The sequence below is a fragment of the Podarcis gaigeae genome (genome assembly GCF_964106915.1).
Source record: "Podarcis gaigeae genome assembly, chromosome: 1".
In the NCBI taxonomy this organism is placed as follows: domain Eukaryota; kingdom Metazoa; phylum Chordata; class Lepidosauria; order Squamata; family Lacertidae; genus Podarcis; species Podarcis gaigeae.
In genome coordinates this window covers 24490662-24634840 of record NC_139678.1, presented here as the reverse complement: position 1 = coordinate 24634840, position 144179 = coordinate 24490662, and the positions used below count along the sequence as shown (strand labels likewise).

The 144179-nt window shown below is 44.0% G+C and overlaps 1 protein-coding gene and 1 long non-coding RNA gene across 3 annotated transcripts; both read right to left on the bottom strand.

The window, feature by feature from the left end:
* Positions 1-53947: 53947 nt before the first annotated feature.
* On the bottom strand, positions 53948-127160 carry KCNK10 (potassium two pore domain channel subfamily K member 10). 2 transcript variants are annotated; one of them, XM_083735109.1, is made up of 8 exons: positions 127069-127160; positions 125961-126076; positions 103492-103829; positions 85803-85920; positions 76604-76764; positions 65398-65584; positions 59959-60101; positions 53948-56428 (listed from the first exon to the last, which is right to left on the bottom strand). In XM_083735109.1, exons 2-8 carry the CDS (start codon positions 126010-126012, stop codon positions 55808-55810), a joined length of 1620 nt encoding a protein of 539 aa, XP_083591235.1. In that variant the 5' UTR covers positions 126013-126076; positions 127069-127160; the 3' UTR covers positions 53948-55807. The 2 variants fall into 2 exon arrangements, with proteins under 2 accessions (XP_083591235.1, XP_083591234.1); XM_083735108.1 differs by lacking the exon at positions 127069-127160 and having other exon boundaries at positions 53949-56428; positions 125961-126970.
* Positions 123386-124284, bottom strand: LOC310844815. Its single transcript, XR_014564337.1, has 2 exons — positions 123920-124284; positions 123386-123530 (listed from the first exon to the last, which is right to left on the bottom strand). It is a non-coding gene; the product is annotated as an uncharacterized lncRNA (long non-coding RNA).
* Positions 127161-144179: the final 17019 nt, after the last annotated feature.

The window sequence follows — 144179 nt, the reverse complement described above, 5'->3', positions numbered from 1 at the left end:
TACTTGGTGAAATTATATTCTCCAGGCAAATTATACCCCCCTGTTTTAAAAACAAAACAGACCTTTCTGGATGTGAATCACATAACTTTACCTCAAAATAACCTGCTAAACTTTTGCAGGCTGAATTCTTGGAGCCAAATTCTGACACTTCTATCCTAAATACACAACGGTGAATATGAAACCAATTGAAGTGGTTTTATGACTGGGGCCTACACCACATTTCAAATTCTAAGGTAATTAATCTTCCAAGAAACTCTGAACCATGTGTTGTTTTCATCCTTACACATTTTGCTTAGAAAAATGACACATCCTTACTGGAAAGTCAGATGTAACACAAATGTGTGCATAAAAGAGCTAACTTGCTTAGCATAAAACCCAAGAATCCTTTTTAATGATTGAAAAATGCAACATGCTTTTTTTTAGAAAGAGAAAGAAAGAAAGAAAGAAAGAAAGAAAGAAAGAAAGAAAGAAAGAAAGAAAGAAAGAACAATGTATTATTTTACCTCCAGTGTCGCTATTTTGTGAATGAATTCATAACTGTGAGTGCTGTCTCCAGGGAAACTCTCAACATGAATGGTAATACCCTGAAAATGAATGAAGATCAATTACCTTCCACTCCTTGCACATGTGCAGCACATGTAAATAAGGGCAATTGGGTCTAATGGAAATGTAGCAAGGAAGAGATTTTTCTGCACAAGCACATCCATCATACTAATGGATACATTTCTGCCATGCCTCAGTAGAATGAACTTCAAGGAGAAACATGTTGGAAGAGGGAGATCAACTCTTAAATTCTTGCTCAGACATTGATGAGGAGGACCAACAGCTAGCACACTTGGGCCCCATCTGTGCAGTAGTATCTTTAAAGCAGTAGCACAACGCTTTCAACAGCCATGGCTCCCCCCCCCCAAATAATCCTCAAAATTGCAGTTTTTTAAAAGGTTTTGCAAGTTATTAAGAGACCCCTATTCTCCACACAGATTAACAATTCCAACAGTGGTTTAAGACTCAATCCGACTTCACGGGAACTCTGGGAATTGTAGTTCTGTGAGGTGAATAGATTGTCTAGCAACACTCAGCATTCTTAACAACTACGGTTCCCAGGATTCTGTGAGGGAAGTCGTTACTGTTACTGTTTTATGAGATAGGGCCTTAATTAGAAACTGACAGTTAAATGAGTTCTTCACTTCTTAAGAAGGGCCATCGTGGCTCAGGCCACAGATAGTCCTATCCTCCATGACGTTAAAGCATCAAAGTTGGTGGCTTTCACTACATTTTGCCCTTAATAGGATGCACAGAAATTTAGTAGAGAGAGTAGTTTCTGATTCAAAGGTTAAATTATGGGGAAAGCCTCCCCTCAGTTTCTCTATATCAGGCACAGAAAAAACAAAGTATTGGGTTGGTGGGGGGCAAGGAGAGCAATTTAAATAATGGCTATGAATCTGCTTTGATTCGCATCGATACCGTCAGCAAGAACATGTTCTGCTGCTACATTTATGGATCAGAGCACAGTTCTTTAGACAAAAATAAGTAAAACTGATGTTTTGAGTTGGAAGAAGTATAGGACTAGCTGTTCCAAATTAGTATGAAATCTGTCTAGTCAAGCATTCGGTCTCCAGAAGCAAGGTGTTAAAATAATGTCTACCACACGTTATTCAAGTCCAGCAGTAAAGGCCTCAGGGTCAGTTAAAGCTCTGGATGTGGAGTTCTATCTATCTGTCTGTCTATCTATCTATAACTCAGGATGTTGGTGGGCTGATGTAGGGTAGCTTAAGAATTATTCAGTGAAGCCTCTTCTCCATATTGCACAGTCTAGAGAAGCTTGCAATGTGGTAACAAGGCAGAGAGCCTTCTCTGTGGTGGCACCCCTTCTTACAGGAACAACTGGTGTCACTGCTATAATCATACCAGCACCAGGTTAAGACTTGCTTGTTTGCCAAGGCATTTTAAGTTTTGTAAACAGGTTCAGCCTGCTCTGTTGTTTGAGTATGTATTGCTGTTTATTTTATTTGGTTTGTTGTTTTTATTTCATTTTATGTATCCAGCCCTGATATTGATATTGATGAAATGTGGGTTTATTTTAAATGAAACAAATAACTTGGAGTAACCCTCCTCTGTTCCTCTTTCCTCATTCATGTGTGGTATATGGATGATCACTATTCTCCATGAGTGGCTAAGGCATTCTTGATTCCAATTTACTTTTAGTACCAGAGGAGGGATATTAATCTCAAAACCACTAGGAATATAAAATCTAGCAAATTCTTTTTCTGCCAGCTGTAGCCTATCACTGAATCTTAGACACTTCTCTCTCTCTTAAAAAATTGAACTTTAAATAAAATGACTGAACCCCTATTTCTCCCATCTCTGCTTCAGATTGATTTCCAGTCATACCAAGCAGAAATTCAATTGTTCCCTTGTAATCCCATTTTTCCTCTTATGCCAGCAAATCTTAGCCTTCCAGCCTATCCATTTTGCCTGAAAGGTCAATAACGGGCTGTATAGAAGGTGTGAAGTAGTAGTATGGCTTTTTGCAGTGCTCTTATTGCAGAATAAATGGCTTCTGGTATCTGTGATTAGTTCCACTGTCTATATCTTACAGTCATCTGCTTTATGGAAGGATACAGCCTTGCTGAGAATGACTCATAAATCTGATTTAGTGCCCCCTTGGATAACATAAGACAAAGAGATGGGGAGGGAGGGGTGGAAAGTAGTTCAATATATGAATGAGTGTCTTGAGTTTCTTCTCAAGCACTTGCACGTGGTTCATGTCTCTAATATATATGCCAGAGGGAAGCACTGGGGTTTGTTTTATCCAGAAACAACAGAATGTGTGAGTTAATTGAGGAAAAGCTCTGTTTAGCATTCCATTCCATCCTTCTAGCAATACATGTTCCACTTGGATTCTAATACCCAAGCACAATGTACACTTGTATTGCTTCTAGCATAAAGAATGCAGCAAGCATGTATAATTTGCAGCTTTCTCCTTCAGAATATTTGTAAGCAGCTGGATAAGCCAGGATTGGTTCCTTCTGGTTCCCTCCTCTCCTAATTATTCCTCATCTGTGTTTACCAGTGTTTTAAAATTCCATGTCTTCCCACCCACCCTCTCATTCTTCTCCTACTTACATAGTCTATATTTGGGGGGACACCTTAAGGGAGGGATAGGGAATATGTGGTCCTCCCATCAGCTCCAGTCAGAATGGCCAATAGTCTGGGATAATGGGAGATGAAGTCTGACAATATATGCAGAGTTACATGTTCCCCATATCTTGCTGTAAGGGACATGCATGCACATCTACAATTCACAATGGCGGTTAGTCAACCTTAGCCCACAGATGGGATAGAATTTACCACAAATAAACAACCTGATATCAGATTATAGTTCTATGAGCTAGTACACAATTTATGAACTGGAGCTAAAATAATAATTACAAAGGGGAAATATGTGTACATAGGATTTTCCATTTTCCCAACATTGCAGGAATAGCCGTCTGTGCAAGACTAATGATGTCTACTTAGAAATAAGCCCCACAGGATTCACTGGGACTTTTTCCCAAGTAAGTATATACATAGGATTGCAACCCAAGCTTTGGGAAACGGCTGAAGTAATAAAGTGGATTGAATTTGTGAATTTAAGAGATGGTAAAAAATAATAATTCCAAAAATGGTTGCCAATTTGCTGCAGATTTATCTTGTCTTTGTGTTTGCTTTTTCTTTAAATCCATCAAAAATAGTTAATTTGGCCATTCAGACAAGCTCCCACATTTTCGTTAACAGTTAACGTTAACAGTTGGTAACGTTGCTGGTCTGCATTTCCCTCCCCCCCCCCCCCAACCTGGCAAACTAAATTCTTGCTGCCAACACCATATATGATGCCAATTCCTTATGTTCCTGTTTAACTAAACCATCTGTATAGTTTAACAGAAACATACTGGGTTCAGTGGTATCTTATACCCTAACATATTTGACATTTGAGTGCTGATTGATTTCAAGAAATATTCTTTGACAATGCACATTTCCACCAGTTATGGCCCTATAGGTTAACTCTCCTCCAATGTCATAGTCCTAATTTGATTTGGACATGTGGCATGGGCCACCCTGATCTCACCCCTCCCATCTCATGCCTAGTTTGGCCCTAATATTAAAATGTCTGTACATTGTGTGCATATCCTGCCTTCAAAATTAACAAAAAGTTTATATTTTTTTTTATTCTTGCAAACATGGTACATTTCCGAGACACCTCCAACTTCTTAGGCATATATTGTGATTACTGTAAGAAATCACAATAGCTACCATTACAGACATCAAAAGCTGAGAGGCTACTTTTGGAGGATGTCACCCAAAAAAAATAATAGCAATGTCTCCAAGTGAACTGCTAGTTACCCAAAATGTATTGGTATTTTTAATTAATTTATTCATTATTAGTCCCCTACACCCATTATCTTTGCATCTTAGTACTGTTCCAAATCATATAGGGAAGACTTCAATGTCACACCCTTCTGATCACCCTGAGCACAATCATTTCAGCTTGCTAAACAAAAGCATCAAATATGCACCCAAAATATTCATACAATGTCTTGTGCTGTCCGACACAGGCTCAGCAACTTAGAAAATATTATATAATCCAAACAGACCTAGAGCTCTGTTCCTTGAGAGCTTCAGTTGCATCTTCTGTTCCCTGTGGCATTCAGAGAAAAACTAACAGCCACCATCCTTTCAACATGGCAAATTTGCAACTCAGTACCTTTGTCACCTGATCTAAGGTTACAACTGTTTAGAGTAACAGAAAACAACCAACAATTAACCCATTTAGGAGCTTAGAGGCCTTTAGAAAAATGGCTGTGAAGAAACCCCAATGTTAGCAATACACAGTTCGCCATTTTCCATTTCAAACCTTCATTAATACACATGCATTTTCCATTTCTGTGTCAATTAAATCAATTATACTTAACACCCACTGTGCCCTGCCATTGGCCCAGTGTGTGCTTGCTGTTGCATGAAAGCATATTCCAGATGTATGTTTCAGTGCACAGACAGTAGAGAATAGAACCTGCCACCCCTCATTGTCTATCTGCTCTTTGTATGCACACAGAAGCACTCCAACACGCACTGAAGGGTCAAGTTCCTGCTCACAAAATTAATTGGAGCAAACCTTTATACTACTGTTAAATATAGCTCCTTGGTTCAAAATAAAGATTTTTCTTTCGTCCAATAGATGATGTCTTCAGTCAATTTGATTCTGCTCTCTGGTCTTGTTCATGAAGTTTATTGATCACTTGGGAAATTAGGAGTTTATCTGAGTGAAAATAAGGCTAGGTTTTTTTCCCTTTCCATTTATAGGGCAACATGTACATGAGCAGTTGCTCGGCAAAAGTGTATTATTGCAAATAGAGTAACATCTGCTGAGACTGCATCACATTACACAGTGAGAGGCAGGAATAAGAGTTCATTTTTTGAAACAACAACATAAAAGCTAAATAATGTAATGCCAGCATGCCAGGGTTGCTCGACAGTTATCACTGTGGGATTTTTTCATGTGGAATCTCCAGCGTCCATCACCTGAACAATGGAAAGCTGGACACAGCTGTTACCATCCCTTTGCAGATACAGATAATAATGACAGGCAGCTAAATTAAACACTGCTAGGTATTTTTAAGGCAAAGCTCTTTATTATTTATTCCAAGCAAAAATGCTATACAGTAGGGGGATGGGACAAATAAAACATTGTCTTGTTGCTTCCATACATATGGTGTGGAGCCTCTCTACCCACCCACCATACCTCCAGTTCAAGCAAGTCATTCCTGTGGGAATGTAATGTTCCAATGGGACTGTCAAACTGGCAGTTCAATGCGTAGAGACTCAGATCATGCAGTGGCTCCCTGGATTTAAGGAAATCAGTCGTGTGAAATGAATGGGCTAATGTGCACTGGACTGTATTCAACATTCATGTCCGAGGCAAGTAGACTGCTCAGAAGTAGGGCAGGCATGCCAAATAGGTACGAGAAGGCAGTCTCACTGCCCATAGCCATTGCATGTAGGTGAGAAACTGGGGAGGAAAACTGTCATCCTATCCAGCCCTATGAAAATTTGCATCAGTGGAGCAGGATACTCCATTTTCTCACTCCTATCACTACTTGCATGTTAGGAGAGGCAGGTAAACAAGCAGCAGTAAGGAGGTATAGCAGAGGTAGACGGTGCCAGGGGCTTAGTTGGTGGCTTGGTGGGATAGTGGTGCTCATCTGACTTCCCAGCAGCTGAGTCCCTGCTCTGTACTGGGAGGGAGGCAGCAGAGAGATCAATGCATACAGGAATGCTACATGGGCTCTGCTGGTGCATTTGCACCAAACTGACCTCCCCACCACTTCAGTCTTCCCTCTCACCTTCCTGGAAAGCAGTAGTGACTCAGCTGTCAGGAGGTCAGGTGAGCATCGCTACCCCACCACACCATCTGTTCTGAAAATGAAGCATGTCCACCAAACTGTTTTTAACACTGCTAAAACTTAACAGACAGATTAACAAGGCACTCTGTGACCTTTTTAGAAATGTCACAATAGCGTGCTGGTTATAGATGCAATTATTGTTGGAATATATACAAAGAATTCTGATGAGTTGTTAGTGGTCTAACATGAATCTATGAGAATGTATTCCACTCTGTTTTATTTAGTACTAATTATCATTTCTTCTCATTGATGTTACTTGCACACTTACGGTGAATCCAAGGCGAATAGTTGCGATGACAACTGCCTTGGGCAGTAATGGTAGTTAGGACCTTGAAGCCACGAAGGAAAGATTTGTGTCCCTGGAAGTGATCAGCAAAACATGTTGATAACCCCAGTGGCCTATTGACAAGTTCTATTTTCGTCCCAGAGAAGTAATTCAGTAGTGTGTACAACTGCAGACAACTGAGGAGGAGTCAATACTAATTGATTAAGGAGACCATATGTCCTTCTCAGATTCAACCAAGGTATAAATTACTGAGCTATGTATGCAAAGAAGCGGGGAGGGAAGCATTTATCAAGGTTTTCTCCTGGGATATAATTTGCAAGGGCATTCAAAATGGTGTGGTCTTAAATTGCCTCTATTAGAAGTCCAGCCGAATACTTCACAGTTCTTAAACCAGATTCCCAGTGGGGCGGCTACACTAGATACCTAGTTGGCAGCAGGAGGCAGATGGTTGATTGGGTATCTATGGGGGGAAGGGTTGAGATATGCAGCAATATATTTTAGCGTGGCAGAAGAAAGCACATTTACTGTACTGTTTTTGGCACATGCTTAAATTATTTGTTTTTAAGCAAGCTTATCCAGACACGAAAGTGTTGATGTGTTTTTATTATATTTTTACAATTAAAAATGTTTTTAAATGTTTTCAACTGTCCTGTTGATAATTTTAATATTTCTTGAAAATGGCTTAGAGGTATTGCTACACTGAAGTGATATATAAATTTTGCTAAATAAGAATAGAAAACAAAATCTTAGGTAGGTTTTATATTTGAATTGCATATGTAAAAATGCAAGGATTCGACCCAGGTCATGATCTGAAAGCAATGATTCAGATACCTAGCTGAAAGGGCTAGTCAGTTCAGGGATGGCAGCCTATCTAGAAGCTGCTTGTATGTTGAACTGATTAAAGAAAGGATATAAAAGTACGAAATCTGTGGTGGGCAGCATTTGGCACCTATCCTAATTTATTGCAGTCCTCCACTTCCACATTGTGTGTGTGTGTGTGTGTGTGTGTGTGTGTGTGAGAGAGAGAGAGAGAGAGAGAGAGAGAGAGAGAGAGAGAGAGAGATCTCCAATCTTGCAATCTTGCAAGCCCAGTACAGTTTTGGTTCTGGTTCCACCCCTTGTAATGAAATTCACAGTTGCACAATACTCAGTGTTTGAGTGAAAGTTGCTGAGGGTTTTGCCGGGCTGTTTAATGATTAGATTCTGTATGGTTTTTAATTGCACTGCTGCATGCCACCCTAATCTCTGAGCAGTGCAAGATTCCAGGGTTTCCAGGCGTTTACCCAGAGTTTGGTTAGCATGGAATGAGGGACAGCAGAGACTGTGGTGTCTTTGTGATATATGGTTTATCTACACAAATATACAACCTGAGCCTAAGATGAAGGAGCTTAACACCCCAGAAAGGCTTGCTTCTCCCATAGCCACAGCCTTGGATTCAAGCGGAAATCAAGCAAGGCTCTGACACCTTCTGCCTGCTTCTAGCCTACCTCACACACCTACCACTCTATTGTGTTTCTGACAACTTGCCAGGCGAGGAAGGAGGCTAGCCCACCCATTTGCCCTCTGGCACAAAGCAGCGTCCTTTGTTACAGTAATAATCATGCTTAGGTGGAAACTACAACCCTCCCTTGCCTGGCTAATTCAACAATGGAATCCTCCATTAGATTTTGACCCTTGCTGGATCAAGGACCCAGGCACTGCACAGCCTAACCCCTTCCCCAACTCACAATGGGGTCCTAATGGACCACCTGAAAAAGGCTTGCAGACCACAGTTTGAGAATCCCTGATCTAAAGAACTAGACTAGTAATAGAGTTTCATTTCAACAAATGACCCCACATGAAGCAGGAACACTTAAAACAAATGAGCAGTGAAACATCAAAGAAAAGTTTTAGGGGCAGTACAGGAAACTACGGTAGTTTACAGATCATCCCAATTAAATACGACAGACCAAACAAGGTCTGTGCCTAAAAGCAAATTCTACTATAATATTTCAGATTACAAATAAAAGAGTTCTATTAAACACAAAATAAATCTATCATGATGAATGACAAATGCCAGCATCTTTTTGAGACACTAGAGAAATAATTTATTAAGGTCATATTTTCACTAACTTCCAAACACTTAATCTGTAATAACTGATATGAGAATTATAGCCAGTGTTTCCATCTAGGGTACCATAAACAATTTCTCACTAGCACATTATCTTCATTATAGCCTATTTAGCCATGCTTCTGGTGAATTAATGTACTTGCTACATGAGAACCTAAATTGTACCCTTTCTTACACAGCCTGATTGATGTGTTCTTCATGTCATGAACTACCTCTGGATGCATTTCACAAAAAGCAGCTTTTTGTTCCCTTATGAAGACACTGCAGAACCCTTCAGTGTGTTCTAATTTAACTCCAGCTATGAAATATTACCAGGGGTCTTAGTACACCAAGTCTCTCTCACACTGCAATATTTCAAAGCTGCAAGTAATATCATACAAGCAGGGAGGAAATGTATTGTCTCACCATTCCTATTCTGTACTACAGTGGTACCTCTAGTTATGAACTTAATTCGTTCGGAGGTCCATTTTTAACCTGAAACCATTCTTAACCTGAGGTACCATTTTAGCTAATGGAGCCTCCCGCTGCCACCGCACCACCAGTGCACGATTTCTGTTCTCATCCTAGGGCAAAGTTCTTAACCTGAAGTACTACTTCCAGGTTAGCAGAGTCTGTAACCCAAAGTGTTTGTAACCCGAGTTACCACTGTATATGGTTTTATTTTCACATGTATACTACCTGATCCTAGAAAGGGCTCACGGCCTTAACACTCCAACAGACACAAAGCCATAGTTCTGGATTCAGCCTACAGACAAAAGAAAAGTGTTTCTGTCCAGCTTCCAGGCCAGATAAAACTCACATACAAAAAAGCTACCCCTATCCTGATCTATGGGGACGCAGGTGGCGCTGTGGGTTAAAGCCTCAGCACCTAGGACTTGCCGATTGAAAGGTCGGCGGTTCGAATCCCTGCGGCGGGGTGCGCTCCCGCTGCTCGGTCCCAGCGCCTGCCAACCTAGCAGTTCGAAAGCACCTCCGGTGCAAGTAGATAAATAGGGACCGCTTACCAGCGGGAAGGTAAACGGCGTTTCCGTGTGCAGCTCTGGCTCGCCAGAGCAGCAATGTCACACTGGCCACGTGACCCGGAAGTGTCTCCGGACAGCACTGGCCCCTGGCCTCTTGAGTGAGATGGGCGCACAACCCCAGAGTCTGTCAAGACTGACCCGTACGGGCAGGGGTACCTTTACCTTTACCTTTTATCCTGATCTATTGTTCCCCTTCCTAAGTTGAGGTGGCATTCAGCCAGGTTTCGGGAGAGGCCCAGATATTTGCCCACTCTTTAAGTCATGCAAAATATGGTGCTTACAGGGCTGGCCACACAAATAAGCCAGTCTGACCAGTTCAGCTGTTCCTTCTACTACCAGACCCCCAATCCTATAACATTATTATGTATTAAACCTGTTAGTTGCTTGTTACACAAAAAGGTATTCCAGCAGGTCGTAGCATATTTGAAAACATAAGCGTAACTAAGATAATATAGACATACTTACAGAAAAACACATGCAATTAATGGGGGGGGGGACACATGAAAAGCAAGCCCTCCATAAAAGTACTTTCATAATTACTTTGTCAAAGTATTACAGTGGTACCTTGGTTCTCAAACTTAATCCACTCCGGAAGTCCGTTCCAAAACCAAACCTTTCCAAATCCAAGGCGCGTTTTCCCATAGAAAGTAATGTAAAATGGATCAATCTGTTCCAGACTTTTAAAAACAACCCCTAAAACAGCAACTTAACATGAATTTTATTATCTAACAAGACCATTGATCCATAAAATGAAAGCAATAATCAATGTACTGTACTATAAAATAAATAAAACAGTATTGTAGATGATAAAAATTAATATATTTTTTTCTTACCTGCATTGATGGTGTTTGGATGGGGGGGCTTTTATCTATTTCTGCAATCAAACAGTAACTGAACTGGGTTCCACACAGTCACAAAAACAAATTAAATGAATAAGCCTCAAAAACAAAAACGCAAAATGAACAGCAAAAACAAATGTGCCAAACTTAATCCGTTCCAGAAGTCCGTTTGACACCACACTGAGAGATACTATTGATACGAACTCAGCCACCCTTGCAGTTACTTCCAGGTTAATGCCAGACAGATAGAATCCAATATTTTCATTGTGTAATGATGTCAGATTATCCGAAAAAGGGGATAGCACGTGTTTGCGTAGCTGGTTTTACAATGGACAGCAGAAAAGAATGTGTTCTACTCTGTCTGGCGCATTCAAAAAACATCCGCAATGTCTATCGTTTCTGGGGATGTTTAAATATCTGCCCTTGACAAAAGCTGAGGGGAAAATGTTTGGCCAGGCTAGCATAAAGGCCCTGTGTTGGAATGGAATTATTAATTTTGAAATATAAGCACCCGTGTTATCTGTTGTATTTAAACCATAAAACTTGGGGAAAATTTATCCATAAAAGAAACAGAAATATTTGGCTTTAGCATATGAACAGTGGGGGGGAAATATCAGTGTAGTCCATCAAAAGCCTGGGAGGGAGAGGGTAAGTTTTTACTTGGCACAAAAAATAAATGCCAGTGAAGGCATGAGGCAGACCTCACTAGGGAGAGCACTCCACAAGCAAGGAGCTGGAAAGGAAAAGCTCTTCTTCCATGTCATCATCCTCTGAGCCTCCCACAAAGAAGGAACCTGAAGAAGGACGTACATGATTCACATATGATCTTGTATGTGGAAATCATGAACTGTTACACAGACCTTTTCTGCCTTCTCAGTGCCAAGGACTTTCTGTTGGCAAAATGTACACTAGTGAGTCCTGCCCACCCCTGTCTCTCTCTGTCATTGACTCATGTTCTCTCACACATAGGTACACCCACAAACTGACACACTCACCCACAGTCAGAGAACAAATTTCATGAGGTAAACTGTGAGGTAACAATTTGCAGTCAACGTGATGCTAAAACTAGAAACCTAAATGAAATGATTTGCCTTTAGCGGGCAGGAGCTCAAGATCTATAAAAATGATGGGTAGGTAGATAAACACAATCCAATATTAGGAGCCATCCCGAAACCAAGCAAGGCAGGCTCATTTTTGCTGTTCTGCTGCCTGAGGCAATAGCCACAGATCATTTACAACCATGCTGTTCTGAAGAGAATTTGAATATTTTATGCAGCACCATTTATTTATTTTTTAAAAAAAGAGCTGTATGTTGTCTAGATTACTTTCCCCCAGGCAGTAAAAATATTTATTTTCTTTCTTTCTTTCTTTCTTTCTTTCTTTCTTTCTTTCTTTCGTCTGGAAGTTTTTCACGACATCTAGAAAGCTTTTGCTGGTAGTTTCCACTGAAGAATAGTACTGGTATTCTCTTCTCTGCCTACATAGGCAGAGAATACAGACAAATAATCACCCCTTACTTTTTTTGTTTGAGGGAGTAGAACACAGCAATATGTCTCCTCTTTGCATTCTGCTTGCAGCTAGGAAAGTGACAGGGAATGCAATGCAAAGTGTGGGATAAATGACTGATTGGCAGGAACCTTCCCAGGGATGAACAAATATATCCATTTTAGGTTTCTTCATTTCATATATTTCCAATCTTAAATTCAGTTCTCCACATTGGTTTGCAGTGGGGGGGGGTGTTAAAGTCCTCATGAAAATTCAGCAGGATTTTAGTGCTGATTCCTCCTAATATACACATTTCCCCAAAACAATTTATCCTAATTTATGCACTTTTGTAAAGCATGTTTTATGTCCTTTTCACTAATACATGCATTTATAAGCACATGTTACCCTAGTAAAAATCTGCATATTTGTGCATATTATGTGGCTGGCAAACTGCATTGCAAAGTTCAGAGAAGTGTGTACTTTGAAGGATGGCCATGTTTCGGTTCAGGTACTGTTCTAGAAAGTACTAATTAGGTAAATTCACATTTGAATGCAAAATGAATCAAATTGGTTCTCCCATCCCGACCTCCATGCAAGCAACTCAGGTTGAATGCTCATTGGTGTATAACCTCCCCACAAAGACATCATAACACTTGCTTATTGAAGAGAAGACATCACAAAACTGATACGTAAGCCTTATGCAAGCAAATCAGAATGAGAGCTCAAAAAACAGATAATCTAGAGAGGACCAGTTATGCTTCTAGCTTTCTTGTTTGCATCATTGAGCTGGAGTTATAAGTTAGAAAGCAATACTATGTGCCTATTGCTGCCACTCTGGTTCTGCCATAAACAAGAGAGGAGCAAGAGAAGGTGACTAAAGTGGACGGAAGGCTAGATGGTGGGCATTGAGCTACAATGAAGGCATAGCCAGCCTCAGATGTGGTTCATAGGGATGGCGAAGAAATTAGATTCAGTTCGTATTTAAAGGCAAATCTATCAAATTTGCACTTTCTGAAACAGTATGAGAACTGAAGCATGGGCATTCATCAAAATTTGCACGTATCTGAATTTTGTAATGCACTTCTGCAACAAAAAATCATATATTTGGGATAAGTATGGATAAAATCAATATATTAATGAAATAAACTACAAAAATGCATTATATTATACAAATGTGTTTGCAAAAATGTGCACATCATTAAAAACCGCATGGAAAAATTATTTATAGGAGAAATCCACACTAAACTATTGAAGAATTTTCAAGAGGATTTATTTTAACGAAATTCACAAAACGCTGAAGAAATGTGGAGATATGAATTTAAGATTGGGAAAATGAGAAACCGAGACAACTGAAATTGGCACATTCTTCCATCCCTTTTCCATCCCACAGCTCCATCCTTGAACACCTTGCTGCTGTCATCTCTGCCCACCTGTATCTGCCACCTGAGGCAACCACGTCACTCTGCCACTCTGCCACTAATCAGACGCCATTCTATTCTGCCATGCTCCTTTACATAAGCTTGACTGAGTTCTTTGGTAGTAAGGCTCTCCTTGGGCGAATCTTCCAGAGATCTGGGAATTAAATATGATCAGGTTAAAACAAAGGTGCAATTGATAAGTCATGTGCATGCTTTCAATTTTCTTGTTTGTGTATCACTTTCTCTTCACTTTCTGCTGTCTGTACCTTTCTAGACTGCATCACCTTCAAGGTTAGAACATTATCTCCCTCAGCACTTACACAACCTTCGCCTTGTGAACTTTTACCGCTAAACAAATTGTTTTGCAACGATGATAGGCTGGGTCTTGTGATTTTGAGAAAACAGTATGGTTTAGGTGGTTTCTTCTTCTTTTACATCAAATTTTGTTTTGAAATAGAGTTGAAAATACAGCTAACAAATATGAAGAAAACAGTATAATAACACCACAAGCTTCTTAGCAGCTTAAGAAAAGGAATTCTTCCACTGCGTTGTAGTGACTCATACATTAGCAAGATCCTAAACACTCCCAGGCCAGCCTTGGATGGGATACTATCAGTCTAGTTGATTTATTGCAAAGAGAAAATGAGGTCTATAAGCCTTTCTGTCTTGCTTGTGGGCTTCCGTTATCTGAGCTTGCTTGTCTTAGGGTATTTGCATGCCACCCCACAACATAAAGTGCACTAGGGTGGCTTACAATAAATAAGTATAAAAACAACTTGAATACAAAGGGTGATATACAACTACCTATTGAAGTTAAAGGATAGACATGTATGTTAATTTCAGTGGGTCTCCTCTGAGTAAAACTTAGGCCCACATCTGCATTATGTATTTAAAATCGTGTTGTGCCACTTTGTCATGAATCTTGGGAACTGTAGTTTGTTAAGGGCACTGAGAGTTGTTAGTCGACTCCAATTACTCTTGCAGAACTACAGTTCCCAAAGGTGCCTGGGAAGAGGGTTGATTGTTAAACTGCTCCGAGGGAGCAGGACTGGAGCAAACATGATCACACACAAATTAATATCAAGTGCCGTTAAGCATATAGATAAAACAAACAGGTTTTTATGTGGCAGCTGAAAGCTAGAAGAATGGATGCCCAATAAATAGGAATGTGGGAGCAGTTCCATCGCTGTAATGCTACCATAGAAAAGAATGTCTTGTCAGTAGCCAGCCTCTGTGTCTTCCTCGTATTATATGCAGCAAGTGGCCAATACCATAGTAATATAAACCCCCTTGTCCAACATTCAGGTCTTTTATTGTTTTTGGCAGGCTGTCAGTTTTCCTGGACAAACAAGCACTCAGCAAAATGTGAACAGGGCAGATGGCTTTTACTTTGCTGGATTACAAAGGTATGAAATAAAAACAGCAGCGTATTGTCAGAGCTTCTCATTAAAAGGTCACTCGTAACTGTTAAATGCTCGTTCAGGAAGCCAACACAGATGTACCCAAGTGCCTGGCAGGAATGGCCAATTCTAGCATTGCGTTCACAAGAGTGCAATAGCAGGTCATTCCCATAATCAGAACCAATGAAAGCGGTGAACATCCTGTGTGGGCGTCTGGAGGCGATTGGGTGATGGATGGCAATCAATGGATCGGGGTTGAATCCCAACAAGACAGGGTACAGGGGGGTACAGGGGGTGGGCAATTGTGGGGGACTCCTGAATGGGGTAACTGTGTCCCTAAAAGACCAGGGGCGCAGCCTCAGCGTCATCTTGAACTCATGGCTGTCCATGGAGGCACAGGTCAATTCTGTGTCCAGGGCAGCTGTCTACCAGTTCCATCGTATACCCTTCACCAATCACGAGGGGAAGGAGGCGCCATCGCTGTCCCAGCCCTGAAGGCCCAGCCTGGGAGCAGTTTGGTGAGTGAAAGAACCTGTTGTGGGGGTGCCTGGTTGCGCCCCCTCACGCCCTTTCAAAAGTCTGCACCCGGGGCCACAGCCCCCTGGCCCTCCCCACACTACATCCCTGAGTGTCACTAAGGCATTTGGGGCCTGTTCCACAGGGTTCCTTGGCTGAACATGAGTGATAGTGCTGATTCACGGTTGTGGTTTGTGACCCCCTTTATTTGGACACCCCCCTTTATTTGTGACCCCCTTTATTTGGAGGAAGGGAGATGAGTTATCAGCAGCTCACTACATAGCTAGCCTGGACTTCCCTACTAACATCCCCACAGGAGATTCGGGTGGATGGAATTAGATCATAGCTGTCAACGTTTCCTTTTTTTAAAGGGAAATTCCCTTATTCCAAATAGGACTCCTCTCAAGAAAAGGGAAAAGTTGACAGCTATGAATTAGAATCTGTAGTGTAAAACAAAATGGCATTGGCTGAGGGAATTTTGGTTCAACCAGAGCTTCTACAATACACCCAATTCTCTGGCATTCAGTTGGAATGAAGTCTCATCTTTTGCACAGATTCAAAATGATACCGTACTTAATGTGAACAGCGCTACTCATGAGCACATTGTGACTGATATATGTGCCATTAATCTTTATTATTCTGCCTGAATGTTGCACCAAAGTGTTTCTGCCACCCCCATAATGGTTCTGGAGTAATAATTTACATTATCAAGTGCAGACTTAATACATGTTTGATGTACACTTCAAAAAAATGGGTGAATCAGTGCTACTTCTGCCCTTGATTTCAGGAGTCAAGAGGGTTCCCCCCGCCCATACCTTTGTCTCTGGAATAATATCATTTAGTTTTAAAGAAAAGTTATAAAAGGAAGTCGATGAGGGCAGAGATGCATATCTTAGGAAGAATTTGCAAAAAAATTGGCAATCATTTGAATACTTTTGAGAATATCCGTCTGTTTCCCAGTTGCTTTGATACAAACCCAGTTTCTCATTTTAGATACTTTAAAAAAAAAGTCAAACGGTAGTTGGGAATGAACAGCTAGTTGCTATGGCAACTACCTTTACTTCTTTGAATGCTTTTAATTTTTAGCAACGGACAAAGAAAGCTCATCTTTCCTTTCAGGAAGTAATTTGATCCTGAGTATAGTATCAGATTCTTTAGATTAGATGTATTTCTAGTATAACTTGAGTTCTTCACAGTAAAGCAGGAAAAATATTAACCATTTGCTTACTCTTCAGAATCCTTGTAAAAATAGGCCTGGGGGAAGAGGGTTCAAATCTTGGCTCAGAAATGCATTGACTGGTGACTTTCTTTAAACCATTACCTCATAAAAGAGAGGGGCTTTAGAGCATCCACCTTGCATGCAAGGTCCCAGGCTCAATCCCTGGAATCTCCAGGATGGAAAGCAGCTGCCAGTCAGTGTAGACGCTATGGAGCTACATGGAGCAGTGGTCTGGCTCAGGGTAAGGCAGCTTCCCACAATAAAGTTTATTATTTATTTCATTGCATTTGTGAATGTAAACTGATTAACAGGGAAGAAAATACCAACAAGAAAAACACCCACATAAATACCATTTCCGATCCAATGGAGATGAAAGTGGAGATTATTATTTTTTAAAAAGAAAAATCTGTACTTTAAAGGCTTTTTGGAAGAGAAAGCAATTTATTCAGTTGTAAGTTTGCAGTGCCCAATGGGACTAGCTCCCTATTAGGTGGGTTTAGGTATGGAAGTGAAAAAATGAATTTGTACCTGATGGCCAAGTGTTTAAGAGTGGACACTTTACTGTTGCAAATTGTTGCATGCAGAGAGGGGAGGGCAAGCTAGGATATGATTTGGTGTGTCCCTGCTGCAGATATTAAATTGCACTCCCTGCTGAAAAGTTCTGATGTGTGCAGGGATAGCATTTTACAAGCTAGGCCAATAAATGCTTAATTCAAATGAATTAGCTGCAAATCACTGAGGGCTAGTTTGTTACATACTGCATCCAATCCAAAACAGCTTTTCATGTGAGTAGACTAGAACAGAAGGAGTCACATATTTATTCTAATCTTCATAATTAGATTGATTTGGGAGATCAAAAATTATCCCCTTGAGAAAGCCAAACAGTATAATGAAATTAAGAATATGGCAGTCTTTCCCAAATAACTCATAAAGAACAATTGCTAAAAAACATACGACAAGCAACCTGTTCATTACCACATCTTGGTTTTGCCATATTTGTACACAGGAGATGATCAATATTTGTTTTCATTATCAGCTATACCACCCAAAGCATTTTGCTGGCAGAGGGTCCTTGCACAATATCCAAACCTGTTGCATGTGCTTGCTTGATTTTCAATTGGACAAGTTTGATTTTTACAATGTCACTTACTTCACTCCAAAGCCCTCCATGACAGGTCCCCCTTACCTCTCTGCCCTAATACATCCCTGCCCCTGGTATTTGTTACTCCAGCTCCTCCAGCCTCCACTACCTGAAGGCCTCCTGCTCTCTCCAAAGGCACTGCACCTTCCTTTGAGCTAGCTTGTATGCTCAGACCTATCTCCCAGAACACGTCTATGATGCCACCTCCCTTACTTCCTTCAAATCCTTCCTTAAATCCTTCCTTTTCCATTAATCTCTTCTTTGCCACAACCCATAGATCCATGCAATGCTCTACCTAAACCTACAACTAAGCAGTGCCACTGCCAACTCAGTGCTGCCACCCTGCCCTGCTCCAACCCCACTGAGCAGCAATACCAAGAACGCCAAGAAGGTGATGGAGTACCAGTGCCCCACACAGTCTCATGCTATCTCAGGAAATAGATGTGGTCCATGAGATGAAAAAGGTTCCCCTGCCCTGTTATAAAGCATGGAGGGTGGTCCGGTGGTCCTCCAGGTGCTTCTGGGCTCCAACAACCATTAGCATCAGTAAGCAGAGCTCAACAACATCTGGAGCAACCCAGCTTTCCCACCTCATACCATTGATTCTCCACACTTCTCAGTCTTTCTGTGGCCCTTTCTTTCCCCAATAATTACAAAAAGCCTGCCATTCTTTGTGGCTGAGGACTGTCTCTCAGCAGTGTTCCAAAGCTATACAAAAGCAATGACAAACCTAGACAGCATCTTAAAAAGCAGAGACATCACCTTGCCGACAAAGGTCCGTATAGTTAAAGCTATGGTTTTCCCAGTAGTGATGTATGGAAGTGAGAGCTGGACCATAAAGAAGGCTGATCGCCGAAGAATTGATGCTTTTGAATTATGGTGCTGGAGGAGACTCTTGAGAGTCCCATAGACTGCAAGAAGATCAAACCTATCCATTCTGAAGGAAATCAGCCCTGAGTGCTCACTGGAAGGACAGATCCTGAAGCTGAGGCTCCAGTACTTTGGCCACCTCATGAGAAGAGAAGACTCCCTGGAAAAGACCCTGATGTTGTGAAAGATGGAGGGCACAAGGCGAAGGGGACGACAGAGGATGAGATGGCTGGACAGTGCTCTCGAAGCTACCAGCATGCATTTGACCAAACTGCGGGAGGCAGTGGAAGACAGGAGTGCCTGGCGTGCTCTGGTCCATGGGGTCATGAAGAGTCGGACACAACTAAATGACTAAACAACAACAACAACAGTTGTTTTCCTATACTGCCCTTCCTCAAAAAAGATCTCAGGGTGGTGCACAAGACAGAATAAGATATACACAAAATCAAACAACAATGCAGCTCTGAATTAAAACCAAAAGCAGGACATAGTCCTCACCCAAATGCCTGCATGAAGAGAGGTTTTTTAGTTGTCTTTTGGAGATAATTAGTGAGGAGACTGTTGAGTCTCCAAAGGAATGGACTTCCACAACCAGAGTATCAATGTCACTTTACACCAAGCCATGCTCACCAATGGGCCCATTAGAAGGAAGCTTGAACATCAACTAGTCCAGTGTTCTGATCAACAGTGCAGATTGCAACTTCAGCATACCTAGCATGTGGCCACCTAGCTTCTACTTAAAGGCACCCTGCAAAAGAGAGTCCATGATCTTCTGAAGCAGTCTGCACCATTTCAAACAGCTCTTACCATTAGGACATTTCTCCCAGTATACAGCTGAAATTTGCTTCTTGCTACCACTAGTTCTGGTCCCGCCCTCTGAAGCAACTGTAGGGATTCTATTTTTTGAAGGTAGCAACAGACGGTTCAGGTCCTCTACAGATGTTCTTACAATAAAGTCGTTGACTAAAACAAACATTTGGTTTCTAGCCCTCCAGCATTTCAAATTCAAGCAGCATAGTTAGGGCATGAAGTTTTCAGAACTCAGCATGGATGCTCAGGTTGATCTCATATACAGCAGTGGTTGTTGCCACTGAATAATCATTTGCTGATCTTTAGCAATGTGCAGATTAGCGTCGGGCACTTCATCTTGCCATTGTGGCTACTTGCACCTTGGTCAAAATAACAGGAAGGTACATAAGTGGATGAATGTGCCTGTCATTGAATGCATATGTTTAATGTGTACAAGATGATGTGGCCTAGGATTAATTCATGAAAATCAATACATTCTCATTGATTTTACTGTGGGTGCATGATTGCCTGGATCTAGGCATACTGTGTTTAAAGATGCTTGGTCTGTTAAGATTTTAGAAGTTTTTGTACAGAAGTGCTATTCATGGGTTCTTAAGCTGTCATTAATTACCAGAATATTTCTTCCTTGTCTGCTTCAGAGAATTGTAAAGTGCAAGAAATCTCTTATTTGAAATTTGTTGGAAAGTGGTATCAAACGTTTGCCTGCAGATTCTCAAGTGGTTTCACTTAGATTATTACCCTGATCTGCGGGCAAAATGGTCTTTGAAAATCAGAGACAAGTAAAACCCACAATGTGTGTGCTGCTTCATAAATTGAATTTCATTATGTTGTTTAAAGCTAGTATGGCTAAGGTACCACGGACAGCTACAAGCTGTTTTCCTAGCTCACAGTAGCAAAAATAAAAATTTTTTAAAAAGTTTCTGGACTGTGAGAGCCAGAGACACATTGTCTTCATATACAAACAGCACAAAATACCTATCATGAAATTTTAACCATGCCATTAGCTTTCATTTCATATTAATCACCCACTTATAATGCTGCATTTTGTTCACGCAGCCACTCCAAAAGCATTTCCTGCATAATATGATATTTCTAACGGTTTTAACAGATGTATCAGTCCTGTGACGCCCATTAACATTTTCAGTGGCTAAGGATGTCACATTTGATGACATGTGAAGACTATTTAAACAGCTGAGAAGAGAGCATTGGTGAAGCACTATGTGCGTATTCAAAGCAAGGACAAACACACACGCATTTACAATCACACAGCCGCATATTAGCTCGGCAGTGTGGTCCATGTGGAATAGTGATTTACCTCAACAAGAGAACTTTTTTTCCTTTTCGTTTTTGAGTGTACTTGACATAATACTGCAATTTAATAATGCTTGACAAAAATAGTCAAAGCATTCCCAGACAGACTAAATGATATTTAGCTGCGAGTTCAACCACAGGGGTTTTGTTCCAGTCCAAAGAGTGGTGTTTTTTTGCTATGAGCTGCTGAAGTCATTGTGTGGCCTTTAGAGAGTTTGCAATACTTTCAGTCACCATTTCCCAGTAGTCTGCTCATGGGTCCAGTCTTAAGGCTCTTTATGCTGGTTTACCAAGAGCAACATCGGGTGATAGTACACAAGGATGGGAAGCACGGGTTCCTCCTGCATCCTGTCAGCCTTTGCCTTTCCCTGACCCTTACAAAAACACAGGTTGTGTGCCTCCTAGATAGGAACAATGTGAAGGTTGTTAGTTTCTGTTTCTCACTGAGCAGCTGCATGGAGTCACAGGACTCTGTTTACATTCCAGAGGCCTTCCAGTCTCACGGGAAAGGGAGACGGGATGTGACGTTAGTGGTTTCCTGTTTCCTTTGTTCCTTTGTTTCAGTTGCTCTATGCTCTCACAGGGAGAGGATGTATATTTCTTTGCTCTCTGTGTAGCTAGAAAATAAAGCATAGCAATGTAGCTCATACTATCTCATCCTTCCACGTGCTGTTTTGATGCTCTGCTGGGACGTCGTGCCTGAGGCCTTATCAAAGGATCAGGTCATCAATTAATCGTCGGGAGGCAGTTCCAAAGATGAGCCTTATCAGCTCGGTCGAATGGAGATTCCAACAAAGGTTGTATTTCTAATGGGCAGAGGAACAGCACCATCCCCTTCCAAGTCATCATGGGAGAGAGGTGGCTATGCCTCAGCCCTTTCAAGAAGAAAGAATGAGGTTGGAGAGATGGAGTCCTGGCAGCATGTCGCATGGCTGGCCATTGACATGGGAGGAGCTGAGAGCCATTTGAGAACGTTATATATATATATATATATATATATATATATATATATATATATATATATGCTTTCGTAGATTTTCACGGGTACAGGAATGCAGGTTTTGGTGTCCTCGGGTGTCTTCCCGTGTAAAAGTTGGGGTGTCTAGGCGACGTTTCGACGAGGTCTCACTCGTCATCTTCAGGCTGGTGCTTTCGGCTTCTTGTTACTGGAACAGAGCGGGATCTCAATGTTTGAGTTCCTATAAATACTGTAGAGGGGGTATGGTGTCTAGCCTCCAATGTTCTGGGCAGAGAGGAAGTTCCCAGGCTAGTGTGCCTTTTCTTCTTTTGTTCCTTAATTACTTGAGAGATACCTTGAGTGATTTCTTGAGTGATATCCTGAGTACCACTTAGGTGGGTCATTAGGTGTGGATTAGTTGCTAAAGTCTTTGTGTCTTGACCTCTTGAACTTTGTGAAGAGTTTTCCTGAGAAGATGGCTGTATTGCACTTAGTTGTGCTTTGGCTTGGCTTCGTGTATAGGGGCGAGCTGTGGTTTTGTGGCTTGTGTCAGCCAGATCTGTGTAGGGATTGCAGGGGGGTGCAGCATCCGGAGGTGCCACCATGGATTGGCTACTGGATGGTGTCAGTAATTCATCTGTGGAGAGGGTCTGGGTTTGGGTCTGGTGTGGTTGATTGGTGTTGGCGTTCTGTGTGCCAATCAACCACACCAGACCCAAACCCAGACCCTCTCCACAGATGAATTACTGACACCATCCAGTAGCCAATCCATGGTGGCACCTCCGGATGCTGCACCCCCCTGCAATCCCTACACAGATCTGGCTGACACAAGCCACAAAACCACAGCTCGCCCCTATACACGAAGCCAAGCCAAAGCACAACTAAGTGCAATACAGCCATCTTCTCAGGAAAACTCTTCACAAAGTTCAAGAGGTCAAGACACAAAGACTTTAGCAACTAATCCACACCTAATGACCCACCTAAGTGGTACTCAGGATATCACTCAAGAAATCACTCAAGGTATCTCTCAAGTAATTAAGGAACAAAAGAAGAAAAGGCACACTAGCCTGGGAACTTCCTCTCTGCCCAGAACATTGGAGGCTAGACACCACACCCCCTCTACAGTATTTATAGGAACTCAAACATTGAGATCCCGCTCTGTTCCAGTAACAAGAAGCCGAAAGCACCAGCCTGAAGATGACGAGTGAGACCTCGTCGAAACGTCGCCTAGACACCCCAACTTTTACACGGGAAGACACCCGAGGACACCAAAACCTGCATATATATATATATATATATATATATATATATATATATATATGTTTAACAATAGAAAAGGGAACAATCAAACAAAGAACAATAAAAACACAGGAAAAATATAAAACATAATGTAATGGGAAAAGGGGGCTGCTCGTGTGTAAGCGTTTAAGTCCTCCAAGCTTTACCATCAGTTCCTAAACTTTCCCAGTTCGAGGAGCCATGGATGCGTGGCTACCTCAATCGCTGGCAGAATCCGTCAGTGGGCGCTTCCGGAATTTACGCCAACATAAGAATTCTTTGACGGAAACTCTCCTTCTGGATTCTCTGTGTGACAGTTTCCTGCGCGGAGTAGGCGTCCCCAGCGGAGGTCCTGAGCCCTCCCCGCTGTTCTCACTGGAAACATCTTGGAGCCCTTCCTCCGATTGAGTTTCTGCAGGAACTCTCCCTCTCCCCCTACTGGTTCCTTCCTCCGCATCCGAAGGTCTCCTAGCCTCCTTGAGCCCTTCCACCACCTGACTCTCCGATGGCAGTTCCCTGACACATAACAATACAAAATTTCACAAAACATAAAATATAAACATTTAACCTAACAAGGGGGGGGGGAGAGAATCAATCAACACACAAAATGGAATAAGAAAAAACACAAATCTCTCTTTTCTGATTATTCATCTTTGATTAACTTATTTTCCTGACTTCCTCACGCCTCCCTTTTTTGTATCCCTATTTAACAATTAGTTCAGCAAATTCAAATCCTGCTACTTTGCCCTGAAATATTTTACCTCCCAAATTTATAAATTCAAATTTCTCTTGTCACTAGAACCCCTTCATATTATTTCAATGTCATCAGCATTCATACATTTTACAGTGCTTCTGTAAATAAATTTTAAATTTCCTCCAATCTTCTTCCACCAACTCTTCTCCCTGATCTCGGATTCTGCCAGTCATCTCAGCCATTTCCATATAGTCAATTACTTGCGTCTGCCATTCTTCCAAGGTGGGTAGATCTTGTGTTTTCCAATGCTTTGCGATGAGTATTCTTGCTGCTGCTGTAGCATACATAAAATAATAATAATAATGTCAGAGCCACCCGAGGTCCCAGCTCACAAGAGACCAAAATCCAGTCCAAGTTATATACAAAAGGTTTTATTGAAGAACATTGTTGTCGTTACATCCAAGCTCCGTGGCTCAGCATCTGTTACCCTTAGATGTTTGAAGTCCCCTCTGAGTCAGTCCCGCCCCTGCACCAGCTTAAGAGGCTTGTACTGCTCCACCTTTTCCTCTCCTTCCTTTTCCCCCCCCCCTGTGCTCCCTCCCTTCGGGACTCCCCCGAGGCTGAGTCTTCTGACGCCTGCTCCCCCCTCCTTCGTGCTTTGGGACCAGGCTCCTCCTCAGGGCTCTCCTCATTTCCGCGCGCCTCCACATTTGAACTTGGCGCGCGTACGTTGCCTCTGACCTTCCTTTCGACCGTTACGCTACTCTCGGTACTACACTCCTCCCCTTCCGGCAGGACGTTCTGCTCCGAACTCCTTCCCCTCTCTGCTCCCTGTTCTGCTCCTTCTGACACACTGGTAACTCCACCCCCTTCACTCCGTTCCGACGGAGAGGCCGGTCCCGATCTCCAACCCCCACTGGGGATTCCCTCTTCGTTCCCCTGCTTCTGACTGCTTCCCTCTCTACTGCCCCTTGGCCTGACCAGGGAGGCTCCCTTTTGGGAATCCTCGGATTCACTTGACGGACTCACTGACAACCTCGGGTCATCGTCGTCCTCTTCCTCGTCATCCTGGGACCCCTCCCCCTCGCTCTCTGTCCCTGAAACCCTGACATCCATCCCCCCCTCGAAGCCCCCCCTTCCCCCCTCCCGCCCATCGGGTGCAGGTTGTAGGAGCTGCAGCTCTTCGGAGGTGGATGCAGGATACAGGTTGTGTACCTCCATATCCTCTGCTTGTAGTTCGGTGTATGAGTGTTCGAATTCGGGTTCTTGACCCAAAGTGTTCTCTTCTCCCTCTTCCATTGGTACCTCGTCTGGTGCTGCCGGCCAAGGTCCCGTCAGCCATTTCCTGCGCCAGTCCTCCTCTGGTTGCTCGTCCCACCAATAGGAGGTTTCTGTGTCCACCCCTGAGCACGATCCCCTGGGCGGGCTAGATTCTGGCGTTCTCTCCTCGGCTGAAGAAAAACCCCAGAAAGTACTGCCTGAGAGTGTGGGCGTAAAGAGCCAGTCATCAAAGTACTCGGCTGGCATGGGTCTATGCGGGAAAAGGGCATGGAACTCGTCTTTTAGAAGAGGTTCGTCTAAAGCGTAGCCCGGCACCCAACCGTTGGCACTGGCTGGAGTGCCCTCTGTGGCTAGAAAGTATTCTACCCCCTCTTCCCCCCATCTCGAGTCCAGGATTTCTGTGACCTCGTTGAGTGGTTCGGCCCTAGGCGCCCTCTCCCTCTCCTGTGACTTAGTGTGTAGTTGCGGGACTGTTTCAGACTCCTGAAACCTGTGCGGTGCCTTATAGGGGGTGAGCACCGACCTATGAAATACCGGATGCACTCTGGAACCTTCGGGGAGGGCTAGTCGAAAGGCTACAGGGTTGATCTTAGCCTCCACTTGGTACGGCCCTAACTGCCTGTGCCCTAGCTTCTTCTTGGCCAACGACTTGGCTGGCATGGCTTGGGCGGCTAACCACACCCAGTCCCCCACCTGGATCTCCTCCCCCGCTCTCCTGTTTTTGTCTGCCTGCACCTTATATGCTTGCTTGGCCAGCTCCAAATGTCTCCGCAACTCTTCGTGCACCTCCTGCAGCTCCGCTGCAAACTGGTCGGCTTCTTGCGGCACCCCCTCTCTCGGTGCCCCGAACCCCGGGAAGGTTCTGGGATGCCGACCGTTGTTCGCGAAGAACGGCGTCACCCCCGTGGACGCGTGCTTCGTGTTGTTATAGGCAAACTCTGCCATCGGCAGGTAGTCCACCCAAGCTGCGGGTCGCTGATTGGCGTAACATCTCAGGTACTGCTGCATGATCGCGTTGACCCTCTCAGCTTGGCCGTTGGTCTGTGGGTGTCTCGCCGACGTAAGGTTGATCTTGACGTTCAGGATACCTAAAAGCTTCTGCCAAAAATTGGAAACAAACTGGCGCCCCCTGTCGGACAGGATGGACTGCGGCAGCCCATGCACCTTGAACACGTGATCAATGAAGAGTTTGGCAGTCTGCTCCGCCGTCGCCACCTTTGCGCACGGAATGAAGTGCGCCATCTTGGTGAACAGGTCCACAACCACCAGTACCGCTGTCTTCCCTCTGGAGCTGGGCAGGTCAGTAACGAAGTCCAGGGCTACCCTCTCCCACGGTTGCTGTGGCGTTTCCAGCGGTTCCAACAGCCCCGCTGGCTTCTGGTGTACTGGCTTGAACCTCTGACAAGTGTCACACCTGGCGACGTAATCCGCTACCTCTCCGCGCATCCGGGGCCACCAAAAGTCCCTTGCCACCAGTTCTATTGTCTTCTCCTTACCGAAGTGGCCAGCACTGGGGGCGTTGTGCAACTGCTGCAGAACCTTTGTGCGAAGCTCGTTGCTTGGCACGTAGAGGGCACCTTTGCGAGTTAGCAATCCGTCGCGCAGTTGGAACTCTTCTCCACTCTGCACACCTCTGCGCAACTCCTCCATTTTGGACTGTGCGAACTGATCCACTTGCAACGCGCGTCGCACCGCGTCCAGATCTACTGCGATGGCAGCGCACGACCACGCCTGCGGTGCGAAAATGTGCTTGGCTGCTACTGGCGCCGCTTCATCGAGATATTGCGGTTTCCTGGATAGCGCATCGGCTATAACGTTGGAATCTCCTGGGATGTACTCTATCCGAAAGTCGAAATCCGCGAAGAATTCCGCCCAGCGCATGTGTCTCTGGCTTTGGAGCTTCGCCGTGCGCCAATACTCTAGGTTTTTGTGATCCGTGCGGACCTGTACTGTGTGCTTGGCTCCTATGAGGAAATGTCTCCACGCTTTGAAAGCTGCGTGAATGGCTAACAGCTCCCTGTCCCATATGGTGTAGTTTTGCTCCGCCTTGCTGAGCTTTCGGGAGTAAAAGGCACCGGGTCTCCAGTTTCCATGTGGATCTTCTTGCAGGAGTACAGCTCCAACCGCCCTGTCTGACGCGTCGGTCTCCACTCGCATGGGCCTGCCTGGATTCACGTGCAGCAGTTGCTCCTCGGAGGCGAAAAGGCTTTTAAGCTTCCGAAAAGAGCGCTCTGCCTGTTCCGTCCACACGAACCTCTTCTTCTTGGAACTCAGAGTGTCCGTGATCGCTGCTGTCTCCTTTGCAAAACCTCTGATGAATTTGCGGTAGAAGTTGGCGAAGCCGACGAATCTCTGGACTTCCTTCCGATTGCGTGGGCTCTTCCAGTCCAACACCGCGCGGACCTTGACGCTGTCCATGGCCAGCCCCTTGTCGGACAGCTTGTAGCCCAGGAAATCCACCTCCGTTACATCAAACTGGCACTTCTCTAACTTGGCGTAGAGCCTGTTCTCCCGTAGTCTTTGCAGGACTTCCTTTACGTCCCTCTCGTGGGCCTCTTCCGTCTCCGAAAAGATCAGGATGTCGTCGAGGAAACACACACATTTCTTGTAGAGGAGTCCCGCTAGCACGTGATGCATAAAGGCTTGGAATACGTGAGATCCATTTTGGAGACCAAACGGCATAACTCTGTATTCATACGTGCCCAGAGGCGTGAACATGGCCGTCTTCCACTCATCGCCCTCCCGGATGCGTATGAGGTTATACGCTCCACGCAGATCCAATTTGGTGAAGATCTTCCCCTTCCTCACGGTTGCTAGGAGATCATCTATCTTGGGCATGGGGAAGGCCTTGGGCTTGGTCATACTGTTTATGAACCTGTAATCCACAATGAGTCTTTTTTGGGACGTGTTTTTCTTCTTTACAAAGAACACAGGACTGCCCCCCACTGCTTTCGATTCCCGGATGAATCCACGCTTCAAATTGTGCTCTATGAACTCCCTGAGCTCTTGCATCTCGTCCTCAGACATGGAATACAGTTTTGCAGTCGGCAACTGCGCCCCCGGCACCAGGTCGATGGCACAATCATAAGGTCTGTGGGGCGGCAACTGGTCAGCTTCCTTCTCGCAGAAAACCTCCAGGAACCCTTCGTACTTGCTAGGTACTGCCTGCACCATGCCAAGTCGCAGCTGGTGCTCAGCCCCCTCCTCCTGGCAGGACTGGATGCAATTTTGAGCACAGTACGATGAGCAAAAGGTGATCTGGCGTTGGTACCACGCTACAGCAGGACTGTGTTTCTCCAGCCAACTCATGCCTAATACTATAGGCGTGTCAGACAGTTGGGTGACATTGAAGCTAATGACTTCTCGGTGATCTCCTATCCGCATCACCATGGGAGGTGTCTGTTGCACAACTTGCCCTCCTAGCAATTTCCTGCCATCCACTGTGACTACGTTCAGAGGCGTTGTGGCGGGCAGAAGCGCTATGCGATGCTGCTTGACGAATTGCATCCCCACGAAATCGGCATTGCTCCCCGAATCGATCGTGAGGGGCACTTCTAGGGTGGTCCCATTTGGCAACTGAAGTGTTGCAGTGAGTTGCACCGCTGGCTTGGGTGGTAAAGGGTCTGTGGGTTGCAAAGACGCTGGGGACTGTTCTACAGATTCGCCTGGCTGAGCCCCAGCAATTCTGCTTGCAGCCAGGCATTGTCGTTTCCCTGAGGTTCCCCTTCCTGGATCACTTCTGCAGCTACCGTCGCTAAAGCTGCAGTGTGTTTCTGGAGCCTCTGGGGGCACTCTTTCGCCATGTGCAGTGCACTGTCGCAGATGTAACACTTCCTGGTCCCTCCAGGAGGCTTCGCCTTTACTGCACCGGAAACTGGGGCTCTGGCTGTTGCTTGAGCCTTAGCACCACCAATTTCCATCGGCTCCTCCCCCTGCCTCCCCAGCGGCGAGGGATGTGACTGACTGAACTCCCTGGGGATGAAAGAAGACGTCCTCGCTGGTGGACGCACCTGACGTTCTTCCTCATTGTGCCAAGGACGTCCCTCGTGACGTATCCCAATCGCCAGCGCCCTCTGCACCACCTGCTCCAGGGTCTGAGGTCTGTCTCCCCTGGCAAGTTCGTCCTTTATGGGACCGCTGAGACCCTCCCAGAACAAATCCCTCACAGGTGTGCAGTCTTTTTCCCAGCGTAACGCAGTCAGTAAAGCAAAAAATCTGGAATGGTACTGACGCACAGTGGCTTTGCCTTGCCTCAGTCCAAATATCTCCCTGCGTGCAAGATCCAAATCTACGGTTGACTGGAAGCAGGCATCCATCGCTTTAATGAATTCATCAGAATCGCGGCGGGCAGGGCCATCTTCACGCCACAAATTGCGCAACCAGTCTCTGGCCGGCCCATGCAAGTGAGAAACAATAAACCCCACTTTCTCCTCCTCATCTTTAAAGTCATGACGAAGCAAGTGTAATGCATACAAAACGTCTGCTCTGAAACTGGGGTAGTGCCTCAGGTTCCCATCGAAGTGGGTGACTAGGCTGCCCCCCCGCCTTCCAAGTCCAATGCCCTCTGATCTGGACCCTGGGAACCCTTCCCTGTTTGCACGCTCCCACCTTGTTTGCAGGTCCTGGCAGCGCTTCTCCATTTCGTCATGCTTCTTCTGAGACGCAAGGACTGCAGCGGTGAGTTCGGAAACTGTAGTTCGCAGTGCTGTCAGCTGATCCTCCGCACTCATGGCTGTCACCGTTTGTGAGCTTTGCAAAAAAAAAATTTGCGTTCTTTGTGAGGGGACTTACTGTCAGAGCCACCCGAGGTCCCAGCTCACAAGAGACCAAAATCCAGTCCAAGTTATATACAAAAGGTTTTATTGAAGAACATTGTTGTCGTTACATCCAAGCTCCGTGGCTCAGCATCTGTTACCCTTAGATGTTTGAAGTCCCCTCTGAGTCAGTCCCGCCCCTGCACCAGCTTAAGAGGCTTGTACTGCTCCACCTTTTCCTCTCCTTCCTTTTCCGCAGGGTCTTCCTGCCCCCCTGTGCTCCCTCCCTTCGGGACTCCCCCGAGGCTGAGTCTTCTGACGCCTGCTCCCCCCCTCCTTCGTGCTTTGGGACCAGGCTCCTCCTCAGGGCTCTCCTCATTTCCGCGCGCCTCCACATTTGAACTTGGCGCGCGTACGTTGCCTCTGACCTTCCTTTCGACCGTTACGCTACTCTCGGTACTACACTCCTCCCCTTCCGGCAGGACGTTCTGCTCCGAACTCCTTCCCCTCTCTGCTCCCTGTTCTGCTCCTTCTGACACACTGGTAACTCCACCCCCTTCACTCCGTTCCGACGGAGAGGCCGGTCCCGATCTCCAACCCCCACTGGGGATTCCCTCTTCGTTCCCCTGCTTCTGACTGCTTCCCTCTCTACTGCCCCTTGGCCTGACCAGGGGGGCTCCCTTTTGGGAATCCTCGGATTCACTTGACGGACTCACTGACAACCTCGGGTCATCGTCGTCCTCTTCCTCGTCACCCTGGGACCCCTCCCCCTCGCTCTCTGTCCCTGAAACCCTGACAAATAATAATAATAATAATAATAATAATAATAATAATAATAATAATAATAATTTATTATTTATACCCCGCCCATCTGGCTGGGCCTCCCCAGCCACTCTGGGTGGCTTCCATAAAAACCAAAAATACAGTAAAATATCACACGTTAAAAACTTCCCAGAACAGGGCTGCCTTAAGATGTCTTCTGAATGTCAGGTAGTTGTTTATCGCTTTGACATCTGCTGGAAGGGCGTTCCACAGGGTGGGCGCCACTACCGAGAAGGCCCTCTGCATGGTTCCCTGTAGCTTTGCTTCTCTCAATGAGGGAACCGCCAGAAGGCCCTCGGCACTGGACCTCAGCGTCCTGGCAGAATGATGGGGGTGGAGACGCTCCTTCAGGTATACTGGACCGAGGCCGTTTAGGGCTTTAAAGGTCAGCACCAACACTTTGAATTGTGCTCGGAAACATACTGGGAGCCAAAGAAAGTTCTATCCTTCTTTGGCACCAATTGGCCAACTATGCCCAGGAGAAAAGCCTCTGGTTTCTTCACGAAAGTATATTTAAATACCTTTTTCATTTCATTATAGATCATTTCCCAGAAAGCCTTAATCTTTGGGCACGTCCACCAAAGGTGAAAGAATGTACCTTCATTTTCCTTACATTTCCAACATTTATTATCGGGCAGATGATATATTTTAGCAAGCTTGACTGGGGTCATGTACCACCTGTACATCATTTTCATAATATTCTCTCTTAGGGCATTGCATGCCGTAAATTTAATCCCGGTGGTCCACAAATGCTCCCAGTCAGCAAACATAATATTGTGTCCTATATTTTGTGCCCATTTAATCATAGCAGATTTTACCTTCTCTTCCTCGGTGCTCCATTTCAACAGCAAGTTATACATTCTTGATAATATCTTAGCATTGGGTTCTAACAATTCTGTTTCCAACTTTGATTTTTCCACCTGGAAACCGATTTTTTTGTTTTGATTGTAAACCTCTCTTATTTGAAAATAATGTAGCCAGTCTCACACCTTCTCTTTAAGCTTCTCATAACTCTGCAATTTCAGCTTGTCACCTTCCTGTTCCAAAATCTCACAATACTTTGGCCATTTTGCCTCCATATTAAGTTTTTTCATAGCTTTCGCTTCCATAGGTGATAACCACCTTGGACTTTTATTCTCCAAAAAATCTTTATATCTTATCCAGACATTAAATAGTGCTTTCCTGACAATATGTTTTTTAAATGCTTTATGCGCTTTAACCTTGCCATACCACAAATATGCATGCCACCCAAATACATTGTCATAACCTTCAAGATCTAAGATGTCAGTGTTCTCAAGAAGTAGCCATTCCTTCAACCAGCAAAAAGCTGCTGATTCGTAATATAATTTAAAGTCCGGCAGGGCTAGCCCCCCTCTGTCTTTAGCATCAGCAAGTATCTTAAATTTTATTCTGGGCTTTTTGCCCTGCCAGACAAATCTACATATATCTCTTTGCCACCTCTTGAAACAGTCCATCTTGTCAATGATTTGCAATGATTGGAACAAAAACAGCATTCTCGGCAGTACATTCATCTTAATAACAGCTATTCGACCAAGCAAGGAAAGCTTCAAATTCGACCAAATCTCTAAATCTTTCTTGACTTCTGACCAACATTTCTCATAATTGTCTTTAAATAAATTTGCATTCTTAGCAGACAAATTCACCCCCAAATATTTTACCTTCTTTACTAATGTTAGATCTGTCTCTTTCTGAAACCTCTCTCTCTCCATCGGCGTCAAATTTTTCTCCAAAACCTTAGTTTTTAACTTGTTTAACTTAAAGCTGCCACTTGACCAAACTCCTGGATTAATTCTAGGGCCCTCTTGGTACTAGGTACCGGCTCTTGTAATGTCAATACAAGATCATCTGCAACAGCTTTAAGTTTGTATTGTTTAGCTCTGACCTGGATGCCCTGAATCAGCTGGTCCCTTCTAATCATATTTAGCAAAACCTCCAGGACCCCATTTGAGGACATTTTTTCACCCGAGGGGCCACATTCCCTTCTAAACAACCTTCTGATGGCCACATGCCCATGGTGGGTGGGACCAGAAGCAAAAATCTCAGAGCAATGAATGCTAATTTCATATTTTCACAGTAGTCTCTACACACACAGCTCTATCCTCCATCTGGGAAGCATTATCAAAGTTCAATCAAGTAGGGTGCAGAGCAGGGCTGGTGTGGTGTGTTGCCTGGGGAGAGACCTGTGAGCCATATAGAGAAGTTTAAGATTCCCTTCCATGCCTCAGTGTGAAACAAAGAAGCAGCCCACTCATCCACCTTGGGTTTAGAGATATAAGCTAGTCTCCTCCAAGCAATAATGGTTTAGTTCTTCCTGCCTAATCTTTAGGAAGAATGTCCTGAGCACATGACCTGTTGGGCTGCCCTTCCAGGAGTAGGCTGCCCTGGAAGATGGTGGATTAATTAGAGATTTTTAAGGAATGGCTGCATGACCACCTTTCAGGGATGTTGCAGCAGATTGGACTACGTAGATGACTTTTCAGATCCCTTCCAATTATTTGACATCTGAAGTCAAGGTGGAGTTGTCAGGCAGTGAAGACAAAGGGGCTATGAATTCATGGGGGCAAATTTATTTTTGGAAGCAACTTTTTCTCTTTTGCACTACAGTGGTACCTCTGGTTACAAACTTAATTTGTTCCAGAGGTCCATTCTTAACCTGAAACAGTTCTTAACCTGAGGTACCACTTTAACTAATGGGGGCCTCCCACTGTCACCGCCACGTAATTTCTGTTCTCATCCTGGGGCAAAATTCTTAACCCGAGGTACTACTTCCAGGTTAGCGGAGTCTGTAACCTGAAGTGTTTGTAACCAGAGGTGTTTGTAACCCAAGGTATCACTGTGTGTGATACAGCATGAAAAAGATAATACTCATGATGACTTTTCTTTCTAACAAGGAATGGCAGCCATTATTTATTGGAAGTTAACTCCTCAGTTGATACCTCAGAAAGACATTGGTTGAGATTTTGATGATATACATATTTATCGCTAATCAGTCATTTCTTTGGTTAAATTTACTAACCCACCCATCCACCCCAAATTTGCTTTTTATAGCCTCAATGGAAACAAATAATTTAAGGACCATTACACACACACGCAAGATAGCTTTTAAAAATCTGTTCCAACAATGTATTAGAAAAGCAGCATACTATTATCTCTGCTGTCACTTTAAAAGTATAATCTATTGATTACATATGTGAGTCTTTTAACTCAAAGATGGAATCCAGAAAATATCTCAGCTTCACTGTTCCCCTGTGCCCCCATCGGGCTATTCATTATCTGATAGCCTGTCTATACCAGCATGACACTCCATTAAAGCACTGCAGAGAAACGACATCATTATTGAAGGAATAATAGTGCCTAAAGAATAGCAGGAATTTAGGACGGACATGGAGGCTGAGAAACTGCAGGACCACCAACTATCAATCATAGACAATTCATCGCTATACTGAGTAGTCTTCAGAATTATTGTGCAAGGAAACGGGCGTGGACGGGTGATTGTCTTGAGCAAGAAGGGTTCTTTTAAAAAGCCAGACATCTGCACAGTCGCAACCTGGTTTGCTTTGGGTATTCTCTTTCTGATTAAGGCTTTGGAGCAAAATAGCATAGGAAACATATCATAGCAATACCTAAAGATCAATAGCAATGATGGCTCAGGTATTGCATCTTCCAAAAATATATGGATGCCAGCTACTTCTTTTGACCACCTCTGATGTAAATGGTTGTTCAAAAGTCAGTGGATGCTAGAAGATTGTTGAGAAATCCTTTCCAATGTTTATGGTTGCAAGACTGACTCATTAAAATAAAAAGTCTCAGAAGTAAAATAATGAGAAGATGGAAGATCCACAACAGAAATTAGAAGTGAAATTGGCATGGCAAAAATGGCGTTCTATTAGATTAAATGCCTGCAGGCAGGAGGAAATAGTTTACAGCTGAAAAAAGACCCTTTTTGTGAAAACAGTGACTCTGAGTACAATTCTGTATAAATGGGAGCCATGAAAGACATGGAGGAAATGAATGGAAACTTTTGAAACATGGTGATGGAGAATAATGTGTTAAAGTGAACTGGATGAAAATATTAGGCAGGGTTGGAAAAGTGCTGCAAGGTATGGAAAAGGCATCATAAAGTATATGGTGCAACATAGACACTTCTATATACTCCATGAATGATGGAGGAGAGGAGGTCTGAAGGAAGAGAAACAAGAGCAAAGTCTAGGTCAGCCATCCACTGCCTTGCAAATCCCCCTAAGTAGCAGATGGTGGGTTGGGGCAGTAGGACCTACCTGACCTCTGGCAGTGAAGCCACTGCTGCCTTGACCAGCAGAGAGAGTGGAAGGGACTAAGCAGCAGGGAGGTTGATGTTGTACAGGCACAGTGAGCCAGGAACCCCAGCCAGTAATCCGGCTGCTGCAATTTGGACCAATGGAAGTTTCCAAGTCATTTCCAAGGGCAGCACCTCGTAGTAATCCAATCTGAAAGTCATCAGAATGAAACGGAATGAGGCACAAATGTTTCCCACTTAGGTGCATGTTCAACTCGTGCACAACCACGCATACTGCCCGTACCAGGAAATAATAAAATAAATCAATTTAAACCACAAGAAAGGCACAAAAAAGGCAAAAACGTCCCAAAAAGAGCAGGAAAAGCCAGCTGCAGCCGCAAATGAATCTGACCCACAGCCAAGCACTTCAGGGTACCAGTCTACCCTCCTTGTCATTGTTTCCATGTCATCCTCCAGTGATGAGGAAGAGAGCCCCAATTGCAACCATTTATGCCAGTCTGGTAATAGATGATGTTCCCCACAACACGTGATTTCATGTATACCCATGGTACCTGAGAACCAGGGATGCCAGTTTCTGGGGGACAAGCCCCTTTGCGCTGCCCCCCAATATTTTGGGGCAAGGCCCTCCCATTGTTCAAAAAGTGCAGAAGCAAAGCACAGAGCCGACCACGGCATGCCTCCAGTTGCCAGCCCCTTCTCCTTTTCCTACTGCTGCAGAGGGGAAGGAAGGTTGAAGCAGCCTCTCACCAGTGGTGGCACCCAGAGGAGGCAGAGGAGGAGTCTCTGGCCATTGAAGCCACATAGCCTCCACATTTGGCTCCACCCCTAACTCCTCCCGATATCCTGACATCACACGAACAACATTGGCCCTGCCAATTGCCATTGCTAGCTGCCACCTCTGCTGGGAACATTTGTATAAACAGGCAGGGCTGTGCACCCTGGACCTCGGATGATAGGCTGCTGCCTCCTAGTGCAGTGGAGGCATTACAAGTAAATGATTAAACATGAGCATCTGAGAATTCTAGTATTTGAACTAATCTGACAGCCTCTGGAAATTCAATTTTTCTCTCCCAGAAAATTTCCACCTAGAACACTTTTTGCATAATGATTTCCAATGAACTCCAGTGTTCTATTAGGAAAAACCTTTTTTTAAAAAAAGTACAAGTTTAATCCAACAGAAAACTGGATTTCATTGAAGATCTTACAGACACACGTTACTGATCTGCAGGTCAAAATTAAGAAAATCTTAGTAAGAAAGAGCTGTGCATGGATAGATTTTAATCAATTGTAACCTGGCAAAAGCTTGGCTTTCTGGCACTATCCTTCAAGAAATATGGTGACATTTAAAAAAAAAAGTTTAAGGAAATAAAAGATGCCTTTGATTTTACTTCAAGAGCACATCTGCATGGAGCTTTGCCTTGGAAAGGATATTTTCATTCAGATTGTTTGATCATAGCAAGCCAAATGGGCAGGACAGAAAAGCATCCTTAGCTTAGGATGCATGCTGAAGGTCTGAGATTAAATCCCTGGCATTGGTAGCGGATGGGGGGGGGGAGGAAACTGTCTGAGGCCCTGGAGCACTAACACCAGCCAGTGTGCTGGACTAGATTGGTCAAACATTTTAGTATTATATAAGGCAGCTGCCCATGACTCCTAGATCTGACAACAAGAAGACCGCCTGTGATATTTGCAAGGGAAGTAGAGTGCCCAATCTAATTATATTTAATATACAGTTTGTTGTCTAACTAATGACCCAGACACAGTGCATTTCCGGGGGATTAATGATCAGCTCAGACTCCTTGATGACCCAAAGGAACATTAATCCCTAGTAAATATCCTACTCCTTGGTTATTATTAACGTACTAAACAGAGATTAAGTATTAAGGCCAATTGTCCTACTGACACGCCTTGATTTCTTTAAAAGATTTCTCCTCTTGAAACCAGGTATTTGGTTGGAGCTGGCTTCATTTAACCGCATTGGGCCATGGTTGATATTTTATTCACAATGAGCCTCCAGATTGATGTATGCAAAAGTCTTATAGAACTGGTAAGAGCATGGTAAGAGGATGAAACTCTTAATCTCAAGAGTCATGGCTTAAGCCAACAGTAGGAGGGGTGTTTGCCTGTTTTGCTTGCAGAAAGACAATGTTCCTAATAAAAGCAGACCACCAAATAGCTATTTATTATTTTGTTTCATTTAAAGTATATATAGCTTATCTTCAGGTAAACATCACAAGTGGTGAATTTAAGATTATTACAGTAGTAAATAAATTGGAAAATTAGAATTTTCCCTAGAGGGATATTGGTAATAGATGATAATTTGTTGTATAATGCAGTAGAAAAGGGTTTGAATAAAAGCACTGTGGAGGTGGGGTGGAAGAATCAATGTAACTATTTTTACAATGTAAAAGCTGATTTACAAAAAATAAAAAATTATATTAGAAAATTTGGATTTCGTGATGCTGTTCTCCAACCGAGCAAGGCGTGCAATGATGCATATAGCATGGGAAAGTGTGCATTTTAAAATTATTTTTAAAAATAATTTTATTTTGCAAATTGCAGTACAAATAAAGAACACCCATAACAAAACAGTTGCCTATCTCTCATGTGCTCTAAAAGTAAACGATTGAGGGGAAAGTGATAAGCATTAAAATCAGATAAGGATATGTCAGTGAAAATATATTATATAAAAAATTGCATACATTGGTGGAAATAGCAATAAAATGCATTGCATTAGGGGAAACCTCTTGCAAAATATGTTCATTATCAGCCAAAGCAGCATATAAAATTGTGTTTATTAAATTCACCCTCCAATGAAATTTTCATGAGGAGATACATAAATATAGATGTGAAGATAGAGATATCAAGCTGCTACAGAAATGTGGAGAACTGAATTTAAAGTGAGAAGAATGAAAACGTGAGTTAACTTAAATCATCCATTCCCTAGCTGTGACTGCTTGTTCTTTTGTTCCACTCAGGGGAAAATGATCGTACAGAAGGCCCTATGGGGACCGTGGGGTGAGGGGGAAGGACCACTCCAGGGAGCTGGATGGTGGCAGATCACTAGGCTGTTTCTTTCTTCTCCGTTGAAGAAGTATTTCTAAAAGAAGTGCAAGTAAATGTTGCCATGGGACATTCTGCAGAACAGAGAAGGATGACTGAAGCCAAACAGTTTAGGCACTTTTGGGAAAAGCAGTATACAAATCCATTAATACACCAATTATGCACTGATCCACAATTTAGGGGCTGCCACAGAGAATGCCCTCTCTCAGACTACCAGCACCACTCAACTTCCCTGAGCTTCTGAGGGCAGCCAAATAATCAAGAGGCCCTTTCTGCCATTCTAAGGACCTGAGAAATTTCTGGGCGGTCTTTTAGTCCAGAAACAACCAGCAACCAAGAAACACAAGTAATAAATATCTGGCCTTGACAGTCTCCTCATTTTCTCTATGCAAATATTGTACATTGAATCTCAGCTTATTCTATACACATAATATCTTTTTATTTATTTTTATTTTTTAATGTTTTCCGGTGACTAAGATACGTCATTGTAATTTTGGTTAGAAGCTCTTCAGGCAAAAATAATTTTTTTAAAAAATAATCCAAACTCTACCCTCGAACACATTGCAGTGATGGATATGTTTCTGGTCTCAAATTATGGCTGCAATCCTAAATACTATGCTCTTTCACTGCCTGAGGTAATTGCCATGTATAGCAAACAGCAGGACCTTGCTATTTTTCAATTTGTACATGCCATGAATGCAGTACTGAGAAGATATATGTTGTGTGGGGTTGTTTGCCTCAGGAAGCACGGTGATTATAATATACATATTATTGTCCAGGCAGCTGCTCTCTCTTTAATCACTTTCCAGTTGCGGTTTGACCCCGAGTATCCTGGGAACTGTAGTTTGTTAAGGGTGCCGAGCACTATTAAGAGACCATTTATTCACCTCACAGCTACAATTCCCAGAGTTCCCTAGGAATGGGGCTTGGTTGTTAAACCATTCTGACTACTATAACTCTTTGTGGAGAAGGCAGTTCTCTGAGTAACTCACATCACTCTTAACGAATTACAGTTCCAATAATTCCTTTAGGGGAAGCCACAATTGTTTAATGGCATGATGCTGCTTTAAATGTATAGTGCAGATAGACTCTCCTCTTTTGAAGCTTTCTGTGTTAAGGATAATAATAATAATAATAATAATAATAATAATAATAATAATAATAATAATTTATTTATACCCCACCCATCTGGCTGGGTTTCCCCAGCCACTCTGGGCGCCTTCTAGCAAAATATTAAAAATACAAGAAAGCATCAGACATTAAAAACTTCCCTAAACAGGGGAAAAATGGGCCTGAGAACAAAATGCTGCAGTCTGGAGTTCTGCTGTCATTTTCCATTCCATCCCCCTTCTCACCCACCGTAGAGTTTTTAATCACCCTTCTGCAAACAACCAGTCACCAGTCTATTGAGCACCTTCAGTTCTTCATTGAACTGTTTTTGAAGTTGTCTCCCTCACTCCCTATTGGTTTTGTTCTTCTGCAGACCTTTGGGTCCTAGCCAAGCCTGGTGGAATCTCCTCCTTTCCTTTCCTTTTTAAATCAATGTTACAGTATTTATTTTTCTTCATCGCTGATGGATTCTGGGGCCATGGCAGGTCCCTTGTCTGGTGCACAGGTATCGCATGCCTTTGGGCCTAGTCACAGCTTGGGGACCACGTAAACCAGTGTTTCCCAAACTTGGGTCTCCAGCTGTTTTTGGACTACAATTCCCACCATCCCTGACCACTGGTCCTGCTAGCTAGGGATGATGGGAGTTGTAGTCTAAAATCGGCTGGAGACCTAAGTTAAGGAAACTTTGACTTTCCCAAAATGCTGCTGCAATCCTCATGCATGAAGGGGCAGAGCTTTTCAGTGGCTGCACATAAGACAGTAAGAGCTGTTCGACAGTGGAATTTGCTGCCAAGGAGTGTGGTGGAGTCTCCTTCTTTGGAGGTCTTTAAGCAGAGGCTTGACAATCATATGTCAGGAGTGCTCTGATGGTGTTTCCTGCTTGGCAGGGGGTTGGACTCGATGGCCCATGTGGTCTCTTCCAACTCTATGATTCTATGATTCTATGATTCTAAGAGCAGTAGTGTTGACCGCAACCAATGCAGCTGGGAATTCAACCTGGGTAATCTCTTCTCCTTACACTTTCAGTTCCCCTAGAGAAAGAAGATTCGTGATGGTGTGGTTGAAACTGTCATAACCATGTGAGAAGCAAATTTGCACAAAAAGCTTCCCACATAGAATGGTGCCCACACAGTTACATGTTTAAGTGGCTTCCATGTCCCTAGTCTAACAAGACTGTGTGTGTGTGTGTGTGTGTGTGTGTGTGTGTGTGTGAAGTGCTACTGAAAGGATAAATGGTTAAAATGCACCAATGCAGCAGTTTATTAATGGCTACCAAGAACAATAAAAGGATTCTGTTTTTCCTTCTTAAGTGTTTCCTCCACCCCACCCCAACCATTGCAAGATCTCACACATTATTACAAATGTAATTGTGCTAACATTCCTCTTCAGACAAAGGGGGGTAGGGAATCCATTTAAGATTTCCCAAATGTAGTTACTCTGGTTCCTGCTCCTAGGCATTTCCATATAGCAGCAGCAAGGAACAGGAAGCAGGAAGCCATTTGTGACTGCCTGGCAGACAGGAAGCCTTCTCCTGTTCCATCTCCTTTCCCCGTGGAAATCTTTGTCTCTTCTTTTTCACCCAGGGGGAGCAGACAGCCCCTGGATATTCCAGACAGCTGGAAGGAGAAAAGCTGAGTGGAACTAATGTAATTTCTAATGAGGTTTTTGTGAGGAAGTTTTCTTGCTTCAGATACTAAAAGGGGAGATGCTTCTTGTGTAGTTTTGTTTTCTTTTATGATTTTTTTTTTATATCCAAAGCAAATGGTTAATTTATTTATTTTATACACAAGTGGCCAGTGTGAGGGATGAAGATCCAGCAGGGAGGTTCGGCTGGCACTTTCATTATACAGTGGTACCTCGGGTTACAGATGCTTCAGGTTACAGATGCTTAAGGTTACAGACTCCGCTAACCCAGAAATAGTACCTCGGATTAAGAACTTTGCTTCAGGATGAGAACAGAAATCGTGCAGTGGCAGCGTGGCGGCAGCAGGAGGCCCCATTAGCTAAAGTGGTACCTCAGGTTAAAAATAGTTTCAGGTTAAGAACCGACCTCCAGAACAAATTAAATTCTTAACCCAAGGTACCACTGTACACCTTTAGCATACCCTCCAACATTTCTCCAATGAAAATAGGGATGTCCCATTCCATAACGATAATTTTACTATTTATACCCCAAACATCTTACTGGGTTGCCCCAGCCACTCTGGGCAGCTTACAATATATAAAAAAATGTAATAGAACATTAAAAATTAAAAAACAAACAAACAACAACTTCCCTATACAGAATTCCTTTCAGTCGGCTTGGGGGTCAGATAACTCCATATCCTCCAACATTTCTCCAGTGAAAATAGGGACATCCTAAGGAAAAGTGGAACATTCCAGGATCAAGTCAGAAACTGGGATGGCTTCTATAAATCAGGGACGTCCCTGGGAAGTAAGGACACTTGGAGGGTCTGCTTTAGGTGCCAGATGAAAACATTCATCTTCAACCAGGTCTTTGACTGATTAATATCTTTTACCTCTTGTAAACATGTTTTTTGGATTGTGGGGGAAGGGGTTAGGTGTTATGTTTTGTTATTTTATTCATCATGTATTGTATTTTTTATGTTGTGAACTGCCCTGCATCAGTGATGAAGGGCAGCATACAGATTTTAATGATGATGATGATAATTGGATCATTCTTTATCCTCAGATTGCTTTATTTGAAGTTTCTGCAACTCTAAATTGTCACTATGGACTGAAAACCAATCTGGACACAGATGATATAATGAACATTGAACTCAATATTTGGCCAGATCCTGTTTTCTTTCATGTGAACAATTGACATTCACTACTGCTGGCATCATGCATGCAAAGCATGAAGTCGATCTGTCCTATGAATGGAAAAAATGAAGTTTCATTTATTGGGGGTAGAACAACATTATATTTGCACCCAAACTGTCAAGACGGCATCGTTTTCGAATGGATTCCCATCCATGGATCTATAGTAGCAACTGGTATTGTTTAATTCAAAAAAGGGAGGGGGAAGAATGGTGTTAAGTAGCTCAAAAGAAAGGACTGTCATGAGAAGACTTTCGCTCCTACATCTGCAGAGTGATTAATCATGATGCAGAAGGGCCAATGGAAAGTGTCTGATTTATGGCCCTGCTGCTCAGTTTCACATAGTCAGTGTTCAGCTCAATTTCAAACTCAGGAAATAAACACAGTTTAATGTAATCTGAGGGCACAGCAATTGTATTAAAGGCAAACCGGGAGGGAATGTGTTGGTAAAACCCCCAATGATTTTGCTTTTTAACAGCATGTATTTGTAGAATGACGGTTGGAGAAGCATGTGAAAGTGGTTATGTGAAGATTTCACCCCTTCACTTCCAGCAAGAACGCTCCTGATTTAGTGCCACCATAAATTCTGAAGGAATAGAAGGAAGGTGCCTGCTTTCAAAGTCCCCTTTTATTTGTTGTTTCACAGAGGCTAATAATGGAACATGCTCAGGGCTGGGAACATCCATCAAAGGGGCTATAAATCTGTCAGGGAAAATGCACAGAAACTTCTCTCAAATGGGCATCTCTCAAAGCTGATTCAGTTGTGCTCAAACTTTCAAAGGAAAGGAAAGTCTGTGATGGCTAAAATCCAAGAGGAAATTTGTTTGGAAAAGGCTCTCTGAATGGGAGTCACTGTAAGTGGCCATTCAGAGTTTGGGGGCAAAATGTCACCAGTACACTGATGATAGGTAGCTCTGTTTTTCCATTACAACTGAGTCAAAAGAGACTGACTGTGGTCTGGAACATTGTCTTGATTGCTGCAATGCACCCTGTGTGGAGCTACCCTTGCACCTGGTTGGGCTACCACCAGCACCCTACCACCAGTACTTAAAAACGTTCACAGGTTAATGGGCCTGGTTCAAGGTTCTTGTGTTAATTTACAACATGGATTCCATAAGGACCACCTGATCCCTTATAGCCCAGCCAAGTCACAGAGATTCAGAGGAGTCTCTGTTAGTGGTGCTCCATGGTTCAGATGCTTGAAACTATGCATTCAGGCAAAAAGAGCATATTTGGAGTATTTAAAGTTGATTGATGTGGGGGCAGGCATTCATAAAAGGGATTTACTTTCCTCCCTGCAAACATTTCTTCATGAATTTTGAGTACAATAGCATAATAGATGCCCTAGCTGATATGCCAATTTACTTCAACATCCCTCCCCAAAATCACAAGAGTCCTGCTAAATAATTCCTTCCGATTTCCAGTCTCACCTGTCAATAACAATGACATTCTCCTTCCCACTTCTCCCTCTCCACTCTGTTTGCTCTCCCACAAACTTCACCCCCCCCCCACAGACACATTTTCCTTAATAGGGTAAGCTAAGAGACATTAATTTTCTTAATAAATACCCTCCAACTGTCCCAATAGGGACACGCCATTTTTTCCTATGAGCACAGCACCCAAAAACGTGTCTTGGGGTGCCATGGTCTCTTTCGGGGCCGTGATCTCACACAGCACCCCCAAACACACATTTTTGCACACCATGTGAGATCATGCCCCGTCCCGAAAAAAGCCATGATTTCACAAGGGTCACATGACAAGTGCATCCCAGTTTTTCATCTCAACATGTGACTGCAGACAGGGGGTTGCAAGTATGTCTTTTTAAAAGTTCCACATACATACCTGTAACATCCACTCTGCCCTATCAAAACCATCTTTGTTAGAAATTCCAGGAAAGACTTCTGTTTGACACCCAGAAGAGATACAGGAATTCAAAATAGGCAATGATGAGCTGCATGGTGCATTGTCCTGACACACTATGGACACCTGATACGATTTTCTGATAGAATCAGTTTAAAATATATGCCCAATAATGCTGAAAAGACTGGAAGTAACCAGTAAGCTATTCTTAGTGTATTCTGGTCCAATTAAATCATCTAATTCAAGTAGTTAAATTGGCAGCATGAAAGTGTGGTGGTAGAAGGAGGGTCATTAATTTTCCAGAATAAAATTTCCTTCAGCAGTCTCAGCTACAGAGAGGAGGAATATTGATGTGTGCTTAGAGTAGCAAATCAGATCTGGTTAAAAGCAATGCATGAAATCTGCGGCATTGCTAATGGCTCCTGCTTTCTGTCTGCCTCTCCCTAAGAAAGACAAATTATGTTGATCAAGACCTTGTAGATACAACAGGAAACAGGCTGGAGAAGTGTGTTGCGGACTTCAGAGAAGTTTCAATTCACATTTAGTTTCAGAAAGTGCAAATAGGGTATACTTTAAATGCAAACAGGATCAAATTTCTCCTCCCATCCCTCAGCCCAGTTCTCAGTGACTGTCCGTCAGCGGGTTGAGACAGATGAAAAGGGGAGAAATGCGGATTGCCCCCTTGGGGAGCCAATACAGGGGCATGAGTGTGAACCCCTGGCATGTGTTTGTGGTAGTCACCCTTAACAAGAGAAGGCAGAAGTGGACCAGAACAAGAGTCTGGGTTCTGAGTGAAAGAGAAGACCTGGATGCAAGGGAATAACTCTGCTAAGTGGAATAACTACCATTTTATCTCTCACATTGAAAGGGGCAGGAGAGATCTCAAACTTCTCTGTGGTGGGACAGAGCAGTGGCATTTGGGTGGCGGAAACAATAACAAAAGCATCATGTGCCTGGGTCAGAGGGGACAGGTAGAGGAAGTTTAGAGGGTTTGGGGAGGGAGAAATATGGAGTGGGGTGGAAAGTAATAATCAGCATAGGAGAAGGGAAGATACTTGATGTCTGTCACCCCTGCACAGTCATCCCTAAATGGAGATTTGGGTAACCATGCTGATGTGCCCTTCCATCTGGTGGTTAAATAATGCCAGCTCAATCTGCAATAAAGCAAATCACATCCATGATTTGATCATAGATTTCCCAACAGGGACAGGGCCCCACAGCTTGTCCACCCAAGTTTGGGTAACGCACACAAGGTCACCCACCTCATCCATGCACATTCCTAAAACTTGGGTGGGCAAGCCAAGGGGCCTTGACTTTATTCAACTTTGCCCATCTCAGCAGGTTGGCATGACAGGGAGGGATGTTACAGTCATCCAAAAAGTTCCATCATGCTCACCAAGAAACCAATCCTTTTGGGACTTCGGTGTGAGAGTTGGTATTTTATTTACAAAATTTATATTCCACCCTTCCTCCCAAAGTGTGTTGCAGAGACAGGAGAGAGAGAGAGAGAGAGAAGGAGAGAGTGGGAGAGAGAGAGAGAGAGAGAGAGAGAGTAGGAGAGAGTGGGAGGGAGGGAGGGAGGGAGGGAGAGAGAGAGAGAGAGAGAGAGAGAGAGAGAGAGAGAGGCTCCTACTGTTTCTCCTTCTTTCTGCTCACATTGCTCCTTTGCTTGGAGAAGGCAGGTGAACAAGAAGGAACAGAAAGAAGGGTGAGCCCTACAGAGCCAGGAGTCTCCAGGCCCTCTACTAAGCGTAGGTCTCAGTAGCTGCCCAACAATACCAACCCCTCCTGCTGGACCTGCTGGAAACACAGCCCTGGTGGCAAAACATAAGGCACTGCCTGGAGGCTGCCTGCAGGAGGTCTTGGCTTGCAGCATAAACATATGGTGCCAAACAGTGTGAAAGAATATGAGTCACCACTGAATAACCACAAGCAGCTCCAACTTGTATCAGAGGATTCTGACTTCAAAGAGAACTCCCACACCACCCTTTGGAGAAATTTTATGTAACTTGTGTCATTCAGTGATGAATACGCCTCTTTTATTGTTATTATTTCTATGGCTGCATTGACACCCATAAGAACCTAAGAAGAGCCAGTTGGATCAGGCCCATGGCCCATCTAGTCCAGCATCCTATTCTCACCATCACTACCCAGATACCTATAGGAAACCTGCAAGCAGGACCAAGGCACAAGAGCACTCTCCCATCCTGCCATTTCTAGCAACTGGTATTTAGAAGGATACTGCTGTCAACCATGGAGGCAGAACATAGCCATCATGACTGATAACCTTATTGTCCACATATTTGTCTAATCCCACCCTTCCTACAAGTTCTAGGTGCCATAGTTTGCCCCAATAGCCCGTGATGTAGGTTAGGCCAAGGGTCAAGCTACATAGGATGGGCCATGGCACACAGAATGGGGATGAGCCTTTCCTCTGATGCTACAATCCTGACAAAGATTAACAAAACATAAAACTTTTTCCTATGCCAACTAGAACCTTGGTGGAAGAACTCAGGATCTCATTCCCTGTCTTCAAAGGATGAAGCTGCAGTGTTGCTACCAGTTAATGTAGACAATATCAAACTAGATGGGACCAATAGTCTGGTTCTGTATGAGGCAGCTTCATATATTCCCATGAGAGAGAATTTCCTGCAGAGTCAGCTGCAGATGCCCCGCTCTTTGGCAGATGGCACAGATTGTGTGGCCCTCCTCTGGTTCCATGGACTCCGATCCCATGGAGCCCCCATGAAAGCACGTTTCCCTTACACTCAGTAGCCACTGAAGCAAGTACGCCACTTTAACTGAGGAAGCATCTCTCACCAGAAGTGGAGCAAGGCTTTCAGACAGAAGTGCTGCTTTTATTTGTTTTGTTTTGTTTTAAGGCTCAGTCAAGAAATTGCCCGTTGCTCAACATCTGAATCTTGTTCCAATGAACCCCCAGCTTGAGTGTCTTGCAGAGCTGTCCATGGTGCTACCTGAATCCTGAGTTTGCTAAAGTGTGGCCTTTGCTCCGCTTAGCTTCTCTTGACTCTGCATTGCTTAACCCTGAATTCTTGCCAGAACAACCACCTCCCTCCCTCCCTCTGCTTCGGTCCAAAGGCTCACGCTGCTGTGGCCATTCCTGGAACAGAACTCCTGGTGGTGGGAAGTAATTTTCATTGAGACTGACGCCCAGGAGGAAAGGGGTTAAATCCTCCCTCCCCACGTGACACAGGTCCAGTCCTGATAATGGGTCCCTGGTGCTGCAAACCACTGAATTTAAGACAGTCATGCAAGTACAATGGGAGGCCTTTAGCAGTGGAAGATAGTGGCTGACCAGAGACATGTACTTGAATCCTTCTGGTCCAGCATTCCCTCTACAACACTAGATGTCAAAACACAAGGTGACACGGAATAAAGAAATAAGTAGATAAGAAGAGCCCACTGGATCAGGCTAAGGTCCCATCTAGTTCAGCATCCTGTTCTCACAGTTACCAGCCAGGTGTGTGGGGAAAATCAGGGAGCAGAATATGAGCACAAGAGCACTCCCCTCCTATGGTTTCCAGCAACTAGTATTTGGTAGTATTGCTGCCTCCAATTGTGGCCATAGAGCAGGCATGTCCAACAGGTAGATCGTGATCTACCGGTAGATCACTGGACATCTGTGGTAGATCACTGGTAGATCACTGGTAGATCACTGGCTCCCCCCAAAGAAGCTCAACAACTTTGACTCCCCTCAGCAACTTTGACCTGAACCCCCCAAAATGGGGTAGATCACTGCCAGTTTTTAACTCTGTGAGTAGATCACAGTCTTTGGGAGTTGGCCACCCCTGCCATAGAGCATATCCATCATGGCTGGTAGCCATTGATCACTCTTAATGAAATATTAGCCACAACATGCTAACAGTGTTGACTGCACAACTAATGCAAAAGATGAATGGAATATCCAGCTACAAAAGATTTAGAAGAAGAATAAACAACAGGAAGAATGGTTGTAATCCTCCAGAAGGTCTTTGTTGAAGTTTTACTCATCTTTGGAAGACATTACATTATTCAAAACAAAACAAAACACAGTTGGAGCAGAACTTTTTGAGATGGCAAGGGGTGCATTTGGCTTGTTACCCAGCTAATGATATTGTTAGAGAATCCTCATGTTCTAAAAATAGTTTCTAGAGCACCGTGAAATTATATGGAAACCAGCAAGTCAAAATGGTATGATGATGATGATGATGATGATGATGATGATGATGATGATGATGATTTTTACCCCGCCCATCTGGCTGGGTTTCCCCAGCCACTCTGGGGATGAAAGATACACTAAAATGTCACATATTAAAAACTTCCCTGAACAGGGCTGCCTTCAGATGTCTTCTGAATGTCATGTAGATGTTTATCGCTTTGACATCTGATGGGAGGGCGTTCCACAGGGCGGGCGCCACTACCGAGAAGGCCCTCTGCCTGGTTCCCTGTAACCTGGCCTCTCGCAGTGAGGGAACCGCCAGAAGGCCCTTGGAACTGGACCTCAGTGTCCGGGCAGAACGATGGGGGAGGAGACGCTCCTTCAGATATACTGGACCGAGGCCGTTTAGGGCTTTAAAGGTCAGCACCAACACTTTGAATTGTGCTCGGAAACGTACTGGGAGCCAATGTAGGTCTTTCAAGACTGGTGTTATATGGTCTTGGCGGCCGCTCCAAGTCACCAGTCTAGCTGCCGCATTCTGGATTAGTTGTAGTTTCTGGGTCACCTTCAAAGGTAGCCCCATATAGAGCACATTGCAGGAATCCAAGCGGGAGATAACCACTCTGGCGAGACAGTCTGCAGGCAGATAGGGTCTCAGCCTACGTACCAGATGGAGCTGGTAAACAGCTGCCCTGGATACAGATTTGACCTTCGCCTCCATGGACAGCTGTGAGTCCAAAATGACTCCCAGGCTGCGCACCTGGTCCTTCAGGGGCACAGTTACTCCATTCAGGACCAGGGAATCCTCCACACCTGCCCAAACCTCCTGTCCCCCAAAAACAGTACTTCTGTCTTGTCAGGATTCAACCTCAATCTGTTAGCCGCCATCCATCCTCCAACCACTTCCAGACACTCACACAGGACCTTCACCGCCTTCACTGGTTCTGATTAAAAGAGAGGTAGAGCTGGGTATCATCTGCATACTGATGAACACCCAGCCCAAACCTCCTGATGATCTCTCCCAGTGGCTGCATGTAAATGTTGAAAAGCATGGGGGAGAGGACAGAACCCTGAGGCACCCCACAAGTGAGAGCCCAGGGGTCTGAACACTCATCCCCCACCACCACTTTCTGAACACGGCCCAGGAGGAAGGAGCGGAACCACTGTATGACAGTGCCCCCAGCTCCCAGCCCCTCAAGACGGTCCAGAAGGATGTTATGGTCGATGGTATCAAACGCCGCTGAGAGATCCAGCAGAACTAGGAAACAGCTCTCACTTTTGTCCCTAGCCCACCGGAGATCATCAACCAGTGCGACCAAGGCAGTTTCAGTCCCATGATGAGGCCTGAATCCCGACTGGAAGGGATCCAAATGGTCCACTTCTTCCAGGCGTGCCTGGAGTTGTTCAGCACCCACTCTCTCAATCACCTTGCCCAAGAATGGAAGATTTGAGACTGGGCAATAATTGGCCATCGTGGCCGCATCTAAAGATGTTTTTTTAAGAAGCGGTTTAATAACCGCCTCTTTCAGCGGGTCTGGGAAGGCTTCCTCACGGAGGGAAGCATTCACCACCCCACGAAGCCCATTGCCCAGTCCTTTCCGGCTAGCTTTTATAAGCCAGGATGGGCAAGGATCCAGGAAACAGGTGGTTGGCTTCACTCATCCAAGCAGCCTGTCCACATCCTCGGAGGTAACAGATTGGAATTGATCCCACACAACTTGACTAGGCAGGACTCTAGCACTCTCCTGCCCTGGCCCTGCTCCCACGGTGGAGTCTACTTCTTCCCGAATCTGAGCGATTTTATCTGCAAAAAACTTTGCAAAATAATTGCAGGAGATCATGTGGCCCGTACTGGGCCCCAATGTCGCAGGTGGTTCCGCTAAATTGTGAACCACCTGAAAAAGTCTCCTGCTGCTGTTTTCTGCAGATGCAATAGAGGCGGCGGAGAAGGTGTAGAACGTTTTTCTGCAAGTTGTTGTTATCAATTTAGAGAGGGAGCCACATTGAAAATATTGGCCCCCATATTGCTACTGAGAAAGCCAATCCCAGCCCTCACTCCAAATCCTCAATTTCATTCAGTCAAAACAGACTTCCAGTTCATGGCTTTGGGTTTTAAGAAATCTCAACATTTACCCAAGTCACAAACTTCACAGTAGTGAGAAACTTTATCTCCAATGAGTCCAAATGAGTTATTCAAAGATTTCAGCCCTTAAGCTGTTCTTGCCCACCTTTCAAACTGAAATTAATGTTTGAAAATTAATGTTATTCCAGATCCAACTGGAATAATGGACTAGTCATGTATAATACATCGTGGCTTCCAAATATGAGTGCACATTCTTATTCCGCTCAGAAGGTACATTTAGCCATCTCAGTAGAGTTTGGGTGGGCATTATGTCAAAGGCAGTTTTCATGTCTGGATCTCCTTTGGTGGAGTGGGGCAGGGATATTTTCTGCATGATCTTGGAAGCTGTGAACCTGGCCTTGGAAGCTGTTAAGGCAGAGGTGGGTAAACAGTGGGCCCAGGCCAGATGTGGCCTTGGGACCTCCACAACTGGTCTGCAGGTTCCTGCCTTACCCTACCCCCAGCCACTACAATTAGACTTCAAAACGGTTTTCTATAGTTAACATTTGATTATTTTCCACCTTAATTTGCATTTGGGATTATCTCATCTAATGTGAGTAGCTTAAGCCTCAGAATCCATCTAAAAGACTGCAATTATTTTTTGTCATTTACACAGTGGCATATCTACATATATCAATTAACAATTTTCTCAGATCCGCAGGGAAGAAACCAGATGTTATTTGAACTAGAGAAAGAGAAATACTAACACCTTATCAAAGCCTGGCAATAAAAAAAGAGAAATGATGGGAAAGCATGAAACAAACATTTTAAACCCCATCAATTCAAAAGTAATTAATTTCTTACAAACATAGGCACCCATAGTCATTCCTTAGAGATTTTGGTTGTTTAAACCTATGAGGCCACCCGACCCTTTAAAAAGGGGGTGAGGGAACCTGTGGCCTTCCAGATATTGTTAGATTTCAACTCTCATCAGCCTCTATCAGCATGACTTATGGCCAAGAATGGTGGGAGTTGTAACACTACGACATCTAGAGAGCCAGTTTCTCCAACACATTTGGTATTGCTATAGGACAGCTCATAATCATAAACAGCTCAGCTATTTTAGGAAGGATTCCTGTGAACTAAATATATATATAAATACTATGTAGCTCATTGAAACCACACAGAGAGGGCTGCACTTAATCCCTCAGAGTCTGAGCCAATTGCTAATTTACAGAGGTGTGTGCATCCGATCTCATCATCATCCATTGTTCCCTTGCAGTTGAAACAGTAAACTACCTCAATAATAATAATAATAATAATAATAATAATAATAATAATAACAACAACAACAACAGTCCCTTTAGTTAGATGTTACTTTCAGCCACTCCCATCATTCATGTAAGACATCAATCTGCACCAGCAGCATCATTTATGAGTGTGAAGCTGATGGGTCTCAGAGAAGTTCTAAGGCGCATCTTCCAGATTCTCAAGTTGATTATTGTAGAAAGGGGCCAGCTGTAACTTGCAAACTGTCGTGAAGAGAAGTCAGCTTGCTCACCTGCCTTGACAAATGCTGCTTTCAGTGTAGTTTAACCTAAGCAGATCTAAAAGGCTGAAATCCTAGGGACTTCACTTGCCATTTGAATTTAGAAAAGTAGGATGACTAAACGTGTTGTAGAATCAGGCTTCACGATACCAATACTAAGTTCAACAGTTGCTTATATATCAGACAGCCTTGGGTATGTTTTTACTTTTCATGTCAGGCCCTGCACCAGGAGAAATAGGGTCTGAAAGCTCATGCAGCTAAGCAGACGTATAGGGCTGATCTGAAATTGTCCAGTTTACGAGAACTGATAGAAGAGAGCATTTTGGTCCATTTTCAGGAAGCCCAAAATTCAGGGTGAGTTGGAAACTCATCGCCTGTCTCTGGCACTCCTTTAGTAGCAGCCACATTTTTTCCCCAAATCCCTCAGGAGTGATGCTACATAATTATGCAGTGTCACTCTCTGTCTTTGAAGATTTTTTTATTATTATTTTAAAAAAATGGTCACCAACTCACAGCCACCATAAGGAACACCCTAATTTTGCCATGCTGTCAATAAATTTGCCGCCACCACACACAAAAAGAACTGAGCCAAAAGTTGTATTAGCAGCACTAGTGGAAATGCAATCAATCAATAAACAGAGTCAGTGGGCAATTTCAATTTGCATTCCTAGTTAATGCATGTAAATAGGCAATGGCTGGGCATTCCCCACTCAGAAAGAAGTGGCAGGTTCCTGAGGGAGTAGGCCATTTTGTTGTCCCTCTGCTCCTGGAATGAATGGATTCTCCAATTATATTCAATGCAAAGAAGAAATACCTGCCTCCCAGCAGAGGCTGGCTGAAAGATGGCAAGGCCAGAGCAGCAGACACTTTGGGCATCCTTGATGATGGACATTTTGGGCTCACTAAAGCCCTTTGATATTTAATTAACTCTCACCTAGCAGCACTAGCATCCCCCAGTGCATGCTCTCCTTGTAAGAGAAAGCTGGTAGCGAAGTAACATTTAACAGCTGGCATTTTAAAGAGGGTGTTTTTGTTAAACTTTTTTTTTTGCATATCTGATGTTCAAAGAATGAAAGTCTGAAGGATCAGGTCTTTAAAACATCAGATCCGTGCGATTAGAGCTCTTAAGTCTAGCCACTATTTCCCTCTCAAGGTTATCACAGAAACTGCATGTCTTAAGAGAATGTAATTCCCAGTATCTGATCGTAAAGTGAAGGGCAACCGACTGAGCAAGCTTTCAGGGCTGTCTTGGTTCAACAAATCCATAGACTGCAAGGGTGGAAAGAGTTGTTTTTCTAGCCTTTTTTCGGTTTCTGAAGCAACATCTTTCATGATAAAGGTCACACAAGGCTTTTAATCTATGAATTTATCCAGCATTGATCTTTGTCACTGCTTCAATAGCCTCCTAGACCAGCTGACTCCAGGGCCGCCTTTGAGAAAAATGTCAGCCACAGGTAAGTTTCTCGCAGCCTCTCCTCTCACTCTGGACACTCCCACCCCAAGTTTTGCATCTGGTCCCAATTCCCCAGCACCTCCTTTCATTATGCACTTTAATCACATCCTTATGATCAAGCTACACAGCATTCAATGTGTCTCTTTAAAAAAAATCTCACAAGGGGAATCAGGTTTGGTATTGTGGGTGTACAAAGCTCCCCAAGTGTCTCAATGACACCACCTCCCCACATTTGCTACAGGAGCAAATTCCCAGTGACAACTCTTCATTGGTGAGGGGTGCGTGTTCAAAAGCCCAGTGCATTGTAGATTAAGGTTACCAGATTTTTTTCAAAGAATCCGAGGACACTTTTTTCTTTTGAAAAGTTGTTGTTATTATTATTATTATTATTATTATTATTATTATTATTAAATTAAGAAGTAATCTCTTCTGTGGTCTACTCTGTCGCATGGCCTTCCTCTGAGCCCCGGCCTGCTCTCTTGGAGTGCTAGCCGCCGTGGAGTAGATTTGGGTCGGGCCTGGGCTCAGCCATGTGCCCTTGCCCTCCTGGTGCTCCCCTACCTCTGCTTCTCAGCGATGGCGGCAGTGGCACGGCAAGGTCAGGGTTCCCCCAGTTTCCCCCAGTTGACGCGCCAGGCATCCCCGGTTCTCCCTTAGCAGTGGCGGCAGCAGTCTCAACAGCCCAGAGCCAGCCTGGTAGCACAGTTGGCTCTGGCTGGCTTCGGGAGCTGCTCGCTGCCATGGTGCCCACCATTTTGCCTCACCGGAAGTCCCCATATGAAGTGTCTTGTGCCATTGAACCAATCACACAACATTCTTTCCCTACTAATAAATCTACAACACTTAAAATATAAATTCGGGGACATTAAATGAAACTGGGGACATTTTGGAGACAGATTTTGTCTGGAGACAAATTTGTAAATCCGGGGACTGTCCCCAGGAAACAGGGACATCTGGTAACCATATTGTAGATGGGGCCCATCCCATGTTTTCCCTAGAATGTCAAGGCATGATTACAGAAACTATTCCTGGTTATATTATCTTCATAAACTAAGTTTGGGTGGATTGTATGGAAGCAAGGAGGTGTAGTGCGTTGCACTAGGTTTGGTGGAATTTGAAGAACCACAGCTGTTGGTGACAGTCTTTGAAGGCTATGAAAAATACATAGATGATATGCAAGTTTGCACATGTATTCCAACCCACCTTTCATTTCAACACCTTTCCCCTCACTCCATTTCTTACGCAAGCAAACACACCCAAGATTGCATTAATTAATTTTCTCACATCCTCTTCCTTTGTTTTTAGGTTTGAAGCTATTTGTGCTCTCCATATGCAATCATCAAAGACATGGCAATGGGTATAAAATGTGTAGTAATAATTATCTTGTTGTTGTGTGTTGTTGGCTTTGAAACCAAAAGAGGTTTTGCTTAGGTTCTGAGGAAGGGAGGAAGAGAAACCAAAATGAATGAGAAAGAAAAGTAACACTTACAGGAAGATAGTCGACAAAGCATGTGATTTAACATTTGCACAATATGATGTTATTAATGGCACTTAAAGCTATAAGCACTTAAAAATTTTGATCATGTTTTTTATCATCGCCTTCATCATCCACGTGGAATTTTGGGAAGTTGTCTGTCTCTCATACCTAAACCCTAACGACCAATAGGAACACAGAGCCCTGAGCTTTGAAAGTTGCCCTGCCCCATGACTTTACATTGTATATGCCTACTGTTTTAAAAAATTCAACTTCTGCTACAGAGAAGAGCAAAATGTTTGACATCATGCAAAGGCTTCACTCTCCGTCTTCATTGTATTACAGCATTTCAACTGGAGCGCCGTCAGTAATACAAAGTGTGGAGGCGAACATTTTAAAACAAGGGGCTCACTGTTTAACTGAACCAAGTGCAAGGTTATTCCTCGCTTAAGCAATGCAGATGCTGAAATTTTGAAGGTAATGAGATAATCTCCAGTGTATGATTATCAGTTTATCACAGGAATTTCTTCCAACGGCAGGGGAAAACACCCATACCCACCCACACCCCAATTTTCCCCTTTTAAAATTTCCATTTGTTATGTGCTGTTTTTGTGTGTTTTCTTTTCTTTTTTTCTGGGGGGGAAATATCCTGCTGTTATCTTCATCAGTGTCCAGGCAACTTCCTTGTTTATTTACTTATTTATTTATTTTTGGATTACTGAAGCTAATTCATCCATTTTTGAATGTGTGTGTGTATATATATATATTTGAAATACAAAATGGGAGAACAATCATATTTGGATCCTTTGCCAAATCATAAACACTGCCTTATTTTAAAGTTATTTTGCCTTTCCATTAAAAAAAAAAAAAGGATTCAGCAGTGACAGAAGCAAGGAACTTGTCATCCATTGAAAAAGCAGAAGCCTTCTTTCCTCACTTCCCAAAATGCTCTTCTAAGAGTTCTGTCTTTGCTCCCAAACATTCCCGCTGTGTTATTTGCCTTTCCAGCTGTATTACCCAGGTGTTTGGATGTTCCTCCATGGCAAGCACACATAGGCTGTCATTGTCAATATTCCAGCTGCAGACGCCATTTTCCAGTGTGATTTCTTTTGGCAGAGCAAACTTCGGTTGTTATGGCACAGTGAAATATCCCAGGATGTTATGGAACCAGACTGAATTAGGAGTCTGTATAAGGCACATGTCTTCTTGATACATATATCCATCTGTATATATATCTTGTACGTATATAAAAGACTAACATTGGTTCGTGAGAGTCAAGGGTCATTGTTTTCGTTGGTTTTCACATTTAATTCCTGTCTTCAAGTAATGCTTTGTTTTCGTGTTCCCTTTCTTTGGTTTCGCTGGGGATCATCCCGTTCTCGAGGCCCATGTGCTGTTCAATGCAGTCGGTGAGAACGGCAGTGCTGGAATGTTCCGAGTGACACCCTTTCTCGGAATCTTCCTCCTTCTTCTCCTCATCCAAGGAGTAGTTCCGGAAGGTCTCGTAGATTTTGCGCACGTCTTCCGGGATGCTCTTCTTCAGGTCTTTGTTTTTCCTCTTGGTCAGCTTGGAGGAAGAGCCGAACTTGTTGATGATGTTGTCCTCGGAGGCCCCCTGCCCATGCTTGCTCAACTGTTCCGTCCCTTTAAGGCGCAGGTTGTTAGGCCTGTTGTTGATGCTTTCCTGAGATGAAGCCTTGAAGTGGCCACTGTCCAAGGCAGCAAAGACGCAGCGTTTCTCCGGAGAGAGCATATCCAGCGAGTGGGCTCTCTGGTCCAGCCCCAGCCGCCTGCGCTCCATGCTCCGAATCGTCGCTGCTCTCTGGAGCTTGTCGTGGATTTCCACGCTCAGACGCCGCCGCGTTTCCCTGAACTCCGCAGTCACGTTGGCTTTCCATTCAGCTGCGTGGGCTTTTATTTCACCAACCTGTGAAAAAAGTCAAGAACAAAGAGCTGAAAAAAATCACAGTATTATTTTTTTAAGGGTGGGTTGTTGTTGTTGTTTGGTACTTAGAAACTCTTGCAAGTATAGTTCAAGTGGTGCAGAGAGGGGAAGCGACGCTAGTTAGAATTATTCACTTGGTTTCCAAATGGCTCTTGTCTACTCCCTACTATATTGCATTCGTGCCATGTAAAGCCACACGGGAGGCGATGCTGGCCAAATGTCTTCTTTCACACAAGCTATTCAAGGCATAAGAGCTCCCTTTGAGACCAGTTGTGGCAAAGCTGTGACATTCAGCTTCATACAAAATACACCATTTTGACATACAACGCCAAGCTTAAATAACAAACTGAGATTCTTCACAAGGGGCCAGGCTTTTGTGTGTGGTTCCCACCCCCCGCCCCCCACTCCATGAGGTGGATTTCCAGGAAACCAGAAGGTCTCTGCATTGTGTTAATAAGTATGCACCCACCCTTCTGTTTCCCCCATGTCGTTAGCTTTGATCATCAAAGTGCTTTCAGATTCAATCAATCCCTGGTCCCGTTTCTTTCACCCTATAGGATCAATACCGCAGCTCTATAAAGTGCCACCAAAAAGAATGTTAAAACGAATTTAAATAGGTGCTTCTTTTCTGTGTCCCAACCAGTGGCGGAGCTCCCTGCTCCGGCACTGGGAGTGGCGTACATCTGGGGCGTGGCTGGCGCACATCCCAGGGGGCATGGTGCGTGTCTCAGGGGGCATGGCACACATCTCAGGGGGGGTGGCGCATGTCTCAGGGGGCGTGGCGTGCGTCTCAGGGGGCGCCAGGGGGTGCACCAAGCGTCCCGGGGGTGCGCAGCGAGCACCGAGTGTTCCGGGGGTGGGGGCAGCCACAATGTCACCCCCCGGATGGCACCCGGGGGGACCACCACCACCTCGCCCCTACCTTCGTCCGCCAGTGGTCCCAGCTATGACTGAGGCTAGACTGGGCAAGAACCTTCTATGAGATTACACCTAAACTTTGGGATTCTCTTCCAAGGAAGGCCTGGCAGACTCCCTCTCTATTTGCTCTCCCTTGTTTTGTCTCAGATAGGCTTAGAATTTGCCTGCTTAGCAATTTCTAACACATGATCTGCTTTTCTTTCATGGATTCCATCTGTGCTGTGAGTGTCTTTGTTTTATCAATGCTTTTGCTAAGATATTATATCTATCATCACAGGGCATGATCTGAAAGCACGCAAGGCTACCACTTTGCTGAAACTAAGGAGGCCTGGATCTGATTGGTGCTTGAATGGGCATCCATCACATGTATGCCGACCTGGATTCTATGATCGAAGAAATGCAGGATATAAGAGCAACATCATGGAAGAGGTGCTTCTTTGACCAAGCTGAAACTGTCAAGCTCCCTTGTTATTTTTGCTATTGCCAGGAGGTGTACTGCCACTAATGCAATCTTGCTATATTTATAGCACTGAAATTGTGGTGGGTTTTGTGCATAGCTGTCAACTTACAGATTTGAAAATAAGGGACCAGCAGCCAAAATAAGGGACCTGCAGCCTCACCTGTTCCAGGCACCCCAGTCTTCCTGTCCTCCTGCAGTCTGGTCAAACTCATGCTGGGTAGCTTCGAGAACACTGTCCAACCAACTTTGTAACCAGAGGTTCAACTGAATAGAATCTGAATCACATGCACCACAAGGCCTATGCAGCCTCAACTTAAGATGGCTCCCCGGCCTGGCTTTGCACTGCAAAGTTTGCAGCAGCACGTGCACAGGGGCGCCGACTTATAAAAAATATTGGGGGGGGCGGGGGCCCATACCGACTTATAAAAAATATTGGGGGGGCCCAAGACCTCCACACCGCTGCTGCTGGGGGAACGAAAGGGGCGAGCCCCGGGCTGCCCCGACCTTAAGTGAACCTGTGAGGGCCCGCCCTTTGCGGCAGCCGATTGGCTACCGCCGTGGGCGGTGAATATTAATGAGCTAGGGGGAATCCCCGCTTCTCGCGGGGCTGACGCCAGCCCCGCGAGATTGTTGATGGGTCGAGAGCCCGCAACCCCACCCCCTCTCTAGATCGGGAGTGGCTTTGTTTTAACTCATTACTGAATGTATTTTAAAAGGTAACTATCGTCAAACAAGGAAAATAAAAAATACCAACATAATTTTGTGATTTTACAAAGCATAATATAACTAATAATTTTCTTAAATTATTGGGGGGGCGGAGCCCCCCCAAACGAATTTTTGAGGGGGCTCGGGCCCCCTCAGGCCCCATGGAGTCGGCACCTATGCACGTGCAACAAAATGGCGTCCAGCATTCAAAAACCCTCTCAGCTTGCATTAACTAGCCACACACAAGGCATGCATGCTCCACCCCCCAGTCGTTCTTAGACTTCTTATTGGGTGAACAACACAGCCAAGCAACACAGTTGGAGCCTCCCTCCTCCCTGGCCGGCATGGAGGGAAGGAGAGGAGCTGCTTCCTTTGAAATTTAAGGGACATTTAAGGGACATCCATCAATAAGGGACAGCAGCGGGACATGGCGCTGGAATAAGGGACTGTCCCTTCAAATAACTTGACAGCTATGGTTTTGTGTATGTGGTTATATTTGCCATTATGCCGGTTTTTTATGTTATTATGAAATGGTTCTAACGATGGTAGATTTTGAGATGCCTTCCCATTTTCTTTGATGTAAGCCACTTTGAGCCTGATTCTTTTTGTGGAAAGGCAGCATACAAATAAAATTGTGATGGTGATAAGAGTATTGATGATAGCATCCATCTGTCTCGAGAGGCAATGGAGTGTGCCTCCAGAGGTGAATTCAAACCGCTGCGTTTGCAGCACCAAAGAGACCTTCCAGGAGCATGAGCCTCAGTAGAGTGGATGGAGGTCCTGGGCTGCCCCAAACAACAAGACCTTCCTCTCAGTCTTGCTAATGCAGGCCAAAGGGAAGCAAAGTGATATGTTTGGCACCAGCCTGGCTGCAGGAGTTCCCAGAAGGAGGCATACAAGATGCCATCCAACCTCCCCCCCCTTTATCCTGTATCTGACCTCCTTATTTACTTCTTATAAGCTGTTTTCTTTATGAATAATTATTAAGATTTTTCTTATATACCACAAGGAAGTCTTTTACTTGGTTGTTTGTATTGTTGTATGTTATGCTTATAGTATGTTATGTTTATGTTTAATGAGGGTGGATTTCTGTATTGGGGAGTGGGGGGTTTATGTTATGTTGTAAATGAAATTTCCAATAAAAATTGAAAATTGAAAACAAGATGCTATCCAACCATCTTAGGGACTCCACTCCAGATTTGGGTAGGACTTACGCTTCAGCCTTTTCTTCTCCGTGATAAGGGTAAAAACAAAAAAAAAAGTTTTGTTTAATATTTTATACAAACCATTTTGAACACTTTTTTTTAACAGTGGAAGGTGGGGTACAAGTCTTCTAAAACAGAATTAATGAACTAATAAGGGCAAATTAAAGCCAGCACTTAACTGGCAAAGGAAAACCCACCAGGGTCAATCATTTGCCTGTAGTTACCTCCTCTTTAGTCTTCTTCGAAATAACTCGCAACCAATCTCCAATCATACTGAGGACAGCAGCAAAGTATGCAAGGCCCACGAGGATCCAGAACCATACTAAGGGCTTATACCACTCCCGGTAAGGAATTTCGGCATTTCCTCCTGAGGTGGGGGGGAAAAAACAGACAAAAGCAAAGTGTTTGGTTTCACCCAGGAATTTAAATGCAGAAATATCAAAGGGTGAAACCATGTTTTGTCACTGTTAAGTTATCAGCCCACCTTTTATATACTTTTTGCAATGAGATTCCTGCATTGCAGGGGGCTGGAGTAGATGCCCTTTGGGTTCCTTCTAACTACTATTCTACAGTATAAGCATTGCAAATGACTATTTACAAAGTGATAGCTTGTCACAGTGTGCAAATTGCTGTTTGATAAATTTACATTGTCCTGTGAAGGTTCAATGAGTTCTTAACTATACCTGATGCAGGATGGCAGACTTACAATAATAATATCCAAAGTAGTCTTATTCAGAAATACACCCAGTTCAGTTCTGAAACCTTTGCTTTAGGAACGAAGCCTTCAATTGGTATGCTAGTGGCTCCTTTTTTGAGTCAATCGTGTTACTGAAACTGGACCTTCAACCACTCATTTCCTGAAACCATTTCCTCCATGCCAATGGCTTTAAAACAGCAGCACGAATCTGTCCTTTAAAATCAGGCTGTAATAGCTTCTGTCCCAGCAGCCAGCACTCTGAAGGGATTGGAATATCAAATTAAATTGTTGCAAATCTGTAACTAAAATTGGAACTTTCATTTGTTTATTTCCTCTTTTCTTGTTCATAACTTTTTAAAACAATAACGATCATATTAGAGCAAGCTCTGTTTCAAACTAATTGGGGTGGCAACTGGCAACCATATGCCAGGTCATTGTGCATGGGGGTTTTTCTCCTTCAAAGTTTAAAGTTCAGGAATGCAAATGTTGAATCCAAGTTTAGAGTTTGAAATGTTTTTGCTGTATTCCAAGGCAGATTTCAAACATAATCAACTTGCAGTGCCGAAGTGCAACTTCCCATGCCTCTTCAGAAGCCCAACTAACATTATAGTGAATGTTTATTAGATTGCACCCTAAATTTCCCCCTTTTCCATGTAGCTAAATATTGACAGATTGGCAAAGGCCCACTTGGGATCAATGGTGCAGTTAGGTAATTTTAAGGGACCACAGCTCAATGGTAGAGCATCTTCTCTGCATGCAGAAGGTCCCCAATTCTATCCCTGGCATCTCCAGGTAGATCTGAGTGAGATTCTTCAGACTCCTACCTGAAACCCTGGAGAGCTACTGCCAGTCAGTGTAGACAGTGTAGAGCTCAATGAGCCAATGATCTGACTCAGTATAAGGCAGATTCCTAGGTTCCTAAGCCTGGACTTAAATAGCCCTATGGAGCTCAGTCTTCACACCACAATATACAGTATACAATATATTTGTATTACCTTACTTCAAAACGAAGCAATTTCCTGGGGCCCTCCTGTTCATTCAAGGACCTTGGCTTCTGCCCTGGCAGCACCACTGCCCAATAACATTTATGTATGTAGATGCATACATCTACTGTAATATGGTTCAGTCCATACCTCTCTCACACTCCCCCTGAGCATTTCCACTCTTGCAGGCTGTTAGCAATCTGATCCATTTCAATGAAGCCTTAAAGTGCATTCTGCCCAGCCTGTCTAGGAGTGGGCTTGCAATGATTGAAGACTCATATAAAAACCAAAGCATGCAATTGCTGGCAGGGATCCAAATATTGTTTTCTCTCAACGTACACTATACGTGCTGCCATCGCTTTATGCCTTTCCCAGTATAACAAAGGGCAAGCGGTTGTGCTCTTTGTTGCTACGCGGCGGCGAGGTTATTCTGATCACATGTGCCCCAGTGGGAATTTGCCATAAAGCAAGATAACGGCCATCTAAGCACAGAGTTAAGGAGGGAGCGTGGCAGAGGTGGCGCTTCATCCTGTGCTATTTTCTTTGTCCATCAACCGGTGCCATCTCAGTCTATCAACAGTTACAGTTCCAAACACACACAAATGACCGTATTTTTCGTTCTATAGGACGCACTTTATCCCCTCCAAAAATTAAGGGGAGCAGGCAGAAGGGAGAGGGGGTGTAAGGAGAACCTGAGCTTACAGGGTTAAACACTTTACAGGTGTTTAACCCTGTAAGCTCAGGTTCTCCTCACAATGTGTGTGCGTTCTATAGAGCGAATGCAGGCTCCTTGGCTTCAGCGATAGCAAAGCGAAGCCTTTGGAGCACAGCGCAAGTTCCCACTGCGCTCCGCAGGCTTCAGGTTCCTTTTACTGAAGCCAGGAGAGCAAGACTCTCCTGGCTTCAGCAGAGAGGGAGAGCTGTGCAGCGCCCCTTCAGCCAAGCGGGAGGAGAAATGGAAGGGGCTCCTTTTCTCCTGCCACTTCGCTGAAGGGGCACTGAGCAGAGAGGGGGAGGTTTTTTTTCTTGTTCTCCCCCTCTAAAACAAGGTGCATCCTATGGTCTGGTGCGTCCTATAAAGCGACAAATACAGTAATAAGCACAGAGAGAGCCATTTTAGTGTAAATCAACCAATGTCCACTAATCTATCTCTCTGTGGTAATGTGTCATTTATATTTTACAAGCAGCTCTTTCAAGATCAAAGGGGAGATAGCCTGACAGGCTGTCAATACAGAGCAATGGGAAGGTCCAGGCAACTGACGCGTTATTGGATGGCAATTGCTATTAGCACACAGTGGTGCATTGAAGGAACTTGTCACAGGGCAATTCTTCTCAAGAGTTAGTCTCCTGAAAAAAAAGCTGCCAACACGAAGAAATCTCCTAGCTGATACCATTCAACATGTTATTGGATTGTTACTGGATGATCTGGATCTGCCCAGTGGCCTACGATTCACTACCGGCTCCATCCTTACAAATTCCGCATTCTATTCCATTCATAAATCTCAGAAGAAACCATCGAGACTGGCTACACTGATAATATAGGGAAACATGGATAAACTCAGTTCTATTCAAGTTTTGGGGGTAAACATTCCAGGGGTCAATAACTAGATCTCTGCTCTTATCACCTCTCCCTCAATCAGCTCCCCACCCCAGAGAGAGAGAGAGAGAGAGAGAGAGAGAGAGAGAGAGAGACTGCATGCACACACATTTCGCTTCTCCGAGGGATCTGAGTAAATAGCGTTGAATGAGGAAGTGGCCAAAGTATCATCCTCACTTAGTTCTATGGGTGTGGTATGTGGTATTCAACACTAGCTGTACTCAGAGCAGGCCCAGTGAAGTAAATGAGCATGGCTAACTTAGGTTCATTCATTTTAATTGGTCTACTCCTGTGAGTGGGGCTTGGTTGAATACAACTCTACGTGCTTTTCGGATATGAGAAAGCTAAGCAATTTTATCACATCACCAAGGGAGCAGCAAGGGGTGTGGGCCAAGAGGATCTGTGGATACTGGAGCAGACCTACAGGGCATCACTGTCCCCATGGTCACCATGTTGCCAACCCCTGGAATATAGGATTGCAGCCTTATCTACCCAGAATTTAGTGCACTTCAATGGAAGCAAAATGATCAATTGCCTACATCCTTTTGTTTTAACACAGGGCTTCATCTTCATTTCAAAGCACTTGTTAAACACTGATAATATTGATACAACTGAAGCCAGCAATGCTGGAAGAAGAAGAGATAAAAAGAGCCATTTCACAATGATTCCGTGCTGTATATCCTTCATTCATGGCCTTCTTGAGAAAGAATACTGAAATGAATGGAATTTGTGGCAGCAATGACTGGTGGATTGCAACCAAAGATAGTAATATTATAAGAAGAGCTTGTCTGGATGAGATCAAATGCCACCTTGTCCCTCATTTGGAATCAAGTAATGGCCAGCCAGATGCCTGCAAGAAACCCACAATTAAGGCACGAAGGTAATACCCCCCCCCTACTGTTGCCTCCTCCTACCAACTGATATGAAGCACGTTATGCTAAGAGATTCTACAGAAAAACATGGAGTCAAAGCATATTCTCTTCATCACGGCAACGGGGGGGTGGGGGGGACACTTCCTCTTCTCTTTGACCTCCAGTCCAAAATGGTACATTTGCTTTTTGGTAATTGACAGGAACAGATATTTATGGCTCTGAATTGTAGTGTTCTCATCCCAGCAAGTACATAACATCTGCACTACACACCTCATTAGTCTTTCACTTCCAATGTCAGGTTTCTATAATGGGATGGATCCAGCGCCAAGAATTCTATTAAAGATAGAGAACATAATTCTGCAAGCTAGCGCTTAAGAAGCTGTTGTCCATTTGCTTTGATATGTGTGTGTGTGTGTATCCCTTTTATCAAAGACTGTAAAACAGCTTTTTGGAAAGCTATCATTTATACTTCTGATCTTACTTCCACTTTTGAATTTAAGTGTTTCTAAAACATTGATGTTGTCCTCAGGAAGGCTGTTTTTATTAGGAAGAAATATGTGTGAAATAGAAAAACTGCATTCACTTTTATGCATGATTTGGACGCTGCTGATTCCCAGCAGGGGATACCACACACACCACTATTTTGTCAAATGACTTGCAGCTGTTAACTCATTTCTTCAGCAGGACATCTGCATTCTGAAAAGTTCCCTTTTCCAGATAATTTCCTTTCTTCCCCTACTAACCACTGCACCTCTTTTCTCTACCCCAAGACAAAACAAACAAACAAACAAAGAAACAATTCCCTTTCCCCTCCAGGTTCCAGTCAAACTGAAGATGCATGGATGGGTTGGGCTATACATGCACCATCCTTTTAAAATGCTAAAATCCTACCAAACATGGGGAGACTTAATCTATTCCCTCTCCCTCTCCTCCTGGTGGGATTGAAGTTTAGACTTTTCTTTTGAAACGGGTTCTGTTTGTGCAGCCCTAACTACTGAATCAGGAAACAGAGCTACTGTTAGGTGCTTGGGAGATTTGCATCTGGGGCTCAGACTGAAGGGCCCAGGCATTGTACTCCTCGTGCCAAAAAGGCAGCTTGTGGGCTGAAGGAGTTTGTCCTGGTGTTTTCTGTTCTGAAAACCACCATTATGATGGCCAGAAAGGTTACTGGTAACCTGAGGAACCAATGAAGGCTAGGATTGCCATGTTTCAAAAAGTGAAAATCCAGACACAAAAGTTGTTGAGCCTTTTTTGCTCAGCCTTGGGATCTGTCCACTAGCCCATCCATGATCATATCACTTCCCTCTGGCCCTTGACTCTTGTTGATCAGACTCTTTGCCTGATCCAGTGTCTGCCCTCCAACCTGATTACCCTCAACTGGATTGCATTACAGTTAAATTTAAGGGGAAGGAATCAAAACAAATTCTGCAAAGTACTGTCTATTTCCAAACCCCAGTGGCAGAGTAGAACTTCTTCCACCAGAATGTACCACCAGGCAAAATTACATGCCTCACCTGCCACAAAATCACCAAAGCCAACTGTGGTCAGAGTGACAACCACAAAGTAAAAGGAGTCCAGAACTGACCAGTCTTCAATATATTTGAAACTGACTGCAGGAATAGTGACGAAAACGATGCAACCGGCCAGGATGAAGAGGATGGTTGAAATCACCCGGATCTTGGTCTGACTCACTTGTTTCTTCTGCAAAAGAAAATGAAATAGAATCAAAACTTTATTTGCGATTGTTAATGCACTGCTTCCTGAAACCAAGAGAAAATGAATCATTTGCCTGGGAGCACTTCAAAGCAGTCTACAGAAAGATAAGGCAATAAAAATCAAGTACCGGTAAATTTTATGGCATTGCAATTTAATGCCGAATGTACAAATGCAACACAGGCCTGTGGCCCAGATACTCCTAACTGGTCCTGCTAGCGGAAGCCCATGCAAGGAATTCCACTACTGCTATGTCAGTCTGTATTTCTTAGTGCATAAAGTATTGGCAGATGTGTAGAGATCTTTCGTATTCTGATTAATACAAGAGGATTCTAGAAGCTACTAGGAGGTTCTCTGAGTGAGAGAAGCAGGCAGAAGCTTCATGATTGTTTGGGTTATACCTTCTGGGAAGCTGGTTTGAACTAGTTCTCTTATCTCTTCCAATTAAGGTCATGCTGACTATAAATATAGACCAGAAGGAGCCTGGGCCTTACTTTCTCTTTATATCTCTTCCTTTTGGTGTGGTGTTCTATACATAGTATGCTTAGTGTTAAGTTTTAGTCTTGTTACACATTTTTGTAAGTGTTGCAACTGGGTTTTTTTATAGACTGTGCCAATCATGAATGTATTTGGATTTGTGACCATTAAGCTCATTTGCCTTCAGCACAAGTAAAGCTCTGCTGGATGAAACACAATTGCCTCTGGTCTACTTTTGGGAACTCTGCTACATGTTGAAGGTTTTCCTCCACACGTATGCCGGTGCCATGGTGAGGTATAAAGGAATAGGAAGAAAGATTACAGTATAGCTACCTTAATGGGAGAGATTTAACACATATTGTCCATTTTCTCATTGAAATCAAGGAGATATCAAAGTGCCTCACATTGGCTGGGTCATGGCCTAGTTCCCACTGAGGTGATGAAATAGTGCCTTGGCTGTACCACTTGTCTCCAGGGTGATGGATCGCGAGATGCAGTTGTCCAGAAATAAGAGAAATATTCTACATATAGACAACTAGAATGTGAGGTAGAGTTCCAGGCAAGAGCGGGGATGGAAGAACATTCAGTTATACTGAGCCCATTTGGCAGTGATTTACCACATATTCTGAAGGCACATGAGACCACCATTTTGCTGAATCTAAGCAGGTCTGGGTCCAGTCAATGCCTGGATGGTAACTCCACGAACTGCCTTGAGTTCCACAAAAGAAAGGTAGGTTACAAATGAAATTCAAAACAAAAACATACCACCCCAACTGGTTTTTTTTCAAACCAGGAATGTGCTTTTATGCAGAGCTGTGATCTCATTTCAGATTAGATCACCTAGAAAGGAAATAGGGTTTCAGAAAACTCTCTCTACCTCATTCCCTATGGAAATGCCAGCTGCAAAATTGGCAGTTACCAATCCCACCTGCCAACGAGCATCTCCATTGCTCTGGACTGAAGAAGCTGAAACTGCATTTCCTCAGCTCTGAAAAGGTCATCTGAATGTGAAATGTTGCAGTCAATCGCCAGGTAGCAGCTTGGAAGGGGGCGGAATAATAATCCCACAGGTCTCAGCAACACAATTTTGCTTCTAAGACAGCAAGTTATTATACCCTCCTGTAATTTTCCTGGTTATATGTCTGCTCCGTGTCTATCTTGGAAGAAGTCAAATGAACAAGGGAAACATAACCCAATAAAAAAACAGCCCATCAAATCCACGACGTGCGATATATCTGTATCTATAGTTCTCTCCAGGCTTTCCTTTAAAATATTAATTAACACATAGGGGAGGCAATGGGGGCAAATGCAATAATTCCACAAACCCCTCTGTCACGAAAGGAGACTGCAGTGGGCAGCTTTTTGTACCCACTGCGGTTCCCTGTAGGGTTGTGCCTTGAATTCAGACAAATCCCAAATCAAGATCTTTGGACAGATCTGGGGCTCTTCCAAGCCAGAGCAGGATATTTCCAAAGCCACCCCGAGTGTTGCTGTTTTTGAAACCTTGGTAGTTGGAAACCCAGACTGATCTATTGCAAATCATCTGGAAATCTACCAGTAGATCCCAATCTACCTTCTGCCTACCCTTCTTCTAAGCTCCCCTCCAAAGCAGACCCTCATTTTGGAGGTAGTCACTGGTCACTGTCTGCACAGTGCACCTAACCTGCTAAAAACATGAATACCAAAGCATGCAAGAGGGAGCCTTAGTGTGACAGGAATCTTACTGCTGACAGGTAGAGAAGTGCTCATTATTTATTTTACCCCCTGCTATGTCCAACTCTGGTTTCTGCTCATCCAAAGAAACACATAATGCAGTATAAGCACTAAAATATGAAGCAACTGCAATCCCATAAAATCGACCATGCTTCCAAAAGACTGCAGTTGCTAAATCCAAATATGTATTATTGATGGTTTGCATTCTTTACAAAAGCAACATCTCAGCCCCCTTTTGTTTTTCTCCTAGAGATGCCAACGCCGTATGGGGTGTACAAATCTTCTGAGGTAATGGACTGCAGCTTTTCATTTTAGTTGCTGACATGAACAACATCAGGTGAGTCATAGACTCAACTAAACAACCACACCATTATGAATTATTGCACAAACACATGCATGCTAATAGTGGGCAGTCTCCTGTAGTTCAATGTTTAGAGAAGGGTCTAACTGAAAAGAACTATGTTTAACTCAAAAACTGTCTTGTGTTTTCTACCCTTTAATTTACTTTAGGGGCTTAGCTACCTCCGTAAGAAATAAAGCACTTTATATGCGTTATAACACTGTGGCACCAGATGGCGCTGTGGAGTTCCGTATTTCGCCACTGGGATTTCCCTGTATGAAATTTACAATGCATTTCACTGAATCACTTTTATGATTCTGTTAAATGCGTTGATCCAGCCCAGGTGAAAATCATTCAGCACCCAACATGAATACATTTTAATCTCCAGGTGGCCGCTTCGTTTAAGGGAAAGCAAATGATGGGAAGGGGCTGAAGCTAACAGGGAAATATGTGCATTGATCTTGATTAGAAATAACCATGCTGGAAAAATGAATGAAGTCTTTATTCATTTCACCTTTACTAATGTTAGGAATTTTTAAAGTGCTGGTTTTTCAGCATTCTTTTGTTTCTACTCACCATGGTGATTTTGTGCAAAATGCAAGCAATGGAAAGGGGATAATGATCATTGGCCCAGTTAGGCTGTGATTTAGCTAGCATATAGCTCTGGTGTTTGGAAAATGTGAATAAACCTTAACCCTTGATCTGAGAGGTAGCCTCAATATCAAACTGTCCTTTTCGCACAGAGCGGCCCAGATAACGCAAGCAGTGCATTAAACTCTTAATCGCGCATTCAATACTTGCTTGTTTCCCAGCTCCATGTGATGGGAATAATTGGTTGGACTCATAAAACCATTGCAGTGAGATTTAAAGTGGAGTGTTTAAACACCACATTTAGTGGGGAGCCATGCAGCTAAATCCCCATATCACACTGACTTTAAAAGCAAAACAAAACCCACGTGTCTTGGAAACAGCAGCACCCTACCTTTCTAAAGCAACGACAGGAGATGCTTAAGAGTTGAAGTCACAACAGTTTGCAACATCTCCATAGCTAATAGTCTAGAGGAGTCTGCACAGTATAATGCAGTTCACACTGCTAAAAAATATCAGGTAAGGAAATCATCAGGAAAGCAGAATGGAATGTTATCTGAATGCAGCCGAAATGATGTGGGGGTCTCACCACTCATATAAGCATGAAATTGCTATGCACAAGTGGTACTAATCATGATAGTATATGAAGTTGTATTTTACTAGTAATTGTGTCTAGTGAGCTGCACTTTTGGAGCATCTTCCAAAGCTTACATATTCAATCGTCAGCTCCCCACAGGAACAGAATAAGACACAGGAATTCCTGACTCCACCCAGTGCAATCTAATGACTAAAATAAATAAGAACTCTATCAACATACAGTGTTCAGTGTTAAGTTGTGGGTGAACATATCAGACGACACAGCGATTCTTCAAACAGCTCACAGGCCAGAACTGAACTGAACTGAAGGGTTCAGCCAGCCTGCTTATATAGAGCTCCACTATAAAGCAACAGTAACCATTTTCTATAACTATCCAATTACTGAACGTCACTTTCTATCCCTTATTTGCATATGTGGACCTGAACTATCTACAGTATCCCCCTGCTGGCCCAGGATGAGAACTTCAGTACATAACATTCAGCTTCTTACACTGTCATATGCCTGAGCCTTTTGCCCAGGCATGGAGCCCTTTTACACTTCAGCCATGAAGCATCTCATTAACCATAGTTTCCTCTTTCATCAAAAACACGAAGCTATAGTAGTAGTAGTAGTAGTAGTAGTAGTAGTAGTAGTAGTAATTTATTTATACCCCACCAATCTGTCTGGGTTTCCCCAGCCACACTGGGCTGCTCCCAACAGAATATTAAAAGCACAATAAAAGATCAAACATTAAAAACTTCCCTAAACAGGGCTGCCTTCAGATATCTTCTAAAAGTGAGATAGTTCATTATTTCCTTGACATCTGCTGGGAGGGCGTTCCACAGGGTGGGCGCCACTACCGAGAAGGCCCTCTGTTTGGTTCCCTGTAACCTCACTTCTCGCAGGGAGGGAACCGCCAGAAGGCCCTCAGAGCTATGGTCACCAGCCATGGAAAAAGCCAGGACAGTAATCCACAGTTTGAAATTGGTTCAGTGATCTGTTTTGTTCTGAAGCTGGCAACCACAGTTTTCCTGGTTTTAATGAAAGAGGAAACCATGGTTAATTATATAGTTTCACTGTAGTTCAAACAAAGGGGTTCTGTGTATGGGCAAACAGTTCATGGATATCACAGCTTAAGAAGCGCAATTCATTCCTGTTTTGATGAAACGGGGAACCATGGTTAAGTAGGTAGCTCCAGCGGCGTAGCGTGGGTTGTCAGCACCCGGGGCAAGGCAAGTAATTTGCGCCCCCCTAACCCGGGGCAAGGCAAGTAACTTGCGCCCCCTACCCCCTAACCATGGTCATTAATACTGACGGCTCTACTCTGGGGCAAACTCCGTGGTGACTACTGCCCTCCGTGGTGTTGTTTTTGCAATTAAAGGACCCCTGCCTCAAATAAAGCATCTTGGGGATTGGGGACTGGGATTTGCCAAGGGAGCTGGGAATTGCAGTTCAGTGGCGGCTCAGGGGGAGAGGGTCCCTTCCGCGTCTGGGTGCCGCGGGCCCCTTTGCGCCAAGACGCGCGTCTTTGGGCGTCGCGGCGCAGCCTTCTCGGTCTCCCTCCCCGGCCCGGCTAGCCCCGACGCGGCTTCTTTCTGGCGCGGGGAGGGGCAGCTCTGGGGCCAGTGCGTCGGCCGGCCTCCGGCGCGGGTGGGTGGGCCCCGTCGGGGCGGGTGGGCGGTCTTGGCGCGCAGGCACTAGAGCGCAGGTGGCTCCGGCTGGGCGCTGCATTCGCCGCCGGTGGCGCGTTTGGTGGGCTGCGCGCATCCAGACAGCGAGCCGAGCCTGGGCGCCGTGGCGCTTGGTGCCGGAGCCTCCGCCCGCAGCGCCCCGTCGGGAGACCCGGCCGGAAGGAGCCTCGAGCTGGCTGTCGGACGCGGCTGAAGCAGCCAGGGCGGCAATGCAGGCAGCGGCTCCTCGGCGACTCCGGAGGCAGCAAGCGCGCCCCCCCCCCAGAAGTTGCGCCCGGTGCGGCCGGCCCCCCTTGCACCCCCCACGCTACGCCACTGGGTAGCTCACAGGAAAGGAATGAAGGGTGTCCATGTTTGTTTGTACAAAAGGTTTGTGCACATTTTTTGTAACTGTAAGTTTCTAAATTATTTTAATGTTTTATTTTTTATTATTGCAACCTGCTCTGGGAACTTAGGGTAATAATAATAATAATAATAATAATAATAATAATAATAATAATATCAGATTAAACTGAAATATCATAACCAGAACTACCCTTCTGCCTCCAACTTGTTTCCATCCTTTGAAACCTGAACTGATCATTTTGGTAAACTAAGAAAGTTAAGAGGGGAATTAACACATTCATACAGGACAGTCAATTAAAGCACTGCTTTGAGGGCTATTTATACACACAGCATAATACTGTTGAAATTGGATTCAGTTTGATTTTAACCTGCAGCCACGGTTTATATCCCCCCTCCCCCACAAAGGCCCTGAGGCTTAAAGCTGTTTTTGATTCAGTTGAGTTTCTAATAAGAATGTAAAGCCCAGGTTGGCCAGAATTCTCTGAAAAGACAAACACCTCCCTTTGATTTTCCATTCCATTTTAACATTCCCATAAATCAGGCATGGCCAAACGTGGCCCTCCAGCTGTTTTGGGACTACAGTTCGCATCATCCCTGATCACTGGTCCTGTTAGCTAGGGATGATGGGAGTTGTAGTCCCAAAACAGCTGGAGGGCCAAGTTTGGCCATGCCTGCCATAAACGGTACGAGAGAGACTCAAACATAATTTAAACTTCATATATCAAAATGTTCGCAGCACAAGAGCAGAATACCTCTGGACATCACCTTGAAGAGGTTAAATTATTATCTCAGCAGTTCTGAAGCCTGTGTGCAATTAGAACATCCAAGGTGTTTGCAAAATGTTGTGTTACCAAATTTAGTCCTTTCAAATTCAGTTCAGCTAAAGCTGAACTATAGTTTTATTCCAGTGGGAGAAATTACCCTTCTCCTTTTCCCAGTTATGCTCCAGGAGAACTGCTAAAAGTACTGTTGCTGCAGCGAGCAACCAAATTGCTCACAGAAGAAATTGGTTGGGAAGAGTTCCAAGTTGTGGAGCATATCCCATCGGCACAGAAAGAACAAGCCTTCTCACACGCACACATCATCAGCCAGCAGAGTTAGAGCAAGGTTTGTGTCCAAGTCAGTTCCACTGCATAGCAGTGGAACAAGTTAGAGGACACGCAAACAGGAATGCAGTTTTATGTTGTTTGAGTGCGAGAGAGAGACTTTGTGCAGGCCACTAGAATGAGTGGAAGGTTGCCTGAATGTTAATGGCCCAGAGATTGAAAAAGGAGAAAGTCCTTATCAGAGAAGAATGGCAGATTAAGTTGATGTACTATGCCGAAATGGCAAAAATGGCCGGAAGAATCAGAAATCAGGAAGACCAAAATTTTAATAAGGAATGGGGAAAATGCATACCTGTAATTTATCTTTAAAAACCATTGTAAACAGCTAAAATAATTAGTAGGATTGGAATAACACTTGTAGTTTCATGTTGAATTTTGGATATAATCAAGATGAAAAAGATTTGGATTATTATAAAAGGTGTGGGAGGAAATTTGTTAACAAAAGGAAGCACAGAGGGGAGGAGGGAAGTTCAGGAGATTCTTTGGAATCTTGTTTTTATGTTGGTTGTTGGATAATTGATTGTAAAATTTTAAACTGAAAAACTAAATATTTTTTTATTTAAAAAAATAGAAAGGAAGAAAGGAAGAAAAATATCCTTTAGTACACTTGTCAGAGCTGCCTCTAGGTCCCAGCTCACAGAGGACCAACGCCAGGTTGATGTAATGTACAAAAGTCTTTATTGAAGTTTAGTTTCCATTTCAACGCCAGAGCGTGCAGCCCTACGTCTTAGACCTTAGATCGGCAAAGTCCCGTCTGAATCACCTCCCCTTCCGCACCAGTTTAAGATCCTAGCCCTGCTCCACCTTCTGCGCTGTTCTCTCCTCCTCTGGGTCCTCCTGCCCACCGGGACATTGCCCTTTCTGGACTCCTCCGACGCTGAGTCGCTTAGCTCCTCCCCCTGCCTCCGGCGGGCTTTAGGACCCGGTTCCCAATCCTCATTCTCTGCTGTCCCGCGCTCCTGTACATTTGAACTTGTTTCTCGCGCCAACCCAGTGACCTTTCTCCTAACCGTTACACTGCTTCTATCACTGCTTCCCTCTTCCGTGACACTGGCCGGATCTGACCTCCCCTCCGTTGCCTGACTCTCCGATGGAGGCGTGGTCAGCTCTGCCTCATCTCCTCTCCCTGGTGGGGAAAGCACTGGCCCCGATACCTGGGACTCTTCCCCCCCACTCTGCTCTGGTGGGGAAGCTGGTCCTGATTTCCAACTACTGCTCTGGGAGTCCCTGCTGCCCCCTTGCTCCTGGGGCGTTCCCCTTGGGAACCCCCTGCCCCTGGCCACTGGCGCCCCCTTTTGTGAATCTTCCGATTCGCTGGAGAGGCTCATGGAATCCCTCGGACCACTGTCCCCTCCTATGCTCCCCTCGGATTCCTCCCCCTCGCTCTCCATCTCCCCTCTTCCCTGTGCCTCTGCTCCTGAGCCCCTGACAACACTGATTTCCCTTAGGGTCAAACAGGAAACATCAAAAGGAGAAGACTATAAGCTACAGCTAGCACAAAAGCAATTTTTACATACTTAGAGCTTTACAGAAACATGGTTGATTTAGTTGGAGCTCAGTAGGGGAGATTCTTCAAGTCCCAGTCAAGATTAACTTCACAGAAACTAGAGTTTTGCTCTTTTCATGGGTCCTCTAGCTTAAGTCAGGGGATGCTGCAGTTCATCCCAGTACCTGATCTGGAGAGTCACTTCCTCCCACCCACCCCAACCCGCAGGCAAATTCCTTCTGCAGACTTAGAAAAATATCCTAATAGAGGATATGATTAATATTAATTTGCATATGGTTCTGGAGACAGTCCCATGGGATCTGAGAGCTGTGCCAAAAGGAGGAAAGAGGAAGTGTATTCATCCGCAGATCTCAAAGTATTGTAGGTTTTAAAAGCATTTATAAATTATCTATAGTGATAGCCTGGCAGACTGAAAAGCGAACTGCCTTGGAGTCCAGCAGAGATAAGTGGAAGGGGTAGATCCTGGCAAAACATGGCACTGATACCCTGTTGTCACAGATACCCTTTCAATCCGAAAAGTCCAACTTGGGTTGCATAAGAAAAATCACTCAAAGAAAAGCAGTTTTAACTCCTCACTCCTAAGAAAAAAAGAGCCTTGAGAGACCATGTTTCCTAGTGGTTCAACATCCTTTATAATGAGATGAGCATGGGGGAACAATGTTTGGATGCCCTCCACTATGAGTCCCCTTCCAAACCCGTAATCCCGTATCTCTGAGGATAGAATGTAAAAGGGGAAGCTCACGGAACCAGTTCCTTTGTCAAGGCAATGGCTTAGGCTGGCTACTTACAGTTAAGTGCCTTGATTTAGCCTATCCGAAGAAGCTGCCCTGTGCTATAGAAACAAATGGGTGGGCCTTCCCTCACTTAGCTTCTACACAGAACAAGAGTGTTTTTTGTTGTTTTGTTTTTGGTGTGTGTGTGTACAGATATATCTTGCTCTCTGCTGGATTTCAGGGCTTCCCTGGAAACCAAATGGGGAAGCAAAATCCATTGGGTTGTTAATGCTACAAGTCCCTCCATTTAATGCTGAGGTTGTATATGTGTGTCAATAAAGCCATATACAGTTGTACCTTGGATCCCGAACACCTTGGTACTCGGACATTTTTGCTCCCAAACGCCACAAACCCAGAAGTGAGTGTTCCAGGTTGTGAACGTTCTTTGGAAGCTGAACTTCCAATGGAGCTTATGGGGCTTCCTGCAACCAATCAGAAGCCATGCTTTGGTTTCCAAATATGTTGGAAGCCAAACGGGCTTCCGGAACAGATTCTGTTTGATTTCCAAGGTACAACTGTATCTTAAAGACACCACAGTCACCAATGACCTTCATTCCAAGGAAACCAAAATTGGGTAAGCACAGGAACCCTGGAGTCTCTCACTACTCGGAGACTCATGTGGTGCATAGCAATAATCTGGCACCAGATCCTAGGTGCCACTCAGGATTAAAGCAAGCGTTGTCTCTCTATTTTTTGTTCATGTGACTGTTAAGAAACAATCATTTGCTGCATCCAGACATTTTGTCATATGTTGTTTTGTATATATTGAGGCCACAATCCTATACATGCCTAACTGGGAGTAAGTCCCACTGAACTCATTGGAGTTTATTTCCAAGTTGACATTATGGGGATGAGCTGTTAGAAGTCACATTTTGTTGTCTGTATGGTGATTTTTAACAGTCAATGGCCTGGTTTGCACGTGATGCAAAGCTATGGTTTGTTTAACAAACCACAAGTTAATGAGAACTGAACCATGCATTTTTCTTCAGGCAACCACATCATGGCTTGTTTCTCCAAAGTTTTGTTTCTTTTCCAATTGTTCTTGCCTCATGCCTTTGTAGCTTGGTGAGCATCTGGGGTGGGACAGTCACACAACCCATGATTAAAGAAGAGTGCAAGTTTGCACCTACACACCAAGCCATAGTTAAAACAAACCAAGGCTTATAAGCCAAAAACAAACCATGTCTTCAGAGCTTGGTTTCTTGGTAGCATACAAGACACTGGACAGGGTTTGAAGTACCAAACAAGCCATAGTTCAATACACTGTATTTGAATAAACCATGGCTTAGCATTACGTGCAAACCAGGTCAATGCAAGGGTAGCTCATTATGTATGTTATGTAAGTCACTCTTTAAAGCATGTACTTGTTTGCTTTCATTAGGTGTTTTTTCCGTGTAAGTTGGGCTTCTTCTTTTTTTAACAACCAAGCAGTATATCAGATTTGTTAAATAAATAAAATAAAATTCATATAACACCAGTACTGGATATTTCTACACGTTTTATACCCAGGGATCTATTTCATACAAGTTTTATATCCAGGGATTTTTCAATATAGGTTTTCTAGCCAGATATTTTCACAGTTCTGATATGACCACTGTATCTATTTTCTCTTCTAGTCTACAAGCACTCCAAATTCATTCATCTCCTGATATATATATATATATATATATATATATATATATATATATATATCAGCAATTATGAAGATGACTGAATTTGGAGAGGTATAAAAAACCCATTTCCCCAAAATTTCAAGGCATATTTATAACGCAAGAAGTGTTTTTAATACCTAATTCTCACTGTGTCTTACCACCCAAAATCTTCTAGCCATATGTATGACCTGTCATTAGAGTTCAAGACTAAAAAGAGACAAAACCATTTCAATCTTACTCGAAAAACCTTTTCCACTCGTGCGATGCTCTTTCCAAAGATGGTCCCAAGCTGGTCACCAATGCCGGCTAGTAGAAAGCCAAAGAGTGGAATCCCAAAGATGGCATACAAAATACAGAAAATTTTTCCACCTTCTGTGCTTGGGGCAATGTTTCCATACCCTGTTGAGAGAGAGAGAGAGAGAGAGAGAGAGAGAGAGAGAGAGAGAGAGAGAAAATCACCATCATCTCTCAGATCAGTATCTGAAGAGTCATTGAGGAAATAAAAAAGGGAGAAATGCTAAATAACAATGGAGGTATACAAAGAAAGGGGACTTTCCCATTTCCATTGCCCCACATCTGCTCATGAGGTTATATCCAGTTACACTGCACATGTGGAATGACTTCCTCAAATGCAGCAGAACCTCCCCTCCCTCTCTTTGAACCATGCACCCCCAAATCTGCTCTAGGAATTCCTCCAAGCCTCTGGAGCACATTTGTTGGTGGTGCAAGAGCTGCAAAGGCGGAAGAAGCTCTGTTGCATTCACAAAAATCATTCTGCACATGCAATGATTTACTTGCAGTTTTTAGTATCTCACTTACTTTGTGTTGCCAGAAAGAGAATAAAACAGGGATGTGGAGAGCATTGCATACACCGTGCCTGAATTTATACACCCTGTGGGTCTGAACTTCCAGCATTATGTACATCTGCACAAGTGTTCAACTTGATGTGAATCCCACAAACAAAACAAACTTGGTAGCACTCTATTTCTTTTGTTGCCATTGTTAACTTCATTGAAAAGCTTTTTTGTATCTATTCAACATGTACCACATATCAAAATACTGAACGAAAACAAAAGGCATGGTGGTTGAGTCCTCACTGACAAAGTAGAACTGAGATACGGATAAGAGTTCTTGGCAGACGGATACTGGCATCTGATGTTGGTGATCATGTGGAGATTGTTCCAGCTTATTTTAAAGATGTCTGGGTGGTATTCAACAAAGTTTTACTCAGAGCAGAAATTGAAATTAATGGATCTAACTTAGTCATGTTAATTAATTGCAATGGATTCTACTTCAATAAATGCCAGCTTATGTCAGCAACTCCTCAAAAGGAATAATGCCATTGTAAAATCACAAGAAGAGCCTGATGGATCACGTCAATGGCCCATCGAGTCCAGCATCCTGTTCTGACAGTGGGTAACCAGGGACTCAGTTATACAGCTGAAAAGAAATGTTTTAGGCAGGCATAGGCAAACTCAGCCCTCCAGATGTTTTGAGACTACAATTCCCATCATCCCAGACCACTGGTCCTGTTAGCTAGGGAAGATGGGAGCTGTAGTCCCAAAACATCCAGGGGGCCGAGTTTGCCTATGCCTGGTTTTAGGTGTGTCTTAAGTGCAATATACAATGTGACACTAGATGGCAATGGTGAGCCTTATGGAAAATTTGATGTATTTTTAAAAATGCTTTTCAGAACGGTTTTTATATGTATGTAGATTCCCCCGGGACGCGGGTGGCGCTGTGGGTTAAAGCCTCAGCGCCAAGGGCTTGCCGATCAAAAGGTCGGTGGTTCGAATCTCCGCAGCGGGGTGCACTCCCGTTGCTCGGTCCCAGCGCCTGCCAACCTAGCAGTTCGAAAGCACCCCCAGGTGCAAGTAGATAAATAGGGACCGCTTACTAGCGGGAAGGTAACCGGCGTTTCCGTGTGCTGCACTGGCTCACCAGATGCAGCTTTGTCACGCTGGCCACGTGACCCGGAAGTGTCTCCGGACAGCGCTGGCCCCTGGCCTCTTAAGTGAGATGGGCGCACAACCCCAGAGTCTGTCAAGACTGGCCCGTACGGGCAGGGGTACCTTTACCTTTACCTTTACTAGTTTCCACCTAGGTGCTTGTGGAAGACCCACAAGCAGGATTCGAGCAAAAGAGCACTCTCCCCTTGTGTGGTTTCCTGCAACTGGAATTCAGAAGTATTAGTGCCTCCAACTATGGAGTCAGGACATAGCCATCATGCTAAGTAGCAGGATGACACAGTGCTGTCTTGCCATAAAATAAAAGTGAAGTGATACCCGATTACTGATTATCTGACTGCCTTTTCACACACTGCACACAAAAACCCCACTAGTCACCAAGTGTATTCAACAGGGAGCCGCAGCTAGTCCCAATTCTCTTATTTCCTTTCTACAGTACACATTTTCAAACACAAGTTTGTCAGGTTCAAACTTCCCATTTTTAGTTATACTCTTTTTAATAATATATAATATATATAATAAAACCAACCCAGAAATAATTTTGCAGCCATTACCAATTGAACCTTTAACCATTCCCTGGGTAAGAAGAAATTGTAGCAAATTCTTTTTAAATAAGGGTAATGGAAATGAATACGAAGGGCTCCCAACTGATTTCTGCACAGAGATAGAAGTGGACCGTTGACGCAAATAAAAGGAACCTTACCGTTGTTCCTTTCTCTTCCTCACTGAACTGCACATCCGTTGAAGGCCTTTTAGCAGCTATTAGCACTTTGCTCAGAGTGCCTTATCTTCACCTGAATGACACTGAAGTGTGTGGTAGTGCAGCATTTTGTGATTGTTTGAACTGTCAACATGCTGAAACAAAATCTCTGGTTAAATGAATGGGAGAAGCAGCGTGGTTCACTCACAGGCCTTGGACATACTGCAGGTATTGGGTATGTTGACCCTGACTTGCAAACCTCTCTGATCTCATCTGAGGTTACATTGGGTTTGTGCCCACCAAAAGGAGCTGCACCATACCCAAAAGCAAGAGCCCTGTTCCAAACATGAGGTGCTTATTCACAGGTATTTATTTACTAGATTTAATCCAGCCCTTTTTCCCAAAGGCAACCAGGAAAGCAAACAACAAAAGATGAAGATTTTTTAAAGCAATCAAATATATTCACAGAGGGGGAAAATCGAGGTGGCCAGGAATTAGGAACAGAGGAATCTACCTTCTATTGAGTTAGAAGGTAAAAGAAGGTAAAGGAACCCTGGACGGTTAAGTCCAGTCAAAGGTGACTATGGGATTGCGGCATTCATCTCGCTTTTAGGCCAAGGGAGCCGGTGTTTGTCCACAGACATTTTTCCAGGTCATGTGGCCAGCATGACTAAGCCACTTTTGCTGCAACAGGACACCATGACAGAAGCCAGAGCAGATGGAAATGCTGTTTACCTTCCCGCAGCAGCAGTACCTATTTATCTACTTGAACTGGTGTGCTTTCTGACTGCTAGGTTGGCAGGAGCTGGGAAAGAACACCAGGAGCTCACCCCATCGTTTGGATTCAAACCGCTGACCTTCTGATCAGCAAGCCCAAGAAGCTCAGTGGTTTAGACCACAGCACCACCCACATCCCTATTACCTTTACATATTGAGTTAGAGCACTGGTCCACCTGGCTCAGTGCCATCTACACTGACTGGCAATGGCTCTCCTGGGCTTCATAGAGGATACAATCCCAGCTAGAAGCAGCTGGAGCTGAGCAAATGTGGTAGCTTCCTGGTAGGTAGCGCAAATGCACCAGCAGGGTGCAATCCAGCATTCCTGCAGATGTAGATGCACCGTGCCAACCTCCTGACTTCCCTACCCTCTCCCTTCCTGTAAGCAACAGCTACCTGTGCCAGGAAACCAGCACAGCAGTTCCTTCCTACCGTCAAGCCACTTCCTTTCTCAGCCCTATGTATAGATGCCAGGGACTGAACATGGGATTTACTGCATGCTCTACCACTCAACTGTGGTCCTTCCCCAATTGCTGGCTGAAAGGACTCCAGCCTCTCAAGTTAATCACGGTCCTCATTCACTGGCACTGGCGGATTCACTTGGGTACTTGGAAATCTGCCTGATTGGGGTGAGTGGGGGAGCTCATTTCTAAGAGACAACGTCCCTTTCTGCTGGTTCGAGCACAGCTACCCCGACTGAGGAAACATGTAAGGATAGCATCTATGTGCCAATGAATGGGGGATCCATTTCAGGCAAGAGCCTGGAGCCCTCCCAGCCAGCAGGTCTAATTTGAGATGTGAACTGCAATGTCTATTCAGACATCACACAAAACACACAGGACAAACATTTCCTCAACAAAGCCAAAATACAGTTCTGATTGATAATGCCCACCAGGAACTGGTGCAATCAAAGGGCGCTATTGCCAGGATCTAGCCACAGGAGCGAGATTGTGTGAACCCATCTATACATTGTGCTCATCTCTATAAGACGTACTTTGGGATAGCAGGCCACTGCCTGGTCCTCCATTTAAATGGGATTCACAGCAGCTCGGGAGTTAATTGCCCTGAAAACCTACAGACCCCGCCATTTCCACTATTTCGTCATGGAACTGAGTTCCTAATGAAACCTATCATTTGATTAATCTGAAATGCGTTTTTGTCAGCACGGCAGGATACAAGACTTTTGCTAAAGGAAAGCCCAAGGAAACCCATGCTTTGTCATGCTACTGCATACAGCCTTTGCAAATTGACTCCTGATGGGAGTGTGACTCAAAAGGATAATCACATTTTCAGGCTGGAGTTCTGAATTACGTCCGGTCTTTATCTCATATTATACCTAGTGAAATGTCCAGTTCTTACACACACCCCTCTCCCCACATTTCCCAGTTTATATGAATCTTCAAGAGATTATCTGACATTCTTACACACACATGCACCCTTTTTAAAGCACTTATTTTCATGCATTCTCCAAGGACTTTGATTTTCAAGATGTGTCCCCTAACTTTTAGATTAAAGCAACATCAGTCCTGCCATGATAGAAACAACTGCAGGTTTTAAACTTGCCGATTGTCTCACAGATAACTCGTGGAGTTTTTTCTTGGATTAAGTACACCCTTGGGCAAAGTAATTGAAATTTAGTAGTACAAAACTCACATATACATATACAAAAGCCACATATATGTACATTAGTAACGGATATGTCCTCCGCTATCTTTAAGCAGCATTTGAACACGGTTTGGCATGGAGTCTACTAGTTTTGAACAGTCACTGTTGTTTTTCGGATCCCTGTACCACACTTGAATCAGTGCCTGAATGAGTTTCTCCATTATTGTACAGTCTACAGCATGGAGGCGACTTTTGCGTGCAGCCCACAAATTCTCAATGTGATTTATGTCTGGGGAATTCCCTGGCCAATCAAGTGACTGTATTTGCTGCTCTGTCATGAATTTCTTCAACACTTTTGATGTGTGACAGGGGGCTAGGTCCTGCTGCAATATCCCAGTACTGTCAGGATACCTCTTTTCCAGCTCTGGAATAACTCTCTTTCGTGGAACTTCAATATATTGTGGCGGGCGCATCATTCCTTCTATTGGCTGCAGGCTTCTGACACCATAATGATCAACTGACTTTTCATGTTTGTTTTGAGTACAGGATTATGAATAATACACAAAACATGCTTTGTTTCAATTAATTTACACAAGGGTGTGTTTAATTTCCAAGCTCTTGTTTACAACGAAGGCCAAGGAAGATGTGATGCGATTTACACAATCAATACTACACAAATGGTGGGCAGGTTTTAAGTAAACTGAAGGTATGGGCATTCTGATCTGCATCAGGAACCTGGAATGTGGGGAGGGGACTTTAATCATTTGCCATTTGCATCCCACTGCAGTCCTCGGACTCACCTACATTCATAAAGCTAAAGCGCTTTATATGCGTTATAATACTGCGACACCAGATGGCGCTGTGGAGTCCCATTTTTTGCAATGGGATTTCCCTGTATGAAGTTTACAACGCATTTAACTGAATCACTTTTTTGATGCGTCTAGATCCAACCCTCATCAAGATCACCACACACACACACACACACACACACACACACATACACACACACTGTCTGCAGTGAATTGGAACTACTTCCCAATGCAAATAGCTTCCAATATTTGCAATTTACTTTTTAAAAGCCTAGGGCCTTCTCCAGTGCTTTCATTAACAGAGGTACATTTAACAACAACAAAAAGGAGCTTTCGTAGCAGTGTTCTTCTATAAAGAGGTTCACCTGGTGACTACACTGCAATTCAGACTAATTTATTCATCCAGACATTTTAATTTCTTGCAATAAGGATTTAGAACAACATTGACTTGGTAGTGCTATGCAAGGGGCTTCACAAGGCCTCTCTTTCAGAGTGCTTTTGCCAAGGGCTTCCTGAGCTCTGAAAATCAGTTGACTGTTGGGTTTTGCAAAGCACCATATCACATAGCACTTTTCAAGGGGCTTCACAAGACTTGGCACTCAGCTGACTGTTGGGGCTAGCAAAGGCTTTACTGGTGCTGCCAATCAGCTGACTGGCTGTGGCTGTAAACCCCCTTTTGGATGTGTCAGATCTCTTCACCTGCCCCACATGTGACATCATATACGATGACAGGTGGGTGTCAGTTAGCCAAATGGCTTTCCCATTCATATATACAATCTAATACAATCTAATCCAACAGACGTTCATTGATATCAATGTACTGCCACTTAGACAGACTTCATTGCTTCATTATCTGTTGTGCTGGGCTTCCTCAACTCACCCCTTTTCATTGAAACAAGAGGCAGAAATGAAAAGTATAGTTACAGCACCAAAGTTCAGACCATTTTACTGCCTACTCCATTAAAATCCATTTCATTTCAGCGGTTTGCAGCCTGGCAATAAAAATGCACTTTCACATTGGAAACATGCAGCCATGTACAGAGATCAGACCAAGAATGAATTATTCAGACCCAGAAACAAGCAAAACAAAGGATAAGCTTTTTAGATTAGATCTGTCATGCACCCTGCAAAAGACTGTAGGATCCCTCTGTCCCTCCATCATTCTCTCCTCTCTCTCACACACACTTCTTAAATGGATTAGCGCCAGCATTTCCCTTCAACACTACATCTGAAAGGATACTACATCATGGCGTAGTAGTAGCAGAGAGGCACTGTGGGGCAAAATGAGCCAATGATTGCTTTGATGTCTTCAGAAGTGTTCTATCCAGGAAGCACAGCCCTAGCTTTGAACAGGTGCTGACCTCAGTGATGTCAGTAACCATCACAATAACATCAAATTCCCTAGATTCTCTCTGATTGGACTGAACTGGATCACCCATGTGAGTAAAACAGGAAAGAGAAAGCAGCCCTAACAAGGGGTGGAGGGGTGGACTCTGGCAGAATATCAGCAGTTGGGAGAAAGAATATGACTAGAACAGGGCCTGATCCATCAGGGCTCCTCTTATGTCCTTATCAGAGCAGAAACCTGATCATGTAGCATCCCAGCTCCTCAGAAGGTCTGTATGCATAGAGATCTACTTGCATAGGCTTCCCCTTGTTGGGAATGTTGCATGACTATACACAGCAAGATCACCCATGCAGCTCTTCGCCCAATTAATAGGTGGACCCTATCCTCACATATAGTCCTGCAGTACATTCGCATATTGATCCAGAAGCTGAGCTTCCTATGAACTTGATCTCTTATCATTTCAATATTAATTTTAATTGAGATACTTATATATATATATTTTACCCCCGTTAAAGACCACCTCATAAGCCAGAGCCAAAACAGAGAGTGACATCTGCGTTAACATCAGTAGCACAATTGTAAGATGACAAGAGTTTGGATTACGATCTATGCTATTATTTTCTGTTTGTTCTTTCTCACTCTTGTGTTGATGTCATTGTTAAGTTCAGAATGCAGGATGAAGTTTCAGCCCCTGGAGAAATCCACTCTGCTCATCCTTCCAAGAGCCAAGAACCTGCATTTGGCACTCTGGTTTTAAATCTCTGCAGCTACCTACAATTCAATAAACATATACCTACAGATGTGTGAATTGTTAACTCAAACCTTGGCTTAGCTGTCATCCTGTGCTGACCTAGGAAGCCCAGGACAGAAGAAAAGCAGGTGCAAGCTCCTTGCCAGGAAGAAGAAGAAGAAGAAGAAGAAGAAGAAGAAGAAGAAGAAGAAGAAGAGTTTGGATTTGATATCCCGCTTTATCACTACCCTAAGGAGTCTCAAAGCAGCTAACAATCTCCTTTCCCTTCCTCCCCTACAACAAACACTCTGTGAGGTGAGTGAGGCTGAGAGACTTCAGAAAAGTGTGACTAGCCCAAGGTCACCCAGGAGCTGCATGTGGAGCAGCAGAGACGCAAACCCGGTTCACCAGATTACGAGTCCACTGCTCTTAACCACTACACCACACTGGGTCTTAAGTAGCTAGTACATTCTCTTGGATGTGCAAACCAAGACATGAAGAAGGTATCTGAAGAAGTGTGCATGCACACGAAAGCTCATACCAAGAACTAACTTAGTTGGTCTTTAAGGTGCTACGGGAAGGATATTTTTTTTGTTTTGACTATGGCAGACCAACACGGCTACCTATCTGTAACTGAAACCAAGACATGGTTAGGGAGATTCCAATAATAAGACCGGAGGGGGGAAGAGCAGCTCTTTAGGACCCCTGTTGCCATGTGTCCAAACAACTCCCTTATCAATCACAGCTTTGCCTTCACTCATTAGCTAAAATACTGACAGCCAAGAGTAGCCAGCAAGCTCACGTCACATAAATTGCTTAGAAAGCTACCTCCACATATTGCTTCATAACTTTCTTTCTAGGAGGACCAGACTGCTGCTTTAAAAAAGAAAGAAACCTAAGTATTGGGGTGCCTGCCTAGGGGGCACCAATGAAGACCATTGTGGGTGCCATGGTGCCCAGGGGCACTGGATTGTTGATCTGTGTGTGTGTGTGGTCTGTGAGCAGAATCAAGACAGAAAGACAGCTTGTGGTGAGGCTGTGCTGCCTGCCCCTATTTTCCATGCAGAAACTGCCTACATGATAAAAAAGGTAAAGGGACCTTGACCATTAGGTCCAGTCATGGCCGACTCTGGGGTTGCGGCACTCATCTCACTTTATTGGCCAAGGGAGCCGGTGTACAGCTTCCGGGTCATGTGGCCAGCATGACTAAGCCGCTTCTGGCAAGCCAGAGCAGCGCACGAAAATGCCGTTTACCTTCCCGCTGGAGCAGTACCTATTTATCTACTTGCACTTTGACGTGCTTCCAAACTGCTAGGTGGGCAGGAGCAGGGACTGAGCAACGGGAGCTCACCCCGTCACGGGGATTCGAACCGCTGACCTTCTGATCGGCAAGTCCTAGGCACTGTGGTTTAACCCACAGAGCCACCTGCATCCCTTTGCCTACAAAAACCCCACTCTTTTCCATCTCTGCCTCCAGCTTAAATACTATATAAATGCATACCTATAGTTGTGATGACGGTTCCAGCAAAGAAAAAGGCACTTCCGAGGTCCCAGTGACTGCTGCTGTTAACGGGATCTCCGACAGGATTGACTCCGGCACTGGTAGCATTAATGAGCCTCTGAAAAAAATATCAACAGTAAAATTAACCCGCAGAATACTTTATTGTGAAATATAGCACAGCTGGAACTGGACTTCAATGGAAGCTTAGGAACCAGGAAACTGCTTCTATCAGGTCAGACCTATTGTCCATTCTACCTCTGCTTTAACTGATAGTGGCTCTTCAGTAGAGGTATTGCCCATCACCCAGGCCTTCTCAACGCAGTGCATATGTACTGCCACTGAGCTATGCCCCTCTCACCTGTTATCCAAAGCTCACTGAGGAAATGTGCAGCATACAGATCTGAACGGACACACTCAGAAAGCACAGTAATGCCTTCATCTCATTCATATCTAATCACCACCATCACCACAAAGCATTTAAATCACCACAAAACATTTGTACAGCATTCCAGGCACTTGATGTACATCATCTCAACAGCCCAGTAAAACAAGCCAGCATTACTACTGCAGATGGGGAAGAGAGGGTTGAACTACACATGGTGAAGACGACAGGTAAAGTGCTTACCTGCCTAAGCATTCAATGTGTATCCTGCCATATTTAAATGCATTTATCGTGTTCATCTTCCTAGTTGCATAGAGCAGTGGTAGCCAATGTGGCAACCCTCCAAATATTGTGGAATACAACTCCCATCATCCCTGACCATTGACCATGTTATGAATGCAACCTGGGATCAGAGAGGGAAAGCACAGACACCATGGCATTGGTACCAGTTGTCGAAATCTATTAAATTCATTTCTTCAAGAGCTCTCTGAGACACAAGCTGTGTAGGGATAGAGTTACCAAAGGCGGTTGCTATGTCTAACTAGATGGCCGGTCTAGTAGAACAGGTGGATGTATGAAGGGGGCTTCAACCTGCTCTTTGGGGGTGCTACTCGCATATTTTAAGTCCTGCTTATTTAAGGAAGCCATTAGCAACCATTCCTCTTTGGTAATGTTGCATAGGCGTACATCCATCTTCATTCATACGAAATAGTAATATTACATGAGCAAATTCACAAAATCTTCAGACTTGTGTTTTTTTTAAAAAAACACTGAATTGTGATGGTGCATTAAAACCATGCTAGCTACATCAAATGGAAGTTGTAATCCACAACATCTGGAAGGTATCACGTTGGCATTAAGAAACTATGATTCTCTGGCTCACAAAAGAAATGGCTATTTCCCCACGGCGAGTGCATTTGGGTGGGAGCGATTGGCAGAGGATTGTTTACATGGGAAAGCCTTTTTCACCTGTCTCTAAGCTTTCACAGCCTCTTAGGTTTGGCCCTTAGGATGAGGGAACAATGGCTTCCTGTGAGTGGCGTGGGATGCAAATGAGGGACACTGACCTGACCCTGCTAACCCCTTCCTTTATTTATTTATTTATTTATTTATTTATTTATTTATTTATTTATTTATTAAAAGCAGAAATGAAATTAATGCCCATGTTGCCTTGCAGCTTAAGCAACCCACGAAACCCGGCAAACAATAAAGGGCAAAAAGAAAGCAACAGCAAAAGAAAGAAAGTGGCAGCATATCATTTGTGTCTCAGGGCAAGCTTCAGGAAGATTAAGATGAGCAGCTCAGCAAAGAAATGTCTCTGCCCAGTGTTGAAAGACCATCAGAGAGAAGAGGCAAGGTGAGCCTTGGTAGGGGCTTCCAAAGCCTTGGCATAGAGACAAAGGAGGGTCTCCCCTCCATTCTAACCAAGTACAGTGGTACCTCGGGTTAAGAACTTAATTCGTTCCAGAGGTCTGTTCTTAACCTGAAACTGTTCTTAACCTGAGGTACCACTTTAGCTAATGGGGCCTCCCACCGCCGCTGCACCGCTGGAGCACAATTTCTGTTCTCATCCTGAAGCAAAGTTCTTAACTTGAGGTACTATTTCTGGGTTATCGGAGTCTGTAAACTGAAGCGTCTGTAACCTGAACCATCTGTAACCTGAGGTACCACTGTACAACTCTGGTGCTGAAACAATGTGGAGAGCCAGGGGGAGGGGTGGAGATCTCTGTGTGCAGCATGGCTCGTGTTGGTCAAAAGTATCCAAACCCCCAAATCATTTAATTACCTTTGGTTATTTAATTATCTTTGAATGTTTAATTACCCTAAAATCTAGATACTTAAACAGGGGAAAGAGAAGATGGGAAATGTTAACAGCATAGCTAAAATATAGAGGAAGGGGACTAGGATGTCTATCTAATAAGTTCCCAGTGGTGTCAGGGAAAAAATTGTTTGCTACATAGCAGAATCTCAGAGTGCAGAGAGCATTCTGTTTATTTACCCAGAAGAGCTTAAATCAGCTTAATTGACACCTCGACGTGACAGGCAGGCCACAGCACACTGTCACCTCAACTGGTGTTACTTGTGCCAGAGGATGCGTCGCCTTCTCCATTCCAGAGGGAGCACCGTACGCGGCATGACCCAGAGTACGAGAACCACATCTGTGGTTCGCCCAGCCTAACGCATTTGCTCGGCCAAAGGTGTGTAGTGCACCTCCAGGAACGAGTTGCCTGACAGCAGCGCACCCCAGACAAAGGCTGCTTTGGCACTCTGCTTGCGACGTGACAGCGTTTTTTACTTCATGAATTTAGGGCGGCTTTAGTTCAATCTCTAAGCACGGACTCCATCAAAGTATGTGGGGTGTTTCTGTCTTCCTCAAATAAGAACGCAGAGGGGGGGAAAGCTTTACAAGCAAACAGACAAGTGTGCGCTTGTTAAACAGGGAACCTTTTTCAGCCCATGGGCTGCATTTTCTCATGCACAACCTTCCAGGGGTGGGTGGAGCCAAAGACAACAGTGCGTGGAGCCATAAAAGGTAAAGGTAAAGTGACCCCTGACCATTAGATCCAGTCGTGGCCGACTCTGGGGTTGCGGCGCTCATCTCGCTTTACTGGCTGGTGTACAGCTTCCGGGTCATGTGGCCAGCATGACAAAGCTGCTTCTGGCAAACCAGAGCAGCACATGGAAACGCCATTTACCTTCCCATCAGAGCGGTACCTATTTATCTACTTGCACTTTGCCGTGCTTTCAAACTGCTAGGTTGGCAGGAGCTGGGACTGAGCAACGGGAGCTCACCCCGTCGCGGGAATTCGAACCGCCAACCTTCTGATCGGCAAATCCTAGGCTCTGTGGTTTAACCCACAGTGCCACCCACATCCCGCGTGGAGCCATGGATGTGGCCTTTGCTTTTGCATGAAAGGCTACATTCCAGACACCAGAGGTTTCTGCAACCCTACCCCCATCTTTCCATCTCCCAAGCAAGAGACATTATCACAGTTCAAAGTCACATTCCAACCAGAGTCCATTTGGGGGGTTCAGAAAGTGTGCAGGGGGAGCAGAGGGGGGCAGTCCCATTGTACATGTAGAAGTCCTTGTGCAGGGCTTCCACATATGGGGCTCCTGAGAAGAATGCTACCCTGAATACCGGGGGTGGCCTGGGGGGAGTCCTGAGGGATAGACAGAGTGGTTTGAAGGGTTTCCAGCCTGAGGCTCCCATCTGTTGTCTGATTTGATCTTTTCTACAAAAGTACTGTGGGGTTGTTGTTGTTGTTTTTTATTCTTCTGAAACAGACTTTGTGTGTATTACTACTGAGCAAATGGCTCTGTGAAGAAAACATGATGTGAGAAACAAGCTCACAAAAGCATCTGAATAGCTACAAACCTAGTGGTACAAAAAAAGGGGGTGCTACACCAGAAAAATCAACTGGTTTTTGTTGATAATTAAATGTTTCTTGTAAGCCATTTAGAGGTTTTATTACAAGGAGGAGGTATACAAATCTTTTTAAACAAAAACAGATTAACACATGCAGGAAGGGAGGCAAGTCTCAAACTGATACTACACCAGAAAGTTGGTTCTTGAAGAATAAAAGAGAACCTGAACACATTTCTCTTCAGGACAGGACAATAGAGGGTTGTGTTCTTTACCTTTAAGGAGAACTAAATCCTATACAGAAAAAAGTCGCACTGAGATAAACGTGACTTAGGTGGTTTTATATGGATGCTGGGCTGTCTTAAGCATATGCGGCACTGGGGTGCAAAGATCCGCCCGGCACCCCCTCCCCCCCCAGGTTGCCCAATCCCAGGTGCACAGGAGGGCGGAGCAGACCAGCCGCCTCAGCGTCTCACTGGCTCGGTCGCCCCTGAACTTGCGGCGCAGAACTGCTGGCAGCAGAAGGGCACTCTGACCAATGGGCGGGCTCTTCCCTGACTCAACTCTCAGGCCCTGGACTCTTGGCCTGGAGCCCCTGAGAGCCCGATGCCCAGGTGCCCCAACCCCTAGCACCTATGGGTAAGACGGCCCTGTATGGATGTTTATTGTTGAATCAGTATCATGCATGCAGGTTTTTTTGTAGTGTCCACACAACATTGTTATCAAAATGCCAGCTCATATCCCCACTCCAAGAAGACCAACCTTTTTCTGGTATCTCAGTAACCCATTTACAATATTGAACCCCCATTTAGAAGCACCCCTTACTCCCAAGGAACTGTGTACAGGATTGCAAGATACTTTCTTTGAACTTTCTCTAATTTTGTGTAGGAGAAATGTTGGGGGGGGGGGGCTTAAATGGAGGAAGATGACAAAAGGAGCCTAATTGGCTATGATTACAGACAGTGACTGATTTGTAAGTCTAAATGAGACCCCAAATTGCCCATTTTTCTTGCTAATAGACTCCTGGCTAATCCATAAATATTCTGTCAAACACAGAACAGGTCACCAGCTTGAAGGTCTAAGAGAAGATGGAAAGGGGCTGCCGAATTACGATAATCAAGAAGCTTTTTAATAAAGTTATAGTCCTAGACACTGAGACTGAAAACATGTGAAGAATAAGATCAGTGATACATTTAGCTCAGCATTTTCTAGACTGACTAGCACATATTCTCAACGATTTCAGAAAAGAGTCCTTTCCAGCCCTACCTAGAGATGCTAGGAATTGAACCTTTTGTGTGCAAAGCATGTCTTCTTCATCTTCTTCTTTGGCAATCACTCATAGCCGAGTAAGATTGTCTTCCACAAACACAGTTTTAACAGTTGAGTCCATAAGTGACTGTGGAGGCCAATTCTGGATCCACACATCCTTCCACAGTGGGGACATAGGCAAAGCAAGTACGCTACCACTGAACTATGACTCTAGGCATGGGTCCACAATTCCCATCTACCTGCACGAACTTCCATTCCATCAATGACCTTAGGCCCACTAGTTCTTCCTCAGGGGCAGGGGGGGGGATCAAAGAACTAACCAGAACAAAACATGAAACGTACCTTTGAAATTTGCATTCCATTCATTAAAATTTGCTCCCTTTTAATGGATTCCACCCCACCCAAGTCCAGAACATGCTGGGGGAAGGGTTGCCAATCTTTTTGGGTGCATGGCTGCATTTGCAAACCAGGAGGAAAGGCAGGGGGAAGGGACCCTGTGGGTACCAGATGAGATATACGATATACAATATCTTTATTGTCATTGTCCCATGCAGAACAATGAAATTGAAAAACTACATAAAACTACATAAAAACTACATAAAACTACATAAAAACTACATAAAACATTCAAAAACCCCTAAAAACTCTGAAACCCCATTTTAAATACACTATACTATAGATCTATACTATAGATCTCTTTAAGTGCATGTGCATCCATTGGTAACCCTTGCTCTGGAGCAGGCTTCCTCAGCCTTGGCCCTCCAGATGTTTTGAGACTACAGTTCCCATAATCCTTGACCACTTGTCCTGCTAGCTAGGGATCATGGGAGTTGTAGGCATACATGGAAGATGAAAAGACAAGCTCTCTTAATGTACAACCCCTGCCAAAAACAGGCCACAGACCAAGAGCTCAAATGAATGGATTCCAAAATCCATTCTACCCTTTTGAATTATTTGGTAGATCACCACTTTTCCCCGCTTTTGGGAGACTGCATTGCAACAGACATGATTTAAGTTCCTATCTTGTTCTCTGGAATCATTGTCTTCATGAAAAATAAATTAGCTCCTAGCCACACTCTGTAAGAACATCTTTAAAAGAGTGAATGAAGTGTAAACAGCACTACGGGCCTGCAGAAGGTTTGGTCAATGGCTGTCAGGTGGCATATTCATCGCACAAAGTGATATTCCCTGATGGCCAATTAATTGCCTGAGTTACTGCCATTGGTGAGGGGGGGGAGGAATAGGTCATGACCCATCTCAATCCTGCATAATTTTGCCAGCTAATTTCACTGGACATCATAACTCTGTTAAACTGCGGTGTTTGTCTTTTTATTTCTTTTGTGGTTGTTTTTAGTACAAACGTGTAGTGATATAACTTACTGTTTTCCCAATTGCTCTTGTTTATTGTGTTTTATGGCCTACTGTAAACTAACCTGGAAAATTTCAATTGGAGGGCAGTATAAAAACACATTCAATAAAATGAAATAACAAAAGCATGAGTCTGTATGATGTGTGGTGAACAACAAAAGTTATTTTATCTGTAAACTGCCTTCAATTGAGAAGATTCCAAATAGCCAACAGTAACCAAGAAAAGCACAGACAGGATAAAACCGAACAGAAACAAAACTAAGAGAGTAACAGCACCTCACAGGAATGATCTACCTCAAAATGACATGTTAAAAGTTTTATATTACTTCTGCAAGGAGCTTGGACTTGTGGGACTTTCGTAACTGAGGGAAAGACTCTACATGAATGCAAAGATGCAGTCCTCTTGGTGAGGTGATCTTAAGCAGGGTGGAGAAATATATTTCATCCAAGGAATTTGGGGCTTGACAAGTTAAAGCCCATGGCTTCAATTGCTATCATCAGAAAGTAACAAGAAGCCAGTATTGATTCTTGATCACTAGTACAATATGACGGCAGAATTCTACATTCTATTATTACGCAAATTTATGAGGAATCCTAAAAGGCAGCCCCAGAAAAATATATTACCATAGTCTACCTGGAAGTTACAAAGGCTTAGATGATTAAACTGCACAAGATTAGTGTGATATTGTCCATTTCACAGCATGTACAATAATAGGTTGTTTAAATATCTGAATCGGGAATTAATTCATCCTATTTTGATTCACTTACTTACTTACTTATAATTCAATAATTCTTGGATCCAAAATAGCTTCTGAGAACAATCTAGCCTCTTGAAAAACCCTATCCTCCTTTGGTGAGCGAGTATCCCAACTGTAAGATGCAAGATGTAAGAGCGGGGGGCACTGGGGTCTAAACCACTGAGCCTCTTGAGCTTGTCGATCAGAAGATCAGCAGTTCAAATCCCTGCAATGCAGTGAGCTCTCGTTGCTCTGTCCCAACTCCTGCCAACCTAGCAGTTCAAAAGCCCACCAATGCAAGTAGATAAATAGGTACTGTGCGGCGGGATGGTAAAGGGTGTTTCTGTGCGCTCTGGCTTCCGTCACAGTGTTCTGTTGCGTCAGAAGCGGTTTAGTCATGCTGGCCACATGACCTGGAAAGCTGTCTGTGAACAAACGCCAGCTCCCTCGGCCTGAAAGCAAAATGAGCGCCGCAACCCCATAGCTGCCTTTGACTGGACTTAACCGTCCAGGGGTCCTTTACCTTTACCTTACCTGTAAGATGCCACTTTTAAGTGAGGCAAAATATTTGTGGAACTAATAGGGGGAGGGGTCCCACTTTTCATATAAGAAATGTGAAAAAAAATGTGTCGTATGAATTATAATAGAACAGTTTTCTCTCCCACCAATTGCCCTACCCAAATTCTAGCAAACTAGCAAGAAATCCTGTTATAGTAAATGTGCCGTTGATTATAATTTCCAAACATTTAGTAAATGTGTAACAGGCTCTAGTGCTGATCACACTCAAATATGTAGAATATGTTCAAAGGCTGTGCCAGCAGCAGATGGTGATGGGGCTGCTTTGCCCACCTGACCTCCATCCAGCTGAGTCACTGCAACACACTGAGGAGGTTTGCAAAGTGCAAATGCGCCATCAGGAAAGCCAGATTGGCTCCACCAGTCAGTTTACACCACGCAAACTTCACTATGCCATCCGCTGTTAAGCTATGGTCTTTCTCTACCCAACCTCTTATGAATGCAAGGCAGCCCTTTTGGTAGCGATACCTTCTCTTTCAGATCACCTCTCCTCTGAATTAAAGCAGACACTGACTGGCATTCTGACAACTGCTATTTATTTATTCTCTCCAGCCCTTCCTAGACACGGATACCAGTTGTTCACAAGAGCCTGATGTGCCCATTTTGGCATAAAGTCTACTGTTACTTTATTTATTCTGCATATAAATATTAATGCCTTTTTGTACACCGCCTTTTGGTGTTCACATGGAAGGCAATATGGAAATAGTTTAAACATAATGAACTGCGTCCCTGAAATTTGCTCTTTCTGAAATATAATTTATTTCATGGGTTTTTCTGTTTTGCCCAAGTGATCCACACAAACTCATACTGGGAGCCAACAGCTGTCAGCCGACGCTCTGATTTTTCAGTTACTATTGTTACTTTTTTTTTTTTTGCATTTCCTTCATTTCACAAATTACTTTCCAACAATGAAATCAGCAATGTGTCCATGCAGTGATTACTGTGCCACGCAAGGACCAAATGACAGCACCATGCTCCCTGCCTCGCGTAGCACAGAGCCTCAGGTGTAATTACTTTAGAAAAGAGACACTGGCGATTTCATTAGGGAGGCTAGAACGAAACTGGCCCCACCAAAGCACAAACACTCCTGGCAGAACACATTAGCATTAGACAGCTCAATCTGAAAAGCAAGAGTTACTGTGAGAATCAAATAAAGGCAAAGGATTTATAAGAAGCTTTAAGTCCACATCTCCCGGTTGGTTTATACTAGAGATCTACAGTATATATAAACTGGCCAATCCACTCGAATTAATGTGTGAAAGTACCGCCACTATAGCATAGTTGACCTCACTGGTCCGGTGTTTCCTCAGCTTACGGAACTGCTAGAATTTATGCATAGAGATGAAATTCATTTGGTTTGCTTTTTAATATGAACCTTCCAAATTCGCAGGGAGTTCTTAGTATGGGCCCTTCTCTGATGTCTTCAGTAGGCAGTTTAGACTTTTTGGGGGGCCAGGTTTCTTAGTGAATTTTAACCTTGCGTGCATGGATCTATTATGCTGCTATTCTGGCTTCTTAGTATGTCCTGTTTTTTAAACCGCAAATTATTTTATGATGTTTATATCCCATCACGCTTCCATCCTGGAACCCAAGATGTAGTTCCCAAGCAGTCATCTGCCCAGCCTCAGTCACTGACCAAACCTGGACATACTTAGCTTCAGCAAGATAGTGGCCTTGTGTGCCTTCAGACTGTACCCTGGGACTTATAATGAGGTTGGAATTGTTGTAATCTGCCATGGCTGGGGCTGAAGGGAGTAGTACTCTGGTTGTAAGTAAGGAGGCAAGCAAGTGGGGACTGGCTGAGGGGTGCCCCATTTGCCCTAATGGAGCAGCCTCCACTGACTGAAATCATTCCTGCCACACACTGAATCTGGGAGGCATTCATTTGCAGAATAAAAGAAATCAGGCACTGCCATTGGGAGAGTCGCAAACCAAATATCCAACAGAACAGGTCCTGCTCCTAGGGCCTTCTGGTGTTTCCCTCACTACGAGAAGTGAAGCTACAGGGAACCAGGCAGAGGGCCTTCTCGGTAGTGGCACCCCCCTGTGGAACGCCCTCCCTCCAGATGTCAAGGAGATAAAGAACTACACAACTTTTAGAAGATATCTGAAGGCAGCCCTGTTTAGGAAAAATTTTAATGTTTGATGTTTTGTCACTTCTTCTTCTTCTTATCATTATCATCATTATTATTATTATGCCATCCAGAGTGGCTGGGGTAACCCAGCCAGATGGGTGGGGTATAAATAAATAAATAAATACATTTATTATTATTATTAGTAGTAGTAGTAGTAGTAGTAGTACATTGCAAGTAAGTCTCACTTTAATTTGCATTGTTCTTGCCTAGGTGCAGCTCTGAAGGCCTCTAAGGCAGCCGTGTCCAAGGAAGATGCTCCACTGGCTCTCCATCATTCTGCACACAATTTCTTTTTTTTTACAGGCAGGTCCACACTTGCTGCAATGCAGTAAGATCCTGTGCCAGCTGTAGAGAAGCATCATTTTTTAAAATCCACATGGAGGTATGAGAGGATAGTGCTTTAACCCTTTAGCAACAGTGCTCTTTAAAAAAGCCACCCTTCACCTTCTGACCTTCTGACCTCTTAGAACCAACGCTTTGGGGGCAGTTTATGTGTAAAACATTTGCTTCTGTGAGATATGTTTACCCATTTCCCAGCACCTAAGCAAAAAAATCTAAGAGAAGATTTCCTTTACCGGCAAAAATCCATTCCAATACTGTGCACTTGCTGGCCGTAAGCCATTTGATACGATAAGCAGCTAAACCTATTTAATTTACTTTTCAGAAACGATTCCCGTTCGAGCCAACAAAACGCCTAAGGACAAAAGTGAATTCCCCTGAGGAGAAGCTTGCTTAGAATACCTGGCTCGTACGTTGACAAAGCCGGCCCGCTCATTAGCTCCGCGATCATTCATTACCTCAACTGAGGTTAAAGGAGACGAGAGAAAAGGAACAAAAATGCTCCACAGCTGGGCAAAAGCGGACCAACCACAAGACAGGAGGCAACAATGCATGACAAAAGGGAGAGAGAAAACCCAGCTGCTTCTGAGGAGAAAAAATGAAGGGTTGGGGCAGGAGTCTCTAGCCTTTGCAAGCCCAGAACTTACCTTTCACTTAACCTTCATTGTTTGTGTGTGAGAGTGAGTGTGTGTGTCTCCCTGCGTGCACATTTTCATGACATCTCCCTAACTGTTAAGTTCCACATTATAGATGAGCTTTCAGACGGCATAAAAGCCACTTCTGGAACTATAGTGGGATACAGTGCAAGCTTAGTACTCATTTCCAGAAATAATCCATAACGTAGTGGCGCTGTGGGTTAAACCACAGAGCCTAGGACTTGCCGATCAGAAGGTCGGCGGTTTGAATCCCTGCGACGGGGTGAGCTCCCGTTGCTCGATCCCAGCTCCTGCCAACCTAGCAGTTCAAAATCACGTCAAAGTGCAAGTAGATAAATAGGTACCGCTCTGGCGGGAAGGTAAACGGCGTTTCCGTGCACTGCTCTGGTTCTCCAGAAGCGGCTTAGTCATCCTAGCCACATGACCCGGAAGCTATATGCTGGCTTCCTCGGCCAATAAAGCAAGATGAGTGCCGCAACCCCAGAGTCAGTCACGACTGGACCTAATGGTCAGGGGTCCCTTTACCATTTAATGTGGAAACAACTAAAGAAACATAATGAAATGGGAAGGAAGTAGCATGTGAATGCAGCCTGTGTCTTACGCCTTTCTCTTCCTCAGTTGCTACCCTCCCACCTCTTCTCTCTTTCTCTGTCTTGGTTTCCTGGAATGGCCCTGATCCAGCAACGGGAAGGTAATAAAAACACCATTGCATTAGAGACGTGTGTGTGTGTGCGCGCACGCGCTCACTGAGTTGTGAGGCATAGCGCCTCAAACTTCCTCATAAGGAAGCTGTGCCTGGAGGAAGTACTGTGAGGGGAGAGGTGCTCTCTTCCACCTGCCTTACTCCAACCTCTAGTCTCTGCTTCTCTATTTCTATTGTATTGTTTTATGTACTGTGGCTTGCCGTTGTTTTATTGATTATAGTTTAGAAATTATTTATCATAACTGTTAAGGGTGAATTTCTGTTTCACTTTTATAAGCTGATATTATTCTTTTATACGATTCTAATGATTGTTGAATGTTACTTTTTTGATGTAGGTTGCTTATTTTAAAGTTAGGTTTTATTATCGCATTTTTGTATTGCATTCAATTGTTATAAGATGTACATTTTTTGTTTCTTCAGCTTGTAAACCGCCTTGAGTATTTTAAGATAGAAAGACAGTATACAAATTAAAAATGATGATGATGAAACTAAATCATTCCTTTCACTTCAGTCAGGTTAGCTTAGGTTGAGAGGCATTGATTAGCGCAAGGTCATCCAGTGAGCTTCATAGTTGAGCAGAGACCCAGGTCCCTCTGGTCCAAGTGCAAGCCTCTATCCACTACTATGACACACTGTTGTTTTTATCTTCATTAGACAAATAAAACTGGGGAGATGCATTGGCTTGTTGGAACTAAATCAACCAAGTCTTGTAGTGCTATGTTTATTTGTTATCATAGGCATGCTGCCTATGACAACTTGTGCCTATTTTCTCAAGCAACAGAATTTTTGCCAAGGGCTCTATGGTGGGTTTTCTGTATGGAAAATTTCCAGTCTCTTTGCATATTTCTTTGGATTCTCTCTCACTTACATTTGTGGAACAGAAATGTACTCTGTTTTGGTAGGCACGAGAAGAAATAATAATAATAATAATAATAATAATAATAATAATAATAATAATAATAATTTATTTCTACCCCACCCATCTGGCTGGGTTTCCCCAGCCACGCTGGGCGGCTTCCAACAGAAGATTAAAAGTACATTAAATCAGTCATTAAAAACTTCCCTAAACAGGGCTGACTTCATATGTCTTCTAAATGTCATAAAGTTGTTTATTTCTTTGACATCTGATGGGAGGGCGTTCCACAGGGCAGGCGCCACCACTGAGAAGGCCCTCTGCCTGGTTCCCTGTAACTTCGCTTCTCGCAGTGAGGGAACCGCCAGGAGGACCTCGGCACTGGACCTCAGTGTCTGGGTTGAACAATGGGGGTGAAGACTCTCCTTCAGACATACAGGACCAAAACCCAATTTTATGTTCCATAGCTCAGTGGTGGACCTTCTGCCTTGCAAACAGAAGGTCCCAGTTTCAATCCCAACTGGTATCTCCAGGCAGAGATGGGACAGACTCCTGCCTGACATATGGGAGAGCCTCTGCCAGTCAGTGTAAACAATGCTGAGATTGATGGACCAGTGGTCTGACTTGGTGTAAGGTAGCGCCCTTTGCTCCTATGTTCTGGGCTGTGCAAAGCTGGTTAGTAGGGCCAGGCCAGTTGGGAAATGTAGGCCCCATTTCAATAATATTTACCAAAAGGAACCCCTTTTGCTTCAACCAGGAGGACTCAGAGTAGCCCCCTCAAAATTGTAGGCCCATGCCAATTGACCCACCTGGCCCCTGCCTACATTTTGGCCTGCCTACATCCCTATGCCACATGTATCTATTTAATAAGCTATACTGTGCTTTTCAAAAGCCACAGGGATAACAAGAGCAATAATGACGTCAAGTCCCATCCCGCAGCAGCAACAGAGTACAGCAGATTACCCTAACCAACAGCACCACAAAGTATCTAGTTAAAATGGAAAAGCAGAGCCAGTGCAATCACATTTTGGCCAAACTCCTGAAGGTGCAGAATATTAGTAGACGGTCTTCTACGCTGGGGGCCAAAATCCCAATCTCTTTTTTATAAAAATGTGTCCCCTCATGTCTCTTGAAACTTCCCCATTCATGATTTTCATTCGACCAGTCCCGGTCTCTCAGCCTAACCTCTCTCATAGGGTTGTTGTAAAGATAAAGTGGGGAAGAAGAGAGCCTTGTGTGCTACCTTGAGCTCCTTGGAGGAAAGGCGGGGTAAAAATGTGATAAATAAGTGCATAGTGGGGCCTACCTTACCTCAAAGTTTATTTTATTTGTACAGAGGTGTCTTACAATTAAAAGAGCTAAAGTTCCCAGAGTGTTGTAACAATCCCCCTTCACGGGGTTTTTTGGGAATTGTAGTCCTGTGAGGGGAATTGGGGTCTCCTAATAACTTGGTATTGGTATACATTGACAGGGTTCCCCCTACTGGTGGTTTATCCTTACCGGACTCCATGAGCAACTGGCAGGAGTCAGATATAGTCGGGTCCATTCAATGCTTAAGCCAATACTGCTCACATTCTGTAATCAATCAATAAAGTTGTGGCCAAATTTTGCCCGATAACATTAACGTAATATCTGTGTCCTTGTGTGTGTTATTCTTCAATGAGGGGGTGGTTTTGAGGTCTCAACACGCAACTACAGCTCCCATAATTTTTTGTGAGGGGGGAAACCATAGTGCTTTAAATGTATGGTGTGAATGTAGCCTGAGCCAGAGATCATAGTCCACATGCTAGTAGGGAGAAGTAAAATGAACATAATCTGCTCACGCAGGATAAAGCATGCATACTGCAACATGTGAAAGAGGTCCGTGAATTTCCAAAATCTTCATTTTCTTTGAAATTCAACTAAAAACCCCTCTAATTTCTAATTAACAAGTCCTTGTTTTGATCAAGCACACTATCAAGAATACTTCTTTCATACAACTATACAGGACTAATGAGCAGTCCTGCAGCCAGTTCCTTGATGTTTGTAAAAAGAAATATCGCTATGAATGAAAGCGCCACATTAAAAGCAACAATACCAAGTCCTTTGTTTTTTCCCCACATAACACAAACAGCATGAGCAGCAACAGAGCCTCCTCCCACCCCCCACCTGCCCCACATTTACTGACGGGAAAGAAAACCCATTAAACTGCACAGACAAGAATCACGTCTCCAAGGCCACTCATATACTCTGGACCCCTGCTTAGTTTGACAAAGAAAGGCTCTGGAAATAAAGTCACCTTTCAACTGAGACCCGCAGCAAGATGAAATCTATTTCATACAGACCAACACACAGCTGTCGGGTGATAACAGTTTGTGATCGCTACCCCATGCATTGAATTCAGATGGAGGGATTAGGCTGGAAGCCTCCACCTATTATCATTGGTTGGTCTCTGTGTGGGGTTTTTAAATCCCTGTTTGAAGTCACCTTAAAGGCTGACTTCTGATGCAAGAATGTATGCTGTTTCTGGATCCTTGCAAATGAAGTCACATACAAAGTTGATAGGACAGCTGCTCCAAAGCTCATATATGGCAGAAGTGTGTTTTTTTCTTTCTTGGGATTTTATTAATAGCTGGCCATCCTGTCAACCCATTTCCTCCTCTCTTTGGCTTCAAACCTGCCAGCTTGCAAGACAGCCAACATGTACTGCCAAGAGGTTTATTGGTTTAAGTACAACTTCACACTTTATTGGTGTTGCGCTTTAATCTGTCCGCTTGCCAGTTCTAGCATGCTCTTCCTCAGCCAAGTGGATCTGGCTATGGATGCTCAGCCGATCAGCTGTTCAGCTGCTGTCTCCAACAACCTGCCCCACCTTTGCTGGCTTGCAAAACATCTGGCTGGGGGGTCCCTTTCCTTCCTAACCCATTAACATTCTTCCTTAACCGTGAGTAGTCAGAGACCACAGAGGCGGTGCTAAATTCCTCCTACTAATAAAAACAGAGTCAAAACTGGATGTCATTGTTGTCCATGTTCATATGCTGGCCTTCCTCCCAAACACGCAAACAACAAAAAGGCTAAAAGCAATGTCAATACAGATGCAAACTAGGCAAGATCTCTGCATAAAAGGCTTATTGGAAGAGGAAGGTCTTCAGTAGACAAAAAAGACAGCAGAGACTAGTTCCTGTCTAAGGAATTCCAAAGTGTAGCTGCCCCAGCACTAGAGGCCATGTCTTTTGTATTTCTTCTTTCTAATCCCATGTGTTCCCTAAAGCAAGGATGGGCCTGTGGGTCATCAGTCTGGGGCCAGATGAAACCCATGGAGGACTCCTCTCCTTTCCTCTCCCCCCCCCACATCACTTGGCATGAATATTCACTTGACATGAATAGAAGGGGAGGACTGAAGCTGGGGGGGGGGAAAGGCAGTGGAAGCTGGTTCCTTAGGGCATCACCAACCTCATCCTGCTCCCAGCCAGCCCCTGGCTCCCTTCTTACTTACAACCAGTCCAGAAGGTACCACAGCCTTTGTGGAACTCAACAAGGAGGAGGATGGGGACAAAACATGAACTAGTTGGCTCTGTCTGTTAACATCTCTGGTGCCACCTACTGTTGGCCTCCCTGCCCTAACAGGCTCACCACTGGGGGAATTTAACTCTGCCTCCTTATGCGCTAGACCACCCCAACAAAATCAGCTGCCTGCACCACAATTAGGCTTGGGGGGAAAGGTTGTTTCAACTGCACTTGCTGTGTGATGGAGGGGTGAGCTTTGTGGACACTGCATCTGAGGAGGGCTGCTGGGAAAGGTGTGTGTGTGTGTGTGTGAGAGAGAGAGAGAGAGAGAGAGAGAGAGAGAGAGAGAGAGAGAGAGCGCCCTTGAGGGGGGTTCTGGCCACACCCAATTTTGCTTTGGTTCTGCCTACCACTGCCCTCCAAGGCCAGCCATGAGGGAGTGTGGCCCTCATCCTGCAAAAATCTCCCTACTCCTCTTCTAAAAGGTCAATGAGCAATATATTACTGCCGTGTTACAATAGTACATTCAGAGAGCCAGTATGGTACAGTGCTCAAAGTGTTAGACTATGACTTGGGTTGCCAGGGTTCGAATCCCCACTCAGACATGAAGCTCACTGGGTGACATTGGGCATGTCACCATCTCTCAGCCTAACCTACCTGACAGATTGTTGTGAAGATAAAAATGGGGGGGGGGAGCCATGTGTACTATCTTGAACTCTTTGGAGGAAAAAAGTTGGTATATTAATGTAATAAAATAAAAACTGGGGTTTGTGGACTGTACATGCCAAACCTGCTTCTGCCTGAACTTGGAAACATTCTGAGCGGAAACATCTCTTCAGATCTTTTCTTCTCGACTTACTGTACATTTTAGATTCAGGTAGCTAGCCATGTTGGTCTGACACAGTTTATAGATAGATAGATAGATAGATAGATAGATAGATAGATAGATATAGATAGATAGATGATAAATAGATAGAGATAGATAGATAGATAGATAGATAGATAGATGATAGAGATAGATAGATGATAGATAGATAGATAGATAGACAGACAGACAGACAGACAGACAGACAGATAGATAGATAGATGATAGATGATAGATAGATAGATAGATAGATAGATAGATAGAGATAGAGATGATAGATGATAGATAGATAGATAGATAGATAGATAGATAGATAGATAGATGATAGATAGATATAGATAGATATAGATAGATAGATAGATAGATAGATAGATAGATAGATAGATAGATAGATGATAGATAGATGATAGATAGATAGATGATAGATAGATAGATAGATAGATAGATAGATAGATAGATAGATAGATAGATAGATAGATGGATGATAGATGATAGAGTCCAGAAGCACCTTAGAGACCAACTAAGTTTGTTCTTGGTAGAAGCTTTCGTGTGCATGCACACTTCTTCAGATACATTTTAGGAAACAGTGGCTGGAATCCAAGGGATCCACTGCAGCCCCTTCAGGTCACCAGGAAAACCACTCTAGAACTTGTGCAAAAAAGATGCTTTCAGATCACACCTCAAGTAAAACCACACTTTGAGGATGGTGCATTCTCATTAACCATAATTTTAACAAGCCACAGTTTTTTGCTTCAGGCATGACAGAAAGCTGTACTTCACTTAAAACCAAAGGCAGGTGGTCATAAAACTAAAGAAAATGGGGAGAAGGAGCACCCAAGCCCGATGCTTGCCGTGGTTCATTTACATAGTGGTGAACCATCATTTCCCATAGCTTCAAATCTAGACCGCAGTGTCACTGAGTTTCATTAGTATGTCCCTTCTAGTTTTCTCACCTTAATCAATTCCTCCAACTCCTGTTGAGATACGCATTTGTTCTCCAGAAGGAAATCTGCCTTGTCGTTGGCTGTTCTGTCCTTCTGCCTGCTTTCTTCCGGCTGCTCCAGGGCACGAAACACAAGCCCCCCGGTGACCAGGTAGGCCACAACCACAAAGAAGATGGCCACCACCGTTTTCCACTTCATGACCGTCTGCAAACCCTGTGATGGGGCTTCCATGCTGGCGATCACAGTTGTCCGGGGGGAGGAAATAGAGAGTCGTGGCCCCGGATTGTGTGCCTTGGTTTTATTGCTCTCAGGTTCACACGCCAAGGGAACAGCTGCTGGAACAGTCACTAAAACAAAACAAAAAGCAAATGAGGTTAAAATCTCTGCTTAATAACAAGAGTTTTGGTTTTCTTTTAGATTTACAGTTCTGAGGCCCTCCTGGCTGCATTGCGACCTATCAGAAATGGGATTCAGAGGGGACCCTATTCTGTTGCAGCACCCATTCTATGGATTGAGCTCACAATGGAGATCAGGCAAGTACCAACAATGGGATGTTTTCACAGATTTAAAGATCTTTCTGTTTACCTTGGAATTTCCTTGCTGTTGATTATGAATCCTGGCTGCTGCAGTTGCTGGAATTTTGTGTTCTAGCCTGGATGTTTTCATTGTTGATATTTATTTTAATGGTTTTTATGCCTACAGTGAACCATTTTTGGGGATTCATAAATGAAAAGTGGTATATAAGTTTTTTAAACAAGCAAATCAATAAAATTATTATAACCAGGATATTGTGCAGCCTGAAACAGAGAAACAAATGGCACCACTGTCCCCAACATCAATGTCAAGGCACAAAGCATTTATCCAATATTAGTCCTATTCAGAGCAGACTCATTAAAATTAATGAACATTACTCATTTGGTTCCATTAGTTTCAATGGGTTGATTACAATCTATAATACCTCAAACTGGTCAAGCCATTCTGGTACCTGAAGCAGAAAATCCCACAAGCATATCTCCTGCTCCCTGGCACAAAGAATACACTAATGATTTTTCCATGTATAAGATGCCCCCATGTATAAGATGCCCCCTATTTTGGGGGTTCCATATTAAGAAATCACCCCTCAGCACTACCCATGTATAAGACGAGCCCCAATTTTAAACCATATTTTTTGGTTAAAAAACCTAGTCTTAATCAGAGGGAAAATATGGTAGCTTATTTGTTTATGTGTGTGTATTTGGGAGCATTTATACCCTGCCTACTAACTGAAATGTATAAATAATAACTTGCTGTCTTTTCATGACAACCAAAATCAGCTGCCTGAGGTGACTGCCTCACTCTGCCTAATTATAGGGCCAGCCCTGGTGTTACATGTCCGTTAACTGTATGGATGAAAACCCTATAACAATGATCCTAGACTTTTGCCCAGTAACTGCTGTTTCTAAAAGTGGAACTTGGCATGAATTTTTATTATGCTTTTTATGAGCTTAAGACGACTTGCTGTTCTATATTCCTACAACACCAGATCTTGCCATCAAGCATTCCCATCCCTTTCTGTCCACTTGACACACATGGAGCTATCCAAGGTGCTGAACTGCAATCTAGACCTTGCCCTTGCCTTGCTGTGATTGCCTAAACTGGAACTCTGATCTTAGATCACAACTCCGCTACTGATGAGGCCGTCTCTCAAATCAGAACATAGCAGCATAAGTTTTTCGAGGTTCATTTCATCAGATGTACAAAGCGTTGTTCCAAGTTAGCAGGCAAATACATGCACATGGCGAGAGGTTGGGGGTCACAAGAAACAAAGTCAGAGGGAAATGAAATGCTAAGAAACAAAAAAAATGCCCTGTGACTAATATGATCAAGTTTAAGGCTGCAATCCTGTACACACTTACCTAAGAGTAAGCCCAATTGAACTAAATGAGACTTACTTCTGAGTAGACAAGTATGAGAATGCAGTGTGCTATTACAGTGACTGTTCACAAGTGTTAACAGGGGTCAGCAAACTTTTTCAGCATGGGGCCAGTCCACTGTCCCTCAGACCTGGTGGGGGGGCCAGACTATATTATTTTGGGGGGAATGAACGAATTCCTATGCCCCACAAATAACCCAGAGATGCATTTCAAATAAAAGCACACATTCAAGTCATGTATAAACACCAGGCAGGCCCCACAAATAACCCAGAGATGCATTTTAAATAAAAGGACACATTCTACTCATGTAAAAACACACTGATTCCCGGACCGTCCGCAGGCCAGATTGAAAAGGTGATTGGGCCGGATCCGGCCCCCGGGCCTTAGTTTGCCTACCCATGGTTAACAATAACACAAACATCCTGGCATTAGCAAGCTCAATTATACAGGTAGATGGTTAAAATAAGGGTCAGACTGCAAGTAACTTTTATAAAGGGGGAAACTGAACTGGAAAAGTGGCACGCTGAACTGTTTCCTCATTAAAATCCCACCACATACACCAAGGAAATCAGCCCTGCTTGGAAGGTGGTAGGGATATAGATACCATGAGTCACATTGTCTTTCACACAGATTATGAGATTATTAACTCATTAACATTTAGCAGAATAATGATGCAGAGGGCCAGGAGTGCCATAATAAGGTTACTATCAGAGGATTGGAACACGAGTCTGTGATCTGGGGCCAAAACTTCCTAAGCAACTCTTGTTCCACCCTTGTAGCTTAATGGCGGGAAGTGAGGGAGCAATGAATTAGTTCAAGTATCTGTCATAAACGAACTAAGTGGCCTCAGGCAAGCAGCATTTCTCTCAACCCTCAAAGCTAAAATACTTACCTACCTTGCAGAAGTGTTATAAGAATTGCTGCGATAAGACATGCAAAAGGCTTTCTGTATTTGTATTAATATTTTAACAAAGTTTTTGTCAGAGTAGAGCCATTGAACTTAATGGCTCTAACTTAGTCAGGTTCATTAATTTCAATGAGGCTACTATGAGGAAGACATAGTTGAATTACACCTGTTATTATTATTTCTCAATCGGTAAGTGAGAGAACTAAATAATTACTCAGTTTAGATGTATAAAGCCTAGCATCCTGCAAATGTTACCTCTGCCTATTTTTCTGATTTTCAAAACAATTCATAAAGATGTACAGGGTGTTCAAAAGGTAACTCTACTCCTATGGACATTTACTTAAAGTATAGTGTAGAGTGACTTTTTGAACACTCTGTACACATAGGATCATGCAACAGGAATGAAGGATACAAAATCAATCTCTTGGTGAACAGGAGTGGTGCCATTCACTTCAATGGGAGATGGGTTGCATCAAGAACACTCACAGGTGTTTCTCATTCACATCAGTATGCCAGGATCGAGGCGCCGACCTGAAGTCATTAGTAACTGTGTTTGATCATTTATAAATTGCCTAGTCTCCAGAAAGATCATATTATTTCAAGACTTTGAGAGAAATGGTGTCAGAAGTCAAAGGTTAATCTGCACATGTTAGACAATGTTTCCGATAAATGGTGTATTAGAATTCCCTGAAGTGTGACATCATCTTTCAGAGAACCTGCCTTAATGCCTCCCAGGAAAGCAAAGGGGTTATTTTTGCCTTTTTCCTTTGCATCTTATAAAAGAAGCAGTGTGGTGAGGTATTCTATTTATACAGTTCTGTCTGCTTTAAAAATAAATTCCCATTCACCTCAAGTTTGGGTGAACTATCACAACAAATATTGTATGTTATGTGCCCTAGCCCAACAGTACCCAGGGTAGTGTTTTTGGACTACACGTTTCATCAGCCCCAGCCAGATTGGTCAGAGATTATAGGGGTTATAGTCTAAAACTTTTGGAGGACATCATCATGTCAGCTCCCCATTGCCTTTTGCACCTTCTAACCAAGCACATTTTATTGTCAAAACTCTAGGATGTGTGGGGTGGGTGTAGTGGTTAGAGTGCTGTAGAAAATCCAGGAGACCAGAGTTCAAATCCTCACTTAGCCATGAAGCTCACAGGGTGATCTTGAGCCAGTCACAGTCTCACAGCTCAACCTACCTCACAAGGTTGTTTTGAGGATAAAATGAAGGTGGGGAGGACTGTGTGCAACACTTCATGCTCCTACAAGAAAAAGTGGGGTATAAATGCAGTACTTAAAGATATCAATCACCAAGTTTATAGGAAGCGAGGTGGAAAGATCCCGAAAACTTTTCAATGTACAATAAATAATGCAAAATGCAGTCCATTCACAAAGGCTGTTAAACTCTGATTAAAATGATTAAAAGCGTCAATAAATTTACTAAGCTATTCCCATAAACTGATCCTAATAGCAATCTACTTCACTGGCATTTGATAATTTTGGGTACAATCTAGCTACCAGCATCAGCAAAAAATGACATTTTGAGCACTACACCTACACTGACGCTAGCGAGAGTTTTAAATATGCACACACCATTTTTAGTCGGCTCTAGTCAAAGTGTGGGCCTAAATGGTAAATAGAATAGCTGAACAAATTGGAGGAGGGATTGTCCTGGGGCTTGTGAGGCTGCAGCAACGCCTCTTTTCCCTTAAAATATAATTCTTTCTTTTGAACTTTCTTTTGAATCCTTACCCTAGAGCCTCAACTGCATGGGGCTACTTGCTGCCATGCTTTGCTTTGGCTGCACATACAGCAACTTGGACCCAGGAGTGATGATGACATTCCATAGCTTTGGGGAGGAACTGAACAGGGGAAAAACATGGCTGCCACCAGGAAAGTTAGGAAGCTGACCAAGTTGAACCCTCTAGCACAGAACTGTCTACACCAGGCATGGCCAAACTTGGCCCTCTAGCTGTTTTGGGACTACAACTGCCATCATCCCTAGCTAACAGGACCAGTGGTCAGGGATGATGGGAATTGTAGTCCCAAAGCATCTAGAGCGCCACGTTTGGCTATGTCTGGTCTACACTGAGCAAAAGTGGCTTTCCAGGGTTTCAGGTTGGGTTCTCTCCCAGCCCCAACTAGATCAGTGTCAGAAACTCAGTTATATAAGCTAGGTCCAACTGGCTCCTTAAACGAAGGTTACAGTCACCAAAATGGAATGTCTAGTTGTCAATTTGGGGCAAGACGGCTCTACTGCCTTATTTTTCAAACGATGGACTGACTGTGATTGATTCTTAGTTAAGCATCTGGCTAGTTCAGATGACAACCCTGAGCTAGGTTAAGAGCTTTGAGAACTTAAAGAAGAAAAGTCACTTGATCCAGGGACAGTCCACATATATTCTGACCTCCTTTTCCTATTCTGACCTCTTTTTCTTAAAAGTGACTGCATTCTGATTGTAGAGATAAAATATAACTGATAGAATTCTACAGAATGGAGTATCAGTGTGTGAAACCAGTCCAGATCCAATGATCCCCAGGCACGCACCTCTGGATGGTGGAGATGTCACATGCCAGCCTGGCGCCCAGGCATCTTCACCTGGTCACAAGTGGTTGAAAGCCATGTGCAAAATGCACCTGGCGCCTAGCTAATTTCAAACACTGCTAGAGATACTAGAGATTGAACCTGCATGCATGCCAAGCGGATGTGCTACAATGGCCCTTCCTACATCCACCAGCCGAAGCCAATTCCTCATCCCTGCATCAAAACATCTGAAAAAGGCTACCACAAATAGTATGCCTGCTTCCAACCTTACATTCAAACTCTGAAATAAGTATCTGTCTAGAGCCTGACTTCTTCAAGAGGCATCTTCAGAGTCTGCTTTCCCTAGCATGACACGTTTTCTTGTGCCTGTTTGTTAACTTGTCACGAAAGAGGTTTTAATCTCTCTCATTAAAAGCAATGACAAATCTCAGTTTATGCAACATGCACATTAAATTGGCAGATCCTTGTGCCTCATAGGGGACTTGCCAGTGTTGTGACACAGCCCTTTCCCCCGCGAGATGGTGCCATTTGGGAAAGGTATGTTCCTGTTTGTTTGGAGAGGGCACGGTATAGAAACATTAAGGAACCATTAACAAGCAGCCTTAAATGTCAGCATTTGCTTCTTTATACGTGTAGCTCATTCTAGTTTTAATATTTACGAATGGATTCTCAGCACAAAGTCACCCAAGGCGATGAATAATAAAGAAGGTAAAATAATGCAGTCATAAAAGCAATCACATTTAAAAATGTACTTCACACACGCATACAAGATGGTACTAAAGACACTACCACAGAAACTGCAATGTCTGCATCAATTAAAGACCACTAAATGCTGGAGTCAGTGAATGGTCAGAGAGCATCTGAAAGCTACACCATTATGGAAGATAAGCAGTTCTGGATCTGTGGATTAGCAACACCTGGAAACTTCATATAAGGATAAGATGTTGGACGCAGGTGGCGCTGTGGGTTAAAGCCTCAGCGCCTAGGACTTGCCGATCGAAAGGTCGGCGGTTCGAATCCCTGCGGCGGGGTGCGCTCCCGCTGCTCGGTCCCAGCGCCTGCCAACCTAGCAGTTCGAAAGCACCTCCGGGTGCAAGTAGATAAATAGGGACCGCTTTCTAGCGGGAAGGTAAACGGCGTTTCCGTGTGCGGCTCTGGCTCGCCAGAGCAGCGATGTCACGCTGGCCACGTGACCCGGAAGTGTCTCCGGACAGCGCTGGCCCCTGGCCTCTTGAGTGAGATGGGCGCACAACCCCAGAGTCTGTCAAGACTGGCCCGTACGGGCAGGGGTACCTTTACCTTTACCTTTAAAGGTAAAGGTAAAGGGACCCCTGACCATTAGGTCCAGTAGTGGCCGACTCTGGGGTTGCGGCGCTCATCTCGCTTTATTGGCCAAGGGAGCTGGTATACAACTTCTGGATCATGTGGCCATGCTGACTAAGCCGCTTCTGGCGAACCAGAGCAGCACACGGAAATGCCATTTACCTTCCCGACGGAGCAGCACCTATTTATCTGCTTGCACTTTGACGTGCTTTCAAACTGCAAGGTTGGCAGGAGCAAGGACCAAGCAATGGGAGCTCACCCCGTCGCGGGGATTCGAACCGCCGACCTTCTGATCGGCAAGTCCTAGGCTCTGTGGTTTAACCCACAGCGCCACCCGCGTCCTTATGTTGGTTAGTGACCAACTAATGTGTCCTGTCAGCACACGCATTTAAACATTTGCAATGGAAGTTTCTCCTCCTCTCCTCCCTGCACATGCCCCCTAAATCTGTACAAGAGATGCCAGATCCCAACATGCCAGAGCAGATTTGGGGAAGGCGCAGGGGGAGGAGAGTGAAGGAAAGTTAAGCTGTGCTAGCATAATTCCTTTCACTGGTGGTATGTGTTGGCTGGATACTTACATAATAAATATTACTTCAAAATCCCGAATTCTAGTAGTATAAGCTAGTGGCACAACTGCAGCTTCCATGCCCACATGCAGAAATCACTTTACACCAGGAATCGAGAACTTGTCATCCTCCAGACATTGCTGGAGTCCAGCTCCCATCAGCCCCAGGCAGCTTGGCTAATGGTCCTGAAAGAGGAGAGCTGTATTCCAGCAACATCTGGAGAGTCAAAGGTTCCCCATCCCTGATTTACACCACAATCCTCTTCAAGAGTTACAAGCAGCAACATTTGTAGAAAAGGGCTCTAGGGCTGTACCAAAAGAATAAGTCTTCATTCTATCATTCAAATAAGTAGGGGGTGCATGTAAGCTGAACAACACCTTACTACTTCATCCCAAGGAGGGGGAGATCATTTACTGTAACGTTGAATAATAAAAGCTGCATTTAATATCTTCAGCAGCAAAATAAGTTCAAAGATAGTCATACAATAATAGAATTATAGCGTTGGAAGGCTTTGCACACTTGTAGTATGCCTCACTAAATACTGTGGGACTTACTTCTCAGCAGCAGACATCAGTAACCTTGCAAGCTATCTTTCCATTATCTGTGAACTGTGGTGATTTCATAGGAATATAAATGTTTACATATAAAGATGATATACCTCTGACAAGTTAACAGCTATATTATGAAAATTGGGCACTAAAAATGTATCCATTACATATTATCTGAGGGGAACGGGTGAGAGGTGTCATACAATTGGAAGAGGACCAGATGGTCTAAATGTCAGTCCAGCTCTAATTCAGTTTCTGCCATCCTTTTAGTTACCTAATTTAATCTGAAGGTGACGTGAACTCCAGTTTTAACCTTCCATAGGAGCAGCTCCTAACAAGACCTAACCTCTTCCAAATTTCCTTTGTTATGAGTCTACAATTATGCATCAGTGTAGAGCTGTGGTAACCCACACTCTGCCTGCTGCTTTCATCCAACTCACCAGATGAGGCATGCAAAATATATCCAGGAATTCTTTTCTTTGAAATGCTCAGTTGTTGATAGAGAAGAAAAAGGTGGTTGGCTACATTAATAAACACCGAAAGGTACTAATCTATTGAAATCTTTACTGTCAGTCAGTTAGGGCTAGCTACTTGCTCTTCAATTCACAGGGCATAGAATGACAACATGCAGGGCAATGCACATTTCTTTTCTTTTCTTGCTCAATTTGCTTTATGTTGACAAATTGAACCTGCCGTACGCCACTTCAGCAGCAGCTTCCATAGGCGTGATCTGCAGTTGTGAAACAGGATTCAGCAGAATTGTTCCTCATTAACCTAGCATAATCTCTCCGGGGAAAAGAAAGAATAGGAGCAGAATAGCCATGTGAATTGCTCCCCTGCTTAGTCAGCAGTAGCCAACACAATGCTTTCCAGATATTGTAGAACCACAAGTGCCAGGAGTCCCGGCCACCATGGTCAGGGCGGATGGGAGTTGGCTACCCTTGCCCTTAGTCAACAGCTGGGACTGCCAGGGTAAAGAAAACAGGAGCTCCTGCCTCTGTGCATAGCTGCCATGTGTGGTGAATATAAGGGGATCAAGTTAGAGCATCATTGTTGATGAGGGGTAGCTCTTAGCTTGTTTTCAGGCTCTGCCCCACCAACTCCTTGCTCTCAGCTCCTGACTCTAACCTCACAGCTGCCTATGGCTCAGATCTGACAGTTAAAAAAAAGGCAATTAATTGCTCAAAGGAGTGGGTTCCTCTCTGTTTTCCCCCATCCCCACAACACACACACACACACCCATTTCAACAACAACAACAACAACAACAACAACAACAATATATTTATACCCCAGACACTCTGGGCGGCTTCCAACAGAATATTAAAATACAATAGTCTATTAAACATTAAAAGCTTCCCTAAACAGGGCTGCCTTCAGATGTCTTCTAAAAGTCTGGTAGTTGTTTTTCTCTTTGACATCTGGTGGGAGGGTGTTCCACAGAGTGGGTGCTACTACCGAGAAGGCCCTCTGTCTGGTTCCCTGTAGCTTCACTTCTCGCAGGGAGGGAACCACCAGAAGGCCCTCGGCACTGGACCTCAGTGTCCGGGCAGAATGATGGGGGTGGAGACGCTCCTTCTGTTGACTTCTCCAGAGTCAAGAATTTCTCACAAGGAGCCTAAATTTAGGGGTTGTGATCAATGTATCTCAGGCATCCCCAAAAATCAGCCCTCGAGATGTTTTGGGACTACAATTCCCATCATCCCTGACCACTGGTCCTGTTAGCTAGGGGTGGTGGGAGTTGTGGTCCCAAAACATCTGGAGGGCCGAGTTGGGGGATGCCTGATATATCTTATGCACACTGGAACAAACCAGGATGACTTTTGTGAATACCCACTGAAGTCAACCCATTGAAGGAAACTATGGTTTGCTATCTTCTGGCCCATGTTGTGCTCTGTGCCAGCCTTTGCTAACCTGGTGCCCTCCAGTTGTTTTTGGACCACAAAACTGGGGCTGATGGGAGTTGTAGTCCAAAATACCTGGAGAGCACCAGGTTGGTGGAGGCTATTCTATGCAGGGCCTCCCTGATAGACCCAGTCATAAAGAGGAAGCCAATGCCAGAACAGTAATGCCCTTCCATGCCAACAGATGCTACCTCCCAGGGGAAATTCATATGAGCCCAGTGGCATATTTATTGCTCACTGTTTTCCTGTAAATTGACACTGGGGCAACAGTGCCTGCTAGCATGGTGAACCCAAGAAGCAAGTAGAGTATTTTAGAGCATCTGAACAAGACCTTGCTGTTCTAAGAAGAAAAGAAAGAATGGCTTGCCAATCCAGAAGAGGCGTCCGCCAAAGGTCCAGGAATAGAAATTTATTCAAATGAACTGTAGAGATTAAGAAAGTGAGCAATGGCACACCCCAACAGAAAACAAAAAGACTGCTTCCATATCGCGTTACTGCACAACCCTGATCCATAGTGAGCCCAAGGATCCTCTAGCCCAACCCTCTGCAATGCAGGAATCTAAACTAAAGCATCCACGACAGATGGCCATCCAGCCAACCTCTGCTTCAAAACATCCTAGGAAGGAGACTCCACAACCTTCCAAGGGAGATCGTTCCACTGTTGAACAGCTCTTACTGTTTCTTACTGACCATGGCTACTCAGAAGTGCTACTGATTTCCATCAGGTTTACCCAAGGTAAGTGGGGTTAGGATTGCAGTCTTCATCACTAAATCAACACAACCCTTAAGTGTTTTGGCAAGGGCTTAACAGCCAGCACTTTACAAGATAGATGCTAATGTTCTAGTCATGCTCTCTTACCTAGAAGCCATTCCCCCACGTTCCAGATTTCTGGAAGCTCCTTGTGGTTATTTATCGTGAGATAAAGGTGCTTGATACAGAATCAAAGGTGCGCTTTCCTCTTTTTTAATCATTATTTCATACTTATCAGGCTGAACCTTGACAGCTGATGACAGAACAAGTCCCCAGAACAATTTCCTGCCTTTGGCGTAACTGTATTGCAGACTGAGCTATGGGGTGGGGAGGGGGGCCTTTATCTTCCACCATGGCAGAATTGCCATTATAGCAGTTGCAGAACACTGAAGAGAGGTTGTAAGAGAAACTGCTAAGAGAACAGCTGCATCCGTTTCCCTAAAGTGGATTCTCTAATGCAGTGCACAGAGTTGCTGACTTCAGCAACATTTCAGCAAGCTGCAGCAAACGCTGCTGGTGGTGTCAATGAATTGGGGGGGGGGTGGAGCGGAAGCAGAGGCAAGCAGGCCAGAATAAAGGCATAAACTATGGTTGACATCAAATGCTGTTGACCAGCAACAGGGAGAAATTTTGCTTCTTTGAGGCGACACTGGAATTGCTTTTCACTTTGATGCAACTTCAAAAGCAGCCCCTGCCTTCCGCTTGGTGAGTGCCTACTTTGCTCAGAGTACCACAACTCAAAGTCCTGGTGTTGACCTTTAAGGTCTGGGAAACCTTTTTCAGCCCAAGGGTCATGTTTCTTTGTAAGCAGCCTTCCAAAGGCTGCGTCCCAGTGGTGCGTGGAGTCCGAGGCAAAAGTAGATGGAGTACAGTGGTACCTCAGGTTAAGTACTTAATTCGTACTGGAGGTCCGTACTTAACCTGAAGCTGGAGTTTCTGGGTCAACTTCAAGGGCAGTCCCACGTAGAGCGAGTTACAATAATCAAGCCTGGAAGTGACCGTCACATGGATCACTGTGGCCAGATCAGGGCGAGAAAGGGAAGGGACCAACTGCTTAATACAGCGAAGATGGGAAAATGGCACCTTTGCTGTGGCTGCAACCTGCACCTCCATAGAAAGGGAGGCATCAAAGGTTATACCCAAACTCTTGACAGAAGGCGCTGGCACTAATTGAGCCCCCGCAAGAGATGGGAGTTGGCCCCCCAACCCCATGTCGTCCCGACCCAGCCAGAGGACCTCTGTCTTTGAAGATTTTAACTTCAACCGGCTCCCACACAGCCATCCAGCCACAGCTTCCAAGCATCTGGTCAGTGTGTTCAGGGCCGAGTCAGGCCGGCTAGCCACCAACAGATAAAGCTGGGTGTCATCAGCATACTGATGACAACCCAGTCCCAAACTCCGGACAATCTGGGCAAGGAGGCACATAAAGATAGTGAAAAGCATCGGGGAAAGGACTGCGCCCTGCGGCACTCCACACACCAAGGAGTGCCGCGACGACAACTCCTTCCCTAGCGCCACTCTAGTTTAGAAGAAACACCCCAGAGTCCTTACCGCCATGAGCTCACCCTGGTTACATGTTCATGAAGAGCTTCAAAATGATGACATTTCCCTTTTCTGATTGTTGAAATAGTCACCAGATGTTCCATCCAAAACCCATGACATTTACCTTACCTTTCTGCCTGTGTCCAGTGTCTATTTAGATCGCAAGCATGCACAGAGTGCCTCTAACACTTGCTCTGCTAGTTTCACTGTCCACTAGTTCCTTTCCCCACTTTCTTGCTCAGCCTAATACACCAGTGTATCAGTGCATTTCCACGAGACCCTGCAACCCTGATGTGCCTTTTTCCCATTTAGTTAAGTACAGTCAGTAATGTTTGCCACCTGTGAAAGTTTCCCTTCCCTGTTTCTGCCAGCAGCTATGAATAGTAATAACTTTGAAATCATTCAGATATCAGACTCTGCTATCTTAAATCAATAATGGGGGTCTCAGGGTCCCCGTTTGTCACAAAAAGGTCACATTCCTGTCCTCTAAACCATGATTACACACATTGCCTTATGAATGCTTCAAGCCTTCTGAAACTTGATGAAACTTATTGAATTGTGGGCTTAGAATTCTCCTTCGTTTCTTCTTCATGCAAGTGCTCCACACATCATACTCTACATAGTAACCATATTTTGAAATGTTTGGTCATAGATAAGTGACCAAAAAAAAAAAGGATCAGCAAAAAAAGAAGAGGCTTTAGCAATAGGTGCAGAAACATACAGAATGAATGTCTTACCAGGACTTCTGCACATCCATTACAGGGAATAATCAAAACACATTTCTTGAGTCCAATTCCATGTGTTCCTCTACTGTTTTAGGTAAGCACAATATTCAAGCAGCTTTGTTTAAATAACACGCTTCAATGTACTTTGTATGTATGTTTGTTTAAAAGTATTTCTAAACAGCTTAATATTTTTTAAAAATCACCAAGCCCTATATACAAAAGACAACCTAAAAACATTAAAGCTGAATCATAAAAACCGAGATACATTATGAAACACAGTTAAGAATTATAAAAACAGACAATAGCTGAAATTAAGTAATAACAGGGTTCAATTTTATGGGCCAAGGAAAGTCTGGGCAAAAAGACCTATTTACAAATCACTGGAAGCAGCTAGTGCTTCCTGTAAATTTAACTTTAAAACTGAGAATCATGTCATAAACATACTAAAATATCTCAGCGCTCAAGAGACATAGTACATTATGTTGTGTTGCATATTTCCAACCCTCTGAAAACAGGTGTTCTAGCCCGTGTTCTAGCTTGAAACAAAGGATTGAATCCTGAACTTAAGCACCACATTTCATTGCGATAGCCCAATGGTCAAGGAAGTTATTGAGTTACAAACAAGTAGAGTCCAGCATTTCTCAAGACTCCTCTTTTGTGCCTTTCCACTTAGGCAAGTGGTTCTCCCTTCAAACATATTGGATCCATAAAACTAACCTAATGCCAATTTTATTTATCATAAACTGGATACAGTGGAGTAATGGTTAATATTTTTCATTCTACCTTTTTGTGCAAACCTATCACCACACCCTGCCCTCCCCCGCCACTCCCACCCCCCCAATCTCAGTCCTGCCCTCTTGGTTTTTGCCCATTCAGAACCCCATCAGACACAAGCCACAGCATCTTGACTTCTAAACAAAGGAGGCACATACTGATCACACCTACAGAGAACGGCCAAGAGGACGCCCCAGCGTCTGGCCCCAATACTTAAAGCCTCTGACCCCTCCTCCAAATTGGAAACACTCAAAAATCCCCAGTAACCCATTTTAACCCTTAAGGGCTCGGGTTCCTTGCCAAATTTGCCTAGTCACCATAGGGTGGCCTGTTCCCCAACCGCAACACGTGCTCTCTGTTAGGGAGAACACGCTTTGCAGCAACACAATGAATCTGCCATATCATGAGTACACATCAACCCACACAGAGCAGTTTATATGTGGCTTGGATTTCATGGGCAGTGCCCTTTGAGCAGCTTCTTGTTTATGCTGCTCCCCATTCCCCATATTATTATTTTTTGGGGGGGGTCCAGTCACTGCAATCAGGATAAAATCATTCACAAGGTTAATTTGTTTTTTCACCCCAAGGGCATTTCAGAAGGTGCCTTCGATATAAAGACAATTGATGGCAGCCATTCTTACATCCACCGTGAAAAGGATGGCGAAAGCTTGTCCAAATAACTCCAAAGTGTAACGCCTGCAGCTTCCTGCTGACCCAAACATCAATTACATGACCTCTAAAGCTTTCTTTTTAAAAAAACGTTTTCATGTTCCGCGCATTTATGGTGCAACTGAATCCGTCTTGTATGCTCTCTTTAAGGCACAGATTTAAACCCCCTCCCAATGGGGAATATAATTAAATTTCCTTCCTCACATTACTCTTCAAGGAGCACACAGGAAAATAAAGCATACCCACTTTTTTTAAGGTCTTGTTCCAGAGATCTCCTTATAGCAAACTGCATAACTTCCTATTTATCTTCCTAGGAAAGAGAAGGGCTGAGTCAGTTCTTCGGGGATATGAACTCTGCGGCTGCAGCAAATCTCATTGTTTTATACCTGTTGCGTGAAACAGCAAGCAGGTCCTGTGGGGTTGTGTTGCTATAGTAGTGCTAATTGTTGCTTCACCACAACAAAGCATCTTTATAAGATTCACCCAACCCATTTTTGAGGGGCAGCTCCATGCTTTCAGCAGGAAATGTAGAAAAAGAAGGTGAGGGGTCACGTCTAGCCCCATGACTGTGAAGTACGGAAAATCGTGGAATCAGTTCCAGATCCTTTTCCACTAATATAGATTTCAATCACTCTGTTGCTGCTCTACTAAAGGACAGTGAGCAATACATGGACTTTGTCAAAGGGCTCCACCAAAGTCCCAGCTTTCTGCTACTATCATTACTCTTTTATTATTTATTTCATTAATGAATGACTTCCTGGGAAGTATTATCCTGGGAAAAAAGTGGTATGTGGGGTGCCACAGGGTTCTGTCCTGGGCCCATTATTGCTCTGTGTCTTCATAAAAGACTTGGATGAAGGGATTAAGGGGGGTACTCATCCAATTTGTAGATGACACTATTTCTCAAGGACTGATTTGCTGAAGGGTAGATATCTCTGACGAAGGGACGCAGGTGGCGCTGTGGGTTAAAGCCTCAGCGCCTAGGACTTGCCGATCGAAAGGTCGGCGGTTCGAATCCCTGCGGCGGGGTGTGCTCCCGCTGCTCGGTCCCAGCGCCTGCCAACCTAGCAGTTCGAAAGCACCTCCGGGTGCAAGTAGATAAATAGGGACCGCTTACCAGCGGGAAGGTAAACGGCGTTTCCGTGTGCGGCTCTGGCTCGCCAGAGCAGCGATGTCACGCTGGCCACGTGACCTGGAAGTGTCTCCGGACAGCGCTGGCCCCTGGCCTCTTAAGTGAGATGGGCGCACAACCCCAGAGTCTGTCAAGACTGGCCCGTATGGGCAGGGGTACCTTTACCTTTTAGATATCTCTGACAAGAAAGAACATCTCATGGCAAGGAAGGTGTCGTTGTATTATGAGCTCCCCAAACTATAGAGTAGTCACCATGAATCTTGGAGGAGTTAAAGTGGAAGCAGCTAACCATGATTTTTTCATTAGTCCCTCTGATAATGCCAGTGACCTGAGCATCTTTTCGGGCTTCCAGGTGAATGTGTGGACCCCAACATTGCCTGTAACAAACTGTCAATTTAGTGGCTCAATTGTGACAACCTGAATTGGTGGTTGCAATACAGAGGAACTACCGGCTGACTGGCTATTGATCGCAATGAGACCAATGTGGTTTGAATAAAGGCTTGGACAAGGCTTAGTTATATGTAGCTGCTGTAAAAATAAATCAGCAACAATATTAGGCTAAATTAGGACTGCGAGCATCATGAAGCAGTGTTGACTTAGCACATCTTGTACATCTCTACAGGGAAATAAGTATATATGAGAGTATCTTCTAATTCATAGTAAATCAAGGTGTGTCCGATGGCATGTGATTTCTCACTCTCCCCTCCTTCTGTAGAAGAGACACAAAAGTGCTTATTGGTGGCAATGCATGGAAATGAGAGACTATTCAGGGACTATCCATAAATCAATGAGTGGACCTCTCTCATCCATATGTGGCAACAGTATAAAGTGTGATATTTATCATTTAAACTGCAGCCCAGGATTAACACAGTTTAACCACCAACAGTTCCCAAGAGTCCTTCCCTGTCAACTAGCCTCAATATCACCCGTGAATCTCTCTCTCTCTCTCTTTCTCTCTTTTTTTTCTCTTTCTCTTTCTCTCTCTCTCTCTCTCTCTCTCTCTCTCTCACCCACACTTCTTATAATCAAGCTCTGGCTATTTTTCTTTGTTTTAACTGACATTTACATTTTTTTAATAAAAAAACCAAACTATGCTTGATTGTAAACCCTCGCCAAGGCGTATTTATTTATGTATTCTTTTATTTAACAAAATGTATATTATTTATTTATCTTAGGTCAACAATTTGCATTCCACTTAATCAATTTGCAGTGTACAGGAGAATTAATACGATAAGACTGAAAAAGACTGAAAACTATAAAATCAGTTTTTAACACCTGCCAGAATATACCGCTTTCTCAAATGAAAGACCTCTAAACAGTTTACAAAAGACAATCCAAGATTTTCCTTAAAAGCACCAAAGCACCAATAAAAGCGAATATTAAAAACAAATTACATTAAAATAGTTAAAATATAGAACAAAACCAGTCATTTAAAAGTTATTATACTTACTGAAATCACGTTAAAATTGTATGCTAAAATTACATGCCTCCTAAAATTACAAACCTAGGTAGGCAAGCTGGGGGGGCGGAGTTGTTCCATCTTCTACATACAGCACTTGGCACTGATGTGGTTCAGAAGTGATAAATCTTGTCCAGGCTAAGGGCCACATTTCCTTCTGGGCAACTTTCCAGGGGCCACATGCTGGTGGCAGGCAGGGTCAGATTTCCTACACACAATTACACATAATGGGGAAAGTGTTTTGGGTGAATATGGCAGGTCTCCACAATTCATTGGAATCCTGTTTTGTTTTTGTATGCTTGGTCATTTATAGTATCTCTGCTGCCTCACTGCCTTCTCTTCTTTCTTAGGCCACAAATTCTCCTCAAATTCTTCACACAGTAGTTTCACTGGGTGGTTTTGTGTTTTTGGTGGGGTTGGGGTTTTTTTTGAGAATCTGAGAATTTCTGCCCCAGCTAAAGAAATTTAAGGGTGGGTGGGTGGGTGTGTAGTTTCTCATAAGCTATAGTCCTCTGTGGAGATGTGTCAGGTTCCATTTGAGGCTCTCTATATCTTGTATCTCAAAAAGCCTGTCAAAAGCAAAAGGCAATACATCATAAAGATCCAAGCTCAGTTGGTGAGAAACTCTAGAGGTGTTCAGATCTCACAAAGTTCTCTTTTAAGGCTGAAGAGCTTGCGCACATTCTCCCCAACAAAGACAGGCCCAAATGACTAGTGTTACCGTGGCAACTGTGGAGAGCTTGCACTCTCTCTCAGGCTACACAACTATAACACTACAGAAGTTCAAAACACTGAGCTGCGGATAAGCACCGTAAAATTAGTCCCGCAAAGTTTGCTAATGATTCTCCAGCATCTCTGCCAATCTATCTAGTTTTTCCTCATTACTTCATCGTCTTATGCTCCTGCTGATTCCATTCAAGTGAATTGAGCAGCTCTGCAATTACTATCAACGCTTGTCTTATACATGGTGCTCTCGAGGCCATTTCACTTATCACTCAGAGCATGTGTGTTCAACAGGGAGCACAACAGAACTTGCCATTTCTAAGTTTCACAAGTTCCAAACCTACATAGTACAGTGGTACCTCAGGTTAAGTACTTAATTCGTTCCGGAGGTCCATACTTAACCTGAAACTGTTCTTAACCTGAAGCCCCACTTTAGCTAATGGGGCCTCCTGCTGCCGCTGCGCCGCCAGAGCACGATTTCTATTCTTATCCTGAAGCAAAGTTCTTAACCTGAAGCATTATTACTGGCTTAGTGGAGTGTGTAACTTGAAGCGTATGTAACCTGAAGCGTATGTAACCCAAGATACCACTGTACATTGTTCACACTTGTGCGAAGAAAGCGGGAAACAAAGCTGTGTTTGGAACAGGTTCTTCCATGAGAATGGTTGAGTTCCCCCCCCCCCCCCCGGGTATAGATTCAATCTGTCAACAACTACTTTGCAGAGTGATAATTCAAACAAATGGGAGTTATTGTCTCAATGACAGCTACCGAGTGTAAGAGTTTGAAATATTGGATATATTTGTGGATTAAAAACTTCAAGCAAACATCATTCATCACATTAAAAGCTAGGGTGATCGGAACTCATCCCAGGAGTCAGGCACACATTTAGTCACTTGCCAATCACAAGGCACACATCTTAAGAGACATTTCACAACACATACACTCAGAAAAGTAATGTAGGTAGAAATCCAGAGAACTGGCAGACTTTTGAAGTTGTTTTTAGCACTGTAGTTACCTTGCAATGCATGCAATCCATGTCAGACGTGAAATCACTTAACAGTTGGCTATTATGTTTATCATTGCCCACCCCCCATTCTTCAGATAATGATTATTACCCCACAGTTTATAGCCATGAACACTAAAATGCACATAAACAAACAAATAAGCAATCTGCCAGACCTCTTAGATTGGATTCATGGTCAGGGTTACAGTATTCTATTCTTCCAAATACTCATCCAATCTCTCACATATAAGTGATCATGAAGTTTGAAATTCTAAGTGTCTATCTTAGTAATTGTGCAAGGTTACGGTACCAAGTGATACCATCCCCTACATTTTGTCATATAATGTACTTATTAACCATATTTTTATACCACTTTTCAGCCATAATGTTCTGTGAACAGTCCTGAGATTTCCAGGTATTGGGCAGTATATAAATTAAATTAATAATAATAATAATAATAATAATAATAATAATAATAATGGTTCTCAAAGCAGTTCACATTTTTAAAAAACAACAGATGATAGGTGGATGATACTGCCCATCACAGGTCCAGAATACCAGTTCCTTTCAATGGTATTAAGGAAACTATATTATATGACCCCTACCTCAATATAAGGCATTAAAATACATTGTGAATAAGTCATTCAGTAATTCAGGCATTCCCCCCACCTTAAAAAAAAGGATAAACCAATGTAGTTGTGTGTTGAAAGTTTCCTATTGGTTTCATTTGTTTATTTTATTAATTCTTTGAGTGAAATCCAGGATTTTCCTTCTGTTCACAGAAGGGACTGATATCTAGCAGCCTTCCACTTCTGGAGGAAGGAGAGCAGGGCTGGCTCAAGACATTTTGGCACCTGAGGCTGACCCCAAAATGGTGCTCCTGTCTGCACCAAAGAAGGGATCAGGGAAGCTCTTCATCAGAAACAAGGAGAGATCAACATTGAGATCTGCTGCCCTAGTGGAATCTGCTGCCTGAGGTCGCCTCACCTTGCCTCAAGAGAGGCCAGCACTGAAGTGGACAGCAACAATTTTCTCCAATTCACCTTTGCCTGTCACACTCTGTTCCAGAAGGTCACTCACTGCCTCACCCCAGCAGTTTTTTTAGTGGGCAGAGATGGCCATAAATGGAAGAAGGAACTGCCAAAAACTGCCTCCTCACCCACACCCTTCCTCCTTTGAGAGCATCTCATGAGCAGAGTTCTTCTCATGGGAACTCTGGATCCAACCCTTTGTACATTGAATTATCTTTGATGCACCCAAGGCAAATGTGTAATGGAGAGAGAGGTCATCTGCACTGTTTTAATGCAAGCCAGGAGCATTTGCAAAGAATGTGTTTGCTATGAGAGGGAAACTGCACATTGAAATCAAGCCACCATAACCTTCTGACAGCAAATCGTCCAATAATTACATCTAGACAGGACCATGTGCTCAAGAGATCTCATATTCCCAGATCCTGCTATGCTCACAATCTGGGGAGAAGGGGTGCTCCCTGCTGAAGGATAGGTTACCAGTGGCAGCTTGGAACTTTCAGTCTGAATTGGCCCATGTTTTCAACTAAAGGGATCCCTAGTGGAGAAAACAGAGGGTATAATTCAAGATAATGTAGTTATTATTTTTATTTACTAATTACAATTATATTCTGCCTTTCCTTCATTGAGCTTAAAGAAATCTAAATGGTGCCCCCCATTTTATCCTCACAACAACACTGTGAGGTAGGTGTCTGGCCCCCAATCACCCATTCATATTCAAGTGGAAATTTGAATCTGTGTCTCCCCAGTCTTAATTCAGCACTCTAAGCTCTATACCATGCTGACTCTCAAGAGTACTGAGATATATGAATACAATACCATATTATTACTATATGACCATAAGTTGTTGTTGTTTTTGTTTTTGTTTTTACTATTATTATTCATTTGCTAATAATGAAAATAACAACCTTAATATTTATAGCCCACCTTTTCTCCCATTGTGGAATCTGAGGTGGCAAACATGTCTCCCAGGCAGTCTCCCATCCAGCTACTGACCATACTCAGACCTGCTTAGCATCAGCAAAATGACACCATCATCTCCTTTCACACCATGCATGGTTCCAGGTCACAGAACCACTGCTCTAATGCCCTACAAATTCACTTCAGGTGCATTGTGGTCACCATGGGTGAGACTGAGGGTGACAAACAGGTGGTAAGGACCCAAGGCACAGGACTGGCTCGGGTGGCAGCAGACCTTTCAATCTCACAACAGCACTCTTGGGCAAACATATAGAAAAGTGGATCCCATGATATTAAAAGTACAGCCAAAGTTGTTCTAGCCCTAGTGTCTGCAACATAGCTGAAGTTTAATCTACTTGGCGTTACTTTATGACTAATATGTGATGTCAGCACAGTAGCACATCACCCAGGAGAAACAAATCCCAGCATTTGAACTAACTGGCTGGCTGTCACTTGAAGATTTGAACATCTCAGGCCAATTGGTGAACTGGAGCCAGCCACCTGTTGGGAACGAAGAATCACGTCCTTCACAGCTGATTAAATATCTGGCTCTGGCCACATGCATAAGCACCACTGCCTATTCTCACCACAGTAATCATGCAATGCCCAATTTATTTATTTTTAGACTGGAGAAACATCAAACTTTTTAATAAAAAAAATGAATCGCATGACAGCCATTCTCCCAGCTGTCACACAATAAAGATTTCAGAATCGTCATCATTTTCATGATGGCAATAAATCATTCTCTGAAAGGTAGAGGCAAGCACACTTCTTCTGCACGTATCCTTGGTGAAATCCAAGTGTCTGGGATATTTCCATAATTCAGTTGTCATGCTATTAAAGACATAGCCATGCATGAAGTCAGCACTGAATTGGATATTTCTCCCCAGTACATGCACATTTTAGAGCACAAAGAATGAGGTGAGCAGGGAAAGGAAGGAGCTGAACCAAGTCCTTTGGAAAACATATAAATCTGACATGCATCACCAACACTGAACTGTTAGAATATTTCTATTCAAGTTTGTGGACATGCATTTTCAACTGGTTCCAAAACCTAAACGGATCCTTACACCCAGATAAATATGTACCACACTCCCAAGAAGAAGAATAAACCAAAAGGATGCTACTGGGCATTTATTTCACAATCAATACATGCTACAGATTGCTGGAAACAAGCATTTGTGTGTACCCCTGTGCTCAACAACTCCGACTGTTGTACAGAAAGCCACAGCAGTGACACGTACGCGAGCCTTGTGTGCTATACCATCACCCACCCAAACAGTCTTCTCACAACACAGCCTCCGCTTAAACACAGAGTTAATCCACCCACCCACCAAGGCAGAAGTGCTAACTCAGTTGTTAACAGGGTGACGACCCAACAGCTGAAGGTCTTGTCAAGCTTTGTTATTTACCATGCCTTTATGACTGCAATCCCAATAGGAGTCTTACCGCATTCACTTTTTATCCCACCCACCAAGCTGCTAAGAGACATTTGACATTGAGGGCACCAAAGTGGACAGCGGATGCTCACTCTCAGCCTCCACCGCCCCTTTTACGGGAGACAATGATCCCCAGAAGCAACAAAGGAATCTCGCAAACAAAATATAAGGATCTCCAGGACCTTATCCAACCAAGACAAGTTTTCATCCAGAAGACTAAAATAGTGTACGGGGGGGGGGGGAGGGTGATAATTGGAGAGTGGGGGAGCAAGAGGCAACATCATGTTTGCTTTTCTGGCTCTTGGGTTTTGTTTTGTTTTTCAGTTGGACAAGTTTCTCTCCCTCCCACTCTGCACTCCAGAAAGATCATAGCAATGTTGACCATTTTCCAAGACAGGAGTCAGCAGGGAGAGGAGGGTCAATAACAAAGCCTCCGGTCCAAATCACAGCCAAAGCTGTCTCCTTTCTCCCATTCATTAGGTAGGAGGAATAACAATCCCAGTTAGGAAGATGGGCAAAGAAGATAATTTAAAACACAAACAAAAAACGAGTGAGAAAGCAACACCAACCTTGAGGATCCCAGTTCACCTGTTTCCTTGGAGTCTCAATTGGAAATTTCATCGCTTCCTTTGCACCAGGATGGGGAAAAGGCTAAATGAAATCCTAACCTTTAGCTGGCTCGGTGCTGCAACCAAACAAACAAATTAATTTCAGATCAGGGGGAGTCTGCGCCGCTGGGAGTGTGTGTGTAAGGAGGGAGAGAGAACTAGTGGTTGCCAGGCAAAGATAAGCTACACGTGAAAACAAGGCAGAGTGGGCTTTGCCCTGGAGAGCAAGTGGCAAAGGAAGCAGCCGTGGAATGAGCTTTGGTACAATTTGAGAAGGAGTCGAAATCGCCTGCTGGAGAACGGAGGAAGTCAGATCCAAGGCGCTGCCTGGTTTTATACGCGCTCCAGCAGCAGTTGGCTGGTCTTCTCACCCGTCCCTTTTTTTTTTTTTTTTTGCAGATGCTCCTTTGGGCGCTGCTGAGCGTGCCCACTGCAGCATTACACGCTGGGCTGGCGCACACGTGAATGCATCGTCCAGCCAGATGCAGATCTCAGGCTGCCAGGGAATCTCGCCAGCCAGTCACTCAGTCAAGCCTCGCCTGAGAGCCAGACAGCCACTGCCGCTGCTTCCGCCCTGCGAATGCGTTTGGAGAAGGCGTTCAAGCGACCCATCACCGTTCCTGCACCGCCACCAAACTCAGCAGCCACCGAGGGGCGAGCCCAGCTCGAGATGTGCGCGTGGCAGCCGGGGGGGGGGGAGAGAAGACACCAGGAGAGAGCAGACGATGGAGAGGAGGGGGGGAAAGTCACCCACTGCTGGCTGGTGGGAGCTGCAGCCGCATGGCTGGTGGGAGTGGGAGGGTGGGGGAGATCATCCCATTTGAATGCAGCAACCGCAAGCGGCGGCGGCGGCGGCAGGAGGCGCAAGCTAGACGGAGAAGGAAGCGCAGACTCTCCTCGAACAGCTGATCTCAAACTTCAGTGGGGGCACCTTGCCTTGGAAGAGGGGTGTGTGTGCTCCGAGGGAGGGGTGGGGGAGAGAGGGGGGATCGGCTATACGTGGTAGGGAAAGGGGGCGGGGGTTGAGCTCCGGGTGGGGTGGGGGCGCGGGTGGGGGCTGGCTACTTACTGGCTCCCTTCCTCGCCTGGAGGAGGAGATTGCAATGCAGTGTTGTTAGGTGGAGTTTTGCAGCGGATGCGCGCTTGGCTGGGTAGTAGGAGCGGCGGAGGCGGCAGGAGCACATGGCTGGGGTGGGGGCGAGCCAACAAGAGCTGCAGAGGGAGCCCCCGCAAAAGGAAAAAAGGCAACATTGGGGCGGGGGAGGGAGAGCGAACTGGCCGGAGAAGTTTTGCCAGGCACCACGAGGGAGCCAGCGAGGCGGGTGCTTTTGGATCGCGCCAAGGACTTCCCTCGTTGGCGCAAAAAGGCGAGTCCAACGCTGAGCGCTGGCGAAGCAGCTGTGCGTGCGAAACGTCGCCGGGTTCAGTCTCCAAGCAGGCCTTGGAAGGACTCCCACCCTGAAACTCTGTAGAGCCGTGGTCACATACCCTCCAACAATTCTCTGATGAAAATAGAGACGTCCTAAGGGAAAGCGGGAGATTTCAGGATCAAATCAGAAACCAGGACGGTTTCTGTAAATCCCGGGTTGTCCCTGGAAAATAAGGAAACTTGAAGTGTTTGTGAAGCTTAGGTTCCTGGATTGCAGTCGAGGGACCCAGGAGTTTCAGCTCCGTGGATGCCCACGTTATAAATATGCATATTGTTTTTAATTGTCTTTTTATTGCTTTTTTATTTCTCTGATGGCATTTTATCGCGTTAGGACTTGAATCCCATAGAGTTCCATTAAAAAGCCTACAACATCTAGCACAGTGCATTACCATTGCTATGGCAAGCAGAAATATCATTAAGCGGTCGGCCAAGACCCACAGCAATTTTCTAGTGGTCCGTGGAGGGAAACGTTGGGGAGCCGTTGGGGTAGAGACAATACTGAGTTAGATGGAGCAGTTTGAGCATCATCAATGTCATGGTCTGGCTGTGTGCAGAGGAGTGGTGGGAGGTGACAATTGGGGAACCCCCCAAGGGGGGGTTGGTGATGGGGCTACAGTGAGAGTTCAGAGGAAGCAAAGTTGGGGGAAGGAAGTGTGGGAAGCTGAAGAGGCAACAGGGTTTAGTGAGCGGGAAGAGGCTGTGGCAGAGGGCAGTCCAGACTCGGAGGCAGGAGAGGAGGAGGGCCAGGAGACAGAGAGGGGGGGCCAGGAGACAGAGTCCACCTGCTGCTGCGACCAGCTACCCTTTTCCCTGGTGTCCCAGACACACAGAGAAATGAAGAGAATGGAGCAACAGAGACAAGAGGATGGAGCTTTAGGCTGCTGCAGGTGGGAAGTTGAGGACCTTGATGTTGGTTTCTGCTTCCTTCACTGTGCAGCGAAGTGCTTGTCACGGGACAATGTTTTGCATTCCACAGTCAGAGTACTGTTGGGTTTCCCACGGGAATGGGAGACTGGATGTGACGTACACTGGTTTCCTGTTTTTCACTGTTCTCTCGGTGTTCTTTGTTTCCGAGGAGAGGAGTTGCTTCTCTGCTCTCGCACAGGCAAGATGCATGTTTGTAATCTCTCAGCATTGAAGTGTAAATAAAGTAAAGTATGTGGCACGTACTGCTCATCCTTCCGCTGTGTACAGGAGTCTGCAAATACAACATTCCTGTCCTTGCCACTGCTGCATTGGGGTAAGACCTACTGGGAAGAGTTGCTGTGATCACTAGGCCTGTGCTGTTCGGTTCCTTTTAATAAAGAGTTAACTGCACTGACCCCAGGTGTTTTATTTCTGACCTGTCCCTGACTCTGGCTCCTGACAATCAGGCAGCTTCCTTCTTAGGAGGTGCAACTTCAGAGTTTGTCACTGACAGGGGGTGCATTAGGGTCCATTAGGGTGAAAGGAGGAGCAGAGGTGGAGCGTGGTGGGTGCAGCCCGCCCTGGGTGTCATCCCTGAGGGAGGGGTGACAAAATTCCCCCCCCCCCCCCGGGCAGATTGATGTTGCACACACCCTGGGTGGATCTACACTGCACCGATCAAGCACCCCCTGGGTGGATTGAGGCCACGCCAATTGCGCACCTCCCGGGCAGATTGACACTGCACCAATCACGCACCCCCTGGGTGGATCGAGGCTGCACCGATCGCGCACACCACAGGCGGATTGATGCTACGCCGATCTCAAACACCCTGGGTGCATTGCATGTGGCCTTTCCAGGTGCCTGAGTGGCTAGTTCCACCGCTGAGGAGGAGCACTGCCCCTCAACCAGCCCCTGCTCACCTGCCTTCTTTCTTACAATATGTCAGTGGTGGCTCTGTCTGTCATTGGCTCAGGCTCCACCTACCAGGACCGAATTTGGTCATCTTTTGTAATATGGCACCCTGTGCAAGGCCAAAATCTGGCGTTCTCAAATAGATCTTCTCAGTTATAGACCTTATCAATTTTGCGCCCCCTCGGCTCAATGCTCTCTGTGGGGGAATTGCCCACACTGCCCTAAATCCAGCTCTGCACTGCTGGTAGTTCCACCCTTCCTTCCATCCTGTCAGTGCCAATGGGCAGCCACCGCCTCTGTATTTAATGGGAAATGTGCATAGAATTGCAACCTCCGTGGTTTCAGATCTTCTGTGTTTGATTATTTCCCCTCCACATGGCATAAGAAGAACGCTCCTTTCTGAAGCAAAAGCCATGCACAGTTATATGAAGGCCATTGGAACAAGTTTTCTGCATTCAAAACCACAAAATGGCCGGTGCAAGACTCATCACAGATAAACAGCAAATTAACCAACACACTTGCCCATGGTTTGCTAGCACAAGTCCAATGTGAGGTAAATACTATCCAAGCAAGGCATTCATTGTGACTAGATCCGGAACTGGAGAATTTGTGGCCTTCCAGATTTTGTTAGGACTACAACTCCCTTGACCTTTGGCATCACCTGACTGGGGCTGACGGGAGTTTGGGTTCAACGCCATCTGAAGGGCCAAAGTTTTTCCATTCCTGGATTAGAGGATGGTAGCTTTTACTATGCTTTGAAGCGACTGTGTTCATGGAGGAAGACAAAGAACGACACTTTGGTATTCCTTTCTGCAACTGAAAAGAAGTATGGAAATTTTGTAACATATGAATGGATAATAAAAAAAGCTCCTTTGAAAGTAGGCAGGTACCAGTTCACCCTTTTCCTGATAAATGTCCTTCTATTATAAATATTTTTAAGGGGGAAATTTCTTCATCAGATTTTTCTTTATGCTGAAAGGAAATTTCCCTCCACTTTGGAGCACTGGATTCCTTGCTGTTCATACACATGCACACAGCTTGCATTGCTACAGCTGTTGTTTGCTAGTTCTGCCCTGTGCCTCCCATTCCGGGGTTGACTTCTGGTCAAAGACAGGTTGGCACCAGAGGACCCCCCAGGGAGGATCGGCTGGTTCTGGAGACGGCGGAATCACAGCAGCCTTGCACACTTGATTACACTCACCCAGACAGAAAAACGAGAGAATCTTCAACTCTGTTGAGACTTGGAATTAGCAATGTGGCTGCTTAGCCCAGTTAGTGATTTGGGTGTTGCTTTTAGACTTTGTATATGAAGTTTTTTTTTTCCTTTTGCATAGTGAATATGCACAGTGTCATTGTTTAGATGCTTTTGTTCTAAGCAGCTTACAGAACAATGCCCACCAATATTTTATATAAAAGAACAGATACAGCTCAACCCCATCACACTAAAAAACAAGCAGAAAATTAAGGTCCAAAAGCGTGGGTGAATAAAAATTGGGGTTTTTGCCAGGTGCCTAAAAATAGATAGTGATGGCGCCAGATGTGCCTCTCTGCGGGGACCATTCCACAAACGGGGAGCCACCACTGAGAAGGTCAGGTCTCATGTCACCACCCTCTGTACTTCCCTCGGTGGAAACACAAGAGTAGAGTCTCAGATGCAGGGATGCCAGCTCCTGAGGGTTGAGCCCTTTTGGTGGCCCCTATATTTTGGGGGTAGGGGCTGCTCCCCCAATGTCCCAAAACCAAAGAGCCAAAGTGCAGAGCTGAGTGTGCCATCCTTCCATTGGCTGGCTCCTCCTCCTCCTTCTGCCATGGAGGAGAAGGAGGGTTGGAGCAGCCTTCCACTGGTGGCAGCGCAAGAGGAGGCAGAGGAGGAGCCACCAGCCTTTGAGCTGTATGGCCCCCATGTTTGGTTCCACCCCTGGCTCCTCCTTCTGTCCTTATGTCTCGCATGTGAAGTTGGGACGTCAGCCCTCGCAAGCGGGCGCCTTTTCTCAGATGTTGAACACTGGGTCAAGGTTGGTTCATGGGGGGGGGGGCGGGGGTTTCAACCACCCATAGGCCCAAGTCACTTGAGCGATCAAAGTATCTGGAATGCTGTTTTGCCACATACCTGCCTTAAAGGCCAGATCACCACACCCAGTCCATTCAATTTATGCAGTAGATGATGAAAAAGATGATTACACACACTGAAATAAGTCCTGAAGGTGGTCATTAAAATGGGCTCCTTCTCAAAACACACTGCATAAGGAGCTATGCAGGGCAGCATTGCTTTTGATGCTCAGGTTGTACCATGTCAGTGGCAAATTGATTGAATTGTTCATCATGAGCCCAAATCGCTTTCAAGCATGCCACTGCTCAGTCCATATAAACCATGATTTACTATGTTTGCCATGAACTGTCGCTCACATTATTGTTGGTGTCTTAATAGTTGAGCAACAGCATTTCATACTGGCCTCTTTTTGTGCTGTTCTGACAATGTTTTATGCTGTGTTTTTTATGACATTTCTGTCCAGATTGTTTTATTGACTTGTTTTGTATTTGATTTGATGCTATAAGGCACTCAGAAGACTTTGGCCTATGAGCAGTCCAGAAAATGTATAATATTGGGAGAATCACTGAGTTGTGCACTGCACAGAGTTCTACATCTGCAATGGGACATCAGAGTGCAGGGGGGGGGAGAGTCCCACTGTACAAGCAAAAGTCTCTTGCATGAGCAGAACATCGTTGGAAACATTCCATTACGTTTTCTCCAAAGTGTTCCTTTAAAAAAAAACTGCCAGTACATCTTGTCCAGGAGCCTTTGGAATCATCCCAAAGTTTGTACATTGCTATTGGAACAGGAAGAGGGAAAAATAATGGTGGTGCCATTTAATTTGGCATCATTTTGGTATGTGCAAGGAAGAGCGTTTCCATGAATGACAGTTAAGTTGTGGCAAGAAGCATATAACAAGTTTGCATGAAGTTTTGTCAGTTTGCATTCCATCTTTCTCCCTAATTTTGACACCCCCGTGGAGCTCAGTTGCTGTCGATATAGTAGGGAAAGGAGTTGCCAGGCGGCACACAGACATGGCAGGAATGATAATGAGCTTGTTCTGTCAGACTTGGATTTAACGTGATTGTTGCTGCTATGGGACCAGGACAAAGACTTGATTTCCTCTGAATGAAAGAAAATCCCATTGAAGTCTGAAGAGGCTTTGGGATTCCAAGTGACACAAGTTCAGCAACCCAGAATGGAAAACAGAATGAGATTAGGCTGTGCTTTACAGTCATGTTAACAATAACACTGATTGTAATCGGGGGAGCTTAGATTGTTCGAGGTTATCTTTTCCTAAACCCACATTGAGGGAGGTACATTCCAAACCCGGACCTTCTCCAGATATCAGTGAGGCTTAGAAAGAGTTCTTGTAAAATCACCTTTGACACACCCACCCACCCAATGCTTGTAGAAAGTGCCTTTCTGGTCTTTCTGGAAAAGAAAACCCTCTCCTTCCTAACAACATGGCTGCTTAAGAAGTAGAGCTGTCTTGGCCTGAATATTCCATTATTATTAATTATTATTATTATTATTATTATTATTATTATTATTATTATTGCAGTGGTACCTCGGGTTACATACGCTTCAGGTTACAGACTCTGCTAACCCAGAAATAGTGCTTCAGGTTAAGAACTTTGCTTCAGGATAAGAACAGAAATCTTGCTCTGGTGGCGCAGTGGCAGCAGGAGGCCCCATTAGCTAAAGTGGTGCTTCAGGTTAAGAACAGTATTAGGTTAAGTACGGGCCTCCGGAACGAATTAAGTACTTAACGTGAGGTACCACTGTATTACCCACCCATCACCAGCAGGTCCCAGTTACAGCAATTTTAAATTCAGAAGTTAAAACAGTTAAAACAAATTACAATCACGGGAATATATCCTGATGTTTTGGTGTTTCCCACCAAACCAGCTGTGATCCGAATTGAGAAAAAACAATGGCCTCGCTGCATTTTAAGCCAATCATGTGTACACAGCCTTGGTTTCACTGAAAACAAGTCCCAGCAGCTTCAAGCACATTGCTTTAGTTGCAGCACTAACAACAAAGTACATCAGACCTATAGACCTTGGGGGAACCAAAGAGAATCATAGCGAGCTGCCTTATATACCAAGCCAGACTAGTGGTCAATCTTGCTCAGTACTGTTTACACCTGGGAATTGTGGAAGCTTCTTCCAACCTGAGGATTGCTTTCTTTCTTGGCCTACCATCTTGGGGGGGGGGGGTTTGCATATCAGTGGTGGGCGGGACCAAAAGAAGAGTAGGCGGGGCCACCGTTTTCTCCCTCCCCCACTGGCCAGCTTCACTCTTAGCAAAGATTTCTCCCACTTTTGTCCATTAGGCTTGAAAACAGCCTTCAACAGAAGGATTTAATTGCAACACATGGATGTTTTCCACTTTGGGGTCATAGTGCACAGAGAAGGGGGGATTAATGCTTCCTCCCCCAGCTGTAATTCCCCCTGAAAATGCCACCCCCTTGCACTATAGTTACAATGCACTGTCGCACTGCACCAACAGAAGGCTGTTTTCAAACCAAATTGCGTGGCATGGGGGAGGGTCACAGCACATAAGGACGGTGGGATGAACCTCTCTCCGGCTGTGACAGCCCATGCGACAGTTAACTCTTGAATAAAACCACCTATTGGTTGCAATAGGAGGTTTTTTACAAGCTGAAAACCCAAAGGGAGGTGTAATGCAGGCCAGATGGAGAGGCCCTAGCCTAATGCACTGGCCTGGATGGTGTGTTCTCAGACTTCTATTTATCGGTGGAATGGGACAGGGGAGGTGCGACACCAGCCACTGCAATTGGGCAGTATAAAACTTCTGGATTGACAAGCCCTGGAACCCTGACTTTATGTTGCTGCCTGGTCAACAGAGCAATGCCTTTTTCCTGCAGGCAAATTAACTCAATGGTAGAGAGCATATGCTTTGCATGGAAAAGGTCCAAGGTTCAGTCCCTGGCAATACCATCTAAAATTACTGAGTAGGAGGTGTGGGTGAAATACACTCTACCCAGCTCCCTAGACAGCCTCTTCCAGTCAGTCTTGTGGGCCTCTCAGCTCTGTCAGGTTTGGCAGCCTCGGGCAGATCAGGAAGAGGAGAAAGAAAAAGGGACAGATGTGGGGCTGGAAGACTGGCCCCCGGGGATGGAGGAGAGAGGTCCTCCCCTTGTGATTCTAGATGTCAGGGAGAAACAAATCTGTCAGCTTCCTCCTCTGCCCCTCTGGCAGAGCACTGAGCCTCATCAGGGAGGCAGGAGGACTTTGACCAGCTGAACAGGTGGAACAGATGGCAGAGGAGCTGGAGACAGAGGGGCAGGACATAGTCTTGTTGCCAAGAACTAGATGGCGCCTTCATGGGTGGGATTAGATGCACCATCCAGATGGAGCACATGGACATGTGCACAGCAGACTCATAGGGCGAGAGAGTCCCATGAATATGCTCCCCTTGGCTCATCTTTAAAGGCTTGGCAGGAGGGACATGTCACCTGTTGGGACATCTTTGTAGTGCCCGTTCAGTTATGAACTTCTTGCCTTGCTTTGGAATCTGGACTTCTGGACTTTTTGCTTGCTGCTGAGCCTGTACAGTGGCACCTCAGGTTACAGATACTTCAGGTTACAGACACTTCAGGTTACAGACTCCGCTAACCCAGAAATAGTACCTCGGGTTAATAACTTTGCTTCAGGATGGGAACAGAAATCGTGCGGTGGCAGTGGGAGGCCCCATTAGCTAAAGTGGTACCTCAGGTTAAGAACAGTTTCAGGTTAAGAATGGACCTCTGGAACGAATTAAGTTCTTAACCTGAGGTACCACTGTACTGCTATCAGCCTGAATAAAGACCTTTCCCTTACTTTCCAGTAAAAGTCACTGCTGTCATGTTTTGAGACAGGAGTCTGGCAGTCAAGGTAGACTTTGATAGGCTAGATGGACAAATAATTTAACTTGGTGTGAAGCAGTTCTCTATATTCCTGCCAATTCCAGCTCCCGTTTCTCAGACTTTCAGATCCAGCCACTGACCTCAGCAGAAGAAAACATCATTCAGATGCAGATTTGGATAAGATTACAAGAAGTGCTACAAAGACACCTAATGAAATCACACATTGCCGGTAATTAACATTGATGTTTTTATTGCTGCATTGTAAATTTGTAATCCGTGGTGACGTATTTCATGTAGTTAAAAGTTATACACGCTATCCCAAGCCCACATTCCCAGCATCCTTGCACTCCTGTCTCAGTGACATCTATTCTGGCTTGGTCATGTGCACAGAATGGAAGATGGCAGGATCCTCAAGGATGTTCTCTATGGGGAGCAGACTTCCGGCATCAGGCCAATTGGCAGACCAACTCTGCATTACAAAGATTTCTGCAAATGTGACACAAAGGCTGGCAACATCAACCCTGCTATGTAGGAATCCCTTGCAGATGACCACAGTGTTTGGAGACAGATGGTCAAGTTGTGTATCCTATAGCAGTGAGCAGAGGAGGAATGACCGCCTGCAGGAGCGCAGAGAGAAGAAACACCATGGTGCATCTGCATCAGCACATCTGAATGCCTTCATCTACCCACAGTTGCAACAAAACATGTCTCTCCCACATTGGTCTCTACAGCCACAGCAGGTGCTGCAACAGCTTGACGTCAGCTCCAAAGGCGCACTCCTCCATTGTCTCCTGAGACAGATGAATGCCATCAGTATTACTATAGTTCTTTAAAATAATGGTTAATTCAGTGGTTCTGCTCTGAGTATGCCTAGCAATGGATATCACCCCAGTGACGCTTTGATTACATCCTTAAAAGAAAATGTAATCTTGTGTTCTTCCTAGAATTGAGTGTGGCCATCCTTGGTCTCTTTTGGTTCTACTCCTGGGAGCTCCTTTCAGGTTTTCCAGTGTCCCTTTCAGTTCCACCTCTGTCTGCCAAAACTAGTCTCATGTCATAAATTATAAATCAATAACACTATAGAAGCAACACATTATTCTAGTATAAGGTTGCAGTGATAGGTAATTTTTGGCATTGTAATCAATTAAATCTGATCCCTTTCTTTTTTAAAGCTGCAAATATAAGAAAAAACACATTATTTGTTACACGTTTAAATTTAACCTGATGTGAATGACCAGATCTCACACTCTAAACTGTAATGGTTGTCACTCTTCTGTTCCATTTGGAATGGTTTTATCCATTTTTATAATTGTATATCCCTGGGACCTTATAGTGATGGGAAGGTAAGAAGTCTTATAAATAAATAAAATAAATGTCATGGATATTGTTATTCATATCATCACATTAGGTCATTGCTAATCTTATGAGTTGTCCAGACCTTTGTTTTATACTGGAATTAAAAAAATACTTCAGTGCTGCCGTGGCTGCAGTGGTGTCTACAGTGTTTTCAAGGCTAATTTTCTAAGTGCCAAGAGTTTCGTCTCCCATATTAATGGGACTACTCACAATTCATTATTTATGAACAGAGCATTATGTCAAGAGTGCCAAAAAAAGTTGTCTTGACATCCTCCAAATGGCTTAAGCAGCTCGTGACAAGCCAGTAGTATTCCCTTTGCATGTTGAAGCTACCCAGGGTCAGAAAAGTGCAATGCAGCTGATAAATGCTATCGGCAAATCTTGCTGAATTATTTCTACACCTTTAAACTGTAATTACCACCCGGTTTAATTGTGTGGTGGTGTTATTTCTGACATATAAAAATATTCCACCAAGCAATAATTCATGTTCCGCTTTGTACCTGTCATTGCAGTGTTTGATGGAGGAGGCTCGGATTAGACTGAAAGCACCAATTGGTGTTGTATTGATTAACTGATGGTAGGTTTCAATGTGGGTTTTTCCTTATGGTTGTCAGACTGCTGACTTTACTGTGAATACTTAAAGGGCAGAGCTACATTAAGGACTTAAACAGGTTGGCGTAGCATCCCCTCTCCACATGGTATCTTCAGAACTACTTGGGGATGAGGAAGAACTGTAATTCATTAAGGGTGTCAGGAATGGTAGCTTTGTAAGGGGTAAACAACAGTGTACAGAGCCTTCTGGCAACTCCTGCAACCAAGCTGGCACCAAATATATTGCTCTGCTTTAGACCACATCAGTGACGCCAAGTGGGTATATTTTTGTCTGGGCAGCCTAGGACCTCCATACATACTAACCAAGCTTGCACCCTGGAGAGGTCACTAACACAGCAAGAACAATGTGGGAGACAGCAGTTACGAGTTACCAGTCTCTGCAGCCACAGCAGGCTCTGTGATGGGTGCCAACCACAACAGTTCCCAGGATTCTTTGGAGGAAGTCATGTGCTTTAAATGTGTGGCCTATGAGAACAGCATGCTGGACTAGATAAACCATTGTCTTGATCCAGCAGGCTCTTCTCATGTTCTTATGCCTGCCTTGCATACACATAAGTACCCTACAACCCCCAGGTGTCATGGAGAACACTATGCTATTGTAGGTATTAAAATCCAGATGCCAGTCCAGTTGACCTGTACATTGAATGTGTTATCCTTTGCCTTGGGCAGCGGAGTGTCTTGGGCCTGCAGTGCTGCCCTATGCTTCTAACTGAGCATCCCAAGACTGGTCATCTTAACCATAGTGGCAAGAACTAAATCAAACTGGCAGTCTAAAAGACACATTCTTTACAATATTCAGCTTTAAAGGTAGTCATATTGCATTATTACTAATAGATGCTATTTACAGTAGTATTATATGATATTTTGTGTGTGTGTGTGTGTGTGTGTGTGTGTGTGTGTTAAGGTGTATGCCCTATACTGGTGTAACGTTTCAGTTATTGCTGCAGTAATGATCTGAACACAAAAACCTGATCTGTAGATGTTCTACAGATGTTAGCTGTCCCTGGAGAATCAAGAGATAATGTTTTTCGGAAGTGCAAAACTTGTTCCTTGGCCTGTGAATCCCTTCATGTTCTTTCCTTAAAAAGTTCATCCAGACCGCCTACAAATTTCAGAGCAGCTTAGTAAATGGAGGAGGTAGTTTCTAACTCAGTGTTTCAGCTTCTCCTTCCAGTTCATTAATTCCATGAGCATTATGAAAGAAATCCAATATAGGTAAATCAAATTGACAAGCAATATAGTGAGATGTATTTCAGGACCATGGACAGCTATTTGCATAATTCTCCTTTGTGGCGATCCCTGTATCCAAAATAATTGTTAATATGAATAAGCAATTTCATATTAATACCAGTAATAATATAATGGCATCAGTAATAATGTTCAGAATCTTGCCTATAATAACCACACTGGTGACAGCCTCTGAAATTACATTGAGATGTCAAATTTACTAGTCAGGTGAATGGTCTCAAGAATGAATCTCAAGTCTGAACAACCAGTGAAAATACTGTATGTAGATGCCAGAACTTGCTTCTTTTAGCAACTAGTATCAGATTTCAGATTCAAAGATACACAAATTAGATTTGATTAATGTACACATTGATTGACAGCTGAATGTCTGAATTCACTGCATGAAAAAGCTTGGCCTGATGTGACACAACGGGACAGAGAGAGATTCATATTTGTGGACATATGGCATTGTCAGTATTGGCATTGATTAACTTGCATTTGTGTGGAACAGGCCCTTAGAGTATGCAAGGTGTGTGTATCACACAATTACACAATGCATTTTCATGATCTTTGGGGAAATGCAAAGCTTGAAAGGCTTGTGCATCTTGCCACTTGACTGAGAAGAACCTTTATGGATAAAATTAAAAGTCTATCTAGTCTAGGATCCTGTCTCCCATCGGTGACCAACCAGGTGCCTCTGGATAGTACACAAGTAGAAATTGAAGACTATATTCTTTCCTCATGGCTTCCTCCCAGCAGCTGGTATTTAAATGGATACTAACTCTGAACCCACATATCCATCATGGCAAATAATCACTGGATTTGTCTAATTTCCTTTAAAAAATATGTGATCTAGTGGCCATCACCACATCTGGTGGAAATGAATTCCACAGAGTAATTATGCAATGTGAAAAGAAGTATGCAGAAGGATAGCTGCACTCTGCATTGTTCTTTTGCCTATTGTGATTCACTGAGTGGCAAAATGCCTCCCCCCCCCAAAAAAAAGACCTGTTTACCACAAGCAAGAAGGTGCAGTTTTGCATTCCACCTCAAGCATCAATATTATCAATATCAAGCATTCAATGGGTTGAATACTGGAATGCAAGGTTTTGCATGACCAGACCCCATGCAGAAGGTCTATTAATATAATAATAAAACTATCATTAAAAATCCATCAGAAGGATTATCTCTTCCCACATGTACCTACTAGAGCCCAGAGACCATCAATGGAAGTCCTTCTCCTAATGCCTTTGCAAGCTGAGATGTAGTAGCTGGATACAAGAGAAAGGACTTTCTGAGCAGTGGTTTCTCAGTTATGGAATGCCCTCCTCAGACCAGCTCAACAGGAATCCACTTTAATGTCCTTTTGGCACCAGGCAAAGAGTTTACAGTGGTACCTCAAGTTACATACACTTCAGGTTACAGACTCCACTAACCCAGAAATAGTACCTCGGGTTAAGAACTTTGCTTCAGGATGAGAACATAAATCGTGCTCCAGCGGCGCGGCAGCAGCAGGAGGCTCCATTAGCTAAAGTGGTGCTTCAGGTTAAGAACAGTTTCAGGTTAAGAACGGACCTCCAGAACGAATTAAGTATGTAACCAGAGATACCACTGTATTTTACTTTCATGGGCCATTGCTTCTATTTTCTGCTATTATGCTGTGTTTCAACCCTGTGGAACATGTTATAACAGGGGTGAGGAACCAGTGGTCCTTCAGATGTTTCTGGATTGCTTTGTATTAATTTCTACTAGTCATATAATCTTTAGACTTCTTGGATTTAAAATTATTCCTTTTAGTGTTAGTGTTGCTATATAGAATTTGATGGGTGTGGATTTTTGTGGTTTAAACTGTATTATTCTTTATGAATCACTCTGAGAACAATTATTGTTGGGCAACTGATACATTGGATGGATGGATGGATGGATGGATGGATGGATGGATAGATAATAGGATAGACATCAGGAGCCAACTTGCATTTTTACATTTCCAGGCACATAGCAAATGTATCCTGGCATTGGTTTCTTCACAACTTTCATATACAGAAAATTGGAAAGCTAGTTAGCTAGATTTGTGTGTTTCTCTTCAGGAGAGAGAAAACATAGCATTAAGTATATTAAGCTGCCCCCCAAATATAAAAAACTGCCACCTATGACAAGAGCAGTACCAATGGTATTTGCCATCTTAATAAGTTTAACTTTCTGGGTGAGAACATAATGAGAAAGCAATTGCTTCTGTGGAATGAACAAGGGGATGCAGCACTTTGTCACTCATGGTGAGGCTGTCACTGCAAACTAAATCTGCTGTCAGGCTCTGGGGTGTGTGTTGCAGCCATGAACAACAGCTGGTGTTTCAAGGCATTCTATAGATTCCCAATGCATACCGCTGGGAAAGGTGTAGCATAACACAATTTACAGGTGAATTTTAATAGAGACATGATCTTTCATATTATTTCATAACCTGATCTACCTCACCATGATCCAACTGCCTAGAACAGATCTCTGTAGGGTGGATATTATAATTAAGTGATGGAGATGTGCATAAAGTAACATATTTTTTCTAGGAACTGAGATGGCAGAGGATAGCAAAAAAGGTGGTTTGTGAGTCAGGATGCAACCAGGAGCAGGGTGATAGGACTTAGCTGCTATGAACAAGGCATGTGCAGCATATTGGGGTTTTATCATGCATGCTTTCCATTGCAATTGCTCGCAAAACCCAGTTGGATCTTGAACTTGCAGAAGGTGCTGCCTGCATGTGGTCCCCCTCCCCCAATCATAATGGCTAGAAATTTGGGGTATGAAATGGAAATTGCATTTGTTTAAAGATAAAAGACTCTGAATCAAATTTGGCACCAGATTCCTGAATCTACAGCATGTAAACAGAAGTACAGAAATTGGTTTGCTTTAATAATACTCCAGTTATAGTCAGATTTTTAAAAATGATATAAGATGGCTAAACTAGACCATGATGTGGATAATTTTCTATCATTTTGCATTATGAGCAGCCTTGTGAAACCATTTAGGAATGATGACTAAAGTTGCATGCTTCCTTCCTGTAGATGTTTAACTGATAAAGTCTTGAGAAGGAACAGACTTTCATGAAATTACTGAACATTTTCTCTAGAAAAATCAGTCCTTACAAATTATATTCTGATGGGAGAATATTGCATTACTCAACTTCTTCAAAACTCTATGTTAACAATTAGAGCTCTAAAGCCATTTTCAGCCTCCCATATAACTGCTTTGTGCTCAGTAGAATTGAAATAATAACCTATGATTAAGCTTGACATTTGTGTCAATATAAACATCATTAAGAAGCATCACATTGCAATTGTCGCTTCAGTTCCTGCGCCTAATATCATACAAGTGCGTAGATATATGATTTATTTGCTTGACCAGATTCTATAACAAAATAGCAAAATGTAACATTTACTACTAAATGTTAGAGTTAACCATTGAACTACAAGTCTGTCCATTGCTCAAAATACAGCCTTCAATTTTGATGGCTTCTCTTGTCATAGTGGAACCATCCATCACATCACTTTTAAATACAATTGGTGCTGTTTTCCTATAGCTTTTGTTGTATCATCCAGTTACCAGCATTAGCAAAAAGGGAATCTGTTTCCTGTAAATCCATCCAATGTTTCATGACTATTGAGAAGATGGAAACATTTACCAAGAGACTCTTCAGTTGTAGGGCAATGACATTTTTAAAAGAGCCAAACTCCCTGTTACTTCTTCTTCTTCCTCATCGCCACAAATACAGCAATGGGAATTATAGGGCATTTTCCCTGACACACAAGCACACCCATCTAAAACAGCAGAAGATGTTTGCTGTCATCAAGGCAAGTGCTTTAGCCAGTAGATGTTTGCTCTGGTTGCTTTCACAAGTGTGCTGAAATTGTTTCATTGCATAGCAGGCACAACAGTGGAATACGTTACCACAGTTGAAGCCTGTTGGATTAAAGCAAAAGTGGGGAACCTCAAGCCATTCAGTTGTTCCTCCCATTAGCCCTAGTCAGGATGACAGGATTTGTGGTCCAACAATTTCCTAGAGGGCCACAACTTCCCTGACTCTGGTATAAAGTCTGACCAGTCTCATTTATTCTATGAACCATCCTGAGATCTTTTGATGAAGGGCAGTAAATAAATAAAATGAATAAATGCAACTAATCCCTAACAGAGTATTGTTGTTGTTTAGTCATTTAGTCGTGTCCGGCTCTTCGTGACCCCATGGACCAGAGCACGGCAGGCACTCCTGTCTTCCACTGCCTCCCGCAGTTTGGTCAGACTCATGTTTCTACCTTCGAGAACACTGTCCAACCATCTTGTCCTCTGTCGTCCCCTTCTCCTTGTGCCCTCCATCTTCCCCAACATCAGGGTCTTTTCCAGGGAGTCTTCTCTTCTCATGAGGTGGCCAAAGTATTGGAGTCTCAGCTTCACGATCTGACCTTCCAGTGAGCACTCAGGGCTGATTTCCTTAAGAATGGAGAGGTTTGATCTTCTTGCGGTCCATGGGACTCTCAAGAGTCTTCTCCAGCACCATAATTCAAAAGCATCAATTCTTCGGCGATCAGCCTTCTTTATGGTCCAGCTCTCACTTCCATACATCACTACTGCGAAAACCATAGCTTTAACTATACAGACCTTTGTTGGCAAGGTGATGTCTCTGCTTTTTAAGATGCTGTCTAGGTTTGTCATTGCCCCCTTACTGGAGCTGATGGGAGGTGTAGTCCAGCAACTTCTCAAGGGCCACAAGTTTCCTACCTGTGTCATATGGGAATGTTGAAAACTGGCTCTTTCTACTTCTAGAAACCACCAAGGCTGAAATCCAACCTAGATACACTTCCCCAAGATTAAAACCCATTGTACTTAGTTGGGTTTACTTATGAATATATAGGATTGTGCTTTCAAGTGTCCTGGTTTAAGCACATACACCAGCGCTGAGCTAAGGGCCTTCCTTTTTCCTTGACATCTAGTTTTCTATACACAGGTATTTATATATATGTTATTTTTGTGTGTCAAGGAAAATTCAGCCAGGTGAATTCTCACCTGCAGTCTAAAGTGGCACTGGCTGGAAACAGGTTTACTATTTCAGCTGCTGTTTGGAAGAACAAGGGCTTAGTTTAGCCTCCAGGAAGCATGCATCTTACATCGTGGTCTATTTTTGTCTCTACCATCCTATTCATTAATCAGGGGTAAGTAGTGGGAGACAGCTGGCCTCCCGTTGTTGTCATTTGTTTCTTATTCATGAATAGGAGGAGGAGGAAATCCAGCTGTTGCGAACATTAGGCTCATAACAGTGTCACTGTCTATGGCATCTTTACAGCTGTGGGTGCTGCCATGGGAACTGACTCACAGTTTTCTTCTAGCTCATAATAGGCTTGCTATATATTGATATTCCAGAACGTCAGACTGCCCGGTAGTGCAGGTAGCCCTAAACTCGGTAAAGCACACATTATTTCATTGTCTGTAGACCCTTATTTCTTTTATGTTCACTGAACTTTTCAATCACCACTAAACCTGGAAGCTGAAAATACTTTTTCAGATACAACAAGGTCAGTTGTGCCATTTACTGCAGAGAATGCCACAGGATATGGAATCTAATGGATTGAGAGTAGTTTAACCTTCCTTACAAAATCATAAAGCAAGTTTTTATCCCAAGCTATAGTAGATAAGTCTGAAACTACAGTGCTGCTGCTTGCTATAAAGAGAAAGCCCAGCTCAGCCAAGGGATGAAAACTCTTCACTTAGCAAACTATCAACTTTCACCTTGCATCCACAACTGCCCTACACTTACAAAACCAGAGTTCAAAGACATGCTCCAACCTGGCA

What these genes read in the sequence shown, in the direction of transcription:
- KCNK10 (XM_083735109.1), bottom strand. Translation starts at nt 126,012, where the DNA reads ATGAAATTTCCAATTGAGACTCCAAGGAAACAGGTGAACTGGGATCCT. An exon ending in GGTGAACTGGGATCCTCAAG is followed by an intron (nt 103,830 to 125,960) that starts GTTGGTGTTGCT and finishes GTTTTGTTTTAG; the next exon opens with TGACTGTTCCAGCAGCTGTT. An exon ending in GAGTGGAAAAGGTTTTTCGA is followed by an intron (nt 65,585 to 76,603) that starts GTAAGATTGAAA and finishes TTTCTTTTGCAG; the next exon opens with AAGAAACAAGTGAGTCAGAC.